Source organism: Artibeus jamaicensis, unplaced genomic scaffold (assembly GCF_021234435.1).
Source record: "Artibeus jamaicensis isolate MK-2021 breed Jamaican fruit bat unplaced genomic scaffold, CSHL_Jam_final scaffold_474, whole genome shotgun sequence".
NCBI classification, from domain to species: Eukaryota; Metazoa; Chordata; class Mammalia; order Chiroptera; family Phyllostomidae; genus Artibeus; species Artibeus jamaicensis.
In genome coordinates, this window is record NW_026522046.1 from 36934023 (window position 1) to 37078201 (window position 144179).

Consider the following 144179-nt stretch of genomic DNA (forward strand, 5'->3'; position numbering starts at 1 on the left):
TTTATCTCTAGAAAAATATTCACATTTTTTCCTAATTGCTCTCATTCATTTGCTCATAGTTTCTCCTGTCTTCTAGAATGGTCCTCAAACACCAGTCCCTGGACTAGGTGCAACAGAATCAGCCAGGTGCTCATTACAAATACAGCTCCATGGGTGCTCCAGAAATAGAAACTTCTGGGATTCAGAACTTTAACAAAACTTTAAGCAGAGAATCTTATTTAAGGATTCTAGGGGATTATGAGGAGCAGGACACCTTGGTGATCATGGTTCTAGGACATGCTGATGGTGTTTACATTTATTTCTTCAGTCAATCCCAATGGTTTCCTGAGCTGCAACAGAAGTATACCCTCTTATTCTTGACCTTGAACAAGCCATTGTTACCGGATGAAAAGGGTCCATTTGCCTGTATGCATCAACGCCAAATAAGACATGAACATGAGTTTGCAGCCAAGAAAGTGAGGATTTATTAAAAAGGAGATGGCACCATGCCCAGAGTCACAAGTAAGCTACTGCTCAAAGACCTGGCTCCCCAGTGGCTTCCGGGATGGATTAAATAGGAAAAAAATAATCTATCCCGGTCACTAACAGAGTTAGGGTGCTGGTGTCTACTGACTGGTTGGCACTAGGGCAGGGGGTAATTGATCATTGCATCTGGTCCTGACATCAGCCATGGAGTGTCTCTGTCCAGCTTCACAAGAATTTGTTTTGTGAGGTGGTCCTGCTTTCCTGGGTCTGGACCTAAAATACAGCCGAGGCCAAGATACTATGTTTGATTTGACTGAAAACTCGGTCTCAATAGTCAGGAGATCCAGGACTTTGTTTCTAAGACTACTGGAGGCTGACCAAAACCTCATGGTACTGAGGGCTTAGTGATTAAACAAGGCAGAGGGAGGTGGGTGAGTCGGGACACTGGATGAGGCCAGTCTGAATCACAGGGAAAAAGTCAAGACGAAAGAAAATAAGGTTCCTGCACAGTTATACCATTTAGCATCTCTCAGCAAGTTCTCCTCATCTGTAAAGTAAGAATAACATTTTCTCCCGTCCTGAGTTGTTAGGGAATTAGATACTGCACTATTCTGACTCCACCATTGACAAAGCACTCAGTAAAAAACAGCTGTTATTGTGTTCTGTCCTCCATAACACTTAGCAGGTGGTATTAGAGGTCTTTCCAGACCGGACTCTCTCTCCTCAAGACTGTGAGCTTGTTAGCAGCAAAAAACACAGCATTGTTCATCATTGTCCACCAGCGTCCAGCACATTGTAGCTATTTAACAAATGCCTTGCCTGGGTGACAAATAAATAACTGCGTTAATCAGTTATTCACATAGGCTGTCACAGAATATTTTAAAGTATGTCTTTTTGTATGTGCATCTCTAGGGAGGAACAAAAGACACACAGCTGTGGCAAAAATAAGAACATGCCAACAACCTTTCTTCTAAAGCATAGCATCTTTCCTGTTATAGCCCAGAAAAACTGGAGCAAGTCTGTTGTTAAATCTGTGCCCTTTCTTACTTGTCTGCAGTATGACCCCTGACAGGTTTGCCCTTTTGACATTCCTTTCTGGGTACTAAGCTATAGTCGCTGTCACCAAGGACACAGGAGAGATGCCTCATTCCTCACAGCTCTGCCTATCTAAACTCTGGTCACCTTTGTCCAGTGAGTTAGCCAAATTCTGTGTGTGCACGCCGTTAAATCAACTGTCTTCTATACAGAACTTTATCCGTTTTTCTAACTTTGAAGAAAAAAAAAAGGTGTCTAACAATTTCTTTTCTTGGGAATGGCCTTTTGCCAGACCTGTGCATAATCTTAAATGCACCAGACATTTTTGGTCCCTAGGAGCAAATACAAAGATGGCTTGTTTAGTCTTTGTGGTGTGGGCAATATCGGTGTGGGTCAATTTTAAAGCACGCAGCAGAGCGTGCATAATGGGTTTCTCTTTTAAAAATACAGTAGGCCAAAAATAAACCTGACAAAGGGCAGCTGTAGAGTTTTAACATGTGGAAAACAGGCGGCAGTTATGTAACTAAAAAGAAACATGATAAATATTTCACACTGTTAGATGAACTTCCAACTGCAACGCGTAAAAAGCAAAGGACACAGAACCCAGCTTAACTCTCCGAGAGGCAAAATGCTTACACGGAAAAGGGCCCAAGGCTATTGCTAAAATCTGATGCCTGCCTTCTAGCACGAATCTTGATTTTTTTTTCTTCTTTCTTTTTATTTTTTTTAAACCCTTGTGTCCAAGGCAAAGCCGACGAACCCCATCTCCCAGGAGCGCCTCCTCGATTGCTTCGCTCCACGCCAGAGAATTTCCACAAATCTGTACCTTTAGCCTGTAAACCCAAAAAGTTCCGCGGCCAGGCGGGCGAGGAGAGGAGTAGCAGCCAGCCGGCGCGCCCCACCCCGCCCCCGGGCCGCGCCTCCCGCCTGGCTCCCCGCCCTGCCCGGAGGACAGCTGGCAGCCCGCGCAGGACCAGACACAAAGCCGCTCAATCCCGGCGGCGCGGGGGTGGGGGGCGACCCAGCAGGGCTTCCCTTCCTCTCCTCGCCGCCTCCTGCCCGTCAGTAGGACCCAGCCGACACTTCGTCCTGCTCCTTGGCTCGCCCCCTCTGACCGCCCTCCCTCTAACCTCCCCCCGAAAAAAAAGGCCCAGACCCCCCTTCCCCATCCCGGGGCCAGGGAAGACCTGCCTTCGGCGGCCGGCGGAGAAAGCGCCCAGAGCGGGGAGGAACGGACGGCGCCGCAGGGTCAGTCCCCTCCCACCTCCTCCGCTTCCAGGGCTCCACGAGTCTCTCCTCCCCCCAAGCCCAGAAGTTGGGGGGCCCCCTCTCGGCCTCCCGCGCTCCGGCCGCCGCGACCTCAGCCTCCGCGGAGCGGCCCCCTCGGCCCGGGAAGATGGCGAGAAGGAGCGGCCCCCGCCTGCTGCTGCTGCTGCTGCGCTACCTCGTAGTCGCCCTGGGCTGTAAGTCGCTCGGGTACCTGCGGTCGCCCCGCGGCTCCCGCTGGGAGCGGGTCCCCTGGCCCTCCAGCGCCAGAAGCGGCGCTCGCGCGGGCGGCTCCGGGCAGAGGGTCCGCGCGGGGCAGCGGGCTCCGCACCCTGCGGCCGGGGAATCGGGAATCGGCGGGGCCGGCGCGCGCGCGGGGGGCGGGCGCGCGGGGGTGGGGGCGCCGAGGCTTCTGTGTATCGTCGGTACCATCTGATCTGGTCAGTTCTGGTTAGAGAACATTGGGGATCCACACCGGCAGGTTCTTATCTCCTGGAAAAGTTGGGTTAAGTTTTCAAGACACAGGGGACGTGACCAGAAGGCAAATCTCACTAACTCCTTAAAGATGCTGAGATCCCAAGATGGCATCAGTTGGAGGCCGGCGCCGGCCACACACAGTGCGGGCGCGCGGGGCAGTGTCCTAATCCCTGGGCTTCCGAGGGCCCCGGCCTGGCGGGAGTACGCGGTGCCCTCGTGGGGCTGGGGTGCGGAGGATTCGTCCGCTGAGTCAGAATTACTTTCATCCCCTCCACGAGCAGGTCTGCAGTAAGTTCAAGTCCGGTCTGGGAACCCTAGCCAGCCGCCGTGCCCTCAAGGGGACGCCCAAGCGGACGATTGTTAGAAAGATGCTGAAGCTGAATGATTGAGTAGCGGGTGGACGGCAGGAAGGGGTCCCCAAACCACTTTCACAGGATGGTTCCAAACAGAATTTCCAAGGATTCTTGGCTCATGAGATTCAAAATCCCGGGAACGTTTCCCGTTTAGGAAATTACACTAGATCTTACAAGCACTTAAGCGATGAAGTCCCTTTTTCTTTTGTTTTTCTTTTTTGGTCGTTTTTTCTTAAAAGAAAAGAAAAGAATGAGGTGTTCTTATTCAAGTTCTGGCAGTATAATAGTTAAAATAACCTGCCGGGCGAGCGTTTAATACCACAATACAGTGACTTCGCTGCTCAGTTGCATGTGATGGGACGTGAGCTTCGTCCCGTAAGAAGCAAGGCAGGTGCAGGTTGTCTCAGTGAAGGGACCCGTGCTGACCTATAGAATAGAAACATCAAACCATTATGTAATTTTGAAATAGCAATTGGTGGCGTGTTGAAGACACAGAGAAACAGAACGCACGAATACTGAAAGGCAACAAAGAGGCAGGCTGGAGGAATTGCAACAAAGCTGCTGAGGAAGTTACGGGTTTGTTTGTTGGCCATCCTAAGTGTCAAATAAAAAAGATTGTGACTTTAGTATAGGACTGTCACTAGTTAAAACCAGAGAAAACCGTTTTAGTCTGCTGTTGTTATTCAGTAGTCAGAATAGAAACGACACACCCGAAGTGTGACATTGTAGCCAAGAAATGAGCAGCGCAGGCTTGGAGGGATGGGCAGAGTAACTTCCTCCTCAGGCTTTGAGTAAACCTAACCCTTGGGCTCTTCCCACCGCGACTTCCTGTAGGCAGTTAATGTGAAAGTGTGCGGGGATCTTTTTTATATTGTTCCTCGGATGCCAAAAAGGTCTAGCATTGCAAGAATGTTTTCTTTATCTTTTTTACAATAAACACTTTTATTTTGTCATGGTTTAGGTTTAAAGAAAATTGCTAAGATGGTATAGAGAATCATATTATACTACACCCACTTTTTCTTATTATTAACATTTTTACATTAGTATGATACATTTGTTCCAATTAGTGAACCAATATTAATGCAGTATTGTGAGCTAAAGCCCACACCTGATTCAGACTTCCTATATTCTTATTTAATGTCTCTTTTTTGTTGTTCCAGGATTTCATCCAGGGTACCTCGTTACATATAATTGTCGGGTTTCCTTAGCCTCCTTGGCAGTGACAGTTTCTCAGACTTCTCTCTTTTTTTTATATTCCCTTGGCAGATTTGAGGTGTCCTGGCGAATTATGTTGTAGAATGCCTCTCAACTAGTATTTCTCTGGTTTGTTTGGTTTTTTAAAATAACTAGCCTGGAGTTAATGGGCTTTCTGGAGGAAGAGCACAGAGTTCAAGTGGCGTTTCCATCACACCATCTTCAGGGGGTGTACTACGAACATGACTTGCCATTGCTGCTGTCCGCCCCCCTCACCTGATTGCGGTACTGTGCATCGGGTGTCTCCCACGGGTTATCCCTTTATCCCTCTGTCCATACTGTATGTTCTGAAAGTCATTATATACAAATCACACTTAAGAAAGATGAGTTACACTCCACATCCTTGAGATGGAATATCTCCATATGTTACTTGGATTTCTTCTGTTTGAGAGATGTATCTAACCCCCCCCACTATTTATTCATCCACCCATTCATTCATTCATTTTTATGTCAGTGCGCATTCATGAACATTTATTTTATACTTTGAGTTATCATCTGATACTATTTTGTTAATTTTACTGCTCAGGTTACTTTCGCTTTGGCCTCTGGGCGTGGTTTCTCTGCTCCTGCGACACGGCCCCATCGCGCATGCACGCGCGTCCACACACTTTTGATTTCAGTATTTCTTTATGTTCTGGGACCACAAAAGCTCTAGGCTGATCTTGTGTATTTATTTCCTGCTGCAGTCCTAGGATCGGCCGTATCTCCAAAGAACCCTGGTTCCTCTTATTGGAGAATAGTATTGGAAACCAAAATCTGAGCAGTCGGCATGCTCATTGCTATTAGGCTGTTGCTAAAAACATGAATGTTTTTCAGGGCTGAGTTTCACTCTGTAGTCCTGTTTGTGATCCATCCACCCAGGTTTTATGTCCAGATCCAAAGACAGTGTAATGAAGGCTTATGTATATATCAGTCACTGTTCTAAGGACTTTCTTGTGTATTCTGTTTTTAAGGTCTCTACAAATGCACGAGAAAGAATGTATTTTCAGCTTACAGAGAAAAGCTAAGTTCCTTGACTAAGCTCACTTATCTGGGCTGGAAAGAGATGGAACTGGAATTTAAAGACTGAGAATTTGTCATAGATACCTGGACTTCTTGCTATCTGAGTGCTTAACCCTCTGGCCATCTTTACTCAAGAAAAAAAGAATGAAGTGGATTTAGTAGTGGCTTTCTTAAGCTCTAATTATATCCACCCAAATAGAACTCTTTTGTCCCAATAGTACCATGGATAAAGCCATGCCGACTCCATTCTTCCATTTATTTCCATGTGTCTTCCTTCACAGTCTAGAAGATTTTTGTTGTCACTGCTGTTATTTAAATTATGTTTTCAGTATAACTGTTGCTAGACGGGCATTTATTTGTGTGTTTAGTTGAATTATATTTTTATTTCTCACCAAAATGGAAGCTCCATCAGGGAGAGAATTTCTTGACGTTTGCTCACCACGGGAGGTCCAGTGCTGAGCAAAGTGCCTGGTCAATAGTAGGTGTAAATGTATGCCTGTTGATTTGGTAGAAAGGGGGCGAAGTGGAGTGGATGGAAGAAACCGGAGGAATGTAATGATTATATTTTAAATCACGAAGCCCTAAGTAGGTAGGGTGTCAGTTTTCTCTGAAGTAACATTTAAGATTGATACCTCAGAAACAAAACAAGTAAAGTTTAGTACCGGGGCAGGAGAAGAGACTGTCGTGCATTCTGGGATCTTTCAAAAGAGCCAAGGAGTTGAATGTGAATGAGACCAGTGGGCTTCTCTTAACTCTGCGTGGCTGGTAGCAGCATGGGGTCCTCAGGTCTGGGCCTGAACCCAAGCCAGGCCACTTGGCCTGAATCATCTGGAATCTCTCATCAGCTGATAAGGATTGTGGGGTGGGGTTTTCTGTAAACTCACAAGGGCCGCCTGTGGGGTGGAACTGACCCAAACCACAGTCCAGGCAACTGGGAAAATCCTTTCTGCTCTCTGGTAGCACTGTTAAAAACCACGCTTCATAATGGCTTCGCTGAAGAGAACTGGTCTTATTACCTGTTGAACAGAAAGGTCAGAGTGGACTGGCTGGCAGACCGATACCCATTTTGAGGCTGTGAGAACAATGACATTAAAAAGAAGTCAAGCCCTGACTGGCATGGCTCAGTTGGTTGGGCATCACCCCACAAAGCGAAAGATCACTGGTTCGACTCCTGATCAGGGACCATGCTTGGCTTGCGGGGTCCAATTGCGGACATGTGCGAAAGGCAACCGATGGATGTTTTTCTCACACGTCGATGTTTCCCTCCCTTTTTTTCTCCCTCCCTTCCCCTCTCTCTAAAAATAAACAAAAATCTTTAAAACTTTTTTTCTTAAAAAAATAAGTGAAAACGAAAACATCAGCATAAAGAAAACAGTGAGTTCCCTGTAGCTGAGACGACTCATTATCCCTCCACAGAAGCAGTTTAGTGAGAGGAGCCCACGTGAGTTTACATTTCCTCACTCTACCCATGGTGTCCATCGCACTGGCTCCCTCCCGTGGGCCTTTTGATGGAGAAGATGTTTTGGACTGTAAACACAAGGTCCGCCTCTGTTGTTGGCAAGCAGCCTGACTTCGTTGAAGTCAGACCAACACAAAACAGTAAAGGCCATTATTTAAAATATCAGCCCTGGCTGGTGTGGCTCAGTGGGTTGCGTACTGGCCTGCAAATCAAAGGGTCACTGGTTCAATTCCCAGTCAAGGCACATGCCTGGGTTGCAGGCCAGGTCCCCAGTAGAGGGCATGTGAGAGGCAACCACACATTGATCTTATTCTCTCTCTCTCTTTCTGCCTCCCTCCCCTTTTGTCTAAAAATAAAATAAAATCTTTTTAAAAATAAATAAATATCAGCTCTTCTCATCTCATAGCAATATAGCAGCAGTAATGCAGTGTCGATACTTCGTTTTAGTTGTAGCGCCATATTGATGTTTTGAGGAAAATGAGGGTGAAGATGAGCAGGAGGAGTCAGAATTGGGGTCAAGCGCTTTCTTTGGCAAAAGCAGAAAAGGGAAACATTAAACAACTTAAAACCAGGCAGTGTTTTCTTGAAAGATGTTACTGTTAACGAGGCCAGAACTCAGAAAAACAACCCAGCTATATTAGTTTCTTCTTGCTGTAGTAACAAATCACTGCACATTTGATCAGCACAAATTTATTGTCTTAAAGTTCTAGAGGTTAGAAGTCTAAAATAGGTGTCGTTTGGGCTAAAATCGGGGTATGGGAAGGGCAGCGTTCCTTCTGGAGGTTCTAGAGAAACTGGTTTTCATGCCTTTTCCTGCTTCTAGAGGCCACCCATTCCTGGCCGTGCCTCCAGGTTCAAAGCCAGCAGTGCCAGGCTGCCATGCCCATGGTTCTCCGCTGCCTCTCCCTTCCACTCCGAAGGACCCTTGGTGACTACGTTGGGCCTACCAAGGTCATCCTGGATAGGCGACTCATCTCAGGTCAGCTGGTTAGCAACTTTAATTCTACCTACAACCTTAATTTCTATTTACCATGTAGGCTAACATACTTACAGGTTCCTGGGAATAAGATGGGGACGTCTTTGAGGGACCATTATTCTGCCTACACACCAACCCAAATTCGGATATGCACAGTAACAGTATAGTCGGTATTGTGGTCAAGAATATTCTAGATCCCATGAAGCAACCATAACTTCTAAATTATAATTCATGCGGTTATATATGTCTATATTTTTATGAGTTGTATTTCAGATTGCATAGTGTAGTGGTAAAGAACAAGTCTTCTGAGGCTGAACTCTGTGCTCACTTTCTTTTATTTTTAAAAATTTTTTGAACTTTTTGATTTTACAGAGAGAGGGAGGGAGGGAAGAAAAAAGGGAGAGAAACATTGATGCCAGAAAGAAACATTGATCAGTTGCCTCTGTACACACCCCGGCCGGGGACTGAACCTGCAACCCAGGCATGTGCCCCCGACGTGGGATCAAATTGGCGACCTTTCGGTTTGTGGCACCTCACCCAGCTGAGCCACACCTGCCAGGGCTGGGCTCACTTTCTAGCCGTGTGACCTGTACAAGTTATTTGTCGTGTGTGTGTCAGTTTACCCATGAGTAATGCTGGTGATCACAGTACATTTCTTGTATGCACTTTACCTCATCCCCTTCCCACCCCCTTCCCATCTCAACAGGTATATATTTGCACCTACTACCAACCAAACACTTTGCCCACAGTGGTGAGCAAACATCAAGAAATTTCTCTTGTCCTGGTGATTAGGAAGAATTAAATGTGTGCACATGCAGAGCACACTTAGAAAACTGGTACCAAGTTCCTGGTTAAAACTTGGGGGCATTATAATTAAATACTCACATTATCACTTACCGTGGGTTTCCTGCATGTATGGGAGTCATCGCCAAAGACAAAAAATGGGGTTGTTTCATAAGTGTTATACTAGTTTAAGTTGCTTGTTTTACTTACTTCTATTATTTTAAGACTTTGTTTTAAAATGTGTTTTTTAAAGTTCTGTTGCAGAATATACCATCTACATTGATATCTGTGTCTACCTATAAGAAGAGTATGCTAGCCAGGTAGAGGGGGAGGAGCCAGTTCAGCTGGAGGGACCAGCGCTCAGCTGGCCGTGGGCATGACAAGCAGGGGAGTGTCATGGAAGTCTCTCTCTTTGCCTGGCAGGGGGGACAGGGGAGGGCAGAAGGCAGCAACCATGTGGTGGAGGACCTTGCGGGACACATTTAGGATTTTAAATCTATCCAAAGGCAAGGAGAAGCCATTGAAGGCTTTTAGACCCTGTGTATCTATCAGATTTGCAGTTCAAAAAGAGAACACAGTGGGTGGAGGATGGGCAAGATGGGTGGGTTGGCAGTTGAAGTGGAGAGATTGCGTATGTGCGACTGGAGTGGTCCAGCAATTCATATTTCTTTTTTATAGTTTATTGAAACACACACACACACACACACAGACACACACACACAATTAAACATATACCCACAGATACTTGTTATATGGGTGACCCCCCCCAATATCTGGAGTTATCTTCTGGAGGGTGAGCGCCTTATATAAGGTACAGGCTTTTCCTTCTATGTAAGTGTTCTAGGAACCCATTTGTTCAGAGTACCAGCTGGTGTTGTTGTGAGAGGCTGCATTCAGCTTCAGTAAATTTTTTTTGAAGACTCTTTCAGCACATTTGCTCATTTCATGACGGGTGATTTCCAAGTGCATCTGCCCACACCACGCTGAGTGTTCAGCAGTTCTTGGACAAAAAAACAACAGGCCCCCTGTGCCCCCCCCCCTTATTCAATTGCCCTTTTCCCAAGTGATAACTTTTTCATTTTCCTGGATGAAAAAAGTCCTCAAAGGGAATTGTTTTGCCTATATGTAAGAGGTGAAACAGGAAAAGCACAGAAGTATCAAAATCAATGAGTTCAAAACCTGTTCTGAGCAGTGGAAAAAAGTGTCTTGATAAGTGTAGTACATGGAATGGAGAGGACTTTGAAGGGGACTGAAGTTTAAACATGTAAGAATAAATGCACATTTTAATAAATAAATTCCTGGTTTTTTTGGGGGGTCCCCTCTCTTATATTTGAAATGTAGTTAGTTAAATTTGATCAGTGATTTGAGGGAAGTTGTTCTGGTTTTTGAGGAATTTTTTAATGGTGTCCGCTCTGTGTCTGACTTTATGCTCAGTTCTGAACGTGTAAACATGACACTGTAGCTCTTTTGGTTACTTCATTCGATTTTATTCTGTTTCCCACTCCTGGGTTTGTCTGCCTTCCATGTTAAGTGGTTCCCAGTGTTGGCACACCCTTGGATGGGTTATATGATTTGCTTTGATGGAGAGAAGAGTTACTGTGTTACTAAGTGTGTGAATTCATGAGAGAGAGAGAGAGAGAGAGAGAGAGAGAGAGAGAGAGGAGAGAATGAATTCCCACTCACAGGACCACAAACCTCTAGTTTCAGCATCTTCAGACTTCAGGCCAGGGAGGTCAGAAATGTCCAGTTGGAACTGTTCTTACATCGTACATACAGAGAACTACACTGGACCAAGTCCTGGGAACATTTCAAAGGCTACAATGTGAGCCCCAGCTGGTGTGGCTCAGTGGATTGAGTCCCCATCTGCGAACCAAAGGGTCGCCAGTTTGATTCCCAGTCAGGGCACATGCCTGGGTTGTGGGCCAGGTCCCCAGTGGGAACCCGGGCCCAACATGCTAAATTTGAAAATGGAGACACAGGGGACACACAAAAGGCAACCACACATTGATGTTTTTCTCCCTCCCTTCCCCTCTCTAAAGATGAATAAATAAAAAATATATTTTTTTTAAAAAGAGCTACAGTGTGAGCTTTCCACTGCCTTGGCCCAAGGAGTCTTGAGCGGGTGTCCTGTGACAGACAGGAGTCGTGGTTTTTAACTCCGAGTCTTGCGTTTCTCCCCCTCTTTCTTACGCCATTGGCATCGAGTTTTTATTTGTGTTGTTGGGTTTTGTTTTGTTGGAAGTTTCAAAATTTCTCTCAGGGACAGCTCACGCCCTCTCATCTTGTCACAGCCGTCACCTGCTGTCCTTAATTTTAGCTTTGCTCACCCTGTAAAAACTTAGTTTAGTATGGACATAGCCAAAGGCAAAAATAGATGATTGCTGCATGCCTTTACTTACATGTTTAAAAATAATACACGTATATGGTAAATTCAAACCCATGTCTCCTTTCCAGCCCTCCAACTTCTCCACTCCTCACAGGTACCCACACGTACGTTTCTTGCATATAGTTCCAGAAAAATTAGGAGCAAAAAATATGGTTACAGCATATATGGTATAGTTTCTAAAAATTAAAATCTAAATGTACTCTGCTTATTGTTCTGCACCTTTCAGCATGTCAAATCATACGTATAGTATTCTTCACCTCCCCCCAAATATTTATTTTTACTAGCAAACAGCAACCCAAGGCTAGATCTCACAAACAGGACTTGCTGAAGCTTTTAAAACCCTGGGCCAACATGCACTAGGGGCTACCTTCTAGTTAAAGCCCCCAAAAGTGAGTGGTGAAACAAAATGATAGACCAAAACACAGGGAAATACGCTCCCAAACCAGGGAGCAAATCTGCAAAGGGAGAAAGTCCAACCCAGACCCAGTGAACTGGGCGGAAGTGGAGGATAAGGACCGACACCAGGGAGGGCGGAGACACCGGCGCCAGCCAGGATTGACAGACAAGTGCAAGCCGGAGCTATTTTGAAGGGAGACCAAGGAAGGCGTGGCCACAAATGAAAAGGGAACATGGTGAACTCCTGGGAAAGTGCTAAATTTGAAAATGGAGAGTGGTGCTAATGTTCTAAAAAATGCTCTAGGAACACTTTCCAATAGAAAGGGATTCTAATCAGAAATAGAACTGACAGGATGGCGTAAACAATAACTTGAGTGTAAATACATGCTAATTATTTAATCCAGTGTTCCATGAATTAATCTGTTATGTAGTCCAGTCATTTAAACACACAGCAAGCCGTATTTTAAAAAGTGATAAAAATTCTACATAAGCTGATGGGACCCATGGGATTGCTGTCCTTCGGCTCCATAAAACGAAACGAATGCTTTTGGTCCCAGAACGAGTCAGGTTCTTACGTGCCTTGTGTATGTGTCTGTGTGTGTCTGTGTGTGTAAGGAAGTGAACATCTCTGCCATTTTGTCTTGATGTGTTTCTCCTTTCCAACCTCATCTTTCTCTGCGTTGTTGTCATTCTTCTCCATGTGGCCAAACGCAATTCCTCTGTGGAGGTCTAACTCCGATAATAGCCTGTACCTCTTCTCAGAAGCCTTCCCAACTCGTCCATTTTTCAAAGCCCAAATCTACTGCGTGTTGGCCTGGGAGAATTTACCTGGATCCAGGTGACTCTTCCCCTCATAGGAAGGGTCTCATCTCATGAGTTCTAGACAAATGCCAAGAGTATGTACCTCCCAAGAATCACAACTTTCTTGGGCTACTACTCTTTGATGGCAAGAAAAGGTACACGTAAAAGAGTGTTGATTAAATTCCTAAAAATGTTTCTCTGTGTTTGTTTAATGGAGACCAGTTCAATCAAGCCTATTTAGTCAACCATCTGGCTTTTGTAAACAACAAAAGGAAATACTTGCAGGCTTCTTATAGGGTGAGAGTGTATCTGGCATTGGTTGTATCAGCTAAACCCATTTCACAGTTACTCGCACTTTCTAAAATATTCATGTAATGTTCAAATCCATGTCATTAATAACTTATTATCAAGTTTCAAGTGAGTTTTTATATGATTTAATTTCCCATAGTTCCTTAGACCCTGAAGACGCCAAAGTTATGATTCCCCAGAGAAGACTGGCTGTCCAGAAAGAGTGGAAGGAATGGGGTCAGTTCGCTGCCCACTGGAAGCAGCCTAGGGCCTCGTCAGCCCTCGTCCTTATGAGGGCAGGAATGTCTGGAGAAGTGTATTTCTAGTTATTAAAAAATAAAAGAACAAATAATTTCGGAAGTGCGATACAAAAAATGCTTCCTTTATAGAGCAAAGTTATCTCACCGATGAGTGTGTTGGGTATAAATGTTTCTTTTCAGAGGACAGTAGAGTCTCATCTTTTACCCGAAACGATCTCAAAAGTTTTTCCCTTGCAGGGGTGACTCAGGCGTGTTTTCGCTGACTGAGATGGTGGGCGGAATCACCTTAAATGATTAATTTTGTGAATTGTATTTATTTATTTTTTTTATTTTACTGACTGGTTTTTAGAGTGAGGGAGTAGAAGGGTAGAAGGGGGAGAGGAGGAGAGAGAAAGAGAGAAAGAAACACTGATTTGTTGTTCTATCTCCGTGTACACATTCGTTAGTTGATTCTTGTAAGTGCCCTGACTGGGATCAAACCCGCAACCTTGGTGTTTTTGGTCGATGCTCCAACCAACTGAGCTACCCAGCCAGGGCCAAACTATATGCCTAAGTATATTTATTTGACAGTGGAACTCTAGGGTTCACTTTTATAGGAACTACCTTCCTTAGTTCTCATGTTAACATCCTTGTGCAATACCTCGAGCTCTTTTTACTACAGTTTCATAAATGAGAAACAGAAGTTTAGAATGTTTATAGGGATACACAGAGGCTGGATTTGAAGAAGTTAGAACTGCTGACTCCAAATCTTATTTTTCCTGTATGGGAGACAAAACTACTTGACAAAAAGTGTAGGGAAAGGTAGGGGCTGTGGAGATTTTAGAGCAAATAAAGGCATTTGGTGGTGTTCACTTCGGCAGTGTGAGGAAGCAAGCCCTAAGGAGAGAAGAGAGGAGACGACTCTGTCTTATGTATAGATTTCGAGTCAGCACGCAGTGAGGGTGGCTTCTCTGTCATAATAAGAAAATAATGTGAATGTTCTGTTTAGGCCGTGGACAACATTTTAATTCTCTTAATGTGTTATTAAAATACTTTTTGACGTTTAGTTTGTTTGTAGTGTGCTTATCTCTAAACATGTATAAATGCCTTCCACGTTCACAACTCAAACTGCATTTGAAGTAATATTAACCTGAAGGGTAAGCTGTAAGCCTGTAATAAATAATGCATGATCTGAAAGTACCATTTAAGTAAATGGAAAAAATATCCAAAGATGAACACATCCATTTTGTGAGGGATTTATCATCTAATTTAGTCACCTTAACAGCATCGCAGATCATTTAAAAGGGACATAGAAAAAGTCTCCATAATTTTCTGGCCTTGTTTCTGAAAGTGGACATTAAAAGAAAAACATTAATTTGTCTTAAGCAAAAAGTACAGGTTGTTATATGTCATGCACTTCTTAGATGTTGTATATGTGTTATTTTTAAACTGCTTTGTGTTATCTGATAGTGGGACCCAAGGATGTTTTATCTTCTAGCTAATTTATTTGGTACCACTCTGTAATTTCTCTTGTCTTTTACTACTTCCCAACTTTAGTTTCCATGGGAACCGGATCAGTCAGAAAGTATTTGGGACTCATTCAGAATGTTGAGTCCGGGATTCCTAATTAGGCTTCAGGCACTTATAGCTGAGTTAATATGAGTCTCTATGTTACATCTTTGAAGATGGAGAAAACTGAATTACGAGTTCACGGTAGGTTTGCATTTTCGAAGATTTTTATTAAAGATTTAGATCCGAGAGCCTTAAAATCACATAAAAGTGCAGTAGAACGTGCTTGAACAAAATGAAGTATCGTTAGGCACTATTCTTGGCAGATAAGGAGACTTAAGAGACCCCAGTTATCACAGTTAAACTCATCAACAGTAGTTAAATGTTTCTTAGCTGGAAATGTTATCCTTTGAAATACGGCGTATTGTGAGTAGGAAGAATTGCATTAGGCTTTGATTTAGAGCAGTGAGTAATTACGTCAAGAGAGGTAAGACAGAAAATACCAAAACTGGAAAGCCTCCAAATGGCACAGGAAAGGTCTTGAGTGAATCCTGTGTCCTCTGCAGTACCTCCTCTGTGGTTTTGCTGTGTTGATACAAGAAACATCCAAACCTGTAGAGAATTTTTATGAGTTGATTTGAATCAAACTGACAACATCTGCGGTGAAGCAACATCTCAGTGGATTGAGAAATGCTCCCTGAGAGTAGCGGTTTTGCAGCTAATTGTACACAGTAAAATCAAATGAGGAGGCCGGGTGCCTGGTGGGGGGAGGGTGACACGAAATCCATTGGTGGGAGGTTAAAGGGGTGGAGTAAAGAAAAGTGAGGAGATCTTTGGGATTGGATAAAAAGTAAAAAGGAGAGACACTTCTATTACATTCGTGGGTAAGAGGATAATTAACATTGAAAGTACGTAGAAAGGGGTTTTCGACAACGAGATAATAATCAGCCCTGGCTGGTGCGTCTCAGTGGATTGAGTGCCCGCCTGTGAACTAAAGGGTCGCAGGTTTAGATTCCCAGTCAGGGCACCTGCCTGGGTTGCAGGCCAGGTCCGCTGGAGGGGGTGCACAAGAGGCAACCACATGTAGGTATTTCCCTCTCTTTCTCCTTCCCTTCCCTCTCCCTAAAAATAAATAAATAAAATCTTTTAAAAAAGGAGGATTACAATGAGGACTCCGGTGCTCTTCTCTGGTGTGGTGGGAAATTGTGCCCTAAGCTGTCTAGAAAAAAAGATTATGCTGACCTTACACACAAAAAGATAATAAAGAGACTCACCGAAGGTGATGATTGACCTTCGGCGGGGAAGCTACAGGCACAGGACGTGACCTGCTTTTCATTAAGAATTTTTATGTTCAGACCATCCACTCGGTTACTTTTAGTCTCTGAGTTTTCAGGGCCCATCCTGCAGGCCTCCCCTGAGCTTGTCAGGTTTGGGACGGGGCCCCTTTCTCTCTCACAGTTTTGAGAACGCGTACTGCCCATAATGTAGATCATAGGTTTTACTCTTAAAAAATTAAGAAACATCAGTGTCACATCAGCTGTATAAGTGGAGAAAACTCTCATTTTATAAGCAAAACTTTCGTGTGTCTGTTAGATGAGTATATGTTTAAGTAACTAAATCGGGAACTCCCACCAGGAGGTGAGTTGCTGCGCCAGGAGGTGCAGTGGAGTTTGGGTGGGCAGATTTTATTGTCACAGCGAAGGGTGGGCGCTGTGCATCTGCTGGGCAGAGAGCAGTGCTGATAATCTGTGTGCCGGGCGACATGGTAAAATAAAGAATTGCCCCGTGCCCTCCATCCTCCATCCTCCAGGACTTCCCCAAATCCCACGGCCTGCTTGTGTAAGTGAAAACTATAACTATCTCAGCCTCTAACTTACACTGTTCTACCTATAAACACAATTTTGTTCGGCTCAGCCTTAATATATAAATAAATATGCTAGTTTCTAGTCTAATGTCCACAGTAACTCTGTTCTTCACTTTTCCTGTACTATTTGGCATGGCTTCTGTTTTCTTCTCTTTAATCTCTTTAGCATTATATGTATGGACTAATATCTGACTTCATTGTATCTTCTAATACTCATATGTAAGCATTTATAAATTGAAATATATATTATTTCTCTACAAATTATATTCCTTTATTTCTCCTTAATATTAAAGGAACATCATACTTAGTTTTCCAAATTTTATACCTATATACATGTACATATAAAAATATAAGTTTTGTTTTAGGATGGTGAAGAGGGCATCAAAGTTTTATTTAGAAAAGGGGTTCCTGATAGTGTGGAGAACCAACCAATTAAAATAAAGGAATGCAAATTACATGTGTTTCGTCACCGCACTAAGTCCTTAGGTTTGTAGCAGATGAAGACTGGAAATTTATTATATATTCTTACTGTAGGAAACCAGCTGTCCCTTTCTGAGGTTCATTTTTAGCTGATATAAGGAAAAAATCAAATGAGAGAACAATGTTAAAATGATGACTACAAAATCGGAAGAATAATTCTGTGCATGTGCACACACATTTCACTAAAATATCATTGTTGGTTTTTTCCTCTGATGTGTAGTTAGGGTAAGGATACTTTAGAGTCATGCAGTGTTAAAATTACTTTTAAATGTTTGTGCAAGATGCCATAAACCTTTTAGTATTATCAAAGAAGTGTTAAAGTATAACTAAAGCTTAATACTTTGTTTTAATTCAAGTATATTATGTGTGGGTCCAATATGCCAAGTGTTAGGGTAGAGTTAAAAACACATCGTTTACATTATATTTAAAGTGTATTTTATATTATATATAAATACAGTTATAACCACATATAAAATACAGTAAAAGGAGTTTTTGCATCCAATTTGAAGACAAAAACATACTGTTTTGTTCACAACAGACATTTAATTATCTCCTACTGTATGTTTTCTAATTGAGTTTATTGGGGTCCCTACTGTGTGTTAAGCATGATTAGGTGCAAACGTGTCAGTTTCTAAGATCGTCATGTTCCTGACAGTATCCAGTGGAAGAAACAGATATGTAAAAGGTAGTTTATAATTGAAAGATTTTATTTATTTATTTTTAGAGGGAGGGGAAGGGAGGGAGAAAGAGAGAGAGAAACATCAATGTGTGGTTGCCACTTGTGCACCCCCCACCGGGGGGACCTGGCCTGCAACCCAGGCCTGTGCCCTGACTGGTAAGTGAGCTGGTGACCCTTCGGTTCCCAGGCCAGCACCCAATCCACTGAGCTACACCAGCCAGGTCAGTAGTTTATAATTTAAATAAAGGCCTATAAAAAGTGCTGTGTCGGATGGAGGAAGGGCTGATCGTGTATGGAAGGAGAGAAGGGCTGAGGAAGGCTTTACCCTTCCTGACAATTGAGTGGGATGTTGAATTATATGTACAAGTTCACTCTTTGTCAGGGGAGTGCTGGAGGGAGGAGGGTCCAGGCAGAGAGAACGGAGACTGCAAAGGACTCTGAGTGCAAAGCGCGAGGGGAGCCCCATCCATCACAGGTGACTTGAGCAGAAGCTTTGTGAGGGGCAGCGGTGGAGGGGAGGCTGGAAAGACAGGAGCCACGTGATAAAGCACAGCCTGAAGAGGCTGTAACTGTCCCACACACACCATAGCAAGGACCAAAAAGAAACAGAGTTCAAACCCAGGGCTTCTCAAGCAGCCACTGCAATAAAGAAGTCAGGCTCATCATTTCCAAAAGGAAGAAAAAAAATGTAACCCTAACAAGTCTTTCTCTATCTTTCTAGTCCATCCTAATACATAAATATTGTGGAATCATTTGTGAAGCTAAATTTGCATCAGCAAACTGCATAAAAATCATGAGGAGTAAGAGAAGAGGGATGAGGAATGAATACTTACAGAGAATCTGCTGTGTGCCAGGAACTAGGCTAAGCAATTATGTACATTATTTAATCTTAACAACCCATAGAAGGCTAGTTCAGCTCATCTAAATGAAAACTAAGGTCTGGAAGGTTAAGACTGTACCTCGCCTGTGGCTGTGTGACTAGTAATTCATAGCACTGGGTTTTCAACTGAGCCAAGTCATTTCTGCTCTATCATTTATGACTTCCTGAAGACAGAGACTGATTCTGTGTTCATCTATAGTAGACTTTTCAGGCCACATTTATCATGGACTACCCTTTCCTCGCCCATCTGAACTTTTTAAAAAAGATTTCATTTATTTATTTTTAGAGAGAGGGGAAGGGAGGGAGAAAGAGAGGGGGAGAAACATCAGTGTGTGGTTGTCTCTCATGTAGCCCCCAGCAGGGACCTGGCTCGAAACCCAAGCATGTGCCCTGACTGGGACTCAAACCAGCACCCCCTTGGTTCGCAGCCTGTGCTCAATCCCCTGAACTAAGCCAGCCAGGCGCCCATCTTTACTTTAATGTTGCTTTTTTGTTTGATTTCAGGTAATATTTAGTCAAAAAGCCAAGCTCTTGAAAATGGTGTTGTCGGTGGTACAGTACTATTTCATTCTTTATCCAGTCAATGGGTAAGAAGTCAGTTCTGATACGGACTCGTCAGAAACTGAAGCGCTATGACTGCCTCTACATAATGTTAAATTACCTGGATGATTCTGTCATGAATCCAGTCATCCTCATGTGATACAGGATGTCGAGACAGCCACTTTGCCTGAATTATGTTGTGACGATTAGACTTCTGCGTGGCATATTTGGGCACAAATACCTTAGTCTGCCTTTTTAATACTTGATCTGAATAAGTTTCAAGAATTGTATCTCTAGTAGCTCGTCTTCATTTAGACCATTTCATCGTGCAGCTCTGATTGGATGTATGACTGCAGATTTTCTTAGTTCTAGCTGCTGTAACAAAAATACCCACAGGCCAGGTGGTTCCAAAACAAGCATTCATTTCTCACATTTCTGGAAGCTGAAAGTCTGAGGTTAAAGCCCTAGAAGACTCACTGTCTGCCGAGTCTGGTTTCCTGGCTTCAGACCGCCAACTTCTCCTTTTATCCTCACATGGCTCAGAGGTCGAGAGAGCTCTCTGGAGTCTGTTTCATAGGGGCACTAATCCCGCCCTGGCTGTGTGGCGCAGTGGTTTGAGTGCCAGCCTGCAAACCGATAGGTCGCTGGTTCAATTCCCAGTCAGAGCCCTAGCCTGGGTTGCAGGTCAGGTCCCCAGCTGGGGGCATGTGAGAGGCAACTGATCGATGTATCTATCACACACCAGTGTTTCTGTCCCTCTCTTTCTCCCTCTCTTCCCTTCTCTCTGAAAATAAATACATAAAAATGTAAAAAGATAATAAGAGTACTAATCTCATTCATGAGGGTTCCATGCTCATGACATAGTCACCTCCCAAAGGCCCTGCCCCCTAAACCCATTCCACTGGGGGTTTGGGTTTCAACATACGAATTGGGGGTGGGGGGCACAAACATTCAGCCCTCAACACAGATGTTCATTAAGTCATTTCTTTGACTGGTTTAGTTGACTGAGCTTAAAAATCACACTTGGGTGTTGGCTCACAGTTGGATGAGGTAGGACCAGTTCTGAAGTAAAAGAACAGCCAGAGAATTCTTTCCCAGAAGAAAAGGGAGATTATAGTCCTTGGATTTAGAGTACGGAAGAAATCGGGATAAGAATCTGAGCGATCTTCCCCGACAGTTGTAAAATACACCCGTTAAACAGCGCCAAACCATGCTTTCTATGCTCTGCCCTTCAAAATAAATGATAATTCTGCCTTTGGCTTCCTGAAGACTAATCAAAGGGAACATGAAGCAACGATAAATGGGAGGATTTCCCTAGTTTTCTAATCTCCTCTGGAAGCATTTATGGTCATAGAAGTTAATGAACAAGCCAGTACAAACTAGAAGGGCTGAAGTTTTCGTGAAGCATCGAACAGGAGAGTTGAAACATAAAATGCCCACCACTCTCCTGCTTTGAGAATTGAGATTGGAGAGACAGCGGGTGCCTGTGGGCAGGCAAGCACTGAGTTGTCGGTCATAGAAATTTTTCAGTATTTTAGAGGCTGAACCATCAGATAGTGGACTATTGGAAACCAGTTTCTTTGTTGACAGTGATCAAATCTAGAAAGCTAACTAAACTCATTAATGTGAAGAGGTCCATACTCATGTGCAGAGATAGACTATCATTAGAACCCTCGCTGAGAAAAATTAAACAAAAAAATTCATTCTTTCAAAATTTGCAAAATGTGCTTACATAGCTAGTCTCTTCCCACCGCTCCACTGGGCCTTGGGAGGTGCCCGTACCGTGAGAGCCCCAGAGCTTACACCTCACTGAATTCCTGGCCAGCCTGCCTCCTCTTGTGTGTCTATTCATTATATTTATGACCCTTCTAACTCAGAGAAAGATTGAAGATGTAGGCAGTGCTCTATCTTCATTTGAGAGATGCAAAGGTAACTTCATTTGCAGATTATACATGTAACAAATTGGTGCTTTTAGAGAATCTTTTTCGATATTTTTGTACTAATCTCTGTGAAACATAGTTTGTATTCATAACTGCATGTTCACGCTTTCAGAAAGTAAGAACTTGGTGCGTTAAATTGTTGTGATTCCCAAAATTCACTTCGTAAGGCCAGGAAATAAAAATCTGAAAGTATAAACAAAGCTTAAAGCAAACATCTGTGCCCTACGGGAGGTGCAGAAAGTGCTTGCTAGATGGTGGAGTGCTATCTGCTCACATTTGTTGCTTAACTGGGTTTATAAATATCAGATGACTGAGGAATAGCCGTCTTTCTCCTCCCCGAGCTAGGCGGCCACCAGGTAATCTGTGAATCAGCTGTTAGAGGACACTTGGTGCAGGGAGTCCCAGATCCCACACCTTGGCGATTCAGAACCAGAATCAAGACCCCAGATTCAGAAACTCAGTCTTAGCTGTTAGCCCAGGGCTGATCAAAACTCTGGAGAAATCATTTAAAGTGCTTGCCCTCAAAAATTATTTATTTGACAAGTATATTAACATGTTAATTTCTGTTGAGAAATATAACCAACTGCTGTTGGTTCTGGACTTTTAGTCTTGAAAAACTATAATGAGGTCAAGGTCAGGAGTTAGTAATTAAAAGTTTACATTAAAGGGCAATGAATGACCTTAAATTAAAATGGCACCGAAGTCTCAAAGCCTGACACGCCATCTCTGCTATAGCAAAGTGCCTGAGATACAACCCAGACCACATGGGATAATTAGTGAGGAGAGACCCTCGGGCGTGTAATTTTCCCTCTCCCACTTTAGTACTCTTCACCAGTACATCACGAGTCTATTTTTATATATGACTTCTTTATTTTTTATTTTAAATTAATTCATTTTATTTATCTTTTCAATTAATTTACTTTTTATTGATTATGTCATTACAGTTGTTCTATTCCCCCCTTCATTCCCCTCCACCCTACCCACCCCGTCCCCACCATTACCTCCCCTTTAGTTTATGACCATGTGCCTCAAGTTCTTTAGATTCTATATTTCCCATACTATTCTTGCCCCCCCCATCTATTTTCTATCTACTGTCTATGCTACTTATTTTCTGTACCTTCTCCCCCCTTCTCCTCCTCCCACTCCCCTGTTGCTAACCCTCCTTGAGATCTTCATTTCTATGTTTCTACTCCTGATCTAGCTGTCCTTTTAGTTTGCTTTCGTTTTAGGTGTGGTTGTTAATAACTGTGAGTTTGCTGTCCTTTCACTGTTCATGTTTTTTTAACTTCTTTTTCTTAGATAAGTCCCTTTAACATTTCATATAATAAGGGCTTGGTGAGGATGAACTCCTTGAATTTGATCTTATCTGACTTCTTTAATAAAATTTTTTTATTTTGTAATAATTAAGTGTTAGGGCCATTGTTTCATAGCACCTTGATCTTAGGGAGAACCAGTTAAGAACATAGACTGCCTTCCATTGAGTATGTGATTCTTACTGGCACCAAGTTTGGACAACAACATTTCTTCATTTTGTCTTGAGAGTCTACTGGATTTGAGTTGACTCTTACGTATTTAAAATCTACAGTTCATATCCCTGGTAAAAGAATTGTGTTTGGCTGAGACTGTCACTTGAAGACTATCAATGAAAGTTCTCAGAAAACTGAAACAGATTCTTTTATTTCCTACTGGAGACTACCTGGTGAGAAGTGCAATCATTGATAGCCTTCCGAAGCTATTGGCCACTATTAAGCATTTGAAGATGTGCAGAAGGGCATTTCTTTGAAAGTTGTGAGAATTTATTATACTCTAAGAAGTTAACTTATTTATCTCTACCTAATATCACACCAAATTTTAATTGTCCAGTTATTTGGGTAACAGAATGCCCTGAAAATTTCCCTAGATTTACTAATACGTATAACTTATCTGAAAACAACTTTATACTCAGTTCTGAAACACCAGTCATCTTTCTTAAACGATTAAAAGTCCCGAAAAGGGGAGGGAGCATAAAACTTCTATGCAGTTATAATAAGCATACAAGGTTTATTCAGATCAGTTCATTTGTCATAAACATTTGCCCATTAACTCTTTCTCTGTTAAAGATGGCAGTTGGTTATATACTCTCTGATGATATCTTTGCAACCCTAAGGCTTGAAAATGGATGTGCAGCCTTTTCAGAGTGTCTGGGAGTGTTGTGTGTGATCTACTACTTTCTAACGAAGCCTGGCACTAGTACGAGAAGGGAGGGTGTGTTCTGCGGAGGCAGACTAACTAGATTTAGACACACATCTTGGCTGCCCTCCTTTCTAGCGTCATGACCTTGAGCAAGCTACTTAACCTCTCTCAATCCTCACATCTGTCAAATGAGGATATTAACACAGTGGAGTCACATTTTACTTAGATAGTAGGTTCTTAAAGGAAAATTTATTCATAGTCAAATCACCCTTAAATTCTTTAGGCCATCATTAACTCACCAGGACATCAGCCATGGGTAGCTCTGAAGTCACACACATCTTTTCTTTTTCCTTGCACTCTGACTTGGCTTCCCATTCTTCAAAAATAGGATATCAATGTCCCATTGAGAGGAAGGGCCATAATGTCCAGTTTTAGAGACTAGAAGGACATGTGATGTCTATATGTCTGTCTTCCTCGCCGCCCTCTAGACCTACTACAGTTAAATGATCATGTGATAGATGAATGTATTATCTAACTCCTGATTCCTACCACAGTGCATTACTTTCTACTCATATAAATATTTGTCCATAATAAGCACTGGGTGGTATTATTTTGTTACTGCTATTCCTGTGCATCTTTTTACAGAAGTTAGTATAACTGGATATCAGTGATTATCAAAACCACATGGCTATAAATTTTGATTTTTGAAAATTTATGATATAATTTGGATCCTGTTTTCATAACTTGCTTGTGTGCATGGCAGTCTCTGTAACATTTTAAAATCAAACAAAAAACCTCTATAACACGTCAGTTTTTCCTAAGTATGTTTTAAATTTAAAATGTTAACACAATTATAGTAACTTTTGAAATTGTGGTAGTGTGAGTAAGTATTTATTTTTAGTCAAACCAGGTTAGTGTAGATAAGTGATAGACAATAGCAGAACTTTCGTTCTTCCCGCTGGGGAGGTGCAGAAACAAAGGTTTCGTGGGACTTGACTGGGAGCATTCGCTTGGAGATAATCATCTCTCGCAACCTCATTTTATGAACCTCTGCCAACGACTCTGGCACACATCCAAAACATTAAAGATGTTTTCTAGCTAATTTTAAGACAATTGTTGACCTCAGTCAGCAGACGTACAGGACAATTTTATTTGTTTTCTTATTGGACTTGTTCTGGAAAATTGAAGAAAAAATAAAAATCAGTGTAAGAAAGCAGCCAACAGAGACAATTCCTAACATCTGTTAGTGAAATGTTTATACAAAGTCCAACATTTTGTTTTCATGAGAAGTGTGACTGAGTGCAAGTTTTAAAAGATTAAAACTGAATTCCAAGACTAGGAAGGCTTCTGAACCAAGGTAGAAATCTTATAATAAGTAAACTTTTTTAAAGATTTAGAACTTTTTCTTTAATAAATTCAACATAAGTAACCACACATTTTAATTATTTTTACTTAATTAAAATCAAACCTTGAAGTAAATAGAATTAGAGGAAGAAAGGCACCTACAAGAAGATACTTACTAAAATCACAGAAATAAGTATTCAGCTACCAAGAAATACTGCCTATTTATTAATTCATTAAAACTAATCCTCATGTTAATTGTTGTTGGGTTTTGTTGGGCTGGGTTTTTTTTGCCTTTATAGTTTTGCCAGTTCTACCAATTCTCATTCTTTTAGTGTTTGGGACACATTTCTTTTTTGTTCCGATATATACAGATAAAAATTATGAGGGACTTAATAAAATCTGAAGTTAACAGCTGTATTTTCCATAGAACTTTTAAAGTGATGTTTTGGAAACTTGAGACATTTTTCTCAAAGGAAGTTTAAGCAAGTAGAGAAATTGAAAAGGAGGGAAGTGATTTAACCTAGTCCTAATCTTCCAACCTCAGACTGAAAGAAGACCCAAGCCCCCTGGAGAAAATAAACACTCTCAGGGGCACTGTGCTGTTTGAAAAGTTCAAAGACATGATGATGTGGGGGGAACAAAGATGATCTTTTCCTATTTTGCCCAGATTTTGGTTTCTAGGGAATATGAGTCTTCACTGTTTTGTCTAAAAAATACTAAAATAGTTTCAAAATGACAAGAAACACCAGTCCTAATCGGAATTTCTTTGAGGGCACGAATTTACGTGTTGCTAATGGAGAAAAGAGACTTTTTCAAAGTGTGCTTTGAAAGTTTCACAGAATAATGGTTTGGAATCAGAATCACTGGCAAAAACAATCGGATCATTTAATGCAACAAGCACATAGCAGGCCCTGCCTTTTCTCCAGCTCACTTACGAGGAATCAGATTCGGCCAGCGTAGTCTCTTCCCTTGCTCTGCTCTCTGGAGATCGGGACCCTCCCTATGGACGCTGCAAAACAAAACTGGGGAAGGAGAGAAGCAGCTGGAATAGAAAGGCACAAAGGGGTGGGGGTGGAGTTCAGAGGAACACAGGGCATATTCTGGTATGTGACAGAAGCGTATGGAAAGGGAGAAAAGGATATTTAAAAAGATCGCTTAGACCTCCGCTTCGTGGTTTGGAAAATCATAAGCAAAACAGATATTTTGAATTATTCTTTGATAGCCCTGACACCCCTCTAAGACTGAGCCATGTGGCTCACTTGTTGTACAAATATATTTACAGTTGTCAAAATAAAGGGTCAGTTCAGTCGTACGTTCTTTGCATGGACACCAAGTTTGCCAGTTTCCCTGATGGAGATGTTTACAAATTTAAAAAATATAGAACCTGAATAGTTGACTGATGTTTGACGAGAGAATTTTGAGGCCTATAGATTTTTTAGGGTTTTTTTTTTCATAGATTTGGTTCCCAGGCTGCTAAGGGAGAGAAAAAAAAGAAAATATTCAGAATAATGTGTATTCTTTAGAAGTGATAAAGTCTAGCACAATAAAAGACTAATTTACCTGTTAATGGACATATGGATAAATAAATCAATGAAAGGATGCTATGTTATATGAAACATATTTCTCTCCTTTCCCAAAGTCTAATAGATTATTTCATGATTAAAAAGTTCTGGTAGGAGCCCTGGCTGGTGTGGCTCAGTGGATTGAGTGCCGGCCTGTGAACTGAAAGGTCACCATGTCTGTGTCTGGTTCTTCAAACTGTTGGTGGCGACCAAAACAACACCAAGCATCAGACCAGTAGAGTCAGACCGGACCTTGGTTCAGCAACCTCAGTACCCAAATTCAGAGCCAAGACTCACACTATAACAGAAAGTTTATTTAGAAAGTCACAGAGATAGAAGTGAACAAGAAAAGAAAGGCATTCAAGAAACAAGTTATAGAGGCAAAAAAGGGGCCCTTTTGGGCCCTTTGCCAAAAGGTAAATGTAACACCCTGTTGGGAACAAGAAGTGGGGGGGAAGGCGTGGGCTCTCAGGAGGGAAGGCCCACTGGGTTCTCGGTCTTGAGAGTATTTATCTGGAGGTTCAAGGGAGGATCCCAATAGAATATTCATCAGCTTTTCAGGTGTCTCCTCAAGGTCAAGGGCTCCACTGATAGGTCAGTCAGTGCCGGGACAGGGTTTCAGTAGTCAATGCAGCTGGTCCTGATGTTAACCATGGCATCATTTGTCTGGTTTTGCTGCTTTTCTGGGCCTGGAGCTGAAATGCAGCTGAGGCCTAGGCGTTATTTGTAGGGGTTAATGCTTAAGGGAGAGGTTGTGCAAGGGCATGGGAGTCAAATGAGGCATCTGGCCTCCAAGGGGTCTACCATATGGCTAGCAACATACCACGGGAGGAAATGTCAGGGCAGGGTTACAACTGCGTGACCAAAAATATGCTAGGGGAGGAAAGGTCACACCGGAGGTGAGGTCCTTGTTTTCCCCGTTTTGCCTGCTGCTACTCTTTGCCAGTCTTCCGCCCTCGTGACCTTTGGTACCTGGGCTGTTGTTCTTATTCTGCTTGTGTCTGCCTAACTGCCTATCACAAAACCAGACTAGTTGTAAACCTAGAGCAGTGGTTTTCAGGCAGGTATGTCTCTCTATCTTCAGGGGACATTTGGCAATGTCTAGAAACATTTTTGGTTGATAGGAGCTGGGTTGGTGTGGGGGGCGTGGATGTTACTGGCATCTAGTGGGAAGAAGCCAGGAATAGTGGGAAACATCAGTGCACAGGACACACAACAAAGAATGATGCAGCCCCAGCTGTCAACAGTGCCAAGACTGACCAGCCCTGCTCTAGCACCTCCCCTCTGAGATTGCTGTATTGTCCTGCTTCCCCAGTCACGGCATCATAGCTTCCACCTTCCTGCTGTGCTTCAGAGGCAGTCCTTTGCCTTCAATGTAACCACCAATTTCTCAACATACCCCATCTTCATTAGACCTGTGGAACTTTCTGCCTGACATCTTCGTTAATGTGAAATCCTTCCTCCAAGTTCAGCTTTGGGGAACATGATGGGGACCCCAGTGATGTGGGATTTGGAAACCCCAACTTAAACCATTTACTACTTATATAACCATAGCCAAGTTTCTTACTCTGTCTGTGCCTCTGTTTCCCCACCTAAGAAAAAGTATAAGTAAAAATGGTACCCTCCTACAGAGAATTATTGTGAGAGTTAAATGTTAGCATTTGTACAGCGCCATGAATGTTGCCTAACATCTAAGTCAAGTGTTATCTATTGTTCTTTCTCAAGAGCCCATTAAGATCCAGGTTCCCCAACTCACTTCCTTCTCTTCCGTAAGGCTTGGGAGAAGGTATGATTTTTTAAAACATTTGTGCATGCTGTGAGTGGTTTCCATTTCCCTTATGACCAAGATTTCTAAATGTGGAAGGGAACAAGTACCCTGTTTTTCTCTCTCTGGATTTAGCTACCTGTATGCCCTCCTAAGGCAAAGAGCACTGGGCTGCCTTCCCAGTGATGTGGAAGGTGGGGAAGGGCAAATATTCTAAAACATCGTCCCGGATGACATTCAGTCCTCAGTCTATAGATGGAAACTGATGAGTGAATAAATGGGATGATGTTACATCATGGGCGACACCTGAGTTTCTGGCATGAGGGACCATGTGGATTGTGGTGCCTTTCACCATGATGGGATTTATAGAAAGAAAACAAAGTTTGGGGGTAAACATATAAGTTTATTTTTGCCTATGAGTTTGTAATTTTTGTTGGAAATGGAAATACAGATATCCTGTAGAAAGAGTTCACAGGTTTAATTTCAAAAAATTAGAGCTGGAGATACAGATTTAGGACTTCTGAGCAAAGAAATGGTGGCTGACTCAATGAGTATAAGAGATTATATAGAAAGTGAGTTAGAAAAGCATTTGATGGATGGATGGATGGATGGATGGATGGATGGATGGATGGATGGATGGAAAGACCAAGGGGAAAGAACCCACAAGGGATTGACAGTAATAAGACTAGGAGGGAGTCATATCACACAGTCCAAGGAAGTCAGCAGAGGCAGATGTCACAGATCAAGTAACATAAAACACTACAAACTGTCCTTTGAATGTGGCGGCAGAGAGGTCATTTTTCCCTTGGTGAAAACAGGGTCTGCATATCTTATGAAGACAGAAGACAGATGATAACATGAACAGAGTATATTATAGAAATATATTCAAGAAATAACCTTTAGTTTTATTTTATTTATTTACTTTTAGAGAGAGGGGAAGGGAGGGAGAAAGAGAGGAAGAGAAACATCGATGTGAGAGAGAATCATCGATTGGTTGCCTCTTGTAGACACACTGTGGGGACCGAACCCGAAACCCAGGCAGGTGCCCTGGCCGGGAATTGAACCACAACATTTGCCTTTTGGGACAATGCCTAACCAACTAAACCACACTGGCCAAAGCAAGAAATAGCCTTTTAAAGATTTCTGTGATCAGTATAATTTGGTCTTAGCTTATTTCATAAATGATTTTAGGGATAAATAATGAAGGGGACAGCAGTTGGATTGTTTTATCTAAATTGTTTACTTAAGATAACCAGCAAGAATGCTTTGTATTCTGATTTTGAAGTAATTAATTCAGTTCAGTATTGTATACTTACAACACCTTCCCCCAAAGACTTGTTTGCTTTTAGGCACCCTTCATTAGTATTGGTGTGATCTGACCTCATTCACTGGATTCCTCTCATTAGTGTGCAATCCTGAGTGGTGTTATTTATTCACTCAGCAAATATTTATTGTGCCTGCTTATGCCAGGCACTGTTCTAGAGTCCAGTCTATATTGGAGAATACAACAGGTAAAAATCTTTCCCTAGTAACATTTGTATTTCAGAGACATATACTCATAGGGAGTGATTTAAATTATTTTTAAACATGCTCATTACCCTGCACAGTAGAATGACATCCATAACACAAAGTGATACATCTCAGAGATTGAATTACAAGTGTTTAATACCTGGTTCTGCTACTTGGTTGATCAAGTCTTAGTATGTCTAATCATAAGACAGATGAATGTCTAGTAACTATGTTGTATACCTAAAACTAATAGAATATTGTATATCAACTGTAATTGAAAAATAAACTATCAAAAATTTAAAAGAAGGTGGTACCTAGCACACCAGGTTACTTTGAATATTGAATTTTATGGCATATATATATAAGCACTTTTTAAAATGAAAATTGCATGTAAGATCGTGGGAGTGAAGACATAAGCATCATCGTAATCACTGTGTGTTAGATCACCATCATCTCCATAATGACTCAGTTCCTTATGATGCAGGTTTGGTCAGAAATAAGTTCACAAACAATTTTTACTTTTGAATGAGATGCTAAAAATTATTAGTTTTTATTTGGGGGACAATACCCTTTGGCCCTAGATCACATGTTAGCTGAAAGACATACACTTGTTTAACAGTGGCTTGCGAGAGTGTGTCATCTGTGGCCCAGTAGATGGGTGGGTGCCGCTTCCAGGGGACAGCCACAAGTCAGAACTGGAAGAGACGCAGAGACTATAATGGGCTGGCTGGGTTCTTCCTATTTTTGGTACTTTAGACCTTAGGTGTTAAGAATTATATGACACTGTCAGCAAACTTGAGGCCCATTTTCTTTAATATTGCATCCCAAACTTTTAAAAATTACCTTTTGCACTATTTTAATTATTTTATCTGTTTTAATTTTCCAGATCACAGAGCCTATGGATTTTCTACCCCAAAAGGCCATCAAGTAATCACGGCAATAGAGTATCAAGGTAGGGTGGCTTACTGACTTTCACGGACCGTGCTGTCTGAGTGACTCCAGGGCATGTCACGCGACGCTGTCTTGCTGTTTGTCGGGACCCTCTGCCTCACCTCACACTCGTCCTTCTGCCTCAAATGCCATTTCCACCTTGAGGACTCTTTCTGCACCTCCTCAAGGGGAATCTCAGACGTGCGATGAAAGACCTGATGTAAAAAGAAGGTCTCTGATTACGTTAATCATCTGCAGCATAGCAAATCTAATTTGTGAAACTGGGAGATGGAGATCTGGCAAAGTTTCCAGCCAGCACGATATAGTAACTAGAAATTAACACTGCCAACCCCCTGCTACTTATTGTAGTTAAGAGAGCATTAACAATCGTCTATTTGGGAGTGCCATTTTGTCATTTATTGTGGCTTCGAAATATTTATTAGGGAGAGTTGGTGTTAAATGGGCATAAAGTTTTAGTTTTGCAAAATGAGGAGGTTCTGGTGATTGGTTGCCCAACAATGTGAAAATATTTAACGTCATGTTAAGTGGTACAGTTAAAACCTGTGAAGACATTAAATTCAAATTATGTGTATTTTACCACAATTTAAAACATTTTTAAAGGCTCTAATAACCAAAAATTTATAAAGGCTTTTGGTGAGTTTCCCTCAAATATTGCCTGCCCACTACTTTTCTCGGGGCTCTCTTACCCGGATCACATAACACTAGGAAAATGGAAGAACGACTCTGTCTTAAATGGGATGCTTGCTTAGGCAGAAATGGTAAACATTTAAGGAACAAGTCCTGAATGTGTGATCCTTTTCTTCGGGCATGTCTTAGGTTCCAGGAGTTGGAGAGAGAGATTTCAGGGAAAGAGACAAATTTATAGAAGAGGACTGAGGTGGGGAGGAATTAAATGCATTGGTATTTAACTAGTGCTTACAGTGCTACCTGGAACATTGTGTTATATGTACTTGTTCAGTAAAAAAAAAAAAAAAAAAAAGTGCTATAATGAGAGCCAGCCTGTCATTTGAAAATAACATCACTTAATAAGTCACTTAAGTATTTAGAAAGCCCTAACATTTTACATGATTAAGCTAATAAAATACTCAGTCCTATTGTGGCTTAGTTTTAATGGGAAGAGGTAGGAAGGATAAACAGGGCTGGACAAGATGCCAAAGACACTGAGAGGCCGAAAGAGTGAGCACAACGAGACCAAGACGGGTGAGGATGTCCCAGCGGGACAAAGGAAGTGTTCGCTTCTCCTACACTTTACTCTCCTGGAGGTTCTTCCCGTTTGGTCCAGTTGGGTACCATGGATATACATCCATCCCTGCCCTCTAGGCCCTGTGTCATGATATCTGAATTCTTATAGAATGCCAAAGTTATATTCTGTAGTTTTACATTACTTTTTAAAAACTTATTGAGGCAAAATTCACAGAACATAAAATCCACCACGTTAAAGCGAACAATTTAGTGGCATTGAGCACGTCCACAATTGTGCAACCACTTCCTCCATCCAAGTTCAAAACATTCCCATCGCTCCAAACTAAAACCCTGTGCCATTTACATTACTCTTTAACGTGTGTCTTGTGTTTACTATAGAAAAATCATTCTATGATTTATCGCAATCAAATGTCAGTGTCACTCTCAGATAAGTATTTTCTACCTTTCTCTTTCACCTCTGCTCCTTTTAATTAAGAATTACATTTTGATTGCATTTCATATGTGTCCCAATCATTCCAGCTTGGCTCTTTGTGAAACAAAAATGAATTTCTATCTTCTTCCACATTTTAGTTTTAGCATATTGTTTGCAGTAACTTCATTGTACTTGCAGCTTAAAATATTTTAGGATTTGTGTATATGTGTGTTCCATCCAGTTCATTCAGTGTTCTGTCTCCAGCTCTCTCATGTCAGTGGATCATGAGCTAATTCCTTCTTTTCAGTAGCGCTGTTCTGTGGCACTTCCCGCAGCGGTGCCAATTCCCATAGAATAACGCTGAAACAAAGGCAGCTCGGTCAGGCTTATAAATTAGGCGAACAGGCTTATGTGGGGAGTGTCCAGCCCTAAGAGCTACAAATCAGGGTTTAATAGCATGCTTTTCTCCACAGAGGTAATTACAAGTAGTTTCTCACAACTACTTTGGTAGTATCAATGCTCTTCTTGCATGATATAAGATTTTCATTTTTAACTTCTGCACAGAAAGTAAAATCAGAAGTCAGTAGTACACAATCCTAGAAAAATTAGAATTCATAGTGTAGCAATAGTTGTTGCTAATGCTTTATCAAAACAAAGAATTACCTCTTCTTGATCCAAATGAAACATTTTCATGGAAATTAAAATTATCCGAATGGAAAAACTTGGTGCATTTTTCTGTTTCAATATGCCTCATTTTGCAAAAATATCTGTATTATTTTCTTTGCTGTCTCAGAGGGAACATTGTCGTTTAAATCCGAGTGACTTTTAGGTAAATTTGTGATGGTATAAAGTGTGGATTTCTGTCATGCCAAGGCAAGCGTACAGCTACAACTAAGAGAAGTTCCTCATGTATGAAGGTAATAGTGACCATTTATGGAGCGGGTACTATATGCAAAGTACCACACGCACCCGTGTGTGTGTGTGTGTGTGTGTGTGGTCTCATTTAATCCTTACAATAACTTCATGAGATGAGTACTGTTATTTTTTCATTATACAGTTGTGACTATAGTGTTAAAAAAAACCTAAGTAATTTGCACAATGTCACGTACCTGGTGTTTGGTGGTGGTCTAACTCCTTTAAACCACTATGGTGGCATAATAACCCTGAGGGTTAGATGTAGAATTATGCTGGCCTTGAGTGTTGAATTTGGCTGAGAAAAGAAAGAAGAGTCCATGGTCATTGGCTTTTAAGTTTACTTGGTTTGTTGTCTTTAGATGTTGACTTCGTGATTCTAATAGATTCACTGTTCCTCGCAGTTCTGGGGGGCACGGCGTTAGTTCAGTGTCTGGGCACAGGCTGGTCCCTTGCCTGGAGCACTCCCAGAGAACCACATGGTGCATTCTAAATTCAAGTTCCAAAGAATTCTAGTTCGAATTCTAAGGAATTTAATTCCCTCTTTTAAGTCTTTGTTAACCTAATGGGTGAACTCTGCTTTACTTTTTTAAAATTGTGCTCTTGTCCCTGGCACTTCCAAACTCTGCCTTACTTTTTTTTTAATTGCACCCTTGTCCCTGCACTCTGACCTGCATCCATTACGCTTACCGCCTCTTTGCACGCTATATAATTTACTCAAGTTGTTTCTTGTGCCCCTGAGCCCCTGCAAACTGTAAGATCCAAAAGGACAGAGATCTCTGTGATGCTCACTGACCTGGCTCCAGACAATGCCAGGTTCACATAAAGTCCTCTGTGTATTTTAGGTAAGTTGGATAGATCATTTCTCCACAGTTTACGTGGTCAGTACGAATGAGGCTGGAGTGGAGTCAGCCGCTTTTAGGAAAATCAGTTATGTTTTTGAATATAATTTCTACCAAGTTCCCCCATAGAGCAGTGAGGATAGAAATTAGGAAGAATTCACCATGTGTGGGTATGTGTGTGTGTGCATTTAAACATGTGAAACAAATGAGTATAAATTTATTCCTCAGACCTAGGAGTATGGGCTAAAAATGAGTGTGGGTGTGTGTTTAATTGTTGGAAACTCCGTCTACGGGAAGGAAACCTATCTGAAACTCAAGACTCCGGAAAGGCACCACCCATGCTCCTTAATCAACAGAAAAGAGCTGTATTTCCTCAGACAAGTTCCTCAGCGCACGTTTGTCTTGGCGGAATAATTGTAAACACGTCTCTAAAATGATGTCTCTTTGTAATGTAAAACCTGCTTGTAAAACTTTAGGCATCTTTGAAAACAACTTTGGAGTTTTTCCCCTGGCCTTTCTTTATCCTACTTTCTATTAGTCATTACCTTTTATTCTACTTCTGTATTTCTAGCTATATGTGTGGAACTAAAAAACATTAGAAACTACATATAACAAAAAGAAAAAGCATAATCCTATCTCACGGAAATCATTGCTGGGTTAGTATTTTCGTGGATATTTATACAGGCTTTCTGTCCATATTTTCTATGTGTTTATTTTGTGAAAAACCCATGATAGTATCATAAGTATTACATAATGTACGGTATCATGTAATATCCTGAATTCTTTTTTAAAATGCCGTTAAGTCTGCTTAATATCAAAGTCAAATGCACGGAAATAACTTTAACATAATTTATCTGGATTGAGGTAAGAGGTAGGAATCAACAGTTTGTTAGAAGACAATATTGGGTTTGTATCAACGCATCCCTGGAGAGGGCTGTCCCAGAAGGGATCCGAGTGAGAACGTAGCCTGTGGGGAGGACTGGGTTTCCACAGCATGGCCTGGGCTGGACTTGGTGCCTCTCTCAGGTGCCAGGTGTGACGAACTCTCTGTTTACTTCTGTCCTGGCCCTCATCACATTGTACTGGAATTACAGGACTTCATTTGCCTCATTTTCCAGGCTACAGTGCATTGTGAGCTACAATGCTTTCAGTTTATCTTTGGGTTAAGCCAGCATGGTACATGTTGAGGGAAATTAAGGAGGGAGGGAGGGAGGGAGGGAGGGAGGGAGGGAGGAAGGAAGGAAGGAAGGAAGGAAGGAAGGAAGGAAGGAAGGAAGGAAGAAAATGAACAAATAGAAGTCTAAAGGCATAGCCCTGGCTGGTGTATCTCAGCAGATTGAGCACCTGTCTGAACTGAAGGGTCTCAGGTTCAATTCCAAGTCAGGGCACATGCGTGGGTTGTGGGCCAGGTCCCCAGTTCGGAGAGTGCAAGAGACAACTGATGAATGTTTCTCTATCTTTCTTCCTCCCTTTCCCTCTCTCTAAAAAGTAAATAAAATCTTTTTTTTTTACAGAAAGAAATATAAAGGAATAGCTTGAGGTTAAGAATGTATTGCCTAATTAAGCAAAATATGATTTGAGAGGGACACTAAGCAAATGAGTATTTTTGCTCTTGTCTCTAGAGGCCGTTTTAACCTGTCAGTACCTGAAGAAGACCATGGCCTCCAGACTAGAGTGGAAGAAGCTGGGGGACAGTGTCTCCTTTGTCTACTACGAACAGGCTCTTAAAGGTAGGAAGCTGCGGATTCCAGGGGAGAGCAAGAGAACAAACTCCAAGTGCAGCCGGCATCCTTTAGTTTTGAATGAGAACAGGACATACAGAAAATGTGTTTGGGGAAGTGTGAAATGGAACCAGCATGGAGTGGCTGAGACCTGGGACACAACCACCAAACCAGGGAACACAAAACAGAAGTAGGTGAACTCCACTGAGGCCCTAGACCCTTCGTTTCTCGGCTCAGTCCTAGAGGGTGGAAAATGAACTTGTTCTTACGGCCCAGTAGTTTAACTCTCAAGGGAAAGGAAGGCAAGATAGTGCCAAGTTGGGAATGGATGGTCACTGTTCAGTTCTAGTAGCCGGACCGTATTTCCACATCTCCATCAGAAAGCTAGGCCATCTCTGAGACTCTTAGGGAGTTAAGAATGATAGGAGGGTAGATACAACTACTTTCATCCAGGGTTTTTTTTTTCAATTTTTATTTGTCTTATATTTCTACTTCCTATTCTTCCTATTGAGAATGTGATGAGCTATTGTTTAAAGTGTTGATTGTGATGGGTAAACGTGGTGGGAGGGCAGATGCAGTAAGATAGGCCAGGCACTAATTACTGTTAGCTGGGCAATGGTTCATTTTACTCTACTCTCTAATTCTGTGTATGCTTGAAATTGGCCATTGCAAATATTTTTAAAGTTGGAAGTATAACTTAACAAGTATATTAAACCTGTTATTTTAAAATGCTATGTGTTACTTTAATTTTAAAGAATTATATGAGCAAAGGAATTTTTTAAATTTACGGTGAATGTAATATATCCCTATGGTTCTTGTCTGGCAGTATAAGGCTATAGACTTCAGGAGGCCAATAGCATAGCTGCCTTTACTGGAATTTTCTATGGTTGCCAATTCTGGCACTTGAACATTATACAAAACGCTATTTTAATTCCATAGACATTACTATCAAAAACTAACCAAAAGAGTATTTTAAAGATGCCCTCACCTTTTCTTTTGTGGAGTATCAGATGGGCCTGCACTCAGCACTGAAAGTTACTGTTCCGGCTAATTAAACAAGGCTATCCAGTGTCTTTCGAAGGCAGGAAACTTTTCTATAAGCATCCTAGCAAGGATATGAGGCAGAAGGGAGGGTTGAATTCTTTAACATATGGGGATATGGAACTGAGTGTTCTTTTGTCAACAACATGTCATTCTAAAAAAAACTCTGGGATAGCAGCACCCACATGCAGTTTTTCAGTGTTTAAATTGTGTTCATCACTAGGCAAATAAATGCTCTGGTGACAGAATGAAGTGATTTGAGGAAGGTAACACATAGAAATTTACTTGCGTTGTTATCAACATTTTCTGCTTTTTCTAACAGGTGATTTTAAAGATCGAGCTCAGATGCTGGATTTCAACATCAGGATCAAAAATGTTACAAGAAATGATGCCGGGAAGTACCGCTGTGAAGTTAGCACCCCCTCTGAGCAAGGCCCAAGACTGGAAGAGGATACTGTCACCCTGGAAGTGTTAGGTGATGTACTCACATCTGTGCCATTACTGTTCCCACCCTAATCCCCACCACCCAGCCCTGAGGGCAGTGAGGCAGTTTCTCTCAATTACTATGGGCCAAGGAACATGCTCCGTGCCCCTTCATAGATGTTCATGTAAACCACCAAGCAAAGGGAATAAAATCACGGCTTTTTCTACATAGTCCAGGCTCTTTCTAAAATACTAGTGATGTGCTCATATAGAAGAAATTCAGAAAGCCTTGCAGGAGAATCAGCTGGTGTGTTCACTTCCTATCGCTACATAACAAGCAATCACAAACTTAGCTGCATAAAAACCTTAGCAGCATTTCTTAGCTCACAGTTCTGGAGATCAGAAGTCCAGCACGATAAGGCGGGGTTTTCTGCCTCGGGTTTCACGAAGCTGCATCTTCAGTCCAAAAAAAGAATGTCTAAATGCTCCTGCGCTTTGAATCTTTCATTTTCCCTTTTGTGACCAGTCAGAGAAAACCACTTTTAAAGGAGTGGTTAGATCAGCTCCGATCATAAAGACAGAATATTTTGGAACTTAACTGCATCTCCAGAATCCCTTCCGAGTGGTACCTAGACCGTTGATGGATGGAATAAATGAAAAAAACTGTGTATATACCCAGGCTGGGGAACTTGAAGGACCATGTTAGAAGTCCGCCTACCACTTAGAATTCTGGCTTTTCCTGGATTTAAGTTACCTAGTAAAGTCTGGTTTACTTTACAAATCCCTGGGACCAGAATAATCCTAACTCAGGTATTCTCTAACTTGGCCAGTTCTAGGCACAATAGGATATTAGTTTGAGTACTGGGCCTGAAAAATATACTCAGGTTTGACTTCTTTTGAATGTACTTGGTACTAAAACATTAAACCATTGGGGAGGAGAAAAGTAGAGATTATTTGTGTAAAAAAAGAACAGTTGTTATACTAGCTAATATAAGCCTGGCTGTTATAAGAAAAGAGCACTCTCAGTGCTTACATATTAGAAGTTTCTCGTGTAGGTCAGGTCTTAATGGTTGGGGCAGAGATTATAGGAGTGGAGCTATATTATTCTATATAGCTACAGTATCCAATTGTAGATTGTATTCTACAATCTCCACTTAATGAAACTATTAGAGACCCAACCAAATACAGATCTGATATCTTCAGTACATGGCTTTCTGAGATCACCATGGGTATTGACACCTACCTGGTAGCGGGAGGGGTGGGGGAGTGAGTGAGTAGAGAATCACGCAGGAGGCTTGTGTGGATCAGGCCCAGAAATGGCACAGAACTCATGCCTATGACCCCCTCTGGCAGCAAGTAAGCTGGCAAATGTGGTCTGGCTACGTATGTGTCCATGAAGAAAGGCAATCAATAGGCCTTTTGAACAAGTAGCCGGTCTCTATCACAGGCATCTGATACATCTCCACCTGGCTGTTACAGTCCTTGTTTAGCTTATAGATAACCAGTACCATCTGACTTCTGTCCCTCAGTGGCTCCAGGAGTTCCATCCTGTGAAATACCCAACTCTGCTCTGAGCGGAACCGTGGTGGAGCTGCGATGTCAAGACAAAGAGGCGAATCCAGCCCCTGAATACACGTGGTTTAAGAATGGCATCCGTTTGTTAGGGGGTCCAGAACTTGACGGCCAGAGCACCAACAGCTCGTACACAATGAATACGAAATCAGGAACTCTGGTGAGGGCATGGCAAGCCGTGGCTTTGTAACTGTTCTGCTTTTGGAGGAAAAAAAATGATTGGAACTGAAATGATCTAGAATAGAAGGTTGATACCACCGCTTGTTACGTGGAGAGAGGCGAGGGCAGCAGGAAAGTGGGGTGCAGAGAAGTGGGGGAGAGGGCTGCTGCAGGCGGTGGAAGGACCACAGCTCACCACGGCTGCCTCCCTGGCCTGGAAGGGTGGTCAGTGCAGCCCCATATTTACAATGTCAGGGAAACGCACAAACTCTCCTCCCAGGGGCGGGGGGTGCCCTTACCCGGGTGCCAGCCATGTAGGGGTAGTGACTGTTGCCCATCTATGACAGGATGGCTTTGTCCTTAAATTCTTCCGTAACTAGATCGTCAACAACTGACTCAGTGACTTAAGAATCTGTGACTTTAGATTTTGCCTAGATTTTCTGATTGATTGAAAAGCCTTTCTAGGAATACTGATAGAAACCTACAAATACTCTCTTTAAAGTTAATGACATTTAAAAATAAAAGTATTTTTTCTTTGTCTCTGACTTTTCCAGGTAGAGATGGACGTAAAAATAAAGGTCATTAAGCTTGATACTTTTGTTTACTCAAAGAAATATAACATATAAGCTTAAAAAATGTCTGATTTCCAATAATGCAGAATCACTACCACAACCACTATCTAAAAAATCTTAAAGGCACGGTAATAATAATTTTGATGAATTTTACAAGGAGAGTACATTTCCTTATATGCTTTCAGTCTACAAGTGCATGATGACATTTAAAATCTAGATCTTCTGGAAAATGACAGAATAGTGGTCAAATGGCTAAATCACAAAGCCTATCAGTGATGCACGGACTCCCAGAGCAAGGCCCCGCCCTGCCCTCTGGGCATCTGTGCGCTCAGTCAGCAGGTCCCAGTGACTTCACACTGAGGAACTGGGCAGAAAACCTGCCGTCACACTTTGCTATATTTACTTTTCAAATTTATTTTTTCTCAAAGCAGGTGATAAAAGCCCCAAAGCAAGTCTGAGATGACATAGATTCACTTTCCTCAGTAGCCTCAATACTTGAAATGTCTTGTGGGGTTAAGGGTGGGACTGGGTTGTTTTCTGAGAAATGAGTGACCCCGACGCCAGTCGGGGGAGGACAGTGACTTCCTTTTGGTTACCAGTTACAATGTGCTGGAAGATCCTTGTCTTTATTTCACTGATTGTTGCTACATAACCTTCACCTTGAGCTCATGGTGAATATTTTACAAGTATTCTGGCTTGCGCAGTGGGGAGAGAGAGGGTTCTGTAGAGTTAAAATAAACTAGGGAAAGCTTTCATCTCGGCATGCTGAAGTGTACAGCAAGAAGTAGGTGGGTAGTGGAGAGAGGAAAGAGTAAAGAAAAACCTAGGCTATTTTTAGGAACATACTATTGCATGAAGATCAAAGTCAATGAGGGTGCTCCTTAGAGCCTTGTGGCCCTCGTGGGTGCCATCGGCAGGGACCGCTGTGGTTGTGAGGGTGTGGCACCAGGGCACTGAAAGTAAGATCCAGCCCCCTGTGACCCTCTGCACTGGTCCTGGCAGAGTCCTTTACCAAGTGCAGGACCCACTGCATTCATCCCCTCCCTCCCTCCCCTCCCTCCCTCCTCCCTCCCTCCCCTCCCCCTCCCTCCCCTCCCTGCCTCCCTCCCTCCCTTCCTTTTTCTTCCCTCCCTTCCTCCCTCTCTCTCTTCCTTTCTGCCTCCTGCATTGTCTCCTTCCTATCTTCCTTTTAATCTGTTGGCCTGACTTCCTACCTTCCTTTCAGTCTTCTTTTCTGTCCTTTCCTATATTTCTGCCTCCCTCTCTGTCTCCTTCCTTCCTTCCTTCGTGAAATTCCCCAGGGAAATAAAATTACTAATACCAAGAATGAAACCTATTATATCAAAGTCTTATCTTTAGCAGGGAGTGGAAGAAGCAAGGGGTGGACTTTATGTCCTCAGGATTTTCAAAAATCCTACAACCGACAGCATTTATGATCCTGTGAACTCTATCGACTATGATTTTCCTAGACTCCACATTATTGCTCATGATAACTATGGCTTTAGAGGAAGTGTTAGTGTTTCCTGCTGCACTAACATCACTTGTGACTTTGGAAAGTGTATCAGCCCTTTTAGGGCAAGAAGTCCTTCACTTACAAATGGTATTTCCTTGGAGAATTAGAAATACCTAGAATACTTAATACTACAAGGTACTATAACTTTGAAAAAATGCTCACTGCCTTTGTAACTGAGCTATTTCTCACTGTCACACCCAATAAAGACATTTCTCCATAAGTCTTTCTCTATCAAGCAGGAGACCTGGCTATATTCACTCTTTGAAGGTGTGTAAGATTTTTGAATTCATACTAAAAAATATGAAGGCTTAAGTCATTGAAAAGAAAAGACCAACTTAACACAAAAATTCATAGGACATGGTTATTTTAGGAGTCTTCTTACAGTTCTATTGCTAAAAAATACACTTATTTTTTTCTTCCACAAAATCCCAGCAATTTAACACCGTTTCAAAACTGGACAGCGGAGAGTACTCCTGCGAAGCCCGCAATTCTGTCGGATCTCGCAGGTGCCCTGGGAAACGAATGCAAGTAGGTAAGCGTGAGCAAGCGGCTTGCGGCTGGGTGCACGTTGGTGGGGGTGGAAGTTGGGCTGGGAAAAGGCCGAGTGACGGTAGCATAAACGGGAGGAAATGTTTAAATCGAGCTAGATGGAATGTGTTGCAAGCAGCAAAGATGCTGTTTTTTACCCATGTCCCAAACAAGCCAAGAATTTTTAGCATTACACTTTACTATTTTTTTTTAAAGATTTTATTTCTTTTTAGAGAGGAAGGGAGGGAGGAAGAAAGGGAAACATCAATGTGTGGTTGCCTCTTTCGCCCACTAATGGGGAACCTGGCCTGCAACCCAGGCATGTGTCCTGACTGAACTGGTGACCCTTTGGTTCGCAGGCTGGCACTCAGTCCACTGAGCCACACCAGCCAGGGCACTTTACAAATTTTCAAATCTTTCAGATAATTGTTTTGACACTATGCCCATCAGAGCAAGCCTTTTTCAGACAAAGGCTGAGCCTTGTAAGTTACTCAAGGTCAAGGACTCTGTATGGGGGTTCAAATTCCAGCTCTGCCACGTACTTGCTGCATACTTTTGGGCAAATTATTTAACCTCTGTGCCTCAGTCTCCCCAAAATGGAAGTAGTAATATACCGTCCTCACAGAGTCGTTATGAAGATGGAAATAATAGCTGGAAGTGTTAGAATAGCACCAGTGTATTATGAGCACCGTGTAAGTGATGTTTTCACTTGTTATCAGGTTGTTGATACTTTTGTCAATCTTCTGAAATACTATGCCTACAATTATTGCAAAGTAGCTTCTCAGAAAAGGCATGTTGAATACAGATTACAGATCTAAGTCACTGTAAAGTTAGCTGCCATACATTACGTTATGCAAAATAAGGTTCTTGGAGTCCAATAAAATAAGTGCTCGAGAATCTTTTCAGATTATGTTTCAGAACAATCATATTATTTTTTCATTTTATTTTTAATAACTTCGTTTTAAAGCCATGTGTTTTGAAAATGGTTCCATAACAGAGAGGGGAGAGCTGAGATGGTACCCAAGGGGTAGAGGTCACTTGGGAGGGCTGCACCCTGAAGGGCAAGACTGAGGGTTCCCCTTTGATTCAGGGTGTGGTGGAGTCAGAAATCCACTTTTCCCCTGTGCTTAGAGCTGTGCAGATATGTGTGCAGTAAGGTGTATTGTCTACATACAGTTACACTCAGCATTATTTTTTAAAGAAAATGATAATCTTATTAGACTTCAGGATATCCTAAAGTATAAGATATTCGATAGTAAGTTTAAATTTCAGGTGTTTTTAGATTCAGGGGTACGTATTATCCACCACATTCATCCAGGTGTTGACATTGATGGTCAAACATAAGCATTTGCTTAAATTACTAGAAACGCTCTCAGTGCTGCTGTGGAATGATCATTATGAAAACTCATTAGAACCCGTTATAAAAATGAGCACAGTCCAGTGTTTTCCTAACTGCACTCACATACTGTCCTCATGGTTTTTACTGTCACCTTGTAACGCCTGTATGATTACTATTTGTTTTTTCTTTAAATGGCCATGTTTAATTTTAATGCCTAATTTAACCGCATCTTAAGAAGTAATTCTGTGATGTTATGGTTTGGACATTCTAGTTCATTTTCCCAGCATGCAGTAAATGAAAATTTAATAGTTTGTGTTTTCCTAGTCGTACCGCTCTAATTTGATCATGATTCCCACATATCTACTCTCTCTGATTATCAGTCAGTTTAAAGGTTAAAAGTAGTTTGTGCAATGCTCACCCATTGCTCCTAAGTATCTGACACCCTTGGTTTGGAATTAATATAATTTGAAATGCACACAAATGCGTGAAATCTCATGTTCAGTTTTCTTTTTGAATTATCATTAATAACTTGTAACCAACAGCAGAATCTGTTAACGGTTCTAAAGAAGTTGGTTTTGAAGTAGAGAAAGGAAGTAGAAGATGGATTTGCTGGTGGTCTCCGGAGGACCCTCCCACCCACCCTCCAGCAACTGGTCCCTTTCCTTTTATTTAGGGGAAGGTGCCTTCCTTCTATAGTGGCTTGTTTCTTAAACAAAGAACACAAAATGTTTCCATATGCCATGTTATATTTTCTCTTCAGTGAAGCATAAGATGGTTGTATGGCTTGCTCAGTATCTCACAGTACATGGCAAATTGGCTGAAAACAACTTATCTCTAACTTACGAGCCTTATCGCTTCCATTTCATTAAAGAAAAGAAAAGAAAATTTATACCATGACTTAGCACTGATAGGGTAAGACAGTTTTTTTGCTTTTTGTCAGGATTTTCCTTTGGCTTGAATCCTTCATAGATATCAAGTTCATTGACAAATTATAAGAGGGTTTTTTTTTTCTTTTTTTTGACAAGTAATAGCCCTTAGGTTGAACCCTTCATAAATGTAAAATTTCACTGACCACTACAAAGAATATAGTAGACACAGTTTGGTTTTCAGGAGTATCATTTAGTTATTAATTTCATTTTCTTTACATTGTATTTGTGAATTTTCTCTCTTTTCTATGTTTTTTCAAGTAAATCAATAGCTAGAGTTCAGTGACCTTCCAATACTCAAGTAAATATGAACTGAGTTTATACCAAGCAGTAATTCACGTTTTCTACTCTGGTCAAACTACTCAGTCTTTCAAAAGATGTGTCATGTTTCCTTTAAAAAGTCCGTTGATATTTCAGTGGTATCTGGGAAAATTAGTAACATATTTGGGAGGAGGAAAAAACTGGGAAACAGGATGCTTTTACAACAAGCAGACTCACTCATATAATATTTTAAAAAATCTTTCCCAAAATAAGCACTGCTTTAAAATATCTAAAATTACTGTTCAGAAACGTCATCCCTAATACTTTTGAATATTACCAAATAATTTGGTAATGCCCTAATTAGTACTTGCTTTTTCGTGAGACTCCTTGGAGGAATTGCCCCGTCAAAAACCACAGATAACCTACATGCTGATGGGAACATAGGGAGTGTCTGAGTGACAGAAGAGTATGGCCTGGGACATCCTCGCAGACAAGATGGAGGAATATGGTCCAACTCAAGTGCTACCTGGAGTCACATGTATTTGGAGGCTGTACCCAGAGTGTGGTACTAAATCGTGTTATTGAATAGCAGGATCTAATAACTTGTTACAGAGTTCTTTCCCCGACAGACTCGTGCTCATTTATTGGTGACTCGAGGGGATTTTTGATGCAGTTCAAAATTGGGAAAATATTAACTTTGGGATGTTAATAATCTAATTCTTGGGCAACAGAATCAGTATCTGAAAAAAAAAAACCTCACAAGTTGGTAATATGGTAATGATTTCAAACTTGGGTCCAAAAACTACGGTTGTATTAGGTTAGAGGAGAGATTACTTAATGACAACAGGAAGAAGCTTTGAAGGAATTGAATTCATTTTAAATTTAATGGAATGACAATTTAATGGCATATACATAATGGTGTGTACATACGTACACGTGCCCACACAAGCCCATATAAATCCAAGTATGTCTCTGACACTTCATTTTATAGAAAACATTGTCATGCATTTTCTTCAGGGCTGAATGAATTTTCCATAATTTGTGAAATTGACACAGATGATGATGTGGAAGAATTTTAAGTAAAATTTGGGGTGAGGGGAGGGTGGTAGTAGAATACTTGAGCTCCCTGAATTTCGAAAATTGCTTCCAGTCTGGTATTTAATCTGATAAATGATTGCATTTCCAAATGAATGCAAGAGAATACCACACGTGTTATTTCTGGACCATAGAACTTTAAAAAATTGAAAAGTCTTGCCAAACAGAGTTGCATTTATATTTTCATTCAATTTTGTATCATGTCCTAGAAGTGTGTTGGCTGAACAGACTCTGGAAGCATGCAGTTACCCACGCTTGTGGCATGGCTGCAAACAGGAGCTTTTTTGGCCTTCTCCAGTTGAATGTCTCCATCTGCCCATCTCTTTGACATCAATTCACGCATGGTTTATTTTGCGTTCCAGATGATCTCAACATAAGCGGCATCATAGCCGCGGTAGTAATTGTGGCCTTGGTGATTTCTGTTTGTGGCCTTGGCGTGTGCTACGCCCAGAGGAAAGGCTACTTCTCAAGTAAGTGAATTTCACCCTCTGCTAGACAAATTCCTGTAAATATGGAGGGGGGGTTGTTTTTGGTTTTTTTGTTAAATGAGACACTGTGTCTCTTAAGAAGCTCTAGCAAACTGGGGAGAATATTTTTTCATTGCTTTTTCTGTAGTAGAAAATGCCCAAGATGACAGGCAGGTGAGTCATGCAGCACCTGGGCAGACGGAGGGAGGAAAGGCAGAGAGCTGCCTCCGCCCGGCATTCCAGGGGACACCGTGGAATGGCCCAGTGCGGAGATGCCCGGGACACCGAGAGACAGTCAGCATAGACGCATGTGTACAGGACATTTCCATGTGTTGAAGATCCTTTCAAGTTAGGAATCGTGTATCTCAAGTGGTAAATTGATTTCTACTTATATGATGAGAGATTTCATTGAAGTAAATCTGTGAACTGTTTTATCAGTTGAGAATAGTGGAATGTCCAATGTCCAATTCAGCACAACTGGAAAGAACCGTTCAGTAAAAGCTGGAAACCTGTTGTGCTGCAGTTGCTTCTGAACAAAGTTTGTAGTTCTTCACGTTTAGCCATCATGTGATTCTAACCCCCATTTGGTGACAGGATGTAAATGTGTGAGATTAAAAAATAACCTTTTTTATTCTTTTAATGCATTTCCTTTCTCCTCGGTCTTTAAAATGATCTGAGACCTCAAAAACTGTAGAACTCCATAACGTCCACTGGGGTTAGTGTATAAGGTAGAATTTTTAATGAAATAATATGTGTTAATACAGCACAGATTAGTGTTAGATCTACCATTTCAGAGTGAACATTAAATTTTGGAGTTTAGGTTTAAAAAAACATTTTACACCAAAATAAACAAATTTAAAGGGAGTTTCTAATAATACCTATCAGTAGATATTAGCAAAAAATGTGCCCATGAACATGGTTTCAAGGATATCCTTCATAATTAAGAACTGCTCTGTGAATGAATAATCCTTGTTCATTTATTTGTATGGTTCTACAATCTAGTCCAGTGTAATTTTATGAATGGAGTTGGTGAGTCCCTCTGCTGGTCACCAGTGAAAGTACAGATGACAGATGGCTCAAAATTCTTACCATCTTTATCTCTACTTGCAAAGAATATATATATAAGTATTTTGTGAAGATTTGGTAAACAATTTTTTTCTCAAAATACTGAATTAAAGACGTGATATGGGTATTAGCAGTTCATTAGCTAAGAATGCCACTCCCATTTTCATGTGGCAGAAAACCCAAGAGAATCATTTTCTAGAACTTGCATTTTGAACAGGGGTTGGCAAACGACAATCTGTGGACCAAATATGGTCCACCACCTGTGTTTTTATGGCCCGTGAGATAAGAGTGGTTTTCATAGGTGAACATTAACAATCTCTTTGATCATAGGAACACTAACTTTGAAACCCGATGAAGAGAAATATTATCTTCCCCAAAAGAACTGTTGTTTCTGTTTAGCCAACACAAGACTTTATTATACTAGTTAAAATTTTATTGCTAAAAGTTTTGGAAGTTTATTTTCTCTTGTTATAAAATTACCTACAAAATACCCTTAATTTCACCTCTTGGCCCGCAAAGCCTAAAATTTTGCCATGTGGCCCTTTACAGGAAAAGTTTACCGACCCTTGAGTTAGAAGGTCCAGATGTTGGGAAGTGAGAATTAAGACTGAGAAAAAGAAATTAAGCTTAAACTCATTTTTATATGAATTTGTATCATGCCATGTGAACTCTTGTATTAATGATATATACTTATTCTTTTGTAGAAGAAACCTCCTTCCAGTAAGTATACTTTCTTAAAATGCATGCTTTTCTTCCATATCAACTAATTTTCTATTAATCATCTGTTGAAAGTCAAAAGTGGGAAGTTGAATTATTTGTGAAGGTTTTTAATCCTGTGGGAAGTAACTGTGACTCAAGTTCATGAAGAGATACATCCTACTTCAGGCCTCGTGCCTACTTGTCGATGATGCTTAATTATCTCCAGAAGAAACACATTCATTAATTTGACTTCGTAGGCATTTCCATAGAACTAGTTTCAAGAATGTATTTGCTGTAATTTGCTAAATTAAAATCTTACAAGTAAAATTTGACTCGACAGTCATTTTTACATTTAATTAAGTAAGCACCGATTCTGTGCCCAACACTGTCCCCGGGCCCTGAATGAAACAGGTCAAAAGCCCCTCTGCTCTGTGGAGCTTACATTCTGGGAGAGACAGGCAGAAAGGAAACAATTGCGTCAGACTGTAATAAGAATTCTGGAGGAAAACAAAGCAGGCAAGAGGAGAGAGAATCATGGGGTAGGAGTGGAGATCGTCCTTGTACATGGTCATGGTTAGAGAACGCCTCACTGACATGGTGACATTTGTAAAAGACCTGCAGGAGCCGAGGGAGCAAGCCATGCAGACATCCAGGGGAAGAGTGTTCAAGGTGAGTGGAGAGAACACACGGAAAGATCTCGAGGTCAGGATGCCTGGAATATCAGAAACATCCAGGGAGCCGGTGTCACAGGAACAGAGTGAGAACAACAGAAGAGGTGTGAACACCAAGAGAAGTGGGGGCCGGATTATATGGAGCCCTTTCTGGGCAGTTGTGAGAAGTTCGGCTTTGGTTCTGAGCAAGATGGGCAGAGGAGTGGCATCGCCTTAATCCTAAAATCTCACACTGGCTGCTCTATTGAGAATAAACTATAGGGCGATCGAGGGTGGGGAGGTAGGGAGACACTGAAGAGATGACGCGGCAATCTAGACAAACCAGCAGCGGGGTCCAAACAGTGGTATGGGACATGCTGCAAAGTGGTAGGATTCTGGAACCATTTTTAACAATGGACTGAGTGTGGGCTATAAGAAACAGAGAAGTCAGGGATGGCTCAAGGCCATGAGAAGGATGGAGTCAGCGTTTGCTAAGGATACAAGATTTCAGGAGGAGCAGTTTGAAAGTTTCAGTGGCGGTAGGTGGAGAGGTCTGGCGTGTTTGGGAATTTCACAGTCTGCGATGCCGATTGGACTCCCAAGTACTAGAGAGAATCAGTAAATAGCTGAATATACGAATCTGGAGTTTGGGGAAGCATCTTGACTAGAGTCAGAGATTTAGGGCTCATGGATGCATCATCAAAGTCCCCCAGTTTATGTGCATTTGAGTTGGGACCGTCCTGCTTGTGTGGCAGACCCAACTCTGAGTCTGTGGGCGTCCCTTCTCTCTCGGCTGTCATCACTTCAGGTACTTGGTCATCTCCTTAATCTTTTGAAAGCTTAGCTGCCATTGATTTCCTGTTGCCTGACTTGCTGCTCGCTGCCAGTCTCTGGGCCTTGTAATCTCAGTCCAAGTCCAGCACGAGATCCAAGTTCTCAGGACTAGCGGCGGCAAGGGGGGGGGGGTCAGAAAGGAGGGTGAGCCTGATGGTATAGCCACCCCATGCCGCCCAAGGCATCTGGGAGGATTTCCGCTTTGAGTGAGTAAGATGGAGAGTCATTGGAGGGTGTTGAGCAGAGGAGAGGCACCATCTCACACACGGGAAAAGGCTGGCATTGCTGTGGGGCGGGGGTTAGTCTTTGCTTCAGTCACAGTGTCTCTACTAACCCAGGAAGCAGTGTGCAGAGCACGACCTCATTCCTACACACGTCTCCCACTGGTCTAGTCCACGGCCCTCAGAATTTGTTCACTGATGGACTGGACGCTGCATGTGTTTTCTAGGGCTGCCATAACAAAGTGCCATGTACCAGGTGGCTGAAACCACAGAAGTGTGTTTTCCCGCAGTTCTAGAGACTGCAAGTCCAGGAGCGAGGCATTAGCAGAACTGGCTCCTTTTGAGGGCTGTGAGGGAGGGAGGGACCTGCCCAGGCTTTGCTCCTTGGCTGACAGGTGGCCTTCTCCCTGGGTCTGCACTTCCTCTTCCCTGTTTGTGTGTGACAGAATTTCCTCTTCTCGTGAGGACACCAGTCATATTGGATTGGGGCCACCCTGGTCACCCCATCTTAATGTAATACCTCTTTAAAGACCCCCCTCTTCAAATATGGTCACATACTGAGGTCCTGGGGGTTGGGACCTCAACATGTGATATGGGGGGGGGGGGACCCAGTTCACCTCAAAACCATAGTCACCACATAAATCTTTCTTTCCATGGAAAAAGGGAAATTTGAGACTATAATCTCAAGCGAAATGTTAAATGTTACTAAATCGACACATTAGAAGTTAGAAAGTCTCTGATTTGCTCATTCCACAAAAATCTGTAGTATATTAGCCCGAGGCAGCAACTAAATACAAAGGGAATATTTTGTTGCATGGCTTTCTCTGTGAATATTGTCTATAAATGTAAGACATTCAGTTGGGCTTTCTGGCTTTTTATTGCATCTGGCTGTGATAAAGGTTCATCTTCCTGTTGAGAAAATGTAGAGGTAACATTAAGAGAACGGGTATGTACTTCAGAAATGGAAGTGATCAGGTAATAAATGTTGTTTCTTTTATTCTACAAACAGGAAAAGCAGTTCTGCAGCCAAAGCCACAACAATGAATGAAAATGTGAGTATTTTTAAAGCATATTTATAGAATGGATTTGTTTAGGGAAGAGGGCAAGGACATGAAGTAACTGTGTGGAAGTGATGATTTTCACTTTTAATATACTTTGTACAAGTGTCTGCCACTGGTCTTTAGAAGGAGCGGAATAAATGTCAGCTTTCATCCCTGTCTGTGGAGGCATGATAAGGTTACTGGCACTTATAGAGCAAGGAGGCTTTACCACACCATTATTTTTTCTTGTGGCATTTTCCATTATTGGTCAGTCTCTTAGTATCATTAGGGCTGAGATGATCAGCTCCATTGAATAGGTGAGGAACTTAAGACACTAGTTTTCACAGGATTACAGTGGCAAGCCTGAGAACCAGGCATCTCGATTTTGTCAGCTTGACCAAGCAACTCACTTCTGCGGATCTGTGGTCCCAGGACGCTCCTTTGATTAGTTAAAGCAGTTAGAAATTTAAAGAATATAGAATGTCCTCTGCTATTGCTGAAAGAAGCATCTCAGAAATCCTCGAAATGATGCAATTCTCTAACTGAGATGGCTAAGGGAACATAATGTAGATATTTGGGTCTGTTGTACTTCTGCATTTGTAAATACAGTGAAACAGTAAACGCAGGGATCAGATATTGTAGCTCTTTGGGTAGAAATTTGACTTTCTAGGTTATTTTTCAGAAATACAGTAGGGGGAGGAAGGTTTTCAATGTCTTCAGAAGCCTGACCCCTTTCTCGAGAAGTGGAGCAGTGCTTCTCTGAATTCCTTAGTTTTTTCTTAGATTTCCTCTCACTAGAGCATGGGCTGGGGCACAAACATCAATCATTTGAACACCCAAGTCATTCTGATGGACACTAATGTTGAACACCCACGAACTGTTCTGCAGAGTTTTTAAAATCAAAAATGCCTCAGATGGTCCACTCCAGAGTCGTCAATCACAGAAGTCATTTTACTTTGTAGTTTACTATACCAAAAGCACATTACTCTTTAATTGGCTGACAGGCAATATGTATCTCTCCCTATTTGTCCTACCATTTGTGGAAAACATTCTGTGGGTGTGGAGTAAAACGCTCTCAGCCCACCAAGCAGTCAGCGACACCTTGCGGCTGAGTTGGAAGAACAAATGCATTTGACTCTTTTCTTTGCCTCCCTCTCCGTTGCTCTCATCCAGTTCTAGTTTGACCCTGGAACAGGGTTTCTCAGCCTTGGCACTATCGACACTTTCTTATAATGCTCATCATACACTGAAGCCGCAGTAATTTCACACAGTGCTGTGCCTTCGGATGCTCTCCATCCACTAGATGCTCTAGGACGCACCTGGCAAGCACAGATATGCTCCTACTTTAATGCCCGCTCCCAATTCTGTACTCTTTTTAAAAAACATTTTATTTATTTATTTTTAGAGAGAGGGGAAGGGAAGGAGAAAGTGTGGGAAAGAAATATCAATGTATGGTTGCCTCTCCTGCGTCCCCTGCTGGGAACTGGCCTGCAACCCAAGCATGTGCCTTGACTGGGAATCGAACCAGAGACCCTTTGCCTCACAGGCCTGTACTCAATCCATTGAGCTCCACCAGCCAGGGCACAATTCTTTCCTCTTTAGGCACATTTTGAAAGACCATGTCTCCTAGTATTTAATTATTTAGTTCACCATAAGCTAGATTTAATTCAATATATGCTGGTTTGGACCTGCAAGGTTCTATAGTGGGTGTAGCTTAATACATAGGATTTATATATTCCTTTAAATGTAAGTTAATACAGTATATTTAAACTTGGTTTTTCTTTCTTTTCATAGGATTTCAAGCACTCAAAATCCTTTATAATTTAAAAGAATTCCCCTTCGAGAAACACCAATACCACAGTTGTTACGCAAGTTATTTAAAGATTATAAAACTCTGCTTTGTCTTACATTTGCAAAGAGGTACATAAGGAGGTGAGGTTGGGATTTCATTAAAATTTTTTATAAACACTAAATCACTTGAAATTGTTATTTTAAGCAAGTAGTTCTGGGCTTCTGGTCAAGATGGCAGAGTGAGTAAATGCTGTACTTGCCTCCTCCCATGACCTCATCAGAATTACAACTAAAGCACAGAACAACACCATTGAAAACGACCCGAAGTCTAGCTGAAGAGAAGTCCTATAAGTAAGGATATACGGAAACTACTTCAGACCGCAAGGAGGGGCAGAGACGCAGGATGGGCTGGTCCCACACCCACATGTGGCAGTTAAAAATCGGGAGGGGTGTCTCATCTACAGAAGTCCCCGCTGAGGAGCAAGGGGTCACGGCCCCACACCAGGCATCAAGCCCAAGGCTCTAGTGCCAGGAAGAGAAGCCCTCATAACTCCTGGCTGTGAAGACCAGCAGGGATTGTGGCTGAGTGAGACAAAGAGCTCCTAGAGTCCCAGGCGTTCCTCTTAAAAGTGCACACGTGGACTTACTAGGACTCACTCACTCTGAGCTCCAGTGCTGGGTCAGCAGCACTGAAGGACATGCGGACACTGAGTAGTCTGGCATCAGGGCACGAGCTGGAGGGGCAGCCTTCTCCCAGACAAAGGTGTGGGCAGAGGCCGTTGTTCCTTTGCTTAGTTAGCCCTCTCCACCACAGAGCTGGCAGGCATATCTGAGTCTCCATCAACCTGGCTATCACTGTTCACCTTATCCTGGTGATTCTGAGGCCAGGCTACCCAACTTTCTGGCCCAACCAAGCCACTGCCAGTGGCTTTTCCATATACATAGCTTGTCTTTTGCAGACTTTCCTAAAGTCTCTCAAAGGTTCACAAACCCCAGACATGCTGGTCTTGGCATGCTCCGTGCCTCTTGCTGAACAACCCCAAGCCCAACACTAGTGACAGCCAGCCTCAGCATGCAGCTTAGCCTCTCCCAGGCATCTCCAAGCCCAGCATAGTGGCAATTCTCTACAGATCATCTTGTAGCTCACACCCAGTGGCCCTGAACCAGCACCCCCCAGTGGCCAGCTTCCAACCACACCAGACCACCACCCAACCACCTCCACAAACAAGGTACTCAATGGACAGACTTAGCAGACACCAGATCCCTGCTAAAGTAAATCTGAGCTTCTAGAGTCCCATGTCAGCGGTCACACGTAGAGTCCCTCTACGGTCAGCCTGTGCACAATAGCTGCTCCACTGTAGTCACAGTCGGTCACTCCTCACAGCCACTCAGTCCTTCCCATTGACATGCCAATAGCAGTCTCTCAACCACAACAGGAGGGCACACAAATTCCACACAAGGGACACACCTGGAGCACCTGGCTCAAGTGACTAGGGAAATTGCACCACTGGTCCCTACAGGAGACCTGTTACATAAGGCCACTCTATCAAGACTGGGAGACACTGCAGCTCTACCTAATACATAGAAACAAACACACGGAGGCTGCCAAAATGAAGAGATGAATCAAATGCCAAATGAAAGTGCAGAACAAAACTCCAGAAAAATAAAGTAAACAAATGGAGACAAGCAACCTACCAGACGCAGGGTTCAAGACACTGGTTATAAGGACGCTCAGTGATCTCAGTGAGAACTTCAACAGAAAGATAAGAAACATAAAAATGGTAATAGAAAACATAAAGAACCAGTCAGAAATGAAGACTACAATAACCAAAATGAATACATTAGCAGGAATCAAAAATAAGTTAGATGAAGCAGAATACTGAATCAACGATTGGAAGTTAAGGAACCAGAAAATGCCCAATCATAACAACAAAAAGAAAAAAGAATCCAAAAAAAATTAAGCTAGTTTAAGGGAGCTCTGAGACAACATCAGTATACCAACATTCACATCATAGGAGTACCGGAAGAAGAGAGAGAGCAAGAAATTGAAACCTATTTGAAAAAATAATAACAAATGAAGTCCCCCAGCTGGTGAAGGAAATAGACATACAAAGCAAGGAAGTGCAGGGAGGCTCAAACAAGATAAACCAAAGAAGACCCTACCAGGACACATCATAATTAAAAGAGCAAAGGTAAAAACAAAGAGGGAATCTTAAAAGCTGCAGGAGAAAAGCAGTTCGTTATGTACAAGGGATTGTCAGCAGATTTGTCAACAGAAACGTTGAATGAAGGTCAGAAGGGATTGGCATGAGATACTCTAAGTGGTGAAAAGCAAGGAACTACAACCAAGATTACTCTACCCAGCAAAGCTATTATTTAGAATGGAAGGACAGATAGCGCTTCCCAGACAAGAAAAAGTTAACAGTTCAAAGTTATCACCGCCAAAATAGTATTACAGCAATGTTAGAGGGACTAGAAGATGGGGGTGGGGGAAGAGGAGGAAGAGGGGAAGGAGGGGGAGGGGAGGAAGAAGAGGAGGAAGAAGGAGAAGAAAAAATAAGAATATGAATAATGGCAATAACTATCATCAATTACTTTAAATGTCAATGGAGTAAATATTCCAATCCAAAGACATATGGTGGCTGAATGAAAAGGAAAACAAGCCCCTTATATATGCTATCTACAAATTTCTCACTTTCAATCAAAAGATACACACAGACTGAAAATAAAGGGATGGAAAAAGACATTTCATGAAAATAGAAATGACAACAAAAAAACTTGTGGGTACCAGACAAAATAGACTTTAAAACAGAGGCCACATATAACAAGAGACAACCTGGCAACTCCACTTCTGGGTATTTATCTGAAGACACCACTAATTTGAAAAGATGTGTGTCCATATGTTCACTGCAGCATTAGTTGCAATAGCCAAGATGTGGAAGCAACCTAAGTGCTCATCAATAGGTGAATGGATAAAGAAACGGTGCATATGTACAATGAAATATGACTCAGACATAAAAAAAGAATGAAATCTTGGCCACCTGCCACATCGATGGACCTAGAGGGTATTGTGATGAGTGAAATAAATCAGAATGACAAATACTGTATGAGTTTACTTATATGTGGAATCTTAAAAAATCAAACACAACAGGAACAAACTGATAGATGTAGATATAGAGAACATTTTGCTGGTTGCCAGACAGGAGGGGGTTTGGAGGGATGGGTAAAAAGGGGAAGAGATTGAGAAGTACAAATTGGTAATTACAAAATAGCCATGGGGATGTGTAGTACAACATAGGGAGTAGAGTTACTAATATTATGATCAGACATAAGTTATATAAATGTTTAATCATTATGCTGCACACCTGAAACTAATATATTGTGTATCAACTTTAATTGGAAAAATAAAAAAAAAACAATTTAAAAGAAAAAAAATAGTTCTGTCACTCCCTAAAATACAGCCTGGCTTCTGTCTGGAGTAAGTTAAAATCATCAAAATACATTTCAGTATTCTGGGGTTTGTTAAATGTTAAATATCCCAACTTCTAGAGGAAGTTACTAAAATACATCGTATATCGTTGTGAACTTCACCCACAGAGCATGCAAATACAACCTGCATGTACCCTTCTCTGCAAGAGTCTGACTTAGAGGGTTTGGAAATACTCGGACAGATGTGAAAGGAAACTCTGGTCTCATTTCCACCAGAATCCTCCTTTCTCCCCCAATATAATCCTTATTGCGCTGCTCATTTATCCACAGAAGGGAGTTAGTGGGAATGAGTCTTACACCCAAGGGTTTGTACTGTTTTCTTTCATTTCTGAGAACCAAAAGCAACATGAAGGAAAATACCTCATGACCAGAGCTCACTGTGCCAGTCAGACCCAAACCCAAGTGTCTTATTTCATCCCCACACCTGCTTGTCGCTCGTTCCTCCCCCTGAAACCCCTTTGAAGAGGATCGGTGACCTTGACATCAGGTTGCCACGGAGCCTCCATGCAGAGCCCTGCGGGCACCTTTTCCTGTGGGATGGTGTTTTCACATCTGTTTCTAAAAATCGTGCAGGGAAATTTTGATCTGGGCTGAGTCCCTTGCTCTTATGGTCAGTGGATTTCCAATCCTGGTAACTGCAAAGCAATGGACAGGAGGGGTGAAGTGTTTGTCTGACAAGTAAAAGGCATTGAAAGAGTTCACTATGGCTCCCTGAATCTAGCATCCATCCTCACAAGAGAAGGTGGCTGACATGAAAAATGCATCTAATCAACTGGTTTCTCACCTGATTAATCACAAGGGCCTCCAGCTAGTGCTACAAAGTGAAAATTCCAATAATTCAATTAACAGTAGGAGCAGTTAGATTATGTTAAAAGCATAATTACAATTTGTTTTGAATCATTCATAAGAATGAAATATGGCTAGGGTTCTGGGCAAATCTGGATGAAAAGGTGACTTGCCACCTTTGACCACTTTGAACGTGGTTAAGCTGCTTTGAAAGGAGTCAATTCCTTTTGCCCAGTAAGTAAAGCAAATGCTCGGGATCCACTGCACAAGTGGATGAAGCACTCACTGAGTGTCCAGCACATGCCTGGACACCAGGTCCCTGGGAAGACCCCTGTAGTCAGACTGTCCCCCGCCTTGTCTGTGGCATTCAAGGCTTCTCATCAGTCCCCTTCAAACATTCCCTGTAAAGTGCCAGGTAGAGATGTTGGGCAACACAAGCCATATGGTCCCTGTTATAACTAATCAACTCCGCCACTGTCGCATGAAAGCAGCCACAGACAGTAATAAACGAATGGCCGTGTCTGTGTTCCAGCCCAGCTTTGTTTACAAAACCAGCAGGCAGAGAAGATCTGGCCCCCACACACAGTTTCCCAACTCCTGATGGTGAAGCCCTAAAAAAAAAAAAAAAAAAAAAACCTATCTAAGTTTTTGTAAGAAATTAGACCAAGCGTTGCCCACACTTCCGTTTAACTTAGTTTGGGAAATGCTTTCTTCTTGCATTGCCAAGGGATCGTGGGAGTCTCAGAGATGCCTCTTCAGGCTTACCTACCCGCACACAAGATCAACTTCTTCAATTTAATGACACAAATCCATCTTGTGTGGGAAAATTTGTAGTACCTTAGTTCTACTAATAGACAAAAAACTTGTAAGCCACAGAAGCTAGAGGATTCACCTTATAGTGTTAACATCTAACACTTCGTCAAGTACATACTATACATGACCTTAAACCACTGTGTGCAGCTAAGTCAAAACTGGGTGAAGAATGCTTTCCTCCATGCAAGGGCTATAGTAGTGAGCACGCATTTTCCACTTGTTGAAAGTATATCCACCTATGTCTGGGCTTGTGTTTCCAACAGCTTTTAGTTGAGGGACTTGAACACTGACGACTGGTAAAACCCCATTGTAATTCTTACAGCACTTTGACTTGATTTTCCTGCAGGCAAATTGTGTTATATAAGGATTAGGGCACTAGAATTGTTAATAGCAAGTTTTGTTTTGTTTTAATCACTACTGTTGCTGTAGTAACTGGGTTTACTTTTAGTTGAAGGTTTAACATAGCTACATCTGGAACAATTGGTTGTTTTTCAGTACATCTTTGCAAAGAAACTTCCTTCATCTCACACATGGCTTTGTTTTATGAGAACCTACATTAACAAAAACAACTGAACTTCTTAAACTTTTTAGCCCCATTTAACAGTACAGGGGAAGAGTCATGCACCTATTGTTCAGTAAAGCCCAGGAAACGACACCCTCTTACCATCTGTAGTTATAAGGCTAGTTCTTTAGCTGCCTGAGATTAGAATCTCATCATATCAGTCTGAATGCATGCCAACCTCTCAAACACTGAAAAGGAAAACCTCTGAAAATAAGAAGCCACAACTATTGAACACTTTATATATGTCAGAGGTGGGGGGTAGCTGGAGGGGAGGGTATGTAAAATGCCCTTCATCTCAACAATGTAAAGTGGGCTGTGTGCTATTTTACAGGTGAGGAAACAGAACAAGGGTCAACTGCCAAGTTCATAGAGCTAAGTGAGGAATCAGGGGCTGCATGACTCAGGCCCACGTGATGCAGGATGTCTCATATAGAAGTCTTCCCCTGCACCCAACATTCCTTCTTTTACATTTTCAAATTCTCCTGTACCTTACCTCCCCCTTACATTTACATTTGCAATTCTCTTGTACCCTACCCACCTCAGTAATCTCTGGCCCATCTAGCCCTCCCCAGTCTTGTTACCACAGGTAGTTAGCTAATTATTAATGAGAAAAAGGAGCAAAGGGAATTAGACATTGAGCTTAATCAACTGGGAAGCATGAGGCTGTTTGCTTCACCAGGAAGCTACAGCTTCAGACCCCATGGGATCACAGCATTGCTCCACCCATTGCTCCTCCTGTCCCCACTCCAGTAGTTGATTGTGGGGCTGGGGCGGGGAGGAGAGGGTGCATTATCCTCTTCATCAGCATCAACTCCCTTCTCCCTTTTCCCCCTTCCCTTTGCGAAAAACCTTTTAGTCTTTCTTTACATAGTCCATTACTAGAGACTAAATTCCTTAGCCTGGAGTTCAAGGCCCTCCCCACTCTCACACATACACATCTTGCCTCATGGTCACAATCCATCTGTTCTACTGTTTCTCTCTGCTTGCCATGCACACCCATCAAATGCAAGTAAGGATATTAAGGGACATTTCAAGTTCCACTTTCTCCATGAAGCACTCCCTCATTTCCCTGGCGGAAGTAGCTTCTGTGGATTTTCATAGCACTTGGTTCTTATCTTATAATAATACACTTATGTGTGCACATATCTGGCACCACTAACTATATGGAAACACTGGGAAAAAATGTTTCATGCATCTTTATACACCCCAAAGTATTTAACAGTATCTAATGTGTAGTCAGTATCCAGTAAATGCTCAAGGGAAGGGCAATTTAAAGAATACTTAAAATTTCTCTGAAGATTTAGTTAGAATGTTAAGAAAACATTGTATTCTACAGTTATTGTAATCACTCATTTATTATGCAAAGTTACACAAATTATTGCTCCATGAATCAAGCCTAGACAGAAATTATGTTCTTGTCTTACTCTTTAGTTACTTGGGTATGCATTTCCACCTAGTAGTTCTTTAAAAGACCACATCTTTTTTCCAATTTTCAAGTTTTAAAATTTCATTTTCCATCCTATGTTTTTTGTTCTATAAGGGATTGAGACACTTTTAGTAGTAATAACTGGTCATGAAATTCCAGGTAAACCATAATTATTATCTGTTGATGCTTTCTCCTTAATATTAAATATATGCCATACTTTTATTCGACCAAGTTTTTCTTTTAATGCACTAATTAAGACACACCAGAATATAAAATATCTTTCTACTTTCTAAGAAAATACTCTCAAAACAAGTGACTATATACCCTGGCTGGTGTGGCTCAATGGATTGAGCACTAACTACACTATGAACCAAAGGGTCATCAGTTCAATTCCCAGTCAGGGCACATGCCTGGGTTGTAGACCCCAGTAGGGGGCCCTTGAGAGGCAACGACACATTGATGTTTCTCTCCCTTTCTCTTCCTCCCTTCCCCTGTCTAAAAATAAATTAAAAACAAACAAAAAAACAAGTGAATACTTTTATCAAGAAAGGACCTGTTTAACTTCTCAACTTCCATTTTTGTTTTCAACATTGAATGTATTTTTAAGTGCTTTTAATTTTTTTTTGCATTTTTCCCCGCGTATTTCTTAAGTGCTTCCTAAAGGTGGTAAAAATTTGAGAATTTCTAAGATCTGTAGTTGGATTTATGTTGCCCCTGCCATTTAACTTATTGTTCTCGAACTCACTTTCCTTCTGAATATTCCACAACCATGAATTATACTGAAATCACTATAGGTCAAGAAATCTTTTTCTAAAATTTAGAATTATATACACTGAAGACAATTAGGAAAGTTTTATGTGTAGGAATATATTCATGTAACAGAATGTTGACGGGGACTTTTTCTGTTGCGTGAAGACTGAACACAAATACACTACTTTCTAAAGAACGCCTTAATCTGGGGACAAATACGCCCTTCAGTGTTGATGGAGAGACAGTGCTGCTACCCTGAAATCATTACCCGTCATCTGCCCTTTACCCCAACACCCAAGTCCATGAACACTGCAGTGTGTGTGAATGGATGGGCAATGGGGAGGAATGGAAAGACAGAACAAAGTGTCCAAACTGTGTGAGAACGAGTTTGTCAAAATTGAGTTTTATTCTCCAGCTTACCCCTAACATAAATAAAGAGAATTTTAAAGAAAATCACCTCCAAAAGTTGAAGGCACCTACCAAGAAGGAAATAGTTCTTTGAGCAGGGCGAGAGTTGGAAAAAATGTACCAGGGACAACAGCAGGGGCAGGGAAGCGTCCGTTTTCCCATCGTCTCTCAGTGCAAGGACGTTTGTCAAGTAGGCTTCCTTGAAAGCTGGCACTCACAGGCCTGCGACACCCCGAGCAGCAACAATCGGAAACAGTGACAGCCAAAACCAAAAGTCCGGAACCGAGTCACTGTGAATAGGCACAGCCAGCCTCAGTCATAGGCCCTCATTGGTTGGTGCTAAAGGCAGCAACGGACGACCGACAGGTGTCCCTCTCCAGTTCTCTGCACCCCTCTTTGACTCAAACCTGCTCTTCTTCTAAGGACAGCAGTCAGACTGGTTCCCGCCCACCCTAATGGCCTCATTTAACTCAGTCTAATTTCCAAATATAATCACACTGTAAGGTTTTAGGGGTTTCAGCTTCAATGAAGTTTCATAGCCTGTAACAAGTGGCATGGGAGGAAAAAAAGCCATTTTAAACAGCTACAAGCATAATAGGTTGAGGTCATTTGCCATAAACACACAAGGTGGTCCCAAATGGTAAGTGCAGGGTGAGACGGCACCGGTGCTGAAGTGACAGGTAAAGGCTCAAGTGTGCAGTCGGGGCAGCCTCACCACACAGAGGAAGGGGCTCCGAAGAAGGCGAGGCCTTGGGTAGCAGCCACGACTCAAAGCACCACCACAGCATTCAGCTGGAAAAAAGAGAGTACTTCCCTGGGAAAACATCGATGACTATAAATGCATGGTCCTATGATGTAGGGCTCAGGAGTGGGGTGCTTTGGGCAAGCACATACCGAAAGGTCAGCCCTTCTTTCCTGAGACTGGCGCTGCTGACCCCAGGCTGCTTGTCTGTCGGGGGTGGGGGTGGGGGTGGGAAAGACCACTTCCCTTTCTCAGGGGAGGCCAGAGAAGGGACCTGAGCACCAGGCTTCCTTGACTACTTTCAAAGAGAGCCATAACTAAATATCATGTCTCAACGCCTAAAGTATTTGAATAAAGGTAGTTCAACTGAACTGTCATTGCTTAGCTTCGTTTGAAAATGGGACTCTCTTCCTACCTATACCACTAGAAAGTATCTGTGGACCTTTTGAAAAACAAATTCCTCAGTATGGCATAGCATAGTAAAAATCTATTCCTTTTCTGAAGCGAACTAAACCCTTAACAAAGGCCGTTTCTGACTTCACATTTTTAAAGAAAACCTTTAAAGGCTTATTAGGACCCGTATTTAATGAACACAAGTCAGCAAGAGTGTCAGATAGGAGAAGGCACGGCTGTTTTTCCTCGTTTCACGGTGTGAGAGCGCTACAGCCACTGAGATTCTGACGCACCTGCTGTGCCACTCACCCCGCGCACGGCTGCTGGATGCCCCACCACGTGGGCAGAACCACGCCACGCGGCCTCATCTCTCCAAGGCCCCTCCCTTGGCTGGCGCCCTCCCCACGGGCCCCTCCCCTATCCAGCTTCCCCTCCTCTATCTGCACAGCACTGCAACAGGCTGTGGCCGCCAACTCAAAGGGAAGAGGAGGGACCCGGGTTCCTGGGGAAAGGGCATTTACTATCGGGAGGAGATGGAAGTTAAAACACAGAGGACATTCAAAATGACACCTGAATGTCCTGAAAGGCCTGTGATAAAGAATTTAGAAACTGTTTCTTTACATTCCGGTGTAGCATCCCTCTGCGCAGACATCTCTCAGGTCAGGGGGTCCTCTCGGGCAGCAAGTCTCCACAGTGAAAAGGATGCCCTGCACACGGAGAGGAGTCTTGCAGGTTGTAAGCAAGTTGTACCCAGTTCATCCAAGTTCTCCATCTGCTTTGTTATAGTCAAACAAGAAGATGTAAAAACAATGCTAAAACACAGATTCCAATGCACTCAGGATACATCATCAAATAATTTATTTGGAATCAGAATTAAAGAACATCTGATGGTTGCTGAAATGTATGTTTATTCCGGTACTTCTGATCAGTTGCACAACTTATCAAGTGAAAATTACCAGATAAATTTTACATTTCTTCAGGACGGGGGTTTATCGATGACTTCAAATTTGGGATCTAAGAAGAAGGAAAAAAGTTAGCTCAGCCATGCTGCAATGAAATGCCTTATTGAGAAGACTTCACTATTTAATTCATCAATCTTCTGATTGTTTTTAGTGAGTATCGGCTATTTCTAAACATCTGCAGGGAAATGTAACAACTGCCAAAGATTCATTCAGCATTTACTATGAGCCAGGCTATTAACTGACTACATATATCGTTTAATTAAAACAGCCACATGGGAGAGATACAATTCTTCCCTAATGTAGGTAGGAAACAGGTACCAGTTATCTATCTAAGGCCACGATTCCCAAGTGATACTGTCAGAATTCGAGAGCAGGGCGTTTGACTTCAGAGCCTCGTCATTTAACCTCTGTGTTCCATGATCTCCTATACTGATGGCAAACACTCATCCTGGAGGTCCGCACGCACACATCCCTGTCATACTAAATCCATGTCTAATTGACATTTATGCTCTCAAATATCCAAATAAGTACACCGATTTCCTCTTAAAATGATCTCCATGAGAATGAATCCACAACTAAAGAGACTTGCCTTCAAATTTGAAGTCAGGGAAAGCGTTCATGTCTGCTTTTCCGTACATTTGCTTAAGCTTGAACAGCTCCCGCTCCAAATCCTGCTGGTACTCTGGGCCAGTGTCAACAGGGCCTCCGGACGACCTGTAAGCAAGCACGTGAAAACCCATTTTATGCACCAGTTTACAAAACCAAAATCACTTCCTACCCTGAGAGGTTCTGCCATTTTGGAGAAAAAAATAACATGTCCATAAATACTCACACTGTAAGGGAGTTAGGTGATGGCTTCAGAGGCATGGTTTAACAAAAAGCTGCTCCAGTTGAGGAGAGAGCACTTTCGCTAAGCTAATCAGGAAAAAATTTCATTTAAAAAAAGCGGTGTTTGTGATAAATCATGCATTTGGGTCCATTTTAATTTGAGACATTCTCAGACTGAAAAGCAAAGATGCGGAGGAGAGAAAGCGCTGGCTTTATGTGGGACTATATTAAGCAGTTTACATGGAAAGCCAGCAGGACCCAGGTCACGGGAAGCCTGAAATGTTAAGCTTGGGAATTTATATTTTATTTGCTAAGCAATAAAATGTCAAAATTAGAGATGCGCTCTGGGAAAGTAAATATGGCACCATGGACTGGCAACGAGGCCAATTACATTTACTTAATTCTTTGCACAAACTCTTCCGTGTTTGTCATAATGTTACTGCCTGTCAATGAACAACAAACAAAAACATTTATAAGTGAAAATTCTATCAAGGGTAGTATTTTCACACATGCCTATAATAAAGGCATGGGATCTTATGTCACAGAACTTTCACAAAAAATAGAAATAGCTCTTTTTTTTCCTCAAAGACTCCATCCATTTCTAGACAGGAAGAGAGGAAGAACAAGAGGGAGAGAGACATCAATGTGTGGCTGCCTCTAGCCCCCCAAGTGGGGACCTGGCCCACAACGCAGGCATGTTCGAGAATCAAATCAGCAACCCCTTGGTTCACAGGCTGGCACTCAATCCACTGAGCCACACCAGCCAGGGCAGGAAAAAGCTCTAATTTAAGAATGTATTAAAACTTTCTCTGATGATAGAAATGCTCTGTATTTCTGTCTAACATGGTAGCCACTAGCCACTATTAGCACAAGAAATGTGGCTAACTGACTCAGAAACAATTTTTATTTAAGCTTAATTACAATTCATTAGAATTTGAACAGTAGCATGTGAATATTCACTAAATACATACACAATGCAGTTCTTGATGGAGCCTTCAACCACATACTCTGGTGGACTGTTTTCCAGCTCTGGGGTCTACAGGTTTTGGAAACCCCTTTGGGAAGATCCAGCCAGTCTCACCAATAGACTGGTTACTGCTGGGTGGAGGCTGTTACAACTTTAATGTGTACGCTTGTGATATAAAGGGGCCACACATACTGTAACTCCTCAACTGACTGTAAGACGCCCAGCCTGTCTTGCTGTAGATGGCGACAAGGTTAAAGCAGAAATTCAAGGGAGATTTATTTATTTCACTTAAAAAGAAAACACCAGGCATGCTAATTTATTGACCCACTTGCTCTTTCAAACATCCTGTGATACAGTTATTATCATCCCCATCTTACAATGAGGAACCTGAGGCACAGAGGTTAAATACCCTGCCCAAGGTCACGGAGCTAGTAAGTGGCAGAGCTGGATCCCAGCCCGGCACGCATGCTCAGAGCACTGTACACTGTCGTCTGCACAGACAAATGGACCAGACTCCTTAGGTTCAGACTGTACCTAAGCACTGACTTCTTACTGGACAAGCTTTTAAGGACAGTTACAGAGCAAAGAGTGTTAATACTACGATGCCACAATACCTCCGCACAGAAGACACTCCAGTTCCCCGCCACCCTGTACACCTGCTTACTAAGCAGTGTGATTTTAGGCAAATTCTAAATTTTTAGCCTTAGCATTCTCATATATGAAATGGGGACACCATGAACAAGGCTGTGCATTTCTAATATTGCCTTCATTGTAATCCCTTCACCCTCTTCCTCCTCAGTCCCAGTAACAACAAGCCCTGTTAGTGGCCCAGTCTCAAACCTGGCAGTGTTCTGACCCATCACTTTTATACTCCCACTGCCGTAAAGACAAGATTCTCATCAACCCATGCTTAGATCGTAACATTTTTCTTTTTTTAAGATTTTATTTACTTATTTTCTTAGAGAGAGGGGAAGGGAGGGAGAAAGAAGAAGAGAAACACTGATCTGTTGCCTCTCGCACGTTGCCATCTGGGGCCCTGGACCACAACCGAGGCATGTGCCCTGACCGGGAATTGAACAGGCGACCTTTCAGTCTGAAGGCCGGCACTCAGACCACTGAGCCACACCAGTCAGGGCATATTATTACATTTTTCTAACACATCTATCTTCCTTTTTTTATTATCCCAATTTCCCTAATACACCATGATTAAAATTATCTTCCTAATACAGAGCAATCTTGTTCCACCACACCATCCTGCTTAAACAACTTTTATTTCTCATAAATGCCTTTCATGTAATATTTTAATTGTCCAGTCTATAATCTTCAACAATCTCTCACTCTAACCCATTCTACCCTTACTGCTGCTCCCTACGCTCTTCATACCCTGCAGTCTTGGAATGTAGCATCACAGAATTTCCTAAATATGCTTTCTAGTTTTCATACCTTAGCTCACACCACTCTTTCCCCCTAGAAGACATCCTCCCCCATCCCCATCCATCTGTCCACTCTTCACGCCAGTGGTTCATAACCTCAGGGAGACCCCTGCTGGGAGTGTCTCTTAATGGCCTTCTGTGGGTCTGAGAACCCTTTCACGCTATATAAGGAAAATCATGTGAGTAAATTCCTCACTTTTTTTTCAAGTGGGAAGATTACACATAGCTGACCATGACATTCTCAGGAGGGATGGATGACCTCCAACACTGCCTTCAAATCCCAGATAAAACCTTCACTTTTCTAAAACACTTTCTAAAATGCCTCTAGCTGGAAAGAAGTGTAACTTTCCTGTGAACTCCCCAAACACTGAATGCCACTGCTCAATCAACATCTAATCCATCTTACTTTATAGTGTATCTGTTTACAAACTCTCTACCCTTAGCAGATATTAAGAATATTGTGTAAATGCAGTGTGGTTTCTTTCTTTGTAGCCCATCACAATTTATGGCTCACTGCTTTGCACATGGCAGACAACTAAATAACTTCTTTTAAAAGTGGAAGCAGGACCTGGCTGGTGTGGCTCAGTGGACTTGAGTGCCGGCCTGTGCCAAAGGGTCACCAGTTTGATTCCCGATGGGGGCACATGCCTGGGCTGTGGGTCGGGTCCCCAGTTCAGGGGTGCACAAGAGGCAACCACGCATTGCTGTCTCTTCCCTTCTCTTTCTCCCTCCCTTCCCCTCTCTCTAGAAATAAGTAAAATATTTTTAAAAAATGGAACTGGGAACCGAGGTATTCCACTTTCCCAAAGATCTGTGGGTTGAACTTGTTGATGACTAAGGTCATCATTCATCTCCAGAACTGTGGGGTACTGTAATCATGTTTTTCCTGGACTTGCTTTATACCATTTCAGAGTCTTCTGTCTTTTGATATTCCCAGAAATACGTAAGAATAAAAAATTTTTTTAAATGCTGTTTATATGTTTCCCTGAAATCATGATGTAAGGATCAACAATGATAGTAAAACTGAATAACTATAACAATGTATTTTGACAAAAGTTCTGTGATGTGATCTCTCTGATAACTGGTGCAATACTGAAGATGGCCATGAAGAGACTACACGGCAGGCAGCGAATCCAGCACAGACACACGAAACAAAGAGGTGATTCACATCCCCGGCCGGACAGAGCAGGGCAGTGAGAGATTTCTTCACGCTACTCAGAATGACATGCAGTTTAAAACTTATGAATTATTTCTGGAATTTTCCATCTAATATTTTTGGACCCTGGTTGACCATAGGTAACTGAACACCCAGAAAGTAGTTCCCCTTTATCTGTGATTCCCCTTTACTGTATAGTTCCTTAATGATTTCCGAGATCCTGCGTACTTCTACAAATTGACTCTAGTTTATACCAAATGACTTTAGAATAAGGACGTATCTAAAGTAACAATAAAGGTAATGGGATTCTCCCTTGGAACCCACGTAAAAAAATACAAATTTGGGACTGGATCTTGTCTCCTCCTTTTGACATACTAATGAACCTCTATGCCAGGGATCAGCTGAGGGAAGGTCTTAGACACTTTGAAACACCTCCAAACTTACATACTTTGATTATTTATATTTACATCATGGTTGATTATCTACCCACTTACTGTCGCTTAGTTTTGTATTCTCTAATCTTGTCCACGAAGAGTTTCTGTACAGGATCGAGTTCCTTAAATGCCACTGCTGTCACACCAATATTCCTCCTCAAATAGACTGAGACTGCAGACTGAACGGCCGAGGACAACCTGAAGAGCCTCTGAAGAATCATGGTGACTCTGTGACTGAAAAGAAGCGCTACAATGTTAATACACTTTCCTATGCATACGACTGTGAAATACCCATAAATATATCGTACAGTGGGAATCTAATGCTCTTCACTGCTACGGGACTTAAAGCACACCTGACCCCACTGCAGCCCCCCCTCGCCCACTGCAAGTTTTACTACTTAACCAAAGGCCCTGCTACCTAGAAGCAGTTAGGAACTCAGGCCTGCTGCAGCCCCACCAGTCACATGCAGAAAGAGCACGGCACTTGGCGTGGGTGTTTCTTCTCCATGAACATAGACTTGGATCAGGGGAAAGTCAGCGAGGATGTTAGAAAACTGCCCGCACCTAGTAGGGAAAAACAACCCTGACCCTTTAAAGCAGAGCTGGGCAGGGACACTAGAGACAGTTGCCCCAGTCAGAACTGACAACCTGGAAGTTTCTACCTCACAGACCCACAAAGGAAGAAACTGCTCTCCCCATCACAGCTACAAATCAAAGTCCAAAAGAACCAGCAGGGAAACCTTCCAACAAAAGAGACAAAACCATGCAGTACATCTTAATTAACGAGTTAGAATTTGCAAAGGAGATGAAAGTCTGGTTTTTAAAAATAAGGACTTAAAGACTTCCAAATCCCTAGACTTGTTGAAGCTAAGAGACATAATTTTCTAAGTAAAAACTTCAATAGATAAATTAGGGAATGATCTCAGTTGAGACCTCATTTAGTGTCTTGAAAGACCAAATGCAAAAAATAAAAAAATCCAAACTATGACAAATATATGAAAGCAGGAATTCCAAAAGAAAATAGATAAGGAGGCCATATGTAGTTAGGAGAAACTCCCTCAGATTAAGAAAGGGTGATTCTACTACAGTGAAAGGCTTACCAGACAGTGTTAGACTGATGACAAGAGCCACACCTCAATACAGCCTGGCAAAATTTCTGAACCTTAAAGATAAAGGGAAAACCTGACATGCTAACGCTAACAGGATTCCTCCCCCTGCAAGTTACCTAATAATAACAATAACAATAGTCACCATCACCCTGACAATGGACCCCATTAAGTTATACCACTGCTGTTCAAAGCCTGGCCTGTGGACCAGTGGTAGTATATACAAACTGTCACTGGTCTAGAGTTAATACGAAAACCGGGAATAAGCATTTAGAAACTTTTAAGCAATTTGGCATATTAACTTACACCTGCTGAACTTTATTAAAAAAATTCATGTTTGTATTTTGTATGGCTTCATTATTTTATCTTTCATATAATTTTTCTGGTAATTCATTTGTATTGTATTCTTCAAAAGTATCCACAAAGGTTGGGGTGGGGAGTCCTGTACCACCGAGTGTTTGAGAAGCACTAACCCATGGGAGAGCAGAGCAGCACAGTTCTCGACTAGGGGTGGGGTATCTGGCAATGTCTAGAGACATTTTTGGTTGTCCCTAACGGAGTGTCACCGGCATCTGGTGGGTAAAGGTCAGGCATGCCGCCAAACATCCCGTAGTGACAACAGCCTCCCCACAACAAAGAACTGTCTGGTCCAAAATATCAATAGTAACAAGGTGGAGAAACCCTGAAACGGCATATAAAAACTACAAAAAGGAATTATACAATCAACAAAATATCCTTCCCCTGCCAGGATGAAAACAAACTATTTGAAGAAATTAAAGAATTCATCATATACCACTCTTGTACCACATCAGAGAAAAATACATGAGAAAAGACTTCAAGCAAACAACAAATGACCTTAAGCTGCTACTTATTACCATTCCCATTTTACATATACAGAAACTGAGGTTTAGAGGTTAAGTCCCTAGCCCAAGGGAGAATCTGAGTGGACACAAACATATTTTTTAAATCATGCAACTCAATGTGTATATATATTTCTTTCTGGCAATTTAAGGACATGCTTAACACTCAGCAATAAGGATATCTAATGTTTGTTCAGCCCTAGGTATTTCGCAAAGTACTTTCATACACAAGGTGTGTCCAGAAAAAGTCCAGCCATTATTAATATAACAAGAATGGTTTGCACATCTATGTAATATGGTAGCCAAGGAGGGTGGACTGGAATGTGCGCGCGTGAACAATGACAATTTCACTGTACTAGTTAGTGGGGGTGGTAAACACTATTGAGAGAGCAAGTGTACTGTGTGGCCCTCACATTCAAAATGACTGAGCAAGTAAAGCAACAAATCTGCATCAAATTTTGCATTAAACTTCAACATTCCTCCATGGAAACCATTTCGATGATTCAGAAGGCTGCACCTATGGGCAACTGCTGACTGGCAGCTTCATCACAACAATGCACCTGCTTATGCACATCTCATGTGGAGTTTTTTGGTGAAACATCAAATCATCCAGGTGACTCTGACCCACTACAGCCCAGATTTGGCACCCTGAGACTTCTGGCCTTTCTCAAAACTAAAATCACCTTTGAAAGGGAAGATATTTCAGACCATTGATGAGATTCAGAAAAATATGAAGGGGCAGCTGATGGCAACTGAGAGAACTGTGTGAGGTCCCAAGGTGCCTACTTTGAAGGGGAATGAGACACCATTGTCCTGTGTACAATGTTTCTTGGATCTTCTTCAATAAGTCTATTTTTCATATGATATGGCTGGATACCTTCTGGACTGACCTCATAGAGTCTCTCCTAGTACCCTTATGGCACTCCCCATGGAGTGCAGAACTAAAGCAAGCTCTGCTCTCCCATGGGCTTGCTCTTACCTTGTTGTTACAGGTAATAAAGCTATGTCTAAGGAAGGTTATTAAATTGCTCATAGTCCCATGGTTAATTTGCTCTGACTGTAAAAATCATCTTATCCCTATGGCAACATGAGTGAAATCCATTTTCCTTTTTTCGATTTCTATCATCTAAGTACTAATTATTCCCAAAACACATCTCTAATTTTATTCTTTTTTCTGAAATCCTAACTTATACATTCAACAGCTCACACCCCTTCATAAGTCTTTTAGGGCTCTCAAATTCAACTTGTTTAAAAAATGAACACATAATCTTTCAAAACAGGTGTTTTTTATCCCCCTTTTCATTTTTTACCATTGATTAAATATATAGTGAGTGTGGGCTGTCCAGTGGCTGGCTGAAGACACCCTATTACACAAACAGGTGTCAAAATACCAATTGTGATGCGTTCTCTATTCCAGTACTATGGACTGTCACAAGAGCCTGTAATAGAGATTTGACATAGAAAAGATTGGGGAAGGCAACAAGAAAAGGGTAGAGCAAGCGCAGAAGCAGCATGTTTCTCCTGTTTACATTGATGACTGACCAGCCAATAGGTCAGTCCTTTCGCTGCCTCTTCAAAGCATATCCTTTCAGTCAATTCACAATCTTCCTGACCCTCTTTCCCTCCTGGAAACTGTTCGCACGTGCACTCTGGCCTCTCCGCTAATTCAAGCACCTCCTCCGCCCCACGCAGCGTCTGGTTCCTTAGGACTGTTGAGATGCAGGGTTGTGCAAGGAAAGTAAGTGTAGAACACTTCTGCCTAACCATGTTTTAACACTACCAACATTTTTAAGTGGGCTGAAAATTTTTAAGTTGGCTATCCCTTTTGCTTCTTATAGGGCATGTTCTGTTTTAAATAGTTCAGAACAATTCCCCGCACTCCCAATTGGACAGGCCTGGCTGCAGACCTGCCACACGAGCATGACCTTGGGCTGCCCCAGCCCGATTGCGGGCCCACGAAACTCCCGCGTCCCCGCAATCCACACCACCCCCGCTTGTCCTCAGAGCGGGTGTTACTAACAAGGCAATACATAGGGAGCCAAGGGCAAACCTCAATAAGGCCTAAACACGCTGAGATCTGCAGTGACCTGGGGCCAGGCCGTGAAGGTGCCTGGGCAAGAGAACTGAGTTCTCATGAAGGACAGAGGTAATAGAAAGTTTAACCCCGTGAACAAATTGTGAATCGGCGTTCCAACAGGCCAAGCAAGTCCAGCTACCCTCCCGATCACCTTGCACTCAGTCCGGAGCTGCCACGGCCACCACAGCCTCCACCGCCGCCACAATTCTACTTCCGGCCTTGGCCCCGCCCCACCCGCCATCGCAATGCATTATGGGCTGCCGTTTCAGTCGGTCGGCACACACCGGACAGGAAGCGTCTCGGAGACAGTCCGCGACCGGACAGCTCTAGGTGAGGTAGAAGGCAAATAAGAGGAAGTAGAGGGTAAGTGCTTCCGGGTCCCCTAGCGAGTCCTCCGCCATCTTTTGTACTCCAATTTTGATCTCTTTTTCGTTTTGGAAACCTTTCAGTGTACGCATGCGCACTTGGACAGGCCTTTCCCTTAGTTCAGTCCCTCCCTCCCCAAGTCAGCAGTCCTGTTCCTAGGGTTGTTGAGGTGTATGAACGTACCGACAAAGTGACGAGAGTGTAAAACAAAGCGGGCTGGGGCATTGTGCTCCCTTGTGCCTCGGGAGCCTCCGTTGTCTCGGGCGTTCGTTTCGCGAAACCTGCTGGGAGTTGTAGTCCTGGACCCGAGGATGCCTGGGAGGCGGGAGGGGGGTTGGAGTTTCTAAGCGCCGATTCCGCGGGAAGGGCCCAGGGGCCTCACACTTCAAGTCGCGGGAGCTGCAGGTTTTACCGGGGAGACGCTGCACGTGGAGCTCGTACCACTGCCGTTCTCTGCCGGCTCTGGAGCGCGGGCGGGGCGACCGGGTCGATTCCGGAGCGGGTGAGTGTGGCCGCGGAGAGGAGGGGAGCGCGGGCCCGCGCGGGTCGGCTTCGTTCCGGGGCCTTCTCCCCAAAGCGGCCCCCCCGCGGCCGCTTCTGTGTTTTGTTTCCGCTGGTCCCCGGCGCTGTGACTCCCATTTCCGTTCGTGGAGACTTGAGGGAGCCGGGTGGGGAGGGGCGGGGAGGCAGTGCGGGGAGGGGAGAGGAGGGGCTGGGGGCGCGCGGCGCTGGGCTCTGGGCAGCCGCGCGCCCTCGGGACCCGGGCCGTTCCTGTCACCTTTTGCCTCTCTTTTCCCTCACTGTTCCCTCGTCGACTGTCCGCCTTGGTCCTTAGTGTCCCCGCTCAGGATGTGATCCTGACGCTCCGGGATTTCGAAGGACAATGTAAAACTAGTCTCGCCGTCTCAGCGTTTCGCTCTCACTTCAAATCCAGTTGTTTTTTTCTAGAATTGCCCCATAGTTGCATCACAGTCATTTATTAGTGTATATAGAGTCCATTGGTTTATTTTTAAAGGGAGGCATTAAGACAAGGGGGAAACGATGTGTTAATACTGTTTGCCAACTTTTTAAGTTTGTTGTGTGCTGGGAGATAAGCTGCTTTCGCGTGTTGGTATTTAGGGATCCTAGTTTGATTAGGTTAACGGCAGGGAAGACTGCCTCGTACTGCATTACAAGATAATGAGTCGTGATTTAGAAATATGCGCAGTGAGTCTGGCCCGTGGGAGGAGCATTTAGAAGGGCTCACTGGAGCAAAGTGGAGAACTGGGCAGTGATAACGTTGTTAGTTCTGTGTTACCCTAAGCATCGGAAGAAACAGATCAGCTCTTTGCATACTACGTAAAGGGAATACCCCTCTCTGAGTTTGATCCAAACTTTCCAAGCTTATGTATTTTCAGACTGACTCTGACACTAGGTAGACTTAAGTCAGTTTAACAGGATTATGTGTTACGAGGGATACATAGTGTTGATGAAAATAAATAGCTAGAGGCTACTCGTAAATACATGTGGGGTCTGAATACAACATTACAACTATTTACTTATTTCCCTCCAACTTTTATATATAAAACTTCAAATCTATAAGAAAGTAGGAAAATTAAACAATAAAATTATACAGTGAACACCTTCACTCCGTAGGAGGGAAGTTAATCTCTCAACACTTGCTTCCCCCGCCCCCCCCCACGCACAAATACATGTATTTTACCGTTTTCTTAACTCTTGACTTTATTTTCAAAAGCAAAAATGTTTTTTTTTCTTCTGGTATTTAAACCTTTTTTTTCTAGTTTGAGAAAATGTGCAGTCAGTCAGGTAGGTACTCCCAGATTGTACTTAACATATTTTACTAATTACATATTTTACATAGTATTTAATATATATTTTTAAAGATAGATTTATATTACATGTAAATGTTGGGAAAAATTGTCCTAAACTAAACTAATAATGTGTTCCAACAAAAAAGAAAATCCTCAAGATTAACTGTGACTCCAAAAGAGAATATTAAATATAACTATTTTAAGGAACATTCATCTTTTCTAGACTTTTAAGTTTAGTTTTTATCTCTTTTGTGAAGCTTTCTGAACCCCAGGTTAGATTGAATCTAAAGAAACCAGGGTGTCCAGACCAGCCCTTTGATGGAAAGGCTCCAATCAATGTTGTCTTTTCCATTTGAAGTTTTGAGAAAGAATCCTGGTTCCAGAAAAAGAGCTAAAATCCACTCAAGCAGTAATATCAAAGATTTGGCAGTTTCCCAAATCTCTCTCTTGCTTTCAAGGCTAAATTTAAAGCACTGAGAGAGAAAGAGAAAGGGATCGATTTAGAGTCTACGACTATTTTTTCTAAAGTATTTAGGGTTCTTTATCTGGTACCTTCCAGGGACTGATTATAACTTTTGGGGAAGATGACAGGACGCATTTCTTTTTAACAACTACCTGTTTTAGTGCTTATGTTATGGGGAACTGCAGATAACCTCTGGGCCATTTCTCAGCCTCTGCTTAGTTCCTCATACGCTTTTTTATATTTTCCAAAATTCTGAGAAAATTCACTTGTTTTCTGATTTTTTTTTAAAATTTGTTATGGAGCGCAGAGTACACCTCCTATAGGCCCTGAAAATAAAACATAAATGTTTTTTAAAGTTCTGTTTTGCTGTAAACCTTACTGTTTCTCACTTTTTTTTAGTATACAACAGTTTTTATGATTTTGTGTGTGTGCGTATACATTACTTCCTTGTTTTTAACTTCTGCTAAAGTTCCATGGTATGTGCTTCCTTCACGTTTTCTTGTATGGCAGTGCTTTCCTGCCACAGATACTTTTCCATGGGCTCCAGCTTCCAACTCTCACCAACAGAGCTTCTCTTAACATCCCTACCCATCAATATGAGACTCTCTCAGGAATGCTGATCCAAGGGCAAGACTGCCTGGTCATAGGTATAAGCATCCTTGATTTGAGCAAGTGCTACCAGGTTTTTCTCCAGAATAACCCGACGTGTCTGTTTTCTATCAACAGAGGCAGAGGACTCTTATGTCCCCATGTCCCTGCTAATTCTTTTCAGTATTCATCATTCTTATTTTCCACCTACATGTGGTATCAAGTGGAAGCTCCTTATTTTGCATTGCATTTTTGAATGATTTGAATCTGAAGATATCTTCATATCCTTAGCCATTTTGGTTTTTAGTTTTGTGTATTTCCTTCTGCAGTGCTTTACCTGCCTTTCTATTTTATCCTGCCTTTTGAGGGGGTTGTTACCAGTTTGCAGTAGTTTACTGCCTATTCTAGTTATTATTTTCTTGTCACTTAGATATTGGAAATATCTTTCTTCACTCTGTAGCCTATCTGTTGAATATACTTATATATGGTGTGTAATAGTTCTTACAGTATTTGTTTTCTCAACACAGTTTGATAGAGTGCCTACTAAGGGTGAGGCACTTTTCAAAATATTTTGTGTACATTTATAAACAAACAAATATCCCTTTAACCGGATAGACCTGATGTTGTCCTATAGGACACCACCTGTTTTTCTATAGTGCTCAGGATGAATTCCAGTTTTACACTTAGTGTCTTCAGGAATACACTTCACTGGGGAAAGAAAAGACTTACTAGGCCAGGGTCAGAGAAAAGAAAAGTCTTTCATTCTCTCATTATCCCAAACAAAAGTCTGCTGGACATGCATGATGTATATTCTAGTGCAGAACCTCACCCTCTTCCTTCTTATAGGGGACATGTAAGAATAACCTTAACAATGTGGGGAAACTCAGACCATTTTTGCACCAGGCCATCTAGATTTGGGTGCCAGCTAATTGTGGACTAAGTTGTCAGAAAACCAGCTTCCCAGTAGTTGGAGGTGTTGAGACCTAGGGAGAGAGATACAGCCCTTTCTGAAGTGGAAGACAGTATTACTTTCCTGGTGCTACAGTAATGAATTACTACAATAAAGTGCAAATTGATAACTATTTTGTTACTTTATTCTCCTATTTTAGAATATTATACTGGTACTTACAAAATACTGTAATTCGTAACACAAATCATAGCTAAGATTAACCTTAATTTTATATCATTCTATCAGTACAATGCTAATAAAGTACATTACTTATTTTAATAGAGTACACCTTTTAGCTGAACAATTGTGGTTCAGCTCCATGTTGATTTTTTAAGCTGTAGGTTTGAATCTTACTGAAATTGCTATACTAATAGTTGACATAACCTTTCACTTGATTTTGAAGTAAGTTGAGTTAATTTACTAAAATTGGCTGAAAAGAAATCCAGATAAGTCCAATAGAATGATGAAGGACTCATGTCAGACTAGTAAGCACAATCTAACAAAAACTATGGTTTATCAGTATCATTTGTGGATTTTCTTTTATTGTGAAGATTACTTCCTCCTCTTCTACTTGCTCTCTGCTTTTATTTGAATTGAGTCTCTACTTGTTTAGCATTTGTTGTGCAGATAATTTAAAAATGTCTTAAAATTTAACTCTTACAGGGCTGAGCTGTTGAAATACTTCAACCATGACAAAAAGAGAAGCGGAAGAGCTAATCGAAATTGAGATTGATGGAACAGAGAAGACAGAGTGCACAGAAGAAAGGTTGGTGTTACCTGAGTTTACCACCTTTTATATTATCGGCATACCTAATGAAAATTAAGAATGACACCAAAGTTCTTTTGGGCCCTTTGTTTTTTCAACTGAAGTTAGCACTTGGAGGGGATAATGTATTGTTTTTTTCTTCTGACTTAATGAATTTGTAACTAAAGATAGTTAAATGCATAGCTAGCGATTATCAAGCAGTTGATTGTGATGGTTTTTTATCCTGTAGGACCCTGTTTGATTCTTTTGTCTTTCACCAATGCTGGTAACTTTTATTTTCTAAAGAGTTTAATCCACAACACGAGCTATTTAACAGATATTTGTAAGTAACTGCTGTGAATTGTCAGGAGTGTATGTGAGGCAGTTATGTGCTCTCATAGAGGCCACAGTGTATTTGAGGAGGCATACAGGTGGGAGCAATGATGTGCACAGCACAAAGCCTGCATCGTAGTGAAAGATGTTCTTGGAAGGAGCGCAGTGTTTGTAAGTTCAGAATCCAAGAGGAGAATATGGGTAAAAACAGGTTTGGGAATCAAGAAGAAGGTTAAGGAAGATCAAGATTAATGTTCCTACTTTACCCTGTAAATCAGGAGATGAGCTAATCTGCTGAGAGTAAAACGAACCGAAGAGTAGTAGAGGGCTTCTGTATAGTAATAAAGTTTAGAACAACTTCAGTGTGAATGGACCAAATTACTAAGGTTGTATGGGATGCTGAGTGTTGAGAGTGTAGCTGAGGTTTAGGACCTTAATTCTTTTAAAGTTTTGTTTTATTGTGGTAAGAACACTTCATACGACATCTACCCTCAACAAATTTTTGAGTGCCCCATACTGCATCATTAACAGTAAGCACAATGTTCTACAACTGATCTCCAGAACTCACTCATCTGTCAAAATCGGGATTTATACCAGTTGTTTCGCAGCTCCCCGTGTTTTCTGCCAGCAGGCTGTGGTTACTCGTGCTACCGCCTCTTCTCAGAGGAGAGGGCTGGCTCTACCTGGTAAGACAAACCCTATTTTAGTTGTCTTCAGTCCTGTCCTCTGCCACCATGCCTTGGCACGGGAATATTTTCCTGACAAAAGGTCATGACTGCTTGAGAGACCTTAAATTTTTGATGGAGGGTTTCAGAATGTTTGACTATGCTGTTTTCCCCAGGAGAAGAGACAATAGAGACTATACCTCTCTCTTAATTTTCATATGTGTGTATGTATACACTCATTCATTCATTCATTCATGTAACAGATTACCCCAGAACTTAGTTCTGGCTCAGGGCGTTCTGTGAGCTCTCAGTTAAGCTGTCAGTCTGAGCTGTCCTCATCTGAAGAGTCGACTGGGGCTAGCACATCTGTTTCCAAGGTCACTCAGGATGCTGGTGGCAGGACAGTTCACTTCACCACATGGGCTTCCCTGTAGGGCTGCTCCTGACATGGCAGCTGGCCTCCCCAAGAGCAAATGTCCGGTGAGAGCGTGCTCACCAGAATGGAAGCCGTGGTGTTGTTCTATGTAACCTAATTTGAGAAGCAGCATGTCACATCTGTCGTAGTCTTTTGGTCACACAGTCCAACCTTGGTAGAATGTGGCAGGAACACTAAAAGGATATGAGGACAATCGAGCTTCTTGGAGCCTGACATATACATATTTATTTTTATATATATATACACACGTGCGTGCGCGCGCACACACACACACACACACACAGATGGTCCACAAAGCTTCGAGTTTCTCCTGTTTGTCCCTTTACAGAAAAACTTTGCCATACCCCCTGTCTCCAGTAAGAGGCTGTGTGAAGGGAACGGGTTAGTCAGCCGTAGCAGATGGTTGCTGTGTAGGAATTTAGGTCCAGTGATGGGATCATCCAGCCTTTTTCAAGAGAACCCGGTGATTCAGATTTTTGTATAAACTCTCCCAAGGTTTAAATGGTGGCAGCAAAATATTCTTATATGTTTTAAATGTTGAGCTTATGTAAAAATGTGTCATCTAATTTTTTAACAAAGAATCATTGTTACAAAAAATATGTATAACCCATGGGGCTACAGCTAAAGAATTTAATAAAAGTACTTAGCCAAAAGACCCAATTATTTTATCCTAACTAATGATACTAATAGTTTATAATGATTTAAAAATGATATGTTTTCAATCAGGAGTGGTCTGTTTTGTAAATTTCAGAAGTTTTGGAAGGACTTTAGGCAATACATATTCATTGAGTGTCATGTACATCGCATTATACTTGAAATTTATGTGAAAATGCAAGTTGACAAATTGTTAACTACATACTGTTTTTGACAACTACAAATGAGATTTAAATCATATTTAAATTAAACATGTTGTGAAACTTGAATTCCAGATTTGCCAATTCAGCAAATATTACTTGTTGTCTGTCTTCTATTTGTCCCCAAATGAGGATTTACCAAGGATATGTAGATTTATTTACCCAGGATTTTACCTTTAAGGAATTTACAGTTCCTTAGAATTTAAAGTATGAAATAATAATATAGGAGAGCCCTACGAGAGTTTTAAAGGAAGAATTTTTTTAATGCGGAACTATGCTGATTACAACCAGTAGTTTTCAGATTAAAATAAGTGGAAAGTATTTTATAACTTGTATTTTCATATCTTATAACTTACATTCATTTAATTGTATTTATGTTGGGAAGGGAAATTGCCTACATATGTGTTTATGTTTATATATGGGGGTGGGAGATTTGCAGCAGTGCTTTAACTGCTAGCGTTTCTTTGTGCAGTTTAGTGTGCAGTTCGGCAGCACTAACTGGTAATGAGTCTGCTACTGTGAATGGTGTGTCTGTGCAGAAATGAGTTTCAAAGACCAGACATATGTTTTCTGGTATTCAATTTTGGTTTGAGCATATTGTTACTTTAGTTTTCAGAGTAAAATGGAGTTGTTAACCATTATATCCTTTAACATTTAGCATTGTAGAACAAACCTACACCCCAGCTGAATGTGTAAGCCAGGCCATAGACATCAATGAGCCAATAGGCAATTTAAAGAAACTACTAGAACCAAGACTACAGTGTTCTTTGGATGCTCATGAAATCTGCCTACAAGATATCCAGGTAACCTTTTTTTTTTTTTTTTTTTTGAGATTTAAGTTTTAGCATTTAAGTCTGCATTAGAAGTATTCTGTTGTTGTCATTGGCCTGTAATCTCTATAGCTGTCAGTCTGAGCTGTCCTCATCTGAAGAGTTGACTGGGGCTAGCACGTCTGTTTCCAAGGTCACTCACGATGCTGGTGGCAGGACCGTTCACTTCACCACATGGGCTTCTCTGTAGGGCTGCTCCTGACATGGCAGCTGGCCTCCCCTAAAGCAATATAGTTATCTGTAACTGTATTTGATTGGTGTCATTGTAAAGTTTAAGCAATTAGACACAAAGAGACTTTTTTTGGCAAAATTTTCTTCATTTAAAATTATTTAAGGGTGGGCTGGGATGGGAGTAAAAGACAGAAAACCCTACGTGAACAACAATTAAAATAACATTTAAAAATGAAAAATTATATTTAAGAAATTGAATACTAAATCAAACATTTTTTTACTCTCACAAATATAAAATGGAAAGTTTAAATCTAGATTAGAGCTAAACAGTAGTGGGAAGCACATTGATTTTGGAAGCTAAAGAAGTGTGTACTCCTCACCTTGTTTGTAACTAGCTTTTAATTTATTTATGCATTATTTTTCTCATCTTTAAAATGAGACAATTTTACCAAATGATTTTTACATTACCTTTCAGCAGTAAATTTCAGACAAGAATTTCATTTTCCAGTGATTACATTTCTTGGAGTTGATTGCAATAGGATTTTACCAGTGGCGGTATTATAGCAATATATTATGTTCACGGCATATTTTAGTACATAAAAGGTAGTAGCCTAGATAGGATTGCTCAGGCAGTTTCTACAGACTTCCCTTGATTATATGCTAGAATTTTATACTGGTTTTATCTTTTAACTTCTGTTTTTTATTGTTGACACTATTACAGGTGGCCCCCCATTTTCTCCTATACTGTTTGTAATACTAACTTATACTAATCTTTTGGATTGTTTGGTTTATCTTACTCTTTATTTTTCTCCTCCTCATATGTATTATAGAACTTTTACTTTCATTTTTTTTTAATATTTAATTAATTTATTTTTTGAGAGAGGGGAAGGGAAGGAGAAAGAGTGGGAGAGAAATATCAATGTATGGTTGCCTCTCATGTGTCCCCTGCTGGGAACTGGCCTGCAACCCAGGCATGTGCCCTGACTGGGAATTGAACCGCGATACTCTGGTTCGCAGGCCCGCGCTCAATCCACTGAGCTACGCCAGCCAGGGCCTACTTTCATTTTTTAAAAATTAAAATCATATGCCTACTATTTTGAAACAAAAATTTTTAAAAAGATTTTATCACTGTTAGAGGGAAAGGAAGGGAGAGAAGCATCAACATGCAAGAGATGTATCAATCAGTTGCCTCTTGCACGCCCCCAACTGGGGACCTGGCCCGCTACTCAGGCATGGGTCCTGATTGGGAACTGAACTGGCAGCCTTTCAGTTTATAGATCAGCCCTCAATCCACCGATCCACACCAACCAGGGCTGAAACAAGGTTTGATGTACAATAAGTTGAAATTTTCACCTCTGTGAACAAAGGTATACATATAAGATGCTCATTGCATGGTTATGCAGACACTGAAAATAACTCAAATGTTCCAAAAATGGGGGATTAGATAAACAAGTCCTGCGGATTGGAATTCAAGGCAGCCGCTAGAAACTTGTGAAGTAGCGCGGGCCCGGGGGTTGGTGGTCACATCACTCTGTGTCAGCATGTTCTCAATCATACTTCGCAGGCGCAGAAACTGGTGTTTAAAAGGGTTAAATCGTTTCCCAGTGTTTAGCTGCTATACAGGAGCACAGTGGAATTTGAACCCAGACCTCTGTGACTTCAAAACACTTCAGTTGTTTGAGGCAGACTTTTAAGAAAGTTTGTATTGAATAACTCAGTGTCATTTACCTAATTGTTCTCATATCTAAGATAAAGGGGAATCCGACTTGGTATCTTGTCTCTCAGCTTTAACATTTGTTGCTGCTCTTATGGAACTTGGTCTAACCAGATTGAAAATGTGACCTGTAAAGTACCCAACCTGTCATAGATTTTCAAAAACTATTTGTTGATTAAATGGAAACAAGCGTAGTTTGTAGTGTTACAGAATTTAGAGCCAGCCTTGGATCTAAGGCATTTTGCACTGGTCCTTCACCCCAGCCCTCTCAAAAAGGTTATGAATAGCAGCTTCTGTTCTCCATGTCAGTTAACGCAAATAGACATTTGGAGTCAGAATACTTGCTGCTTGTGGTACAGCTTTTTTATTTTCAGGCGGATGTTGACTTCAAAGCTGAAGGAACAGCTGAGTTGCATTGTTTGAGGAGTATTACCCGAGATCAAATGCCATGCTTGAGTTTTATCCTTGTTCCGGGCGTACTGCGGGCGTACTGCACTAATTAGTATATTCAGTACCTGAGAGCTCAGTTTCAGAGTTGCACATGCCATCACTTCAAGTGGATGATATCAGTGTCTACTAGGCAGGGAGAGATCTTGATATTAGGAGAATTTTTAACGAAGTGTCAGGCAGAGATTTATATTGAGTGAAACTGCCAAGTTTGACCTCTATGTTTGCAGGGTTACACAGTTTGTCTTGTCCCTGATTAAGTTAAATGTATAGTCACTTAGAGTTTTAGGCTTTACACAGACAACATTTTTAATGTTTAGGAAATCTGTTTGTATGATAACTACAGTGTTGACTAAACTCTTGGGAATGAGAGTGGGGGAGATTTGTACCTCCAGCTGTATGACATCCAGACACATAGAGCTCTTAATTTTTCAAGATAATTATAGTGGAAGCCTATTTTAAACTAACGACAGAAAATATCTGAAAGTCAGAATTACTTTTTGTCATTGGTTTGTCATTGTGTGAAATGCATTTATGATAAGGCAATAGGAAGGGGGAGAAGCACTGATTTAAAGGATATAGAATTATAATTAAAAGTGTTCTTATCTAGGTCAGGTAGTTAACTCATTAGTTTCTTATTAATTTTGTGATCATAGATTTAGCATTAACTGTGATCTTAAATGTGTGTAATTGGTTACAAGGGAGATACAGCAAATATTACATTAATTTATTTAAATTGTCTCCACTAATTAAACACCCTTGCTTTTTCATGATAGATAAATTGCATTATTTCTATTTTAAATACTTGTGCAGAATAAACAGTTGCCTTTTGGCATTATTTAAAACCCTAAACTAGACTCCTGAGCTAGAGAAAACTTCCATTTAAAATAAATTCTGTTCTTTATGTTATCCTTAATTACTTACACAGTGGTTAAAATGTTTTAAATTTTGGCAGAGAATTAAATGATATGACAACTGATATAATTAAGTGTACTCTTATAACTTAATTAGTATGCCTCAGTAATTAAGTCCATTGGGTACATCATTTTTGTTAAACCAGATGATTATGTAAAAATAATGTTACTCATTTTTACCATTTTTAGCTGGATCCAGAACGAAGTTTATTTGACCAAGGAGTAAAGACAGATGGAACTGTACAGCTTAGTGTACAGATAATTTCTTACCAAGGTAAGTTAATATTAGTGTAGTTATTTAAAACTTTACTTGTGTTTTTCTAATATGGCAACTCGATTTTTGGAAGTTTTGGGTGTTTTAGATGGTTGTCTAAATTACTGCAATATTACAGACAAATATTCATGCTTTTGATTTAATTATTTTATCTGTCAAGGTGAAACAGATAGTATAACACATTCTACCTAGTTTAATCAGGAAGAGATATATTGTAGAGTAGTAAGTAACAGGATCAGAGAGAGGGTCTGGAAGAACAGGTTCTAATTGGCTTTCTAAGAATGCCCCAGCCAAACCACAGTGCTGGGCTGCCAAGGGAGCTGCTGCCCTCCCCGCCTGCCGTTTAGAACCATCCTGCCTTTTCAGTGAAACACAGCAGCCAGAAGTGGATGCCATGTGCCCGCTTCTCCCCTCTAAACTCATTTCTCAATAGAAGGCCCATGCCAGTGATCCTGGGGCTTACGTCCCATTGGGAACCACCACTGCAAGGAGATCTCATCTCTGCAGTACAGCACAAAAAGAGGAATTTGTGAAGAGCTTTATTCTCTTCCTTGTCCCCACATTTTTTTTTGACCTGTTTACAAATAAGTTGCAGACCTAATCCACTTCTATTCCTAAATGCATCAGTGTGTGTGTTTTCTAAAAACAAGGAATTCTTTTAAAAGACCACAGCACATTTATCAAAATCAGGAAATATTAATCGATACAACACTGTTATCTAAACTACTAAGTAAGGTTCTATGGAATCATTGTTATCATTTCATAGGAATCTTTTGAATTCTCTAGATATATTGCTAAATATATTTAAAATGGAGTTTTGCTCTATCATTTGAGAATGTATAAAGTAAACTAAATTTCGTTAGTGACTTTTATGTTTTCATTTAAACATTTTTTTTAATTTACTGTTAAGGAATTGAACCAAAGCTCAACATCCTTGAAATTGTTAAACCTGCGGAAACAGTCGAAGTAGTTATTGATCCAGATGCTCACCATGCTGAAGCAGAAGCACATCTTGTTGAGGAAGCTCAAGTGATAACTCTCGATGGCACAAAACACATTACAACCATTTCAGATGAAACCTCAGAACAAGTGACGAGGTGGGCTGCCGCGCTGGAAGGTTACAGGAAAGAGCAGGAGCGCCTTGGGATACCCTATGGTAAGAAAAAAACATAATTACATGGTAGGTAGAATAATAAGAATTAAGCTTGACATGGAAGATACTAGAGTAAGTTATAATCTGTTTTAAATGTAGAATTTTCGGGAAGAATTTTTTTTTTTTTTTACCATAACACATGATGGATAAATACTGTCCTGGGTACTAGGAATACAAAGGAATACAATTGTCTTTACTTAACAGTGGGGATATGTTCTTAGAAATGCATTGTTAGAAGTTTTATCATTGTACAAACATAGAGCACAGATACACAAACCTATATGGTAGAGCCCACTGCTCACCTAGACTACATCGTATAGCCTGTTGCTCCTAGTCTATAAGCCTGTATATCATTTTAGTGTATTGAGTACTGTAGGCAATTATAATATAATGGTGAACATTTGTCTATATAAAAACAGAGAAGCTACAGTTACACCAAAAGTTTGGTGTAAAAGATAAAAATGCGATACCTGTATAGAGAGAGCACTTTCCGTGAATGGAGTTTGCAGGACATGAAGGTGGTCTGGGTGAGTCAGTGAGTGAGTGGGGAGTGAACGTGGAAGGCCTAGGGAGTTACTTACACTGCTAGTGACTGTGTAATCGCTGTGTAGGACACACTAAATTTACCAAAGCAAAATTTTATTTTATCAGTAAATTAACTTCTTAGCTTACTTCATCTTTTTTATTTTATAAACTTTTAATTTTTTTTAACTTTTTAGCTCTTTCGTAATAGCACTTAGCTGAAACACAAACACAGTATACAGCTGTACAAAAATGTTTTCTTTAGACCTCACCCTAGTTGAAACTTTTAAACTAGGACAAACACATGCATTACCCTAGGCCTACACAAAATCAGAGTTGTCCGTACCACTGCCTTCCACCTACCACTGCCTTCCACCTCCACGTTTCAAATCCCACTGGGAGGTCTTCAGGGGCGATAAATAACACACCTGCAGCTGTCATCTGCGATAACCATGCCTTCTCTGGAACAGCTCCCGAAGGACCTGCCCAAGGCTCTGTGGGGGGGGGGAGGGGTCACTCTTTTCTGAAATATGTCCACAGTGGTTTGCTTGTTGTTTTGGTGGTGATTTTTTTATCATAGATTTATTCGTAAGCACATAATGCACCATGAACATTCCTCTCTGTTATGAAAACCTTTCAGTGTTGGCGTCCATGTTTTCAGATTTTTTAAGGAGCTTGTTGAGGTCTGCTTCTGCTGAACTCCTACTCTCCATTTTCTTGGAGGTTCTTCTTTTCCGTCTGCAGTTTCCTTTTCTCTTGCCTCTTCCATAGCTTTGTGTTCCTCCTTCCAGTTCCAACAACTCCTCTTTAATTCCTTCCTCAGGAACTACCTCTAGGAGCTCCTCAGTGTCCTCCTCCTACACCCAGATTAAGCTGTTTGCCATCTCGACCACAGCGTGTTGATTTGTGCAGTCTTTGCACCGCGGTGTTGTGGTGGGTACAGCATCACTGGGTGACAGTTGTTTTTCAGCTCCATTATACTCTTACGGGACCCTGTCGTAAATGCAGTCATAGTTGACCAAAATGTCATTACACAGCCTACAATTGTATTAAATTTTTTTTCTACCCTTAGGGTGTTCACAGTGTAGTTGAAGCGAGGGAAGATAGATGAAAAGAGGTAATTGCCATAATGGTAACATGTTTTAAGCTGCCAGTAACTGGTGTAAAGGAGACGTGCTATTAGCATCTCAGAGAGGTCGTAGCAGCCTGGGGAAACGAGGAAAGGGTTTATTACAAAGAAATTACCAGGCATAGAAGGACATTCCTGACAGGAAAAGTATGTATAAAGCTGGGAAGTGGGAGTATGCTTGAGCAGTGAGGAAGTGTAGTGGATAAGGAGTTACTTTGCAGCTTTATACAGCTGTTTTGGATTGATGGAATTTACAGTTGAAAATAAGTGTGGCAGCGTGTATGACAAGTTGGAATAGGTAGAGTGAAGGGAAAACATTAATATTGTAGTTTTAAGTATGGCTACGTGATAATATCTAGGTTAGGTCATTTCTATGGGTATAGAAAGAAGAGGGTCAAAGCAGTGAAAGGACTAAGCAACTGACTGATACAGTTGTACGAGGGTAGAGAGGTAAAATTTAGGTGTTGATGTGACTTTGCAATCTTGGTGTCTGGGGCTGTAATATTGGTAACTATTGGTTGCATCTTCATTACATAGTTTGTGAACTGTATGCCAAGCAATGTATTAAATGCTGGGCTTTTAATGGTCCTCGGTAAAGTCAGTCCATGCATTCCAGAACTTAGTGACCAATTGGTAGGGAGGTCTGGTATTGGATTTATCAAGGACAGGTGTTGATAGTATGTGATTTTGAAGTAATAGTACATACTGAACTGGAGGTAGCCAGAGAGTAGTTTCAGGTATACAAGATTGGAACTGGAATAAAGATATTGTCTAGGACTCAGTCACATTGAATTTATACTTGTACTGAAGCCATAAAATATATTCAGTCTCTGAGGGAGAGAGATAAAATGGAAAAGAACATAATGTTAAAGGCTGGTTCTTGGACTTTGTCAGTTATTAGAGTTTAGGAAAAGGAAGGGAGAAATGGAATAACTGAAGAGATAAAAGGAAGGAAAATGAGAACTGTATATAGTGTTATTGAAACTGAGAAAGAGTTTTAGATGATTAAAAGTCTGAATGCCGCTGAGAAACTCAAAGAATGCCGACTGAGTAATAGATACTAAATATGGTGATCAGAGGCTCATGGTAGATTTAGATCAAAGGAACTATACAGGTGGAGACAAAGCTGAACTACTAGGAGTTAACATTGAAGAAATGGAGAAAATTTAATATTAACTTTTGGGGGAAGAGTACTGGGGGAATAAATAGTATTGAAGACTCAGGAGTTGGTGGTGACGAGTGCATTCGTAGGTGTGTGGTATGGAAGTAGTAGGAGGTGAGACTAAGTAAGCATGGAGCAGGGCCATTGATTGAAGCACAGCAACGTAAATGAGCTTAGCTCAAAGGATGGGGCCTGGCCTTTCCTCAGAGGTGGGATGAAACTGTTAAGTTATCTTTGACATCTGAAGTTGGTATGAATGGTATGCTTGACCTTAGTGAGTTGGGAGTCATCTCTTCAGAGGAGAATGCTAAAAATGAAAGAAGATAGGGTAAAAACATTTAAAATGATATTTTCTAGAGTTTGCTAGACTTTCAACAAGAACTCTTCTAGTAGAATCTTTTATGGAGAGTAATGTATAAATATTAATTGTAGGTAGGCAGATTATAAATTCTGACTCAAAGTTCCTACAAAGAATATTATTAGAATGAAGCTCTTTTAAAACATTTGAAATTTATTTTGGTATAGAGAGACTTCAAAATATCATTTGCGATTTTTCTTACGGAATTGTTACCTTCCAGAAAGTTTTAGAAATGATTAATATTTTCATTGGAAATTATTGTTTTGGGTTTCTATTCTGCACTAAGAGTAATTTTTTTTGCTACTTCCTTAATTCTGTGCAAAATTTAAATATAGTTAATTGGTTGTAGGTACTTTAAATCTCTTTGAAATACTGATCCACATTGGAAAGTTTTCTCAGCTTCACTTCACACACATCAGTTTGATATCTTGAAAGGACCTGAGAGCCACATCTTGATATACCTTTAATTCTTTATTTTATTATTTTTATTATTTCACATTAAATATCTGTGAAGAAACTAATGAAATTAAAGAAGTCTAGTCAAATCAAGTTATGGAGAATGTTAAAATTGACTAAAAGTAAGATTAGAGTAAATATATTCTTGTTCTTTATTAAATAGAAATATTGAAAAGATGAATATGCTGAGGTTATTTTTCCAGTTCTTTGAATAATTAAAAAGGAACATACTTGTGTTTTTGGCTACCAGAGTTGTCAAAAATTAACATTTAAAAGTATGATACATATTTTCAGAAAATAAAGAATAATACAGTCGATTCAGATCTAACTAGCTATCTACTTCCATAGGTCCACCCAGCCCGTGCCCGGTGGGAGAGGTCTGTCATTTATGTATCTTTCAAGTCCGGTTGACTGTACTATCATTTTACTGGGATCTTAGAGAAAAGACAAGGAGAACATGCATGGCCAATTAGTAATGTTAAAACCAGAAGTCCTGATGTTATTTTAGAGAACAAATCAGACTATTTCTGTTTTCTTCTAACTTCTTAGATTTGCTACTTTTTTTTGTTTATGTAAAATGAGCGTGCTTGGACTTTTAAGGGGAAGTGTGGTTCTGCATAGTTTTTCTAACGAGCCACACCCCTCCTCCTCTTGCTTTCACAGAGCTCCTTGCTTTCTCAGTTCCTTTATGTTCTCTTACTCCACTTTTACCTGGACCTATTCTTTCCTTTTCCTTGGTGTTCTATGCTATTCAGTTTCAGTTCCACTCCCACCAATTTCTCCTCATTGTGGTCCACTCGCTAGAAGTGATTTTGGTTCAGTTTGAAAAACTCACGGGTGTTACGCTGCTCCAGCCCCTCAACCTTACCAGACCTGTGTATTCAGCTGCTATTGGATTGGGCAAAACTGCTTTGAGCTGCTCCTTTCGCTTTGGACTGTTGTGCTTTTAATGGGTGCTTCTGGCTGTGTTCCAGTTTTCCAGTGCTCACAGTGGGTGTTGTGTCACATGAGTCTTTGTGCCCCTGTGCATTCTCCTGCACAGATGCTGACACTGTGGTGGTCTTGTGGTTGTTACTGCCTCATCTTCGCCTGCATGTATTTGGGGGTCCATGGGGATATCTTGTTTTAATTGAAAATATTAATGGATTTTTGGTTTTGCTCTATAATTGATTTTAGTGATTTTTAATTCAGAAAAAATTTTAAATTTCTCTGCCATTTTCTCAGAATCCTCCTGAAAAATAAATCACATAAAAAAAATCAATTTTGTGGCTGTTAGTCCTGTATCCTTATGTTGATTGATTTTAATGTATATTGGTTCCTGATTAAGTACCTAAGTGTTATTTTTCCCACCTATTTTCTTATTGAATAGCATGTATCTTGATGGCATATAACCAGTATTATTTGGATAGATTATCTCCATGCATCGATACCTATACCAAAATTAATCCAGCTAGTGTTTATTAAAGTTCTATGAGTAGAATGCTCTATTAGGTCTATTAGGTCGGGAATACAATGAAAAACAATGAGGAAATGAAATTATTTGGGTTCACCTTTTGCAGAGTCAAGAAATATATGCACAAGGCACTGTGGTAAATTTTAAAGATAGAATGATTCACGAGACACCAGCCTTGTTTTAAGACTTTAATGTATTTTAGGGGAAGATAGTTGAATAAACAGGCAGTTTGCATGTTGTATGGGAAGGGTAAATGCAGGAGCAACCAGCTTTTTATAAGAAGCAGCAAGAAGGAGGAATAACCTCATTGTTCACTTTTTGGATAGTAAGCCTAGCTCCATAGAAACCCCTTTGGTTTTTTGTTTGTTTGTTTTTTTCCCCCCAGCGCACCAAGTCATACACTGCTACAAGATAAACATTTTTATAAAGATTTTATTTATTATCTTTATGCCCTGGCTGGTGTAGCTCAGTGGATTGAGCACAGGCCTGCGAACCAGAGGATCGTGGTTCAATTCCCAGTCAGGGCACATGCCTGGGTTGCAAGCGAGTTCCCTGCAGGCCAGTTCCCAGCAGGGGACACACTAGAGGCAACCATACATTGATGTTTCTCTCCCTCTCTCCTTCCCCTCTAAAGATAAATAAATAAATAAATATTTTTTAAAAAGATTTTATTTATTATTTTTAGACAGGGGAAGGAAGGAGAAAGAGAGGGAGAGAAACATCCACGTGTGGTTGCCTCTCATGCACCTTCTACTGGGGACCTGGCCTGCAACCCAGGCACGTGCCCTGACTAGGCATTGAACTGTTGACCTTTGGTTTGCAGGCCAGCGCTCAATCCACCAAGCTTCACCAGCCAGGGTTACAAGATAAATCTTTAAACTCGGATAACTTCCTCCAGGGTAATGACATGCTTCCTTTCATTTGGCCCGCTGAAGAACAATTTTGCATTTTGTTTTTCTTGAGAAAATTTCAGACTGACAGACACAGAGCTATATGAATTCATCAAAAATTTAGATTAAGAAATTGAAAAGGAGCTAAAGTGAAAGTATAACATAAAAATCTTTTTTACTTTATATACTGAGCTTACTTGACCTGCTTGCGGGGAAAAGCTGTCTGGATTTTATCTGTGTATATATGTTGATAAGTTAACTAAAAATGTATATAATACCTAAGATGAAACTAGGCTAATGGTAATATTTTTCTTTTTAGATCCTATACAGTGGTCTACGGACCAGGTCTTGCACTGGGTAGTTTGGGTAATGAAGGAATTCAGCATGACGGATATAGACCTCAGCACACTCAACATTTCAGGACGAGAATTATGTAGTCTCAATCAAGAAGATTTTTTTCAGCGAGTCCCTCGGGGAGAAATTCTTTGGAGTCATCTGGAGCTTCTTCGAAAATGTATAAGTTGGAGTTATTATCTGTTTACATTGTAACTTAATTTTACTTCTTTATAACTTAGTTATTGTAACTGCTTATTGATAATAACAATAATACTTAACATTTATTCACTGTGTAAGGCTGTGCTAAGAGTTTTATGTGTATTTTCTCAATTTAATCTGTTTTAAGACTGCAAATCACAGAGGAATATGATATTTAGAGTGCCTGTATGGTCTTATACTAAGCTTTCAAAAACTCCTCTCTTTCCATGTTTTGCCTTCTATTTTGAGAGTTCCTGGGAAGCAGACCAAACTCTGAGAATCAGGACTTAGAAGCTAATGTTACGGGTTGGTCACATCTGTGCTGTGTGATGGTGACTTTGTGTTGCCTCTTTTTAGGCTGGGGCTCCTGTGTTCATTTATAGTCAGCAATGGAACAATTTCAATTTCAGTTGCACTTTGCCTCTTCAAGGTACTTTTACAAAATTTTCGGGGGGAAATCTGCCACAAATATGAAGCATGGATTTTTCTGCAAGAGAGACAACAGCTCTTGGGGAGAATTCTCAGAACTAGGAATCTGGATGAAACAACATCTTCAGTTTACTGAAAAGTTAATTGTTTCAGGCACTGTGCTTCTTAAAAGTATTTTCCTTTAATCCTCAGGACCATCTCGTGAGGTGGCAGTTATGGGCTACTGCATTTAAACATGAGGACTTTTTAATGTTTGTATTGGTTGAATGACAGCCAGAGTTACACAGCCAGTAAGTGAATGCTCAGATCAGAACCCGGATCTGTCTGAGGCTAGTTGCATATAATTGTTTAAACCCCCAAACACAGAGAACCCCCCAAAAAACTCCCACCTGACAAGTAGGAGTCAGACTTCTTTTTAGTTCTCTCGCCCTTTCCCGCTATGTGTGTCTAGAACTGGGTCCTGGCATGGCACCCTAAGTAGAACTGTGTTGGGAGCCCAGGTCCCAGGACTCACTCAGTACACGGATGATTGTTGGTTGGTACGATTTCAATTTCAAAACGCTTCCAGGCAATAATGGGCAGTAAATAGGCCAAAGTAGTAGAGACTGGGAAGTGTACCTCTTGTTTGAGAGGGAAAGAATAGCAGTAGATGAGTAATGAATGGTTCGCTAAGGGATTATATTAGGGCCTTTTACAACATAACTCTTAAGTTTGGGAGCTGTATTTGTAGACCTGTTAAATAATCTAGTTTATTTGTGACCATTAGGGCAGTTAACAGTTACTGAAAATTTAGCTATCTTGAAAAAGCATTGTCAAATTAAAACAGTTTATTTAAAAGTGGCTATTAGAACAGATTATTAAATTATGGTTTCTCTGATCATCTTGAGGGAGCCTTTTTAAGTGAAGAATGTATGTTTAAACGATTTCAGTGTGGTACATATTCTCATCTCTGATCTTTTTCTGTGTTTCACATGGTTAGACAGATTTAGTTGTAGATATTTACATTTAGAAAACCATGTTTCTCTGTATAATGAACTCTAAAAGAAATTGAAGTTATCCCTCTGTTATCTCAAAAATATGTTGTAGAGTGACTGTCACATATTTTTGGAGTTATCATGCCAATAAGTTTCAATTGATGTTTTGCTTTTATTGTTTCATTAAGTTTTGGTTGTAATTGTGTTTCTTTTGAAAGAATCATGTCTATTAAGTTCAGTTTTACTGGATTGGGTTTTACATTTCTAGTTTTAAATGAAACCAAAAATTTTGTGCATTTTTTTCAGATGTATTGGCAAGCCAAGAACAACAGATGAATGAGATAGTTACAATTGATCAACGTGAGTATTCCCACCCATAATATATGTCCCGTTTATCAGTCAGAAGTGTTTTCTTTATTCATTTGCAAGGAATTCATTTCCTTTATTACCTATGCAAGGTAGTAAAAAGATAAACTAATTTTTAAATATTTATGAAGTATTTTAGATACAGAAAAAAATCTTTATATATAAAGTTTACCTGTTGCAGATCCCATTTAATTTTTTAATTTTTTATTTTAATATTTTATTTATTTTATTTTTAGAGAGAGGGAAAGGGAAATAGAAAGTGGGAGAGAAACATCAGTGTGTGGTTGCTTCTCATGTGTCCCCTACTGGGGACCTGGCCTGCAGTCCCAACCTGTGCCCTGACTGGGAATTGAATCAGCGGCCCTCTGCTTCAGAGGCCCACGCTCAATCCATTGAGCCTCACCAGCCAGGGCTGCAGGGCCCATTTTAAATGGCTATCCTGAATTGGGTGTTTCCTATTATTCTATGCATATTTTATATTTTTACCAACTATGTAGCCATAAACACTTTATAGTGTTTTGCATGTTTAAACTTTTGGGGGGAAATGGTAATATACTATATATATCCTTTTATATGTTGCATTCTTGCTTAAAAGTTATGAGACCTACCCGTATTGATACTTAGAGCTCTATTTCATTCATTTTTACTGCTGTATATTAAAATTTGGTGGACTTCATTGAATAAATATTTGTCAGAATGTATGTGAATTTTTTTGGTTGTAGGTATCTACCTTTCCAACCTTACCAGTTTTTTTCTTCAAACTGGTGATATAAATTTGTATTCTCATCAGTAGTGGAATGTGAGTTCACATTTGTACCCGTTTTCCCAACATCTGATAAACCATTTTTTGCCGCGGACCAGCCACAGCAGGGTCCATGGAAGAGGACGTGGCAATTTTAAATGATCAAATATTTTGTATCTGTGTATACATCACTAAGTTATTTAAAAAATAAGACCATCTCTTACTAAGTTGAGATTCATGAACAAGTATAATGCCTTATCCTTGAAACTGTTTTTGAAATTTTTTTCCAAACTGTTGTGAATTAAGGCATTTTTAAATGAGGCCTTTTGTTGATATAATTAGAGGGGTATTAGTTAAACTAATTGCATTTTATGTCTTTCTGTAGTTTTTTTAACTGTGTTAGAAAACAGTTTTGTCCTTGTCTTTCTTTGCAGCTGTCCAAATTATTCCAGCGTCAGTTCAGTCTGCTACACCAACTACAATCAAAGGTATAAACAGTAGTGCAAAGGCAGCCAAAGTACAAAGAGCTCCCAGGATTTCAGGAGAAGATAGAAGCTCACCTGGGAACAGAACAGGTATTTTTGCATTACCGTCACCAGATAAAATTGTTGCATTTCACTCGATGAAAATATGAGTATGGACTGTTTTTCTGTCAATAGTGAGACAGCATTTGAAAAAGCACCTGTGCTTTTAAGCACAGCTGAGCTAGGGACCAGAGAGACTGTTGTCTTTTGCCCTCTGTTAATTCATAGCACTATGGTCAATGCTTGTCCTTGTTGATTTAGGAAACAATGGCCAAATTCAACTGTGGCAGTTTCTGCTCGAACTTCTTACTGACAAGGATGCTCGAGACTGCATTTCTTGGGTTGGTGATGAAGGCGAGTTTAAGCTCAATCAGCCTGAACTGGTTGCACAAAAATGGGGACAACGGAAAAATAAACCTACAATGAACTATGAGAAACTCAGTCGTGCATTAAGGTGAGCATTTATTACTTTTTGAAATAAATATTAAGCCTTTCTAAAAAAATGGCTTCTTCTAGGTGTAAACATTGTAATGTAGTGATGTTAAAATACTTGTTTTTACTATAAGTATTGTTTTGTTATAGGTTATAAAAAGCTAAAATTTTTCACACTAGTGTTAAAGATGATTTCTTAAGAATATCTTTAGTGGTAATTTTGAGGTATGTAGAGTTTTTTTAAGTTTAGTTTTTATCAGGGAAAGCTTCTATTTATCCTTTACACCTGAAGGTTAACTGCTGGATAGATTATTCTTGGGAGCCTGCAGTTCTTATCTGAAGCATATGCTTAAAAAAAAAACCATATGCTACTCTATTTAAAACCAACATGTTTAATCTTTGAGGTTTCTGTCATTTACATAACAAAGATACTGTTACTTGCATTGCTGAATTGAGTGTAAACTTTAGCAAATATACAAATATTACCTATTTTTATAATTAAAGGCAAAATGATCACCCATTTTCCTCTTTTCTTCCCTTAAAATGGCCTAAATCTGAATATCCAGACTTCACATTGATAGAATTAGAATGGAATAAAGTTATTTATAATTTTCTCTACATAGTATGAAATTTTTTGATGTAATTACTATAAGAAATTATGTTTACTATACAGTGATGGACAGTCATTGTGTACATTTAAGTATCTGGGAAATAGGATATGTAGGAATATCATAGTTATTTCTTTTTTTTGAAGAGTGAATATAGTGAAGTCGTTCCACAATTTACTTCCATATTTCTAAGTAGCATTTTTACTGCTACTTCTCGTTTCACTTGGACTTTGCATCTGAGCTTCACAGTGAGAGAGGGTGGTCTGCCCCTTACCACTGCACACACACCCCCTTTTGTCCTCTCATCCCCCTCTGACTGTATGGGGATTGTGTTCAGATCAGGTTCCTCATTATAGGATCATGGCCATTGCAAGAACTGTTACATAGTCCGCTGTGATTTTTTTTCTTTCTAGAATGACCTTTTGTTTTCCTTATCATTCATAAGTAACTAAAATGCTTTATTTTCAGTGTGCTTGTCATTTATTCAGTCTCAAACACTTTGCCAACTGACTAAAAACCCTTTGAGTGTCATCAGAATTAAAACAGCCATTTTGACCGTTGATGTTACTGTGCACATACAAACTCCCTCAAACTTACCAGTGAATTATTGGAACTAAAAATTAAGGTGTCGGCTCTTCCTGGGCTGAGCTAAGTTGCAGTGCAATAACCATCTGAGTAAGTTTTTTCCATAGAACTTGACAAGGTAATTACAAAGTTTATAAGGGAATACAACGCACCACAGTGACCTGAAGGACTTTAGCAAGGTGCGGAGACTTGCTGTGGGGGGTCGAGACCCCGTGCGCAGCTGCGGCAGTGAGACTAAAACAGGGTGCTGTTTGCCTACGGAAGTCAGGCCGGCCCTGGATTAGAACACATAGCCCAAACAGAAGCCAGAAAATACAGCAGCTTTCGATTGTAAAATGAAAATGGGGAGAGGGCGTGATGAAAAGACCTAGTTTTCAATCAGTGTCGTTGGGACAACTGATTCCATATGAGGAAAAAGGAAAACATCTTGCTAAAAATCAGTTCTGTGTAGCTTGTGGCTCTAGATATCAAAAATAAAATAGGAAAGCATCTGTAAATACCTTTAGGACCTTGATGGTGAGGAAAGACATTGAACAAAACCAAAAACATTAAGCCTAGTAGAGAGGATGAGTCCTGGCTGGTGTGGGTTAGTGGGTTGAGTGCAGGCCTGCAAATCAAAGGGTCGTGGGTTTGAACATGACCGGTTCGATTCCCAGTCAGGGCACATGCCTGGGTTGGGGGCCATGCAAGAGGCAACCACACATTAGTGTTTCTCTCCCTCTTCCTCCCTTCCCCTCCTCTAAAAATAAATGAATAAAACCTTTTTTAAAACTCACTTACAAATAAAAAAGAATCAATAAATAGGACTACTTTTAAATTAAGAACTTCTGGTCATCAGAACATCAAGAGAGTGAAAGGTGGGCCACATGTATCTGGTGTGAGAGTCATACCTGGAATATCTGAAGAACTCTTATAAATTGTTAGGAAGAAAGAGAAAAATGGACAAGAGACTTAAATAGACATTTCAGAGATTTTTCAGGTGGCCAATAAAATGTATGTAAAGGTTATTAGTAAGTAGGGAAATGTGATTTAAAACCACAATAAAATGGTACAACACACAACCTCAAATGGCTAAAATTAAGATGATTACCAGTCCCAGGAGTGCTAGCGAGGGTACAGAGCAGTGGGAATGCTTCTACACTTCTGATAGGATTGTAAATTGTAACCTGTAAGCCAGTAGTTAGTCTCCTAAATATTTAACAGATAAAAATGCCCGCATATGTCCACGCATGCTCATAACAGCATTACTGATAACATGTAAAACCCGGAAACTACCCAGATACGGGTTTGTCCCACTCTGAGAGTACGGTGGTCCGCTGAAGCCTTTCATAAGTTGACCTGGCGTCAAATGAAGAAGCAGGTGCCATCAGCTTACATAGAAGCATTTCTAGGTATTCCCAGACCCCAAAATAACCTACCAAACTGTACCAGATACATAAAATCTAACATAACACCGACATACAGTAAAAGCAGGAACGTGTGGAATAAATAAATCAGTACAGAGCACAGACGCTTACAGAGCGTTCAAAGCACTTGCAGCTTGTTGCCGGGAGGCCAAGTGTCGTTTCCGGGGAGGGGCTTGGCGGGGTCGTTGCTCGGAGTGTGTGCTGCCTCGCCAATGGCTTGCTGAGAAACAAATGCTGCACACAGCTCCTTGCCTTTGTTCATAAAAGTGAAAATATCCTTCAGATGTTTTTGGTAGCGAAATCAGGGACTCACGCAGGGTTTCTCGTGAACGTGATGTGGCATACATAAACTTTGGGGATGCACAGTATACTCGTACCTGTCAAAGGTAGAATGAATAAATAAAATTGAGTAGAGTGAGTACACAGTGGAGGAAAATACACTGTGTACCCATGAAGATGGAATCTTGTTCCAAGCACTGATAATGGGTGAACCTCATAATATTCGGTCAAAATCCAGACCCCCCAAAAGAATTCAGATTTGTTCATGGACTATATGAATGCACTGATAGATAAAGTTAAAAAAAATAGGAAAACTAAATTACAGCATTTAGGATGCGTGTTTGGGTGACAAGAATGTAAGTGAAAGCACTGAAATTACTGTCATGAGACAGGAATGTGTTCACCTCTGGGCGGGGAAGTGATGATGGGGAGGGGCCGTGCTGGGGACTCTGGGTCCGGGCAGTGGTTTCCTGACCCGAGTCGGAGCCCACAGGTGAACATGCACTTTGTCATCAACCACTGAGCTGTTCACATTTCTGTCCTCTTGGTTTGTGTGATATATTTCACAATTTCAAAGGTTAAAAAAAGTTTCAAAAATAAAGGAAGAAATGTTCATGAAAATAGAGGTATTGTGTACCTTTCACTTCATTTTAGAGGGGGACAAATGGAATGAGCTATTACGTGGTTGTGTGATTTATCTAATAAATTGAAGGAAGTATTAGGTAAAATTAAAACTTGGGTATATGTATTTTTTATCACCTCTTACCAAGAAACATTCGATTATACCACCTTAGTTTCCCTCCTTGAAATACAAAGCTACTTCTGTCTTTGTTCTTTTTTTCTCAAGTGTCTGTTTACTACAGCCTAACATGTAGAAATTCTCTTAAGAAATTGAAATGCCAGTAGCGTTTAAACTGAATGACAAGCATTTGGTGGCTTGTGCACTGAGATCTAAATTCTGTATTAATGTTTTGGCACAAAAGGAAACACAAGGCCCTGCCCAATATGTTGTGTCTCTTACTGGGAAAGTGAACATAACTGTTCTATATCTGCTGTTCTGCATTTAGGGAAAAGTGACATGATTTTCTGTGTATAAGTCAGTCGTTTCATTAATGGACTCAAACTGAGTGACTGTTATAACAAATTGCTGCCATATATGGTAGTTTATACCGTTGGTACTTTTGCAAATGTTCCTTTTGTCATAAATCACTAACAGCTCTCCATCAAATGGGTGCCAGTGGGCAGGTACTATTTTAAAATAAGGTTTCACAGTCTGCCAGCCCAGAAGTCTTCACTTTTTACTTTCTCCCTATTATTGGAATTGGCAGTACAAAGTGGTAAATAAAGTCTGTTTTCCAAATTAAATGTAAATCCTGTTCCATTTCCATCTCCATAGAAAGCAGCAATAAACTAGTCTCCTAGAACAGAAATTTTCAGTCGGTGCTGCAAGTAATTTCTACAACATACAGTACCTGACTGTTTGAGTCAGTGTCACTGACCTCTTTTACCTTAGATGGTCAGATAAAAAGATGACAGCAGTCCACACAATAGTGGTCCAGTGTGAATGAATCGAAATTATATCTATTTTTTGCCATACCAGCAAAAAGTGTATTTTTGGCGTGTGTCCCATGAGATGAAAAAGGCTGAAAGTCTCTGTTCTAGAGTGTTTTCCACAAATGGAACCAATGTAAGATTCAGAAACAGTGTTGCTTAATGACGTCCTGTGTTGCCGTTTTTGTATTGTCTCTTCCAGCCCTTTTCCTTACTTCCGAGGTTCCCTGTGGGACTTGGAGAATTTCTCTGAAAGGAAAGCCGTTACATATTAACATGATAAAAGTGAAGGGAAGGTTGCACAATACAGGATTTTGTTGAAGACAGAAAAGAAGTAGTCATTTCAGCAATCCATAGACTGTGTACATAAAAATTGCTTCTGTTCTCTGTGGATTCTTAATCATTAGCATAGCTTCTGTTAATAAAGGACTGTTTGCCAGTTATTGTGTGCTTAAGCATTTTGCAACAATAATCCTTTTAATCCTCAACAGTTCAGGACAGTGAGTACTGTTTTTAACCTTTTGTAGATGAGGGATAAAAGGTCAGAGACCAGGTGGGTTTCTTCCGGGCACAGAGAAGATAAGGTGCTGGGTTTCGGGTCTGAGCATTCTGACTCTCAGCCCTTGTTCATAGGTTCTGTTACTGCTCCTGAGGTTTTTTATTTTGTTTAATAATGTTTTTAAAAATATTTTATTTATTCATTTTTAGAAAGAGGGGAAGGGAAGGAGGGAGAGAAACATCAATGTGTGGTTGCCTCTTATGCACCCCCCACTGGGGACCTGGCCCACAACCCAGGCATGTGCCCTCACTGGGAATTGAACCAGCGAACCTTTGCTTCACAGGCCCATGCTCAATCCACTGAGCCACACCAGCCAGGGCAGTAATGTTTATTTTTAAATCAGTGTTTTATCCTAAGTGTGGAAAATATGCTTTGAAATTTAGTATATAATGTTTTGGAGTACTGAGCATTGGAACTGTAGTAAAAATGCCCTGAAGTTTCCTTGGATGGTAACGTCAAATATTTCGGTGTAACTTCAGTGGAAGTTGCTGTTATGGTGCGTGCAGAGCTCTGCTAGTCTTCTGCTTACGGAAAAGTTTGACATATTGTAAGACCAGACTCCTTATTTTTTATATAGTGCTGATGTGTTTTTCTCTTTTTAAAGATATTACTATGATGGGGACATGATTTGTAAAGTTCAAGGCAAGAGATTTGTATACAAGTTTGTCTGTGACTTGAAGACTCTTATTGGATACAGTGCGGCGGAGTTGAACCGGTTGGTCACAGAATGTGAACAGAAGAAACTTGCGAAGATGCAGCTGCATGGAATTGCCCAGCCGGTCACAGCAGTAGCCCTGGCTACGGCTTCTCTGCAGACGGAAAAGGATAACTGAGCCTAGGACCTTCTGGGGTCTCGAGATCTTTCTTAAATACTAGAGCAAGTATTGATTGCTCTTACCTTTATTACTGAATTTGAATCTTTTATTTCTAGACTGTACAATCTGATGCATGATTTTTTTATAAATATTTCATACTCTTGTGAATTTGGATCTTTTTACTTTGAGCATATATTTTAGAATATGTGTATGTTAAAGGGTCACCACAATGGCTTCAGTGTGAAGGCAGGTTCATTGTGGATAATTTGTTAACAGTCAGGAAAGCTAAACTGGTCAGTATTAATGTCTAGCCCTACCAAAAATTGCCAGTAGCATCTGAGGATGAAAAATAAATGAAGTTTCTCCAGGGAGCAATCTGGCTTAACTATTTTTGAGAATATAATTGTTTCCCCCCTCTGCTGCTTTAGATGTTGCTTTTCTTTACATAGAACCTGAATGTGGAGTTTTAACAGCTAACGCATGTGTGCCTGTTTCACCTCGTCAAGCAGAGCTAATACAGTCATATCAAATAAATATATAATCAAATGCTAAACTAACAGTATTAGGCTATTAAAGTAATATTTGCAAACTGAGGACATAAAGCTGTTTCGACCGGCAGAAGAGCAGTGCTGAAGAGGGAGGCCCAGGCCGAAGTCTGGCTTCACTCGAGCCAGTTTGAGGATTTCTGTGCAGATTACTCATAATGTCAGGCCAAGAATTTAAATTATTCTAAAAGAGGCATTTAATTCTAATAAACCAACTATTACAAAAAATTTGAAATGATCTCTGTTTTTCCTGTCAGAGATTTAAAAAAACTGAGAAGGTATAACTCAGCCAAAAAGTTTGGCTTGTTTTGGTTTAGCTTCTCTCTCTCTCTCTTTTTTAAAAATTACTCTTTAGTGCTGATTATTATGCAAAGCAGTTTATATAGTCATTGTGTTTCTGATGAAATGAAGACTTTAAATCAGTCAGCAGTACTTTACCTTTCAAGATATTAGTAAGTTACTTGCAAATAGTAATAGTAAAAAGAAAATTTTGACCTCCAGTACAGGCAGTCTTAAAACAAAATTACCTGTTTATTTAATTTTTCCTTTTGAATATTTATGTGTGTGAGTATATAAATATGTACATGTCCATTGCTTATTTCCTATATATGGGTACACACATATAGGAAGACAGTACTCAAAAGGAAACATATTTCAAAAGTTAATAATTCATTTTTATAAATCTTAAAATGTTAAATAATTCATATATATGAAACTCTTTACTTACCACAAGCTAACACTAACAGAAGTGGCTAGAAATATCTTTCTTTTTTGCTTGCTTGCTTGCTTGCTCACTTTTCTTGCTTTGGTTTTTTTATTATTGTTGTTTTAAGGTATGTATAAATCCTGATATGAGATACTGGCACATAACTTCTAATCCTCTTGTAGCAGAAGATTGATTCTCAAATATTCCTTTATGCACCTTCTCCCTCATCATTTACTTTAAATTCATCCCTCTAAATAGCTTTATAAGAGAGTTAAAGCTTTTGACTAGCTAGGAGGAGATAGCCACGGTAATACAGGCAAGGTCAACAATACTGAGTAGTGGTTTGAAATGAACTACAAGATGCAGGGCTCTTAGGAACAGGAGAGGAGGGATCTATGATCTCCTTGTCTGATAACCTCAAATAACTGTAAGTGCTGTGCTATAGGACTATAAGTGTAATGTTGGTTCATTTGTATAATTGTATTAAGTCCTTTAAGACCCTGCAGTAGGTAGCTAAAAAAGAATAAAATTTATAACTTCTCATTTTTATATTTTTATAAACACATACCGAATAGACTGACAATTATTAGGTGCAGTGATTGCAAGAATACCTGAGTAACTAGCACTATGAAATACTACACAGAATCTCTAGGTTCAGATAACAAATAGCTAAAAAGAAGATTTTGCACCATCCATTTATGGCCTGGGGAGTTGGCAAGTCACTTATTGTTTTAAAAAATAATAAAGTATACTATTCTGGTATATTATCAAGAGCTTAAAATACTTGACATTTAAAATACTTTTTCAGTGACATTATGTTAAAATTTTAGCCAGAATGGCAGATTTTCTTTATAGGTATATATATATATGTGTGTGTGTGTGTATATATATATATATATATATATATTTTTTTTTAAGGCAAGGAACACCTACATTTATTTTAGATTCCTAAAATCAAATTAATTTTTTCCCTTTAAGCATTCCTCAGCTGCTTTAAACACACACATACACACACACTCATTCTGTCCCTTTTCTTTCCTAATTTGAACAGAGACAGTTCTCACATGTATGTGATAGGGTGTTCTTCTTCTTTGCCTCTCTTTATCATTTTATGCACCATAACATAGGTAAAGTAATGAAACTAATTTCCCCAATTGATTCAAAAACTTCTGTTACTTTGTCTCAGCTTACATAAACTATTTTCATTGTCCTTATTGAAGTTCAGTTATCAGAAAATCAGGTAGTCTTTTTCCCTTATTAAAAGATCATGAAAAAATATATAATTCACACTATTCATTCTTTGTTATGTTTTTATGAATGAATTTTCCATAGGAGAATTTACAGTGTATTCAAAGGACAAAAGATAAAATTCTTGGTCATCTCTTGTACCTTATAAGTACAAGAATAATGAAGTGTTCACTTTTGTTTTAAAACTTATTTTCCACGTAAGGTTCTCATTGAGCCACTTTCTTGGGCATCTAGCTAGCTTAGGGTTTGGAAGTTTGTGTTGGCACCAGAAAATCAAATTAGGCAGAATTGCTATGTGTGGTTGGTCTTCACATGAATCAACTTACCACATTCATTTTTGTGTCAATCTGCGTCAGTTAATTAGGAAAAACTTGTTTTTCTCCTCTGATTAATGGTGAAACTCAAGTATATTTCTTTAAAGGATTGTACCTACAAATATTTTTTGCAAGGTTTGCTCTTTTACATATTCATCATTTTATGCTACTGCCTTTTAAAAGGAACTAGTGCATCTTTGAAATAGCACAAAAATATTTTTAAATTCATAATTGCAAAACAGCCTGTGACTAACTTACTGTCTTCATATCTACAGGGTGTAAAAATATTGATATTCAGTGATATTTCACTCGCTGCCAGAAAAAAAATTCTCAATTTTTTGTAAAAGGGAGGAGGATTTTTGCATACATTTTTACTCTTTAAATAAAGACACTTATACTGTCATAATAACAATTATGTATTTCTTTGTGGTTTTTATTTTTTTTGTAATTTTACATAAAACAGTTATTTTCTATTTTTACTCAGATAAAAATATTTGTGCATAAAATGTAAAAATAGTAAAATGAGAAAAATAAAACTATTATACAGTATATTTCTGTGCTGTTAGAAGTTTTATTTCTGCAAACGAAGAGCCTCCAACCTCAGGGACATTTGGCTGGACGAACACGTGGCAATCCACATCCGATGGCCATATCATCCCTCACGCCTTAAAGCTGCCAGCGTGTGAGGAACCGACTCCATGAATTGCAACTGGGTGATGGAGTTTAGTCTTAAAAAAAAACAATGAATGAAATCCTGTTCACAAAGCCAAACCATTGTAGAATAACAGAAGGAATGCAAAGATAGGTGCTTGTTAAAAGGTGAGCCAATGATCGCCAAACTAGAAGTTCTTAGTCTTTTCTTTTTTCAATCAAAAGCAGTAATAACTTGTCCATGTTGGTTAAGTAACAACAAGACGCTTCAGCCAGGACCACATGGAGGGGAATCCGAGAAGACGACTTACCCTTTCGTTCAAGTAGTGGTCAGACTTGGATGTACTTCAAGAAGAAATTATGCTTTGAGATAAATTGCTTTCAGAACGCAGTTTAATTTTACCTAGTTTGAAGTGATGAAAACTGTCAGGAAACTAGTGATGTGTATTTGTTCTCCCCAGACACTGATTGTTTTGGGTAGAACTAAAGCTTAATTTGCAAGCCAAGCACATGTTAAAAATGCTTTTTATTTCTAGTAAGCCAACTGATTTGGAACACTGCTTTTCAAGTTTTCTGAGGTGAAGGGTCTTTTTATTTCCAGTTGGTCACAGATTGAAATTTTTGTAAAATAAAACGAATGAAAAGGGGAAGGGGAAATGGAGAGCTGTTTAACGGGTAGTTTCAGTTACTGCAGATGAAGAGGCTGTGGAGCGAGATGGCATGACAGGAGGTGTGCTTAACAATAGGAACGGTACACTAAAACATGGTGAAAATGGTAACTTTATGTGTATTTTACCAAAATCAAAATCGTCTTTAAATATCAATGACCAGAATTCTTAAAATTGCTATAATTCACCAAATTGACAGTACAGGGGTGGGGGAACATGGTCATCTCAGTAGGTGCAGAAAACGTGTATAATGAAGTTCAGCACCAATTTATGATAACAATGGAGCAAACCAGAATTAGAAGGGAACCTCCTTAACCTAATGGAGAGTATCTGAAAACCTGCAGCTAACTTCATGCAGAATTGTTTGTTTTTCTTCCAAGTTGGGGAAGGCAAAGAGGTATCTCGTCACCATTTCTATTTAATCCTGTACTAAAGATCCAGCCTCTGAAATAAAACAAGAGGAAAAGCATACACATTGTAAGATTAAACTCTTTGCAGAAGACATGATCAAACATGTTGGAAATCTAAAGAAATAGGTAAACTACTAAAGTTTAGTAAGGTACGAGCTCCATGTACAAAGCTCACTTTTATTTCTACATGCTAGTAACGCATAATTGGAAATGGAAGTTTAAAAGCTACCCTTTACAGTAGAATTAGAAAACAAAATAATTAGGGACAAATACAACAAAATTGGTGTAAGACTTGTCCAATGAAAGCCACACAAATTGGTAAGAAATGAAAGGAAAGCTAAGTGGATGAAGATACACCACAATCATGAATTGGAATACTCTCTTTCATAAATGTTAATTGTCCCTAAATTGACATACAAATAATGCAATTTAACAAAAAATTCTGGCAGTCATTTTTTTGTAAACTTGATTATAAAATTTTTGTATAAATGCAGATGACCCAGAATAGCCAAAACAATTTGAAAATAAAGTACAAAACGTGTACTATTTACATAAAGCTTTGCTACTTAAAGTAATCGAGGTACGGTGCTGAGATAAAGACAGACATGAACCAGTGAACAGACTAGAAACCAGAAATAGACTCACACTTACGTGGCCTATTGATTTTCGATAGATGCCCAGATAATTCCACAGTTTTTTTTAAATGTTAGAGCAATGACGCATTTATGGAGAAAAATGAACATCAATTCTTACCTCATATCACACATAAACATTGGATTAAAAAAGGGCTCATCAATCTTAAAAGCAAAAACTCCAAAACTTAAAGAAATGAAGCAAAAGCATGTTTAATGAGTTTGGAGTAGGCCAATATTTTTTAGATAAGACAAAAAAGCAAAGTAAAAATAAGTGAAATAGATGTCAACATTTTTTTAAAAACCCTTGTTTTTTGAAAGATACTTCTAAAAAGTCAAAACATTTAGAAAAATACTTGGCAATACATATATATATCTTACAAAGTTCTTACTTTGAAAATACATATAGAACTCTTTAAGACAGTGCAATAATGTATGGCCAAAAGAACAGATGAACAGATGCTTCAAAAATATATAAACACAGACAATCGTGGTTCGATTCCCAGTCAGGGCACATACCAGGGTTGCAGGCCAGTTCCCTGCAGGCCAATTCCCAGCAGGGGATGCATGAAAGGCAACCATACATTGATGTTTCTCTCCCTCTCTCCTTCCCTTCCCCTCTAAAGATTATATATATATATATACACACACACAAATAGCCAGTAAGCATATGAAAAGTCGTTCAGCATTATTGGTCATCAGCAAGCAAATTCAGTATCACTAAATAAATACCTATTATAACTGCTCAAAGTTAAAAGTCTCACACCAAGTATGGGCCGTGACAAATGAAGATCACACACATTGCTGGTTAAAATGTAGAGTAGCACACTGCTTTGGAATCATTTAACATTTTCGTCACAACCCAGCAATTCCAGTCCTAGGCGTTTAGCTAAGAAAGAAATCCACTGAAAGTCTTCTACACCAATGTTTATAATACAATAGCATGATTCGTAATGGCCCCCAAATGTCTTTCAACAGGTGACTGAACAAACAAATTGTAGAACAGTCATACAATGGAAATACCATTCAGCAATAAAGATGGAGCCCGAGGGAATTTTCAGGCTTGGTGACCACATCCTACATTTCGCTCTGTCAATTACATGGACTGACAAGTTTGCCGAAACTCATTTAAATGTACATTTAAGGGGGGGGGGGGAGCTATGTAAATTACAGTAAAGTTTAAACCTGAATTATTAGAGAAACGAAATTTAAAAAGTAAAAATACTCAGTTATAAATATTAGGTTCCACAGGCGTAAGCTTACTCTCTCAAATTGCTGTCATTGTTTTAATGTCTGTCCTTAGGTCACTGTGGACACATAACAGTTCACAGAGTGACACTCACCTGCAGACCACACAGATTCAGAATGTTTTGTCATTAAATAATGAGCATCACTTTCAATTGAACGATTATGTTGATGTTAATGGTGTATGCAAACTTCTCTGTCATCTGAAAAAAGCACTTTCATATCTGCTAATACAGTAATTGATTTGGGGGGGCTACTTCATGACGAATAACTTCTGTACTAATTCTACAGGTAACATAACATATGAGTAGAACAACACTTCGAGATAATAAATTATTAACCACATCTATAAACAACTCTGTAATTCACTTGCTTAGAAACCTGTGCAGTCTGTTCTACTGTTGCCTGTACTAAAGGGGAAACTAAGGTTCTACCATCGCTAATGTCGGTATTGCCTTTTTGGGGAATGAAAGGGCATGACCTTCCATTCACACACTGGTCAACTCATTATCGTGTAGTCAAACCACACGGTTTGCATGACTTAGTGGTTAAAGGAAAAGCTGTGCGTTCAGAGCTCCATAGTTGGATTCTTCAGCTCTCTGATTTTCAAGTGGAGAGAATATTTTTATTTTAAGAAAAATCTTGAAGTGAAAAAATATGCCATGTTAGCCTGAAATCCACTAGTCAATTAAATGAATATAGAATATCTAGGTACAGAGAATATGTAAGGCAGTGTGTTGAGGAAAGAGCCAGATAAAATAGGTTATAAGTTCCAGGTTTGCCACTAACTAGAAATGAAATTTAGGGCGAATCATTTAGCCTCTCCATATCCTTTCAGGGCTAGGACAGTAGACACATTGGCCTACAGTACAGCTCTATAGAGAGGATTAAACGAAATCGTGTCTGTGAAAGCAACTTGCTAAATAAGCATAGAGTCCCCGAGAAGAAACACTACTCTCCAGAAATCCAGTTCTTTATTTTTGAAATTGGTACTCATGTCATTTAATGATGAAATGAAATGATAAAATGTTATAAAAATGACCACATATTGTTGAACGACTGACTGAATAAATGAATAATGGCTAATTCTGACCATTTACGTTGTGTCAAGCACTGGGTGTGCGCTCTCATTTATCTCAGCTGTTTGAAGTGGGTACTAGTATTATCCATTTTACAGATGAAGAAATTGAGGCACAGGGTGGTTGGACAGGTCCGCCAGGGTTAGTTGTTTAAGGGCAAGCTAGACCTGAAGCCAGTGCTCCAGCTTTCGATTAGGAGTAAGTCTGTCTTGGTAGGAAATTGCTGTGACGTTTAACACGTTTAGCAAAGAATTGCAAACCTTGCATATCTCATTATCCTGGCTTTTATTTGTCTTATCCAAAGCGAGAAGCTTACATTTTTCTTTCTTTACATTTTCTTCTTACGTTCTTCCTCTAAATTTATGTAAGTCAATAAAGTTTCACAAAAATACTGTCAGTAAGACAATGGATCTAGGCAGTCGTCACCAACAGCTGCTAAAACTATCGGTGGGAAGTGGGTGAGACGTTTGATAAAAGAATAAATAATCCCTGAATGCACTGATCAATCCTATCACAAAAGGAGAGAAGACTAGATGTGTACCATGTAATGTGATGTATTGACTGTTCTTGCCAAAAATTAAATTGAGTCCGAATCTGATAAATCCCCCAGATGTAAGTGCCAGCTTATAGGCAATACAGGCACCAGAGAAACTGTCATTACATGGATGCAATCAGCAAGATACAAATAAAGACAACGCAAGTACAAAAAAAAAGTAATGAGAAGAAAAATCAATTACAGAGGAAAAGGAGAATGCACAAAGAGACTTGAGTCTTATTTTTAAAATTGACATGTAATTGACATACATTGGGGTATTTTTTAAAATCAAATGAAATGAGTGGTCTTGTTTGGATCCTGTTTTCAATAATTAAACTTAAAAAATTGAGACAACTGGGGAAATCGTAAACTGGCTATTTTAAAATATTAAGGAATCACTGTTAAATTTTTTAAGTGTGATAATAACCTGTGTTTATAGGGAGGGAAGAAACAGGGCAGGGAGGGAAGAAGGGAGGGGACGAAGGAAGGAGGGAAGGAAGGAAAAGGAGAGAAGAAGGAAGTTTATCTTTTAGAAATGTGTATGGAAGTCATTAAAAATGAAATAATGTGTTATCTAGTATTTGCTTTAAATATTTCACTGTCAATTTTTTTTAAAGTCATGTACTGAAAACCATTGAAGCCAAATGATGGATAGGTGAAGTTCATTCTACATCCCGGTCGTTCTGTGATGCATGTATGAAAATTTCCATAATATAAAGAACTTTTTAAAAACTACCATGGAGAAACTTTCTCAAAACCAACGATCTCAGATGAGGCAATGTCATTTACAAATTCACATCGTCTTACAAAAACGGCACTCTGTAACAAATGGGTTTCAGAAAAGGGTGTAGGAATTCAATGTTATGGATGTACTTATTTGCATATTTTACATACTGTTTGCTCAAAAACATTGCATGCTGTATTTTACATAGTTTGCTAAAAAAAAGGGGGGGGTTGTGCACTCCTAATTCTTAAATACTAGAGTAGAGATTTACCCTTAAATCCCAGATTACGGAGGAGGGGTGTTCACGCCACTTTCTCCTTCATTGGACCAGAATCCATGAATTTGCTGCTAGATTCTTTCTGGTTTACCATTTAATTTTGAAATCTGAGCTCTGAAGATGGTGAAGATGGTGAGTAAATAGTGGAGGGAAGAGCAAGAGAAGATACATGAACATGCTGGTTGAGGAAGTACCTGGGAAATACAGCAGAGGGGCCACAGTTTTTCCTCAAAGATTGACTCTTACTTGTGACATTTCTCTCCCAGGCCAACCTCGATCGACAGGGAGCCCTTGTCTGTGGCTGTACTCCTGGAGATACTGGGAACGGTGCTTTGCCAATCCCATTGTATCAAGAATACATCTCAGATCTGAATTTGACTCCATAAAAAATGCCGATGTCTATAAAATATAGCACTTTAGCCTTTCGCAAAGTTTTGGACATTAATTAGAATTTATCTTTATAGTATTGTAGTTAACAATGGCTTTCTCTATTGTCTCTTTTAACAGTTTCTAACATTTTTTAAATCAAATTTTCTCCACAATATTAAACCTAATTTAATTTAGGTCAGTACTGTGCCTCATCGGATAGCCAAGGAAGCAAAGCATCTCTTCCCTACTGCCTGATTCCCAGACTAGCTGGATACGGGGAGGAGAGACTGCCATGTCATGCTGGCCTCTTGGTGGTGGCCGTGATGTCCTTGGAGGAGGGGAGGTGGGGTTCTGCAGCACGGCCACTGAGGTATGCAGTCAGCAGTAGGTTTAACGTCTTCATGACCTACATCAAAACATAATTTGATCACTAACCCGCCTGGTACAGGCAAGTAACAAAGTGGGTAGGAACTCGGCCGTGAAGAGAACAGGCAAGGATTATTTGGGTTGGGCATGGGTTCTAACAGTATTTTATTTGGGAGAAGAGAGGAGGAAGAAAGGGAGGGAGACAAAAAGGAAGTGTGAGGAAAGATCAGTAGGATGATTACTCCTAGTAAATCATCCATTACTCCTAGTAAAAGTTAGTAAAACACTTCTCCATTTGGGCTGGTGTCCCCAACCCCCTTTCTTGTCAGCCCTGCACATTGGTTTTCCTGCTTCCCGGTGGTAGGGAGCATTCTATGTTGGCCCCAAGATTTCCACCCTGGGGTCTGGTGTCTACGGCTTGTACTATCTCCCCCCACCCTTCTTTTTCTTTTATTGATTCTACAAAGAGAGAAAGGGAGGCAGAAAGGGAGAGAAGCATCCATGTGGGAAAGAAACGCTGATCGGTATGCACCCCAAATGGGGACCTAACCTGCAACCCAAACACATGCCCTGAGCACAGTCGAAATGGTGACCTTGCAGTTTGCAGAACGATTCCCAACCCACAGAGCCATAGCAGGCAGGGCACAATCCCCTTCTTCTGAGGACCAGCCAAGCCTGTTAAATATGATGGGATCACTCCTGTGCTTTTGTTACCCGTCAGTTGATTTTGAACTGTCAATAAGGAGATTACCTAGGTAGGCCTGATAAAACCAGGTGAGCCCTTCAAAGGGACTGGGCCTTTTTTGGGGTCAGACAGGTGGGAAGAGTGGCAGAACATGTGGAGGAGGCCAAGGGTCAAGGACAGGCCTGTGGGAGATTAGACCTGCCCCCCACTGACAACTAGCAAGACAATGTGACCTCAGCCCTGCAAATGCAAGGAAATGAGTTCTGCCAACAATCCAAGGGAGGTTGGAAGCTGTGTTTTTATTTTAATCAAGTCTCCAGATGAAGACACAGCTCGCTGGAGAGAGGCCTGAGCAGAAGACCCAGGAGATAACCAGAGGCATAGATGTGAGGTTGTGGTGATTTGTTACATAGCAAGGCACAACTAATATACTCACCCAACACTGACTTTCCACTCTAGCCCCTTCCTCCTCCCTCCCTGCCCGTGGGTTACCTCATTGCCCACCTAATGGTGTGGTCGAATTAATTCATCCTCCCATGAACAAGGGCGGAGAACCCTTGTCAGTTTCTACACATGCTCTTCAACACTGCATGTTATCAAACCCTTAAATCTTTGCACTGTGGCAGGTCACAAATTATATTTCATTATTTTGATTCCCATTTCTTTAAAACGGAGAAGCAACGTTGAAAGAGGGGAAGTGATTCGATGAGGCTTACACAGAATGCCAGGGACAGAGCCAAGCTAGAACCAGGGCTCCTGATGCTTAATCCAGGACCATTTACACGTGATGTAAACGGTTTTGGGTTTTGTTCAAGTATCTGCACTTCGCAGGGGGGTGGAGGTGGGTCCTGGTGGAGAGCAAGGGAATTGAAGGTTGTAGGTAATATGAGGGTGGGTCACCCTCCAGTGAGTGGAAAATTGGGGCACAGGGTCAGGCACATATGAGAGGAGAACAAGTGTGAAACACACCACAAAGTACAGGAAACGCTTTCATTGTGGCACCGGTCCCCAAAACACACGGTGAGTGGCACCTTGTTTCACAGATTAGAGAAATGGTTGTCCTGGAGAACTGCTGTCGCACTGTGGCTACTCAGACTGTAGTTCCACTGGAACTCGGCTCTGTCATTATGGGCGTCATCAACATAACAAAAGGGAGCCACATTTGTAAAAGGTGATACAGAACACCAGAGATAATAATATCAATCACATATATGTCTACTTGATTAAAAATCATTTCCATTTATGGATTTTCAAGATACATTTTTACTAAAATGTCTTATCTTTCTGAGACAAGACACAATAAAGTAGTGTTGTTGGGTTTCTTTAGAAGCATGTGTGGTAATACATACGAGGCTCAGGGTGGTAATTCGTGTTTGGGTGACGGCGGGGGGGCCATCACAATGGTAAACAGCCTTTCGTCACTTTAATACTTAATTCTCTTCCATAATATACTTGATTTCCGTGTACACCTTTTAAAATCAATCTGGGAAGCGATTTTGTAGAAACGGTTTCAAATCCAAGTATTTTTCCTGAATAGAAAGTTCAGGTTGTGCATTGATTGAGCCCCCGTTTCATTATGAAAACAAGTTGATTGACATCCCTGGTTTAGGTTTGAGGACCTGGGGCGGGTCTGCCGATCTGTGGTCTTTTATTGTCTGAGTCAGGATTTTTGATGCAGTGTGTTCCAGAAATGGCAGGATTACCCTCCAGCGAAGATATTATTCAGGGACTCAAAATTCATATTAACCTTTCTTGTTCCGTAAGCTGAAAAAAAGCAGCTGTCAAGCAGAATTCTTATGACAACTTCTTGTTAAATTTTCACTAAGGAAGCAAAGCAATGAACTATTTGAGAGCAGTGAGCCTCAGAAGAATTTAGCAAATGAGTCAGAGAACTTTCAGAGGCAAAAACATTCACCTGGGTGGATTTAGGGCTGAAATAGTCCATGATATGGACTTAATAAGCTTTCATCCTGCTGAAAACAAAATTCTCCCTCATATTCAGTTCCTGTGTAAAAATTAGCTCGGCGCATCCCTCTTGAGAAATAAATAAGGCCGGGTATGTTTGCAAAGATAAATCAAAAGTAAGGCTGTTTTCTACCTTGAGCCTTGCCTGTGAAGGTAGCAGAATTTCCTATGGTTATTTGGTGTTCTAGTCAATGGCAATGGCTTTGAAACAGAATGCTCCCAAGTGTTCTCTTTCAGATGAGAGGTAGTTGAACTTGCATCACCCTGTGGGACTCATCGAGAGTAAATTGGATTCATCGTGGAAGCTGGGTATGCTCCTTCTGAAACTCAATGGTCATCTCGGCTTGCGAAATAGCTGCCCTAGAAATCTGAAGGAGCTATTGCTGTGCTTTGGAAATCTTTACTCTAGACCCTGGATTCTTCAGGAGAAGTAAATCTTTCTATTTTTTCCCATTCCCCTAAAATTGAGAGCTGGAAGATCAAGGTAGTGTCTCCTTTGGGAGAGAGCATGAACCGAATGTCTTTCTTCCTTCTGTTCCCTGTGATAGAGAAGTTTTTCTCTTAAACCTTCCTTTTCCTCCCATTTTTCTGCCTGATGCAAATCTTATCCTTTTTTGTCCTGAGTCGACCACCCCCTCCTCACACACAATTTCTTTGAAATTACACCCGGTCTCCCCACCTCAATGGCCCCTACTTTCTGGACTCTGTACTTCCTAGATACCCTTCCTCTCTCGGACCTCACATTAGTTGCCTCCGACTTTACAAACCATCTGTGCCATCGTAAATCATAATGTCTAGACTTGAGTGCTCCCCAAATCCAAGAATAATAGCTCCAACTCCTTACATGGATGTGCAATAGAACACTTCAAACTATACACATAAAAAAAACATTACTTTTTTTTAAAGAACTTAAAATCTTGTTTCTCATTTACAGTTTACATTCAGTATTATTTTGTGTTAGTTTTCAAGTGTCTGGCACAGTGGCCAGACAATCATATATTTTATGCAGTGGTGCCTGGCATTTTCAGTACCCTCCTGGCTCCACACAGTTGTAACAGTATCATTAACTGTATTCCCTCTGCCGTACTTTACACTCCTGTGTAAAAGCACTTCATACAAGAGGATGTTGTTTAATTTATTATGGAAACCTATAAATATTCAACCTATTACAATGATATTGCAGATTAACTGATAGAACGCATAAACAATATTTTATTAAGGGGAAAATGGGTTATGACTTAGCATTCAAATATTTTACTTTGATGCCCTGGACAAGTGGCTCATTTGGTTGGAGCATTGTCCCAAACACCAAAAGGTATTGGGTTCGATCCCCAGTCAGGGCACATACCTAGGCTGCGGGTTCAATCCCCAGATGCGGTGCATGCAGAAGGTGACTGATGGATGTTTCCCCGCCCATCAATAAAAGCAAATCTTCAGGTGAGGATTAAAACATATTGTACTTTGAGATGTATGTACATCTGTACTCATACATGTCAATCACATGTATTTATGTATGTGATTTTTCCTTCTTACTCTCTTCAGAAGCTTTGTGACCTGGGTGTGTGGAGAAAGACTAAGAACGGAGTTTAAGGGAAGGATTTGAGAAGACTTGAGTTGTTTTGTATAATAAAATAAACTTTTGTTGTTGTTTTGGACCCAGAAAGGAAGAGAGAAGATGAGAGGAGCTGAGCAATGTGTCTGCGAAGCCTACTTGTAAGATGTTTTAGCAAGATTAATACAAATGAGGAATTTAGGGATTGTTTGCTGGCAGTTAACGTAGCCTATATGTGATGGGTCTTAGCCAATTGTATTGTAAAGGGTTTGGTAGTAGTTTAAATTCCTGCGAGACAGAAAACACCCACGATTCAGGCATATTTGTAGCCCTCTTACACTGTGGATGCCTGACATATCTCATAAAATATATATTTGCCCAATAAATTATTCTAAATTTATTCCAGTAAAGTTTATCTGAAAGCATTAAGCATGAATTGCCTATTAATTTTATAATAAACTTATTTCAAAATTACTTTTTAAAAAATATTTTGTTTTCAGAGAGAGAGGATGGGAGGGTGAAAGAGTGAGAGAAACATCGATGTGAGAATCATCAAATGGTCCAAATGTTTGCCTCTTGCACGCCCCCAACTGGGGACCCAGCCCACAACCATGGGAATTGATTGCCTGACAGGGAATTGAACCAGAGATGTTTTGGTTCACAGGCCAGCATTTCATCCACTGAGCCACACCAGCCGGGGCTCAAAAATATACTTTTTAAAAATGACAAAGCCAACCGAAGAATCCTATCAGTATTGCCAGTATGTTTTCCAAGTACAAGACAAAAAATATGAACAGATTACTTCTTACGGTTATTTTTATAATAATAAAAAAGTGTTTTTATTACTTACATTGCAATTGAAAAAATCCTTCAAATGCAGCTGGGATTTATCTTTGTTTTTATTGCCTTGTATTTATACAAGGATTATTTGAGTAGTACTTGCCCATAATGCAGAAAAATACAAATCTGGGGGTCTCTGCGATGATGCTTAGAGGTTCCAGTTCCGGCTCTTCCCAGTTGATGTCACTATGGCAACGATATCTTACACATCTGGCATAAAGCAACAGAGGGAAGCAGATGTACAATCTAATAACACAGCCCAATAAAAAAGAAGCATATATTTTGAGGGATGCTGTGAAATTAGGGGTGGGAAGAAGGCAAAAACATCTGAATTCAATTCTTGGAATCAGAGTGACTGAGCGAATGCATTTATCTGATCTTATATGAGTCAGTGCACAAACAAACAAACCTATAATGAGTTTGGAAGCTGCTAATACTGCTGCTCTTTGCAATGACAGAGCCCATTAATCCTCCTCCCATTTAGGCTCTGAACAGCCCGGCCGGAGGTGCATTGCGGTGGCTCGTTTACGCCTTTAGTCTGAAAGACCTCTGGTCAGGCTACATTTGTAGCAATGGGCCGGTGGACTCAAAGCCAGAACAGGAAACTAGAAGTCCGCAGCTAGGATGTCGTTGATTAGAAGAAGTGGTAATGACTGGTTCAGAGTGCCTGAAAAGTAACAGAAGTTCGAGTAAGAATGTCTGCCCCGGCACCTGTATAGTTCCACAGTAGATACTAAATGTACCCTGGCGTTTTAGCAGCTGTTTAAGGATTCCTGTATCTTTTCGCGTTATTTTTACTCTCCAAGGTAAAGGCACTTAAGTATAACGAAAACCTGTTTATCAACAAGCATTTACCGGGTATTTTTCTGAAACTGGAAAACATCTGTCTTCTGACTGCGTTCAGCTGTGCAGGGCAGCCAACAGATGTATCCACTCACACTCCCCGCGGAGCCCGTTGTGATACATACTCACAGGTGGGAAGCGCTGGAGCTGAGGTTCGCAAATGTGTTCTGCTGGGAAGCCGGCCTCCACCGGACCACGAATTTCGCGGAGAAACTCCTTTTTAGACCATTTCCTGTTGTCACACTTGATGTGAAGGCGATTTTCCTAATTAACATTATACATTGCCTTGTACCTTGCTTAAAAAAAGTAACTATTCTTTGTTGTTGTTGTTCTGCCTAAAAGTAGGTAACCTAACCCGTTTAAAGGCAATTTTCCACAACAAGGTCCTGGATGCTCTCATGGAGGAGAAGGTTTTTGCAAAGTTGGAGGACATTCAGCTCAGTACTCAGATGTCGTGGGTCCTAAAGCCAGAACTAAACACATCTGCTAAGAATTATTGTTCCTGTTTTAAACCTGGGAACTAGTGATCGTGATGAGCACGGAGGACAGCATGTAGTTGGAGTCCTGCCGGAGGAAATCGGGACAGTGCAGCCCTTTGTCACCGTCACCTGCTCTGGAGGACAGAACACCTGGTCCGTGAGGGCCACAGTGCCGGGAGCGAGGCCCTCTGGCCTGAGATGGAGAAATGGGCAGATCAAGCTCTCGGTGTGCCCACAGGCACTGAAACAAGAAATGGGTTTTCATGACCTTGACCAGGACTTGCTTGCAAGTGGGATTCCTTGACTCAGTGGCCAGGAAGACAGTTGATTCCCAGAAGGTATCTGTGGGGGTAACTTCATCTCATGGAGGATGCAAATAGAGAAATCCCCTTGAATTGGACAATAATAATCACAGGGGTGAAATAAAGAATGAAAAAGAGAGAGGGGAAATAACTCCTGTTCACAGAATAAAATCTATAAAGGAGAATGGTCCTTGTGAAGCAAATAATGTCAAATGACTTGTTTCTCAAATTTGGGTTTACTACTGACGGTAAGGGTGTAGCCAGTTTGTGTGTGGGGTGTGTGTTAATTTTCTTAATTAATATTCCCTGTAATCCGTTAGGGATTTTTTTTTGTATCAGAAGTTTTTAATAAATATTAAATGTCTCCTCTGTGCTCAGAGGTATTAAGAAGCATTTGACAACCCTGTACAAAGGCAAACTGACCTGTGTTAAATTGAGATGAGATTCCTAAAATTTGGAGATTTTGTGAAAGAGAAAAATTATAAAAACCATACACACAGGTGTATATTAGTTTGCTGGGGCTGCCGTAACAAAGTACCACTGACTGGTGGCTAAGACAATAGAAATTTATTTCCTCACAGTTCTGGGGGCCAGCAGCTCAAGGTCAAGGCGTCAGCAGGATTGATTTCTTCTGAGGCCTGTCTCCTTGGCTCGCACAGAGCTACTTTCTCCTCTCATCCTCACATGTTCATCCCTCTGTGTGTGTCTGTGCCCTGATCTCCTCTTTTTATAAAGACACCAGTCTTATGGGGGCCAGTGTCCAATCTAATGACCTTATTTTAAGTACCTATTTGAACATCTTATCTCTAAATACAGCCACGTTCTGTGGTACCTTCTGTGGTGAGGACTTACGTCTTGGAGGAACACAATGAACAACAACAAACCCACAAAACCACAACTTGACGGATCTGACTCACAGTCTTAAACTTTTATTTTGCCAAACCAGAAATTCAAAAAACGACACATGATTTTATCATAAATTAGTAAAAGAATAACTTATTAACAGAGAGAAAGAGGTAATAAGGATATGATCAAAGAATAAAGGAGTATTCTTAAGCTAACTGCATTTAACCTTATAAACATCTCATAGATTTGTCCTTATTTTTAGGACCAGTGAAATCTCGACGTCTTTATTAGTGACCGGTGCTGATCTGCCAAAATAGAGGACAAAGCTGTTGTAACTCGGTGCCCTTACTACAGTTTGTTTTCAGTAATTTCAAAACAATCACACTGGTGGAAACCTTGCAGGAAGTGAAGACCCAAATATATCTGAGGCCTCTGTTCTGGGGAAACCAGCAGAAGGGATTATTTGGCTGTGCGTGTATTGAGCAGATAGGTTAAACTGGAAGAGGAGTGCCTCAAGATGTAGAACAGTCCATGTGAGAATAAGTGGAGAGAGAGAGAGAGAGAGAGAGGAGGAGTTCAAGCAGGGTAGCATTTGTAGAAAGTCACATTTCTGAAATGCATGTGAAGCCCATGTTCATCTCACAGGAAGCGGGAACTGCACTCTCCAGATGGAATTCTGCCTGGACTGTGCTCTTCGGCTTGCAGGGCTCCTGAAACAGAATCACCCATGTTTGGAGAAACGTTCTGCTGGTGGAAGTGACGTACCCTGATGCAATTTCCCACTGAGGCTCTTTGACACACCCAGAACCTTGTAGCCACGGCTTCTGGTGAACAAAGAAGATACTCTTACCTTCAACTATCCCAGGCAGAAATGGATTCTACAGGAGGAAATTAGGACTGATAATTCGGTCCTTGGGTCGGCTTGGAATCGAAACCATTCTGGAGGAAAATTTCGGGAGGATCCTTGTTCTGATGGATCCTAGTTCTGTTGTGTAGATCTCCTGCTAGTATGATGGGACACTCATGTCAGGAGACAAGTCCAAGGGCACGCTCAGGGCAGGGTTGGATACCCTCTATCCTCAGACAGGCGGGGCCCGTGCACCTGGTTAGGAAAACTCCGGCCTGTATTGCTGAGAGCAGCATTATCCATTGATGGCTAAGGTAAAATTGCTTGTCTGTTACACTGAAATTACTTTCTGTGACCTCCGAACTTTGAGCAGAGTCCTATCAAAGACTGTACCCTGTCTTAGTGGTGCTGTGAGCAATTAAAGAGTTGGTTCCTTGCTTGACCTGTATATGAAGGATTTGCAGACTTTAGGCAAGATAATAAATACGCTGCTTCCAGTGTCATTTATAGGTTTTAGATTTGTTCATAAGGGATGATTTTGCGTTCATTGGGGAAAAGGTATTATATTACTCTCTCTCTCTCTCTCTCTATATATATATATATATATATATATATATATATATTTTTTTTTTTTTTTTTTACCTTACCCTGGCTAGGTCTCTCAGCTTGTTGGAGTGTCATACTTACAATTGAAAGCTTGCAGGTTGTGGGTTCGATTCCCGGTCAGGGCACATACCCAGGTTGTAAGTTCTGTCCCCAGCCAGAGCACCTGCAGGAGGCTACTGATCAGTGTTTCTCTCTCACATCAATGTTTCTCTCTCTCCCTTCCTCCCTGTAAAATCAATAAAACAAAACCAACATAACATATCCTCCAGTGAGGGTAAGAAAAAAAATTTTTTTACCTCAAACCATGTGTGTGTGTGTGTGTGTGTGTGTGTGTGTGTGTGTGTGCGCCTCTGTAAACTTTGCACCATAGTATCCGTTCTCATTCTTTCAACTCAAATTCCCAGGTCTGTTTACAATGAGACCAGGAGATTTAAGTTTCCAAGTTCACAGAAAATGAAACAAAACATGAGACCATAAGGTTTTATATCACCGTAGGAAAGAGCTTAACAAAACATGTGAGAGTCTTGCATGACTCCGGGAGCTGCGGGCACGCACCCCTGCAGGGTCTGGTTACACAACAGGCAGCATGGAGTGCGGAGGAAAGGAGAGAAGAGAAAAGCAGGGCCCCTGGCAGTGGGGACGGCAGTCTAAATGACACGTGCACATCAGCGACGTGTCCCCGACGGCATGAAACCCTTGGCCTGAAACCGCGCACTCCGACGTGATGTGTTCCTGCTTATTTTGGGATATGGCGCTAGGGCGAGTTGAAAATATTTCCACCCACACTGGTGACAACTCATTACTGTGGGGATATTATGTCACATTCACAGCTTCTCCGTCTCGAGTGTAGAAGAATAAAATAATTAAAGTTAAATATTTGGAGGATTTCCAGTCCCAGGTCTGACATGTGAAAAGTTTGGAAGCTGTCACTCCTGTCCTCAGGATAAAGACAAGCTGAACAAGCTGGGAAGGTATGACTTTTCCTGGACGTGTCAGAGAGCTGAGTTGCAGGGCACACTGCCAACGGCATCTGGACGGACCAGGGCATTCGGAGCCATGGGCAACGGCTGCTCAACTCCAGCAGGGGCTGGCAGAGCTGGAAACGGGCAGCGACACTTCCCTGGTGGTTTTCACTGCTCAAGGCTGCTGTGAACTAGGTGGGGAGTTCAAAACTCTGGGGCCCCATCTAAGGGGGACTCCCACTCTGTCATAGGTTTTACCTTCAGGAAGCCCCACCAGGTTCTCCTCATGCAGAAGCCAGAAAGATCCCCTGCTGGTGCAGGCAGAAAGAGACAGAGTAACGGTCATGAAACATGCCCTGAGAGTTCTCCACAAGGAAGAAGAGCTCTTCAGTGGAGAAGACTTGACCAGAGACTTGTGTCAACTGGAGAAGGATGATTCTCCCACTCCAGCAGCCTCCTCGGGCTTTCTCACTTAAGAAGGAGGGCGAGAGCCCCAGCTGGCGTGGCTCAGTGGATTGAGTGCCGGCTAACAAAGCAAAGGGTCACTGATTCAATTCCCAGTCAGGGCCCTCGCCTGGGCCATGGGCCGGGCTTCCAGCAGTGGGGCATGTGAGAGGCAACTGCATGTTGATGTTTTTCTCCCTCTCTCCCTCCCTTCTGCTCCCTCTAAAAATAAATAATGTTTTGTTCTGTTTTGTTTTTAAGAAGGGAGGCAAGATAAGAAACATTTGTGAAGATTTCAGCCCAGGGACACAGGCCCACTGACACACAGGGATTCACTCTAAGGTCCCAGAACGCTTCTCGTCCCCCACAGCCTGCTGGCACACCGGTAGTGCTTCCAGATAATGACAGTGGAATCAGTGTTTTTGGTTCCTAGTGTTGCCTTTCGATGCCTTCTTAGGACGTGAAGAGCTGCAAGCTGCAGGCCAGATCTGAGGAGTCTAAGGAAACCCAGAGACAAAGAAGGAGATAAAAAATGAGGACCCTTAGAGGGATCCGAAGCCTTTGGCGCCTACCATTACGGTACACCTTAAACAGTCCAATGTCTCATCACCAGACCTCCGCCCCCAGAATTTTGTCTAGAGGGTGGGGACAGGCAGCAGGGCTCCACTTGCTGTTCGGTAACACGAGTGGAAGGAAATGTTTGAAGTGCCACCAACCTAGACGTCTCTATCCCATGGAAAAACCCTTTGGAAAATCAGGAGCGATAAAGACCACCGCAGGTGAACAAAAATGGAGGAGACCCAGTGCCAACAGACAGGCTCTATGAGAAATGTGTGCAGCAGGTCTTCAGGGAGAAGGAAGATGATGTCCGTCAGAAGCTTAGATCTGCATAAAGAAAATGAAAGGATGAAAGAATTAAAGTAAAATCTTCGATTTTGTTCATTCATAATTAAGCCGTAAGAAATTATTTTTTACAGAGATTGTGGTAACAGTGGTTTGAAGGATTATATGGGTAAGTGAAATGAATGGCAGACATGTCACAAGGGATAAGAGGGAGGAATTGAAAATAATCTGTTGTAAAGTGTGTTGTACCATGTGTGAAGTGGAATAATGGCAGCTGAAGATCAACTTAGTTAAAAATGTATACGGTGCCCTGGCTGGTGTAGCTCAGTGGATTGAGCTCGGGCCTGCGAACCAGACAATGGCAGATCGATTCCCAGTCAGGGCACATGCCTGGGTTGCAGACCGGTTCCCTGCAGGCCAGTTCCCAGCAGGGGACGCACGAAAGGCAACCATACATTGATGTTTCTCTCCCTCTCTCCTTCCTTTCCCCTCTAAAGATAAATAAATAAATCTTTAAAAAAAATGTACATGGCAAGCTCTAGGGTCACCACTAAAATATTAGAAGTATAATTGATGCGCTAATAAAGGAGGTAAAATGAAATCATATAAAATATCCAGTTAAAATCAGAGGGAGAAAAAGAGGGGGAAAGAAAGACCAAAAGCAACAATAGAAGAGAGTTACAAACATGATGGACATTAATCCAGCTGCGTCAATACTCACTTTAAATGGGAATGGTCTAGAAATATGAGTTAAAAGACAAATATTGTCAAAGTAGATTTAAAAAAAAGACAATTGTATGCTGTCTTCAAGAAACCCGCTTTAAATATAGAGACTCAGATTACTAGTGTGAAAAATGGAGAATGGTATACCATATTAACACTTTTTTAAAGATGGAGTTTTAAATCAATATTTAAAAATACTAATTTCAGACAAACAAACTTAAGGATAAGAAAATTATTAGTGATAAAGAGAAGCATTATTTAAAGATAAAGGAACCCTGGCTGCCATGGCTCAGTGGATTGAGCTCCAGCCTGCGAAAGTACCCTGGTTTGATTCCCAGTCAGGACACATGCCTGGTTGCAGGCCAGGTTCCCAGTTGAGTACGTGCGAAAGGCTGTCTCTCACACATCATTGTCTTCCTCCCTCCCTTCCCCTCTCTCTAAAAATAAATAAATAAATAAAATCTTAAAAATGATAAAGGAGTCATTTCTCCAAGAAGACAAAATGAATTTTAATGTTTGTGTACCTAGCAACAGTGTCAAAATACAGGTGGCAAGAACTGGTAGGACGTCGAGGAGAAACAGACAAATCCAGCAGGGTAGTTGGAGACCTCGACACTCCTCTCTTTGGGCAAATGGGAGTTCAAGCAGCCGGAAAATCAGTAAGGATGTATGATCCGAACGGCGCCATCAGTCAGGTGGATCTAATCGGCAGTTACAGAACTCTGTATCCAAACAACAGAATACACGTTCTTCTCAAGCTTACACAAAGCATGTTCCCAGATGGACCGTGGAACACACACAACAAATAAAAAAAGAAAGAAAAGAAATTGTACAAAGTATGTTCTCAGACCACAATGGAATTAAACAAAATAAACAACAGAAAGACAGCTAGAAAAATGTTTGGAAATTAAGCAACACAGTCCTAAATAAGTCATGCGTCAAAGATGAAGTCTTAAGAGATGCAATATTTTGAACTAAGTGCAAATAAAAACACAACTTATCAAAACTCTTGGGATGCAGTGAAAGCAGTGCTCAGAGGAAAATTTATAGCATTAAGCACATCGATTGGAAGAGAATATTTAAAAATAATCTAAGCTCTCACTTTAGGAAACCAGAGGAAGAACAGAAATGGAGGGTAAACTGATGCGGATACCGGCCCACAGTGTCCGTGGCGTTATGGATGAGGTGAGACAAATTCACACGAACCGCTGAGTCCTGTGGAGGAAAAGGGACGGTGCGGCTTCTCCCTCTAGGGGAGAGCAAGCCTCGGAGCGCCTCAGCCACTCTCTCAAGAATAGAGCAACCCAACCCTTGCTTGGACAGGCGTTTATTGGGTTCAGTTTGCACAGGAATACAGAGTATGTAGTGAAGCTCATCAGTCATTGTCAGGCAGAAGTGATTAAACAATAGATGACATTCAAAGAACTCTGAGGGCCTATTCTGAGTCAGCGTCAGATAGCTAAAGGGCCATAAAACTTTGGGAAACAAACTCATTTCCTGTTTGGTCTCTTACCATTTAAATTGAGGGTATTAGCAAAGTAGGTTTTATAGGATTTTATGCATTCTCTCTTAGGCCTGATCACCCTCGGGAACACACCCTTTTCAGAACAAGGTGGCACCCACCTCCAGCATTGTTTCAGGCTTAAGTCAGGCAGGGGAAGTAAGGCAGCCAAGAGATTAGGAGACTTCTTGCAGAGAATGAGGACTTAGGCTATGTCCAAGCCAAGGGGCAAGGGTCTATCACCCCTTTTTCTATGGCCCCCAACTCATTCGCTGGCCCCCCCCCCCATCATGCCTATTTAGGTCGTCCCTCCCTTGAGGAATCTTACCCATCGTTGACTAACAGATCAAGCACTGGGGGCCAGGCAGGGTGAAGTAAAAGGAGCAGAGGCGGCGCCCCTGCCAGGGAGATAAGCTTTGTCTCCTTAGTAGCTTAGGGTCCGAAGTTCACTGACTCAGCCTTAGCCATGGGGGTGGTTACAGCTCCTGAAACCAGGCAGGGCGGTTCCCAACAGTAAACCAAACAGGAAAAAAAAATAATAAAATTTACAACAGAAGTCACTGAGATTGAAAACAGGGAATCAGTCGGGGAAATGAATGAAGCCTTTGAATGAAACGAATGAAAAGCTGGACTTCATTTAATCATATTGTGTCACTACTGGTTCGCTAGTTGTGCTGAGTTGCCATACTAATCAATGTAAGATATTAATAAGGGGAAACTGAGTGTAGAGCATGTAGACTTGCCTGATTTCTCTGCATTATTGGTGCACTTTTTCTGTAAATCCACAACTATTATAAAAATAAAGCTGCCCTGACTGGTATGGCTCAGTGTGTTGGGCATTGTCCTGCAAAATGAAAGGTCATCAGTTCAATTCCCAGTCAGGGCACCTGCCTGGGTTGCAGGCCAGGTCCCTGGTTTGGGGCCTGCAAGAGGCAACCAGTCAACATTTCTTTCCCTCTCTTTCTTCCACACTCCCCCTCTCTCAAAAAATAAATAAATAAATAAAATCTTTTAAAAGACCAAAGCTTACCCCATATTTAAAAAATTAAATATATGGCTTCAGAAGGTGACCTCATTACTTAGTAAGCTGGTAGAATCTGCTTTTTTAAAGGGAATAACATGAGTAGCCATGTGTTGAGGACGATTCAGATCACACTCGGCCAAGGTGTAGCCAAGACATATTTGGGTTTCTCGAGAATCACATTGTCTAAGATCTCTAAGCAGTCACCTGCCAACCTTTTCCAAATGGGGCAGGATATAAATAAGTTTACAGTTTTTAAAAGATCGGGTGTAAAAGGGATGCCAAAGCAAAGACACAGAGAAGAGACAGAAAGGTTCTCTCTGGAAATAGCATTTAAAATAGAAAGTTCAGCCCAACTGGAGATGTGCAAAAACTGTTGAGGTTAACAGAAGCTGGCTTTTTTTTAAAAAAGTAATTTTGAAAAAAAAGAGGAACATGGACCATGTAAAATCAGCTTTAGAAATGATGAGGCCCTCAAAAAGAGAGAGAGAGAGAAAAAAGAAAAAAGAGATGCTTTATCCTCTAGTTCGGCTTCTAGGAACAAGAATACCCCAATTAACGGAGCCTAAACAAGATAGAAAGCTCATTTTATTCTCATAAAATTTGGAGGCAGACTGACCAGGGCTTGGTTTCTTCATCTGTACAATTGATGACATTACCTGATTCGTGGGCTGTTGTGCTGATGATTATTATCACCATTTTAACTACTAGTCACACTGTGAGTGGGAAATGGGTTGGACATGCATGCAAAGAACAAAGCAAGTTTCACGACTGGGGAGAGAACTTTATTCTCAGGGGGACTGGGTTTATATCCTCGTTCCCCGTCCAGGGATGGCAGCTAAGGGTTGAGAGCAGGGGAGCTGGGAGGTGGTTCTGGAAGGTACCACAAGTGCCTCCTGGGCTGGGGCACAGAGAGAGGACCACTGACGAATTTTCCGATTTCAGCCTCGTCTTTCTTACAAACTGTGGCGCCCCTTTGAGGCTTGGGCATCTGGTTGTATGTCAGTGTTGGTTTTTGGTGTATTCTGAGTTTTTACCAATTTGAGAGATTTTTTTTTGCTTTTTTTTTTTTTGAGAATTTGTATGAGTTTATTTGAGCCAAACTGACGACATGCACAGAGGAGCAAGATCTCAAATGCTCTCGTGGACAGGAATTTTTAACTCGGCTTTTTCAGTGCATGCATTGGAACTTGCCCTCCAGATGTTGCTTTAAATTTGAAGTTCTTTTTTTTTAAATGACAAAAGTTTACTTATTGCATGTATTAGCTGTCTGGAGGTTAGCAATCCCAAGGTTGGTGCAGGGGTTCGACCGTGCCGTCAAGGACCCAGCTCTTCCTCCATTTCTGCTGCCATCCTCAGCGGGTCGGCGACGACACCGTCACACTGCGTCAGCAATGGCTGCTGTGGTGCCCCGCATCACCTCCTCACACAGGCATTCTGAGAAGGGAGGGAGGAGGCAGGACCAAAAAGCTTTCTCATCTTCCCCTTTTCCATTTCAGGGGTACACTCCTTTCCAGAAGCCCCCAGCAGACTTTCCTCTCCATCTTATTGGCCGAAATTGAGTCCTATGACCCTCTCTGGCCAATCTCTTGCATAGGAGACTAGCATTGGCATGATTCTTCTCTTGTGATTACATGACAGATCACTTGCTTTCAAACGTTATTTTCAAATGTATACATCCTCATATTTTCTAATTCTAATGGCGTCGCTGCCTTACTTTCTGGTTGTGTCGTTGTCAGAGAGCATGGACATCGCACAAGTGTGCAGGCCAGAGGTCATCTTCACTTTGCGTGTAAGGACGTTCACAGCAGGAAGTGCACAAAGTCCCCAAATTTACACTGTGGATCAGTGGCAGAGACAGGGTCCAGTCTGGGTCTACAGGGCTCCAGAGTCGGTGCTCCCTCCCTCACAACACACTTTTCCCCCAAAGTGCTGCTATATTTGGGCTTTCAGTATGAGACACTTAGGGGTTTCCTGCTCCTCTTTATGTTAAGAAAGCAATTTTATAATAACACTCTTTGCACAATTAGCAGTTCTACAGCTAAAAACAGGGATGTAAAAAAATCTATAAAGGCTCTGCTAAGAGAATCAGGCTTAGGATGGTAATTTACAGAGCTCTCCCAGCCAACATATGTGTCGTGTACACACGTGTGTCTGTGTTTGGACTCGCACAGCATCCACTAAACTGTTTTTGAAATAAGGACCCAAGTTCTTTTAATTGGCAACATACAGAAACAAACAGCGTACTGTTTAAAAAATAACTCTGAAGTGCTCTGCAAGAAAACGGAAGAGTTTAAGACCGCACCAGCCTTCTTGCAACGGGGACCAGTAGCGGCGCAGTGGTTTCATTCGCCGTCCAGTCTCCTGGTCACTCGCTGAGCTGCAGCTGGTCTCAGGTGGTTCAACTCCAAGTGCACACTTACTTCCTCGTCGCTGATAGGCTGATCAGCCCGACTTCTGAATGGTAAACTCTGAACGGTAAACTTCCCCAACGACAGGCTTTGAGTTATTCACGAACATTTTAAAACATTGTATCAATGTTTTAAATTTTAGAGTCTTAACATTTCGTTAAATTTAGCACAAGAAATGCATTCTTCAAGGCAAGCTCCCGCCTCGGCATGGATTTTGTGGAAAAAACTGTCAGGAGCTTCATACCCAGAGAGATTTTGAAACAGAACGAAGTTAAAACTAAAAATATATTTTTAGGGGGGAAAAAAAAACTTTGTTGCTTGTGGCATGGATATTTTTTTTTACCAAGATACCCCTCCATTATCCTAGCAGCCTCCAAGGAATAACATCACTCACCTTCGGATGCTCTGTTTTTCTGCTCCTCTCTGTACGTGCCATTACTGGCTTGGCAAAATATTTGCCCTTTGAAGCTTTACTTTTTCTCATTGGTTGTTGGCATTCTGGAGATAACGAAAAGACTATGAGCTGGGTACAAATCCAGTTTTCATAAAGAACAAAATCACAAGACACTTAATGAAATGTTTAGTGGGATGTTTCTCTAAAAAGGCTTTTCAAATATCACCTATTAGCCACTGGACACAGTGTTGTTAAAAACTCTTATTTATCAGAGCACATGGTTACTATGCCTTTTAATACTTTTGAAAAACTACAAATAAAATATCCCAACCATTCGGACCATATTTTTCCTTTAAGTCCTTTGATCCTGAATTAATACAGAATTTCTATTCAAGTGGGTGCTAACCAGTCTTTTGGACATTTCCTTTTGTTCCAAACACACAGCCGTGGTAAAGAATAAATAAATAAATAAATAAAAAGACATAGTTAGGCTCACAAAATCAAGACCCACGTGGATGAGAATCGGCAAAGCTGAGTGAGCTGAAGGCCCAGGACTGTGGTCAGAGGGAGCTAGGAGTTTTTTCTGAGGGAAAACTGCTCACAAAAAAAACCAGAGTCCGGAGTTAACTTGTTGTTGAAGCAAAGGCTGGTGTGGATCCTCTGCCTCTGGAATAGAGTTACTGCTGGTGACCACTGCCTGACACCAGGGTGTCTCTGAGGACAGAGGCCCTGGGACAGGAGATGCATGACATCAGGACACCTAGCAGCCAGCTTCTGAACAACAATGTCTCCAGGGGCACCTCCGTGCAGTGAGGCCCCAGGCAGTGGCTGGAAGAACTGGCCAAAGTAACTCACTGGATCACTAAGAAATTTCAGCAAACGTCAGAGACAATGTGATACAGACCACATGCTCTCATTATAATTCAATTAAATGAGAAATCAACAATAGGATCACTTTAAAAAATACCCAGATGACTATAATTCTAAAAATGTACTCCAAAAAGAGTTCTCAAAGGAGAATTATAAAATACGCAGAACTGAATGATAATTAAAAGATGGTATATAAGAATGTGTGGGATGCAAATATCTACGTTTAGAAGAAAATGTATTTTCTTAAATACATTGGTTTATAAAACAAGAAAGATTGAAAAGGAACAAATTAACACTTTATCTCAAGAGCTAAATAAATCAATAAGGTAAGTATAAGGACAGAAATAAAAGCATAAACAAATGAAAGATATAAAATGATAAAGAACGTAGGGAGACAAAAATCTAGAGCTGGATCAAATCAAAGAGGAAAATGAACAAAAATATAAGGAATTTAAAATCATGAATAAGACTTTTGAGCAGTTTTATATCAATGAATTTGAAAAATCACCCATTTGTAATGAGAAAAATATGCCTTAAAATTAGCTCAAGAAAAATAGAAACTCAAAAAACTGACAAGCACTTTAGATTCACTGATATTATCAAGGCCTCTTTTAATAGGTATTTAGATGGTGTCAAACAGAAGTCTCAAATCAAAGGTCGCAATGACAGGTGCTGAGAATTGTGTGCGTTTATTTGAGACTCAAGCATTTTATGCATGGATGACTATACGTAATTTGTTTCCCCAGAAAGAAGTAGAGCTGTGTCATTTACAGATGGTTAATCATTATCTGATTTATTCTGGGGAGCCCAGCTTGTTATAAAACAATGTGGGAACGAGCACTTTTGGTAAATAATCTTTATCTACAGTATTCATTTTCCCCTCGGGGAGAAATATTTAGCTGCAGAATTTCTGGGTCAAAAGGTTAGCACTCCTTACTTCCAATGCCCTCACTGGTGGAGCAAAGACCTTCCCAGGCACAAGGTACCAGCGCTGCAGGGCGTGGTCACCCCAAGATTTCGAGGAGAACAGAACATGTCCCACCAGGCCGCACGTCCTTGCCCACTCAGGCACTGCCAAGAGAACGGACTTCTTCAGTCACCCTTTGTGTCTAAGGAGATCCCCTGACTTACTGTCTGAACCTGGACCCCTATGAAACTGCATGTCAGGGTGATAGACATAAACTGGGAAGTTTTGGGAAACTGGGGATGTCTTTTCATCCTAATCACATCTTGTTCAGAACACGCCTCCCATAGATCTAACTCGATTCTCTACATCCCTCATTCTCACCTCTCTGCAGGTCTGCCACCAGCCGATAGATACTCTGCGTTCAGCTGCTTTGATAAATATTTCTTTCGCTTCCTGAATTCGCCAGAAACATGGCTTGTCCTGTTGATGCTCCTTTCTCTTCAGGTCTCTCAAGTGGAGACTATTTCTTGTTATTATACTCCTTGTAGTTGAGGGAGGAGAATATGAGACTCGAAGTGTTTCTCCTTGCTTCTCACTGCTGTTCCCAAACCAGTTCTCCACCTTTGGTGGAGGTTGGGTGGAGATAGAGGGAGCTGGGGGGTTTCACCTGCCCCTCTGAGGCTTAGATGGCCTGACTTGATATTCTTCCTCCTACCTCAGTCCCCTTTATTGCTGTCATCTCTGTCACTTCTCCTTATGTCTTGGGGATCAACATTTATCTGCACCTCGACGGGTCATCATGCCCGGCAATTTTAACCATCAGTGGGTCTGATCGGACATTATGTGCTTATTGTTCATCTTTAAATGTGAGAAGGTAACACTGGTGTGTTTTTAAAAAGAGTCCCTGTTTTTCACTGATGCCTTTTTCACAGATGTAAAGATGGGGTGTCTGGATTTTCTTCCAATGGTAAAAGAAAATTGGCTGTGAGTTGATAATTGCTGCAGATGGGTGATGTATACATGAAGGTTTATTATACTCTTTTCTCTGCTTTGTAGATTTTGAAAGTTTTCCATAATAAAGCGGGAAGTGGAATCTTCGTCAGTGTCCCAGTTAACACCATAACACCACCCCCTCCCCAGGCTCCCAGTTGCTTGACTTCCACTCTGCTTGAACCACTCAGTGTCATGGCCGTACTTAATGTGCCAACATTACAGCATCTACCATCCCCATTTTAAGCCTGTAATGTTCTCACCACGACTGCCTGTATTTCAGGCTCACTTGCCCTGTAAATTTCAGCATCCTCAGTCGCATTCAGATCTCCATTTCCTTGATCTGACAACAACTTTCCTATTTGTCTTCCACCCCTTTTCCGTGTTCACTGCTCTCCGGGTATTTGAAATGACATTATGGACAATCCTTGCAATGCCCTCAACTCCCTTGCTTTTCCTCCTTCTCAGATACTTGACAAATGGAATCCAGCAGTGGCTGAAATCTACCATCTGCCATCTTTGAGCCAATTAAAAAATGAGCAAATGACTGGAATAAACATTTCTCCAAAGAAGATATACAAAAGGCCAAACCAGCACATTAAAAGATGCTCAACATCACTAATTATTAGGGAAATGCAAATGAAAACCACAGTGGGATACTACCTCACACCCATTAGGATGCCTACGATCAAAAACAAGCCCCACCTGGTGTGGCTCAGTGGATTGAGTGCTGGCCTGCAAAACATAGGGTCACTGGTTCAATTCCCAGTCCAAGGCACATGCCTGGGTTGCAGACCAGGTCCCCAGTAGGGGACACATGAGAGGCAACCACACATTGATGTTTCTCTCCCTCTCTAAAAACAAATAAAGTCTTAAAAAACAACAACAAAAACTAACCAGTGTTGAGGGGGATGTAGGGAACTTGAAGCTCTTGTGCACAGTTGGTAGGAACGTAAAATGGTACAGTTGATATGAAAGGCAATATGGTGGTTCCTTAAAAATTAAAAATATTTTTATTATATAAACTAGCAATTCCACTTCTGAGTATATAGCCAAAAGAATTGAAATCAGACTTTTGAAAAAATATTTGTACATCCACATTCTTAGCAGCATTATTTATTTTACAGTAGCCAAAAAATAGAAGCAATCCAAGTGTCCACAAATGGGTGAATAGATAAATGTAGGGTCTACGCGTACAATAGAGTATTATTCAGACGTAAAGACAAAGGAAACATGAGTGAAACTGGAGGACTTTCTGCACTAAGTGAAGTAAGACAATCACAAAGAGACAAATACTGTGTGAGTCCACTCATACGAAGCACCTAGAGCGGTCGAATTCGTGGAGACAGAAAGTGAAGCGGTGGATGTGAGCGGCTGGGGCAGCGGATTATGGGGAGTTGTCGAATGGACACAGAGGTGCAGTTTTGCAAAGTGAAAAGAGGTCTGGGTGTTGGTTGACCACAATGTGAATATACTTCACACTGCTGGACTCCACACTTTAAAATGCTTAATATAGTAAACTGAATGTTGTGTGTGTTTTACTATAATCCGGAAATTTAAAAATGTTTTTTAAAAGTATGGTACAGGTACTTTGGCAAGAAATTTGGTAATTTCCTGTAAAGTTAAACATATGAGTACTGTCCAGAGGTTTCCAGACATATAACATGAAAAACAGAGACATTTATTGAAGACGATACGAGCAACATTGTACAGTGGACAACGACACCTCAGTCCCGTTCAAGAAGCACCTTGGGACCTCACACAGTTCTCCTACTCACCATCAGCTGCCGTTTCATCTTTTCCTGAATCTTATTGTTGGTCTGAAATCTTTCCCTTTTGAAGGTTATTTTAGTTTTGGGAAAAGCCAGAGGTCACAGGGTGCCAAATCTGGGCTGTAGCGGGGCTGAGTCACCTGGGTGATTTGATGTTTCACCAAAAAAACTCTATACGAGATGTGCATAAGCAGGTGCATTGTTGTGATGAAGCTGCCAGTCAGCAGTTGCCCATAGGTGCAGCCTGCTGAATCATTGATATAGTTTCCATGGAGGAATGTTCAAGCTTTATGCAAAATTTGGTGCAGATTCATTGCTCCATGCAGTACATGTGTTCACTCAATAGCATCTACCACCCCCACTGACTAGTACAGTGAAGTCATCATTGTTCACACATGTGCATCCCAGTCCACTCTCCTTGGCTGCCAGGTTACATGGATGTTACACAAATCACTCTCATTATATAAACAATGTCTGGGCTTTTTCCAGACTCGTATACTATACATAAGACCCAGCAATTCCACTGCTGCATTTTACTCAAGAGAAATGAAAACGTCCTTAACACAACTTACCCACAAATGTCCACAGCAGTTTACTTAATTGCCCCAAACTGGAAAAGGCCCAGGTATCCGTCAAGACGTAATTGAGTTAACAAATTGTGATATTCCTACAGTAGAACACCTTTTCATCAGTAAAAGGGAATAAACTATTGGTACGCCCAACATGGATGCATTTTTAAAACCTTACGCTGAGGGCGAAAGCCAGAACAAGAAAGCACCTACTATATTATTCATTTATATGAATTTTTCGGACAGACAGACAATCTACAACAGTGGAAAGCAGATCAGGCCAGAGGGAGGGGACAGAAAATTGACTTCAAATGGGCACAAGAACACTGTTTAGGCTGATTCAGATACTCCATATCTTGTACGTGTCATTGACCTTATCTGCAGTTAGTGTTGGAGGAAGTAAGCAGTGCTCTTTGTCCATCATGTGAGAGAAGCCAGTTTCCCAGCTAATGCTAAAGGCAGAGAGACAATAAGACATTTTCTTCTCCTAAATGTGTAGCTTTCTGTAAGAATAGTGATATGTTCCCTACAATTTCAGTGGTGCTTCAAGAATTCCCATTGAAACAACTCACAAACGTTAACCTTCAGGTTTCTGTAAGGTCTTCCTGGGTGCCATTTCCTGACATTCACCCTGAATCGTGTTCTGACAGTCCAGCACGATGCTGATAGTCTCAGTAATCCTCACATCTTTTTTCCTTTTTTCCCCTTGATTTCTCATCACCTCTAAACCTTGGATCCCTGCCTCTGTCTTCAATCCAACTTCTGAGTCCAAAGTGACACAGAGGCTGCTGTAACTCACCACCAAACCCAAGTCCATTGAAGATTTCTATTGCCTGGCTTAAAGTTTATCTCTCTGCATCTCATAAACATTTAGGTTAATCTCTTCTGCTTCCCCGCCAGACGCATGCAGTGATTACATTACACATCCTCTCTCCCCCTTGTCAGTTGATGGCCATTGGCATCAATTCAACACCAACAGGAATCCCCAATTTAGGGCGTGGTGAAGAAGGAAACTATTTTGTGCAAAAGTCTCAGTTGTCATATAGCATGGCTATGGAAACCACACAGCACTAAGTTGGTCCTGGGGCCAGGCAGCCCCCTGTGGCTAGATAGTTCTTCTGTACTCCCGCTGGTTTGTTCTTGCATGAGCTGGTCTGGTCTGGTCTGGTCTGGTCTGCTATGGTGAGGCATCTGCGCGTTTCTGCTCAGTCAGGGAGACACAGTCCTCAGGCTTTGGTGCAAAGGGAAAGGGCACTTCCAGAACCAAGGGGAGCTGGCTTATATGGACAGAAGTCCCCGCTCCTGGTTCCTGATTGGTCTGTCCTCATGCAAATGAGGACTCCAAATCATTCCAGTTGGACTGGTCCAAAAGGCACACTCCTGACTCGTCAGAATAGAGCCACTCTTGTTGGTCGAAGCTGCCCAGCTTTGATTGTGTAAGGGAGGCCTCAGTCCCATTGGTTGAAATAGGATTCCATGAACTCTTTTATAAGGGCTGCCTCAGAGGGCAGGCAGGTAGTTCAGGGCAAACTTCTGAAATGCAGTCTGTGTGAGAGGCCCCTGTGTAGAAATGGATGCTACTCTCTGTTTTTTTGGCGGGGTTGCTTTGTTGTTGTCATTTTGCTTTAAATTTGAGCCGAAGAAGCCACCAGGAGCCTTTTTTAGTAGGCGTCTCCTTTCTGAGGGTTCACACCCTCTTCCCACAACCATCTTTCTGCCGGGGACTTTGCATCCAGTGTCACTGAACAGAGGAGGCCATCCAGCGTGACTCCCTCAGTTACACACGTTCAGTCCTTCACTTTTCTGTGCTTCCTCAGAGCCTCTTGGCCAGCACCCTGGCCCGGGACAGAGACCCCTTTCTGTGTTCATTTCTGGTGCCACGGTTGCTTGCCAATGGGGTCCATTCAACAATTATGCCACTTATTGTCCACGAGGCCTTCATCCTTTTTTTTAACAACAACAAAAAACCTTAATCCACACAAAAATATTTCAGAACTTGTACACAAAGCCACTGCTCCACTGTATCTGCTATAACAATTGTACCAATTTGCCTGCCAGCCAACTATACAGGAGACGGTGTTTCACAGTCCCCAACAGCACTGTATCACTCAGCGCAGGCTCTGTAACAGGACGTCAGACGAGGTGACCTATGAACAGCAGAAATCCACTTCTCACAGCTCTGGGGGCTGGAAGTCAGGGCGCCATCATGGTCAGGTCCTGACGAGGACCCTGCTCAGGAGTGCCGACTTCTCCCTTTGTCCTCACGTCAGAAAGAAGGTGAGAGAGCTCTCTGGGGCCCCTTTCATAAGAGCATTCATTCCATTTGTGGGGGCCCCACTCTCAGGACCTAATTACCTCCCAAACACTCGTCTCCTCATACCATCATACTGGGGGTTAGAATTTCAACATATACGTTTAGAGGGGACACAAACATTCAGTCTGTTGCTTATACTCAGCAGGAAACAACCTAATGGTTAAGACTGTGGGCAGAGAACCAGAATATTGGATTCAGAGCCAGCTCAGCCAATTGCTGGCCATGTGATCTTGTTAAATTACTTATATTTCTGTGTCTCAGTTTCCTCGTTTGTAAAATGAGGGTCATACTACGACTACTATTATTGAGTTGTTGCAAGTGTTAAGTATCTGGCAGATACGCAGCTCAGAGTAGCACTTAATAAGTGATGTATGCACACTAACTCTGTGCCTGCTGATAGCTGAAAATGGTTTCTGTGATGAATGTCCTTTACATTAATAATGTCGAATATTGATTCACACATTTTTAATCTTTTTTTTTCCTTTTGGGAAATGCCTGTTCCAGTCCTTTTGCTCAATTGTAATGGCCCATCAATATTTTCTCATTGATTTCAAGCTCTTATGTACAAAGACTATTAACTGTTTCTATTATTCTTTGCATTTTATTTATTTGAAAACACATGTTAGTGTGTTATTTGCTTTTTGATTTATTTATAACATCTTAGTTTTTCTTCTGTTCCTAGAAAATTCTCTCCCATCATTATACCCCTTAAAGTTTCTATTTTCTGTACTTTTCTTTTTCTCCCCACCCCAGTCTGGAATCTATTCTAGTATCTCATATAAAATGCTGTGAGCTCCTCATAAGAGAGGGCCAGTCTCCAATGTGCCTGTCATTTTGTTCTCGGACAGTTCAATGAAGAACAGTAATGTTTCTAAAGAGATGGAACTGCGCCTGCGTATCTAGGAATTTGTCGCCCAATCTTCTCAAAGAATGAGGACATTAGCAGAGAAGTGACATAATTGCTTGGAAAAGCTGTACATTCACAAAGCCACATACAGTGAATGTTAGAATAGAAGCTTACTTCTTACAGGTGAATACTGTTTTAAGTAGACTTCTTTCAGGATCTCAACCATCAGGAATTGTTGCTGTTGGGCCCTTTAAATTTATGAAGCTCTGAGCTGAGTGGAGCTTCTGAGTGGTGTCTAATCTTCCCTCCCAACAGAGGCTCTCTCATTACCTACCCGGCCCTATGGCAGACCAGCACCAGGAGACAGACATGCCACACGCCATTTCTGCTAGAGTTTTGCTGTGACATGCCTGTAGGAAGGAAAGGAAATACGGAATTTTCCCAATGGGCAGGCCTCAGACGTACAGCTTTCTACCTTGAGCCCCCAGCATCAGGGAGTCACATGAAGTCAACATCGGAGACGTCTGGACGGTGCTCATTGCTGCTCCAGATCATCTGACATTTGGAAGATGTGCTGCAGTTGGCTAAGACTTTTTTTTAATCTGAAAATTATTTCTCCCTTATAATCCTGCTTCCTAAAGACTCAAAATAACAACAACTGCTGAATTGTGCTTTGTTGTGGCCTACTTTCCTTTAATTAGCTAAAGAATACATTTTTGGCTCTGTGGAAGACTATCTTTGCAGCTGTGGTCCTCAGAGCTGGGCCACCCAGTGTGTGGGCTGTTCTTCCAGCCTTGGATACGGAACCCTGTTCTTAAGCTGTTTTTCCATTACACGTGTTCACTTTGCCCAGGATTTCTTAGTTTGGGTGAAAGTCAGAGAGACTCTGCTCTCTTCAAAGAGAAGTGGTAAAGCAGAATAAAAGGCAGGAAAAGCCAGAGTCTTTTTAATGAAAAGATTGTTTTGTGTTGATGTGGTTGGTGACCCTGAGAGAGACATGAGTGCAGGTGACCTTAGTTTTCACTTTAATAATTAGTGTGTTAAAGAAACACTGCCCAAGACCTTGCTCCTAGTACTCTTTACAGTACAAATCTTATTATATTATCCTACTTGTAAGTCTAACAAATGTCAACAGTCATGGAGCCTCCCCAATCCATGTCCACCGGGAACCTCAGAGTGTGACCTCATTTGGAAACAGGCTCTTGCAGGTGAAACTTACGTCAGGATGAAGATGAGATCATACTGGGTTAGGGCAGGACAAGGCCAGGGTGTCCTTATGGAGACAGAATAGGGCCCACAGAGAAGAGAACGAGGTAAAGATGGAGGCAGAGATCAGAGTGACAATGCCACAAGCCAGAGAGAGCCAGGGACCACCAGGGACCACCAGGAATCAACAGGAACAAGAACAGGTTCTCTCCTAGCAACTGCAGCAGGAACGTGGCCCTTCAGCTTTATGTCTGTCTTCCAGCCTCCAGAACTCCTGGACAAGACATTTCTGTTGTTTAAAGCCTCCCAGATTGTGGTATATTATTATATCAACTCTAGCAACTAAGAGAGAAGCCTTTAATCTTTGGTTTCATCTACAAACTTAAACTTCTTGGAATAATTAAAACTGTAGTTTAAATATATGATTGCCATTTAAAATACATCAATTATCTGATAAATGAAGCTTCCAAGACGCTTAAGTTTTTATAACTTTAATAATTAAAATTTATTAATAAGATGTATCCTAAACCTTTTTATAACTTCAATGTCATAATCTCAGTAGAAATTTTTCTCATTCTTTTGAATTCTTTTTCTCATTCTCATTTATCTCATTAAAATCAAGACTGCAAATTAATTAATCAATTACATGTGGTAAGTTGAAACCACAAGACTAAACTGTTTCTGTAATAGACCATTTTTTTTTAAGTATCACGAGTTTGTAAATAGCAAATAGTACATGCATTTTTCTTCACAGTGATACAAAAGAAAAGTAATGTGTGTTGGGAACAGCCCTGCCTGGTTTCAGGAGCTGTCGCCCCCATGACTAAGGCTGAGTGAGGCACCTTTAGACCATAAGCCACTAAGGAGACAAAGCTTATCTCCCTGGCAGGGGCGCCGCCTCTGCTCCTTTTACTTCACCCTGCCTGGCCCCCAATGCTTGATCAGTTAGTCAAGGATGGGTAAGATTCCTCAAGAGAGGAATGACCTAAAACAGGCACGGTCATGGGGGGCCCCAGGGAAGGACTTGGAGGCTACAGAAAAAAGGGGTGAGGACCCTCGCCCCTTGGCTTGGACATAGCCTGAGTCCTCATTCTCTGCAAGAAGTCTCCTAATCTCTTGGCTGCCTTACTTCCCCTGCCTGACTTAAGCCTGAAACAATGACTGGAGGTGGGTGCCGCCTTGTTCTGGAAAGGGCGTGTCCCTAGGGTGAACAGACCTAAGAGAGAATGCATAAAATCCTATGAAACCTACTTTGCTAATACCCTCCATTTAAATGATAAGAGAGCAAGCAGGAAATGAGTTGGTTTCCCAAAGTTTTGTGGCCCTTTAGCTATCTGACCCTGACCCAAAATAGGCCCTCAGAGTTTTTTGAATGTCATCTATTATTTAATCATTTCTGCCTAACAATGATTTACGTATACAGCCTGTATTTATATTCAAATTGATATTCAATTTGAAATTTATATTCAACTTGTCAAGGCAAGGGTCAGGGCGCTCTCCTCTTGAGAGGGTGGTGGAGATGCTACCAGACTTGTTCTCCCCTAGAAGGAGAAGCCGAGCTGTCCCTTTTCCTCTACAGGAGTCAGTAGTCCCTGTGAATTTGTCTCATATCTCATCCGTAATGCTGTGGGCACTGCGGGCCAGTGTCTGTGTCAGTGTGGGCTTCACTTTTTTAAACAGTTCTGGAGTTCAATCTAAAACTTTCCAGAAAACACCTGCTTGGGATATCATAACCAGCAGAAATACTTGCCAGGATGCTGACAGATTGGTTCTTTCCCGATCCCAAGTACTAGGCTTACCTTTTTTGCAGTTACTGTATCATGGTTTCCAAAGTTAGAGAAGGTGGTTGTCATTTTCCCGTTATATTAGGCAGAGCTATATATATATATAGACATCTGTATCTATCTATCTATGTATTTTGGGGAAGAATTAGCTCCCACGATTAGGGAAGCCGGGATGTGTCGTGATCTGCTCTCTGCAAGCTGGAGACCCAGGAACTCCAGTGCTGCAGCTCAGGCTGCGTGTGAAGGCTTGAGAACTGGAAGAGCTGGTGGTGTAGGTCTCAGCCCAAGGGCAGAGGAGACCAGTGTCCCAGCTCAGTCAGTCAACAAAGGGGTGAATTCTCCCTTACTCTGCATTTTGTCTGTTTAGGCACTAAAAGGACTGGATGATGCCCACCCACACCAGGGAAAGCGATGCACTCGATGGAGTCCACCAATTCAAGGGCTAATCCCACCCAGCAACACCCTCATGGACACACCCAGAAATAACGTTTAACCAAACATTGGTTTCCTTTGATCCAGTCAAGCTGGCACAGTTAATATCTGTGTATGCACACTTCTTCAGGAGTTAGACTCTGCCATGGGAACAGCATTTAGCATCTGAGCTGGTCCAGCGAGCCTGGTTGATGAGAGCACAATGAGGATGAGACAAAGGTACCACTTAGCTCGAATAGGGAAAAACTGTCTCTCCCATGGCCAGATTAGAACTCTTGACCCAGGTACTATGTTACCAATGCATGCCTGTCCACCATTGCTACAGGGTAAAACTCCAGTGTACTGTTTGGCCTCTCTGATAATATGAACATCATTTTCCTACAGAGAACTTTTTAGAGTAGTATCTAAAAATGGCTGACACATCATTCAGACGTCAATCCCGTAGACATTTTTTTTAAAAAACAGGAAGGCTATGACTTGTGATGTTTCATCATGGGGCAATGGTAGAAAGAGACACACAAGGGAGCTTTTGCATTCTGAGTCTGGGAGACAGTTCCCCTGGCTTTAACTGATTCTTTTGAGGACAAAAGCCACATAGTAGCATATCCTTCCAATCTGGCCCTCACCGCAGAACAGGGAATCATCTGTGATCCGAGATTCCACAGCTTGAAATGAGTCACTGGTGGTACTGTCCTTCAGAGACCTTATATAGGTTTGAAATGATACAGTCACTAGTCAGATCATGTGGTTACCACGGAAAATTCTCTATACTCCAGTCTCCTCGCATCTGAAGTGGAGATTCTAATAACACCTACTTGGCAGGGTCAGTGAAATGAGTTTAACGTAAGAAAATGCTAAGAACAACCCTGAAACTAGTAAGTGTTGCATAAATGTGAGCTGTAACTCCTTCTGTAGGATTGTTAGCAGGGGACGTATATTTTTTGGTCACTGGTCTATCCCCACTGCTAAACTACAGCGCCTGGTGACAGTGGTGCTCAAAAATGCCTGCAAGTGACTGACCAGCAGTCTAATGAATACATGGAGTGCCCGGCAGCAACACTTCCGCCCGGTTCTTGCCCTACATGTTTTTTGTTTTCTGTGAACTCTGTCATTTAGGGATTAGGAGCAGCTGGCTCCTGGTGTTCATCACCCAGACACAGAGGAACTCAGCAGGTGCTAGAAGGAGGCAGCAACCAGCCCAGCTTAGATGGATGAAGTTTATTTCCACGTTAGCTGTTTTCATCAGTGAAACTCGCTCGTAACATTATTTTTGAAGTGTTAGATACTGAATATATTGGCTGTAAATCCATAATTTTCACAGCCATGCTCTTCATAACTCTTTTTTTGCGTTTACAGTGAAACAAGGAAAATAAAAACAGAACTATATTTATATGTGTATAGGAAGCCCTCTACATGTGGGAAGTCTTCAGTCAAGAATTCGAGGAATCTGCTACAATAATTTATGATTCCTTTCTCAGGGTTAATGTTCTGTTTCTCATAACTTGCAGGTGTACTTACAAGGTGAAGAAGGGAACATCAGTGGAGGTGAGTCCACCCCGAACAACGGTCCTAGTTCTGGCGGCCGAGTGATTGGATACACTTGGTTTGAAAGGCCTAGCTGCACTCCGGTGGTTCAACTTGAAGCGTATTTCCCCAGAGCAACGGTGCTGGGCATTAGGTTCCACAATCAGCCCAGGGAATCTTACTACCCGCAAAGAGTAATTCAATATAAATAGAATTAGAATATACAGCCACCATTAGTAATACTTTGCGTATGTGATGTTTTTAGGCTGTCCATTTAGGGAGCCAGAAGTATATGTTTCTTAAAAAGTGAAATTAGAACCCACACGTCTCTCTGCCCTCCACTTGCTGTCTTTGAAAGAAATGAGGCTTCCAGCCTCCCCCTCTGCCAGCAGTGGCTCCTCTGGGCCAGAGAGGGAATGAGAACATCACGGGGGTAATAGGAGCCCTGGAAGACAAGGTCCACCCTGAGTGTAACCTCTGAACTTAGCCTGACTTTTCTGAGACTCCCAGGGCTTCATCTACAGCATGCTGTTATCCTTTTTTTAAAAAATATATATTTTATTGATTATGCCATTACAGTTCTATTTCCCCCCTTCATTCCCCTCCACCCTGCACACCCCGCCCCCATCATTCCCCCCTTTAGTTTATGACCACGTGTCTCAAGTCCTTTAGATTCTATATTTCCCATACTATTCTTACCCTCCCCCCTATTTTCTACCTACCTTCTGTGCTACTTATTTTCTGTATTTTCTCCCCCCTTCTCCTTCTCCCCTGTTGCTAACCCTCCATGTGATCTTCATTTCTGTGGTTCTGCTCCTGATCTCGCTGTCCTCTGTTATCCTTTATTTCCCTTTAAATCATGAACGGCTTATGAAACAATGAATTCATGAAAGACTGATTCCTGACAAACCCTTTATCGCGGCTGTCTAACCCCATTGCCTGTCACGTACTGGGGACTATATGATTGCCAGGAAATGTCTCCAGTTTCTAACCATTCCCAACCTGTCAAGGAGAATCGTATAATTTGATAGATTTTCCTCTTCCTCTCCTGTCACTCAACTAAGAGCTCAGCTTTTTAGACATGTTTCCAAAACAGGGCATCTATTTCCATCAAGACCCTGTAGGGAAAGAAAACAAGCCATGAATCTGATAGGCAGTCGTGCTGGCCAGGTTTCAGCATGCCACCGCCTGTGAACTTTGACCTTACGAGGGGCAAGGCAGCAGTACTTACTAAGAGATTCTGCAGTGGGTGGCCAATTGCACCCCAGACCGGCCAGTCAGGTGACTCCTAGTGATGGCGCCCTGTTGTGTTTCCGGAACACCCCAGCGCCAGCCTGTGTACTTCATGCCTTGGTGTATCTGCGGTTCTGCTGTGTCTTTTCAGTTGCTGCTTCAAGTCTGCATCTTATGATGACTGAGACTCAGTTTCTTGAGACCAAAAGACCTTGACCAAGACCATGGAGATAGGGCTGTTTCCCAAGACAATGGGTCTTTCATGATAAAATTTAACACACACACACACACCCCTCCTGACTTCTATGCTTCAGAGGAAATCTTCGTAGGCCTTTACAGGGAACTGAGGGGGAGAGCAGGTCTCTGAGATCTTATTTCACACATTTATGAAATAAGGTGTGGTGGAGAGAGTACTAAGGAAAAATAGAAGCTCAGTTTTTAGTGTTTGCTGATTTTCAAGCATAATACTCGATCCGTGGTAATTTAAGGCTTAATTGGTTCAGAATTGTGAGAAAATAAACATCTGTTATTTAAGTTTAAAAAAAAAGCTAAATTGCTTGTAAAATAGTTTAACAATCAACTTGCAAATTTTCTGTAAATTTAGCAAGTTTCTTGTAAGCGAGCTGGTGAGTGCTTGCTCTAGTGTCACCACAGATGGGCTGCGGGCTGGAGAGAGAAAGATTCTCCAGGGCTTCACCTCCTTCTCTTCTCTCCTTGTTTTGACTTGAGTGGGGAGGGGTGGGATCTCATTTAGAGGAGACTGAGTTATCAAAAAATGATGGAGGAAAGAGAGCAGTGAACAAGTACTGATGGAGAAAACCAGCGTGCCGTAGGCTGCGAAGGTGAACAGAGGTGAAACAGTTATTTACTGATAAAGCAAGAGGATTTAGTGGTGTAGGGAGCAGAGGCATTGGGGGCGGTTCTTTAGTTTATTCTTGGTACAGTCCCTCGAGAGGTAAACATGGCGAACCAGTTGCCCCCTACTTAAATGTATCTATCACTCCCTGTACATTTTACCCACTAGAGATTTAATTGGGTCAGTGGTTTCTACCTGTGATGTATAAACAGGCCAGCAGTGAGAACAATTCCAGAGGTACTCGCATTGTGTTCTGAAGGAGTTCAGGCCGTGCTACCCCAAAATACGCTGCTTTGGTGTGTTGATTACTTTGAGTTGAAAGCACTTGAACAACAGCAAGCTCAGGGGAACACTTTCTCAAAACTGCCCAGTTGCCTAAAGACAGATCCTCCAAAGGAATTCAATTGCCATAAATCCCCTTTGGGGGGAGTTTTGTCAACCAGGAAGACTGGCTCTTAGCACAAGGAAGGAGACAGGAAGCTGGACCATACTCAGACAAACTTCGACACAAGTTATCACGTCTCCCATCTGTTCTTCCAAGGGCCCATTCATCTTTCATAAAAATCATTTCCTCTCATTTACATGATTTTCATCACTCCCCTGCTGCTATGAAGACAGTATATAAGCTCTCAAATATCATTGTTTGGGGGAATTTATTTTTTCTCTGTTATGTCTCTGTGCACATAATACTAAAAATTAAAAACTTGTAGACCTTTTCTCCAGCTAATTAGTCTACCTGTTGTCAGTTTATTTCATAGACTCAGCTACCGGACCTAGGCGGGTGGAGGGAAAGCCTTTTCCGCCTCACGGTTCTGTAGGGGTGCTTCCCTACAGAAGTACAGTTTCTTTACTCACAGGGGCTTGATGGATGCTTCCCTACCTCCACTTCCCACTGTGTGGGAAGAACCCTTGAAACTGTACGGCACGGCAGCCCTGTGGGTCAACCACACAGAAGCAATAAACCTATTGGCTGTATACGCCTTGATGTCCTTCATTTGGTCCCTTTTCTCATCTTAATGATAGTCACCTGGATGGCGTGGAGTTTTAATTGATGGACTAGGTCGTTGGTTTTTAGAAAGAATGCCAAGACAGCAGCCTAGATCAATCTTCTTTGTGTTGACTCCCATTTTTTAAAAGTTTTAAATTAACTTTTACATTTTGAACTTGTTTATAGAAAACTCTGAAGGCATAGTAGTGCAGTGAGCTTCCCAGAATCCCACAGCCAGCTTCCTCTGCTAGCCTTTACATTAATACGGTACATCTGTTATAATTAGTGAACCAGTGTTCATATAGCGTTGTTAACTGAAGTCCATACTTTCTTTGAATTTCTTCAGTTTTCCCTAATGTCTATGTTTTTTATTCCAAGGGCCCCATCCAGAAACCACATTACATTCAGTCATCACGTCTCCTGAAGTTTCTCTTGGCAGTGCTGGTTCTCAGATTTTCCTTGTTTTCGATGACCTTGACAGTTTTGATGGGTATTCGTTCATTATTTTGTAGACTATTATTCAGTTGAGATTTGTCTGGTGTTTTTCTCATGATTAGACGAGGATTATGGGTTTTGAGGGGAAGACCACAGAGGTAAAAGTGCTATTTTCATTGTATCATATAAAGGTGCATACTAACAATGTAACTTATTACGGTTGATGTTGACCTCAACCACCCAGCTGAGTTAGTATTTGTCAGGTTTCCCCCCTGTACAATTATTCTTTCTTTTGACCACTCTTTTTTATTCCAGGGAACACTGAGTGCCTGAGATGCCTTGTGTTTACTGGAACGCTCAATGGTTTAGTCTATGTAGTTATGGTACTTCACTCTGCATACAGTTCTTAAGTCTGACCGACCTTAAAAGTCACACTGATATTTTAAAAATACATGTTCCTAGGTCTCATCCATGAAAATTCTGATTCATTTGGACAGGAAGGCCCCGGGCACTAATCCACATTTTTAAGAAGTACAGGTTATTTTAATCCAGTGGTCTGTAGACTGTATATACTTGAGAAAACAGACCTAACCTCTACAGGGAAATTCAGAAATTCTGGACATACTCAGAAGTTGCCATTTCCACGCATGGTATGCAGGAGTAGAGGGACATTTAATTCCCAGTTGCCTTTTTCGGCCTCATGCCAGGGCCTAGCAGGCAATTAGTGTCCGACCCCCTGCTTTCCTCCTGTTACAAGCACTTTCATGCTGGATGGTGAGGACCACCTTCCAGTGTGCTGTGATAGCGTTGTGTTAAAACTGACTTCCCACACTAACACAACTATCTGTGGGTTTGTGCAACAAAAATAGAAGAGATATATTCTATATTACAGTGGAAAAAATATTATTGTTAAAGTAAAACCTCAGCTAGTCAGTAGGCATAGCAGAATTCACCTCATGGAAAATTTTATCCTTCAGTTTAGAAGAACTACTCGCCACACCCTTTGGTTACACAACGAAATGACTGGGACCAGTCTGGATTAGAGAGGAGGTGACAAAGGCAGCCAAAGAAGAGAATGA

At 41.1% G+C, this 144179-nt stretch overlaps 3 protein-coding genes across 8 annotated transcripts; 2 read left to right on the forward strand and 1 right to left on the reverse strand.

Moving 5' to 3' along the window:
* The first annotated feature begins 2657 nt into the window (after positions 1 to 2657).
* On the forward strand, positions 2658 to 51843 carry JAM2 (junctional adhesion molecule 2). Of its 2 annotated transcripts, XM_037155239.2 has the most exons (10): positions 2658 to 2963; positions 30311 to 30376; positions 35367 to 35474; positions 36829 to 36981; positions 38459 to 38661; positions 41178 to 41277; positions 45257 to 45364; positions 47131 to 47146; positions 49840 to 49882; positions 51665 to 51843. In XM_037155239.2, exons 1-10 carry the CDS (start codon positions 2897 to 2899, stop codon positions 51695 to 51697), a joined length of 897 nt encoding a protein of 298 aa, XP_037011134.1. In that variant the 5' UTR covers positions 2658 to 2896; the 3' UTR covers positions 51698 to 51843. The 2 variants fall into 2 exon arrangements, with proteins under 2 accessions (XP_037011134.1, XP_037011133.2); XM_037155238.2 differs by lacking the exons at positions 47131 to 47146; positions 49840 to 49882; positions 51665 to 51843 and adding an exon at positions 45510 to 45946.
* A 10028-nt stretch (positions 51844 to 61871) lies between these two features.
* On the reverse strand, positions 61872 to 71487 carry ATP5PF (ATP synthase peripheral stalk subunit F6). Of its 2 annotated transcripts, none has more exons than XM_037155231.2 (4): positions 71403 to 71487; positions 66871 to 67044; positions 62582 to 62706; positions 61872 to 62044 (listed from the first exon to the last, which is right to left on the reverse strand). In XM_037155231.2, the coding sequence occupies exons 2-4, from the start codon at positions 67029 to 67031 to the stop codon at positions 62007 to 62009; spliced, it is 324 nt and encodes a 107-aa protein (XP_037011126.1). In that variant the 5' UTR covers positions 67032 to 67044; positions 71403 to 71487; the 3' UTR covers positions 61872 to 62006. The 2 variants fall into 2 exon arrangements, with proteins under 2 accessions (XP_037011126.1, XP_037011125.1); XM_037155230.2 differs by lacking the exon at positions 71403 to 71487 and adding an exon at positions 71005 to 71108.
* GABPA (GA binding protein transcription factor subunit alpha) lies at positions 71116 to 102675 on the forward strand. Of its 4 annotated transcripts, none has more exons than XM_037155227.2 (10): positions 71116 to 71216; positions 75694 to 75796; positions 78722 to 78866; positions 82329 to 82413; positions 83324 to 83569; positions 89856 to 90050; positions 91780 to 91833; positions 93016 to 93156; positions 93367 to 93559; positions 99130 to 102675. In XM_037155227.2, the coding sequence occupies exons 2-10, from the start codon at positions 75720 to 75722 to the stop codon at positions 99356 to 99358; spliced, it is 1365 nt and encodes a 454-aa protein (XP_037011122.1). In that variant the 5' UTR covers positions 71116 to 71216; positions 75694 to 75719; the 3' UTR covers positions 99359 to 102675. The 4 variants fall into 4 exon arrangements, with proteins under 4 accessions (XP_037011122.1, XP_053513712.1, XP_037011121.1 ...); XM_053657737.1 differs by having other exon boundaries at positions 71162 to 71183; XM_037155226.2 differs by lacking the exon at positions 71116 to 71216 and adding an exon at positions 71632 to 71721.
* The last annotated feature ends 41504 nt before the right edge of the window (positions 102676 to 144179 follow it).

Coding starts and splice junctions, on each gene's coding strand:
- GABPA (XM_037155227.2), top strand. CDS start 75,720: ATGACAAAAAGAGAAGCGGAAGAGCTAATCGAAATTGAGATTGATGGA. Junction 78,867..82,328: donor TCTGCCTACAAGATATCCAG/GTAACCTTTTTT, acceptor TACCATTTTTAG/CTGGATCCAGAACGAAGTTT. Junction 93,560..99,129: donor AAACTCAGTCGTGCATTAAG/GTGAGCATTTAT, acceptor CTCTTTTTAAAG/ATATTACTATGATGGGGACA.
- JAM2 (XM_037155238.2), top strand. CDS start 2,897: ATGGCGAGAAGGAGCGGCCCCCGCCTGCTGCTGCTGCTGCTGCGCTAC. Junction 2,964..30,310: donor CCTCGTAGTCGCCCTGGGCT/GTAAGTCGCTCG, acceptor TTAATTTTCCAG/ATCACAGAGCCTATGGATTT. Junction 35,475..36,828: donor CTACGAACAGGCTCTTAAAG/GTAGGAAGCTGC, acceptor TTTTTCTAACAG/GTGATTTTAAAGATCGAGCT.
- ATP5PF (XM_037155231.2), bottom strand. CDS start 67,031: ATGATTCTTCAGAGGCTCTTCAGGTTGTCCTCGGCCGTTCAGTCTGCA. Junction 62,707..66,870: donor GAATACAAAACTAAGCGACA/GTAAGTGGGTAG, acceptor GCTTGCTTACAG/GTCGTCCGGAGGCCCTGTTG. Junction 62,045..62,581: donor CCCTGACTTCAAATTTGAAG/GCAAGTCTCTTT, acceptor CCTTCTTCTTAG/ATCCCAAATTTGAAGTCATC.